This window comes from Rhipicephalus microplus, chromosome 9 (assembly GCF_043290135.1).
Source record: "Rhipicephalus microplus isolate Deutch F79 chromosome 9, USDA_Rmic, whole genome shotgun sequence".
In the NCBI taxonomy this organism is placed as follows: Eukaryota; Metazoa; Arthropoda; class Arachnida; order Ixodida; family Ixodidae; genus Rhipicephalus; species Rhipicephalus microplus.
Genome location: NC_134708.1, coordinates 47,644,602 through 47,788,780, shown reverse-complemented (window position 1 = coordinate 47,788,780; position 144,179 = coordinate 47,644,602). Strand labels below are relative to the sequence as shown.

Genomic DNA, 144,179 nt, shown 5'->3' with positions numbered 1-144,179 from the left:
CGAAGCTCTGGAGGTAAACCTGGTAAACCATGAATCCTCTGTACATTTTGCCCACTCGATTTTATTACATCGCTCCCCCTAGCGTACGTCACCGCACTAAATCGAACGATTGCCTTGAACCAATGACACGCGCCATATGTGACATCATTCCTATTTTATAATATTTCGCGTCTTTCATCAACTACAAGTACCGCTTTCTAGTTTATAACATCTTGCATCTTTTCATCATCAGCTACAAGTACCATTATCTAGTAAACACTACAAGAACTAAACGAGAGGTGGCTACATACAGGAGACGGTACCGCCATCTAGTGAACACTGCAAGAACTAAACTAGAGGTGGCTACATACAGGGGACGGTACCGCCATCTAGTGAACACTGCAAGAACTAAACTAGAGGTGGCTACATACAGGCTACAGGGGACGCACAGCCCACGCCCTAAGGAGCTTCGCCCCTAAAAATCTTATCCTATAGTGACCCCCTCTCACTATTGAGAGTTTTTTTTTTAATATTCCGGACTTCTAAGAGTAAAGCTCGATTTTTTATATACTCCGGACTTCCGGTGTAAAGCTCTGGCTGGGCGAATAATTTGCTTTGCACCGTCGGAGTATTTTTTGCTTTTTTTTCCACTCCTGTAAACCGATTTGACTTCGTGGCACCTTCGCAGTGTTCCTTGCGGTTGTTTCACTCCAGCTGTCCAGAGTTCTTTCGTGGTGCCTGCGAAGTATGTACAAATTTCATTTTTTTCTTCCGGACAGATTATCAGTCAAAAGCATCGGCAGTACCCTTTTATATTATTGCTCATTGTTAGTTTCTTTATACTAATGCTTCACGCGTAGGTTAGATGAAATATTCTGATGAAACTCAGCAGCGTCACCACTTACGTTTATTTTTCACAGAACTCTAGCTGATTAAATTCAAGGAAACAATTGATTTTTTGTAGTATTATTTATAAACACTAAGCACCACATCCAGGTTGACGGCAAAACATTTGGGAAGTGAATGCCAGAGGGAACAATAATAAACAAAAAAGCCACCGAAAGAAAACCGAAGCAGATCACTTGAAAACAACAAAATTTTAAGGGCAGAGCAACGAAGTGAAGCCCGGAATGCTGAAAAAGGATTCATAACAAACAAATTAAGCGTAGTCGCCGGTAACAACCAAGGAGGTTTACAAAAATGGGTAATAACCAAGGAGTAACCACTGTTCACCATCCACGAAGCTCGTAAGTGTATGCGGAGGAAGAAGAAGTTTGCCGTCCCCAAATTTACAAGGAAATGAGTAATCAACGAAAATTTGTCAAATAATTGTTTGAATTATAAGTTTAAATGTCCTTGTTTATTAGCACCGACAGTTGGGCGTGTTGGTCGGGGTTCGTAGTGAAGAACGGTGCAAAGAACACGAAACACAGGAAACAAAACGATGAGAACAATGATGAGGAGATCCGGCGCCCGTCGTTGTGTTTTCATCGTTTTGTGTCCCGTGTTTTTTGCGCCGTTTTTAACTTTGTCGTTCTTAACACGTAATAGTTGTACGATGTGACGATTGATGGCGTGTTGATTTAAAAATAATAAAACCTGCACATTATTTAATATTCACTGTTTTTTAAAGCCCCAATCAAGACAATATCAAAACTAAGCACCACTGGCAAGCAGGAAAGTGTCAGCTGTTTCAGGTGTAGTGCTTATCTGTTTTTTTTCACGCTGTACCGACGTACACCACGACCTTCCGATTGATTCCGCGGTGCTGCTTCAAGTATACGCGGCAGCCACCTGATAGCTACTTCTAAAAGACCAACGCACGATTTCCTCGCACTTCTTTGGAGTTCGACAAAGGAACGGATAGGCAGTACACACTGTTGGGTCCCTCTTGCTAGGAATGTTGAGTGCCACTTAACCGAAGGGAAGGACGTAAAATCAAACTGTTAAAGCGATTTCTGAGAAAGATGTCCAGCCAATGTAAGGACTAGATCCGTAAAAAAAAAAAAAGTCTAGCTATCCTGTTTTAGGGGCGAAGAAGATTAGGAGTTCGGCTTGTCCTGCGAAGACCTCCGCTTTTCGGCGGGCCATGTCGTCGTCACCCTCCATCTTATACAGGTGTGCTTCATGAAAATTCAGTGAATCTCTACTCGCCACCGGTTCATGCTATGCATAACATGTATGCCTAAAGCTTCACGTTTGGCTTAGCAGAGCTGTAAGCCCCGCCACGGTTGTCTAATGGCTAACGTACTCGGCTGCTAACCTGCAGGTCGCGGGATCAAATCCCGGCTGCGGCGGCTGCATTCCCGGTGGAGGCGGAAGTGTTGTAGGCCCATGTGCTAAGATTTGGGTGCACGTTAAAGAACCCCAGATGGTCGAAATTTCCGGAGCCCTCCACTACGGCGTCTCTCATAATCATATGGTGGTTTTGGGTCATTAAACCCCACATATCAATCATTAGCAGAGCTGTGAGAATCTCCGATGAAATCAAACCAAGGAGATGAAGGTTGTTATCTAAAACCAGAGATACAAACGTGCATCTTTGCGATAAAGTGATTCATATGAAACACATTTCTTGAAACTTACGTCAAAGTGATGATGTGCACGGGAACCGACGGTGAGTAAAGCATTCCATTCCATACTACGTATACTTTGAGCTAAAGGTTTCCCGTTACTGACGAAAACATTACGTTTCGCTTAAAAGCACTCTCAAAAACGGCGACAAAGTTTGCCAAGGCACTCAAGTTTTTTTTTTGTTTTTTTTCGGAACCCAGACACACAAAGGTGCTCCTATATTCATTTCTATCGGAGTGTCTTACGCGCATTACTGTACAAAATAAACTTACTATTTTTTATTTCGGTTCCGCCACACTCTGCTGTGGCATAGCTTTAAGTGTGGGGACAATCATCACGCCCCGAGGGTAATTTTTGTCAATACGTCCCCGACAAGTGTGAAGCATAAGGGACGACTTTCAGCTCTAGCATAGTAGATTACCAAGTAGTCTAAAATGTCAACCAATTTTTTTTAAAACACGCCATCTCACGCCCATGTTTACGTAAAAAATGCCTCTTTTGTCATCATTGTTGATGTATATGTCTAGCAAGAAAATGTTCTGTTGAGTTGTTATTGACGTCTCTGAAAATAACTTTTTCCAAACACAGTGGGACAGCTTTAGGCTCTCACATAGTAGAGTACCTAGTACTCTAAATCGTTAATTACTTTTAAGTGTGGAGCATTTCTTAGTCGCACGATGTCGCGCCTCGGCGTCGGCGGTGACGCCGTCCACACCGACACTGCACATTCTCGCATCTCACGTGTCGTGTCGGCCCAGGAAGACACCCGCACAGCTGTCGCTCGCCTCCCCCTCTCTCGCCTCGCAAGGCCTATTGCATGCTCGCGCGGCACAACCGTTTACTGACTGGCCACCGCGTACATGTATAGCACCAGATCGCGCGCTCGGAATTCAGTCAAGGGTGTGTTTACTTGGCTTTCACTTGACGTTGAAGGCAACGCTCCTCCTTCATTCAATAAGTAAGAATAACAAAGACGAAATAACAATTAGGATGCCCAAACCATACTACCGATTACCAACAATCACGCGATACTACCCCCTCACCCGTGAATGCGACGCATTTACTCGAGTTTCCCCCGTGAGAAGATGCGGGTGGCAATTTTTTTTTAACGCACTCATTGCTTTTAAGCAATAAAGGTGCATGCCATGACATTTCTACATTTATAGAGACGGCTCGCTGCTCCCCCATGTACTCGAAATGATTAAACACTTTTTTTTTCTGAACACACCATCTACCGTCTGAATGAGACTGTTCCACAGGGATATAGGCTCAGCGTCGTTAACCAGGATGGCTTCCTGCTGTCCCATAGTCGAGAACAAAGCATTCGATATCGTTAAACACTTTTTTCTAAACACGCAGGCCTAGCACTGTTCGACGATGTCAATGACTCAAGCATAGTAGTCGACACGGCTCGCTGCAAAATCGTTAAACCATTTAAAACAGACACGTAGAATCACAAAAAATATATTTTGACTCAGAATGGCTTAGTGCTCTCGGTTAACAAGGCTGTGTTTGTTCCGGCAGCTTTACTATAACTTCCCTCAACCTCACAGTAGACTTTTAACCCCCCTCCCCAACCGTACATCTCAACGCCTCTTTAACTTTGGCAGCACCTAGCGGTTGCACGACTTGTCTTCTTTCAATCTTTTTATTTTGATAGCCATTGCAGAACATAACGTACAGCCAGACATAGTTGTCATGGAGCGTAAACCTATTGAGTTTGAGTAGTTGCTCACTGATCACCTCACGTTGTAACATTCATTATGACCGTATACTGTTTTCTTTTTTCTTCCTCCTCCTTTCTGTAACCTATTCAAATTTAACCTTTGTTCTGCATTTGAACAAGTATTGAGTTTCTATGAGATGTATGCTTCAATACTGTGATCCTGGGAACCAACTCAGAAAATGATGCGTTATGTCCTTGCCATGTAGTATTCTCAGCGTTTGTTCTGACTCTGAATCGTTCCCCACTATTTACGAACAGACCTATTCGAGACACCACTTCTTGAACGAAATCTGCAAAGCGATGGTGTGTTCGTGGACTGGTGGTGAATAAAAAAGGAAAGATTCTGTGGTGGGGTTGAAATACCCACGCACACTGCACGCTTCGAGCCTCCCCAGGTTTCGCCCAAGTTGAGCTGAACACCCTTTCTCTCTCCCTGCGTTGTGCTTCCTCCTAAACATTTACAGCAAAAGCTGTTACCATACAGATCGCAAGGGCCAATTTGAACGCCGTGTAACTGTCCACTGCCACCCACGTTGTTCGTACAACCATATCATGAAATGAAAAACAAACCACTGAGCACTTAGTGGGTCTCGAATCTGCAGCATCATCCGTGTAGGCTTAATGCCCTACCACCGCGCCACGCCGGTGATTGAACCTCCTTCGCAAACCTATGCAGGCTTCATGTCGGCTGAGGAATTGCTTTAACGTATCTAACAGCGCGTTTTCAAACAGTAAAATAACAACTAGGCGTCAAACAAAGCGAATCGCGTAATGAGTTTGTCGTTGCTCCAACCCATTACAAAAACTCGGGCATAATTCGTCATCACCTTCAGCAACAGCATCAACAAAATACACATGATTTCTGACACGTGTACAGCGGGTATCGCACTTCTCCAAAAAAATAGTGAATCATTCACTACTGCACAAAAATTATAATTTATGGCGGAGTGGGTAGCATACATGTATGTTTATAGTAGTTGCTCCAAAAGTCTTGAAAAAAAAAAAGGCTCCAGAAATGCCAATAGTCAATCGTTTGTTCAGAACGTACCACGCGTTCTGCGCCGTCTTTTTGTTGTTGTTGTTGTTGTTGTTTACTTTACAGGTATATCCGCACGCTTCTTAACATGTCGGCCCGTTTTCGCTGTAGCAGCGGAAAATTAATGGCCCGCGATTCATGCAGTGCCACCTGCACACAGAAATTTATAAATGTGGACATAAGGTGGCCGTCTTGGTTTGGTGCATGGCCCACTCAAATTCCCACGTGCTTGGCATTAATATTGTAGCGTACTGCTAAACAACTTAAAGCATTTACAATGGGCACTGAGACATCTATGGTTGTAGAAGCTACGACGTCTTGTTTCTCTAACCGCGCTTCACTTAGATTACTCCGTAGTACGTAACAATTAACATCATAGAGCAGTAGCTATAAATGCGTAATTCACGGCTGTAAACAAACCCGTTAAATAGAAGCAAAAAAAATCGCGGCATATCCACGAAGCAAATGATGATGAGTGTAAGAAGCAGTGGGATCGTTCGGTGCTACCGTCAATCACCCGTGACATGGGCCACTCACACATTTAAATGAGTGGAAAAGCGGTGTATCAATTATATACAATGTTTATTAGTCATAAACTGTATGTTGTACTGAGTTGGGAATTTCGTTTAGCCTTCATCATTACTGTTCTGTGGTATCGAATCTAGCCTATAAAGTTGGCCCAGATAAGGTCTGTGCAGGTTCCCCTCATGGTTGTTGGTTGTTTACAGTCATACGAAATGCATCGTTGGGCGTAACGTGACGTCATCTACTGCACAAGCCAGTCGTTGTCCGTGATCATGATTGTCATGACGTATATGGGTGCCCCTCATCAGCAGCAAGCACAGGACCGGGTTAACTGTAGGAACGTGGGAGAGGCCTTTGCCCTGCAGTGGACGTAGTCGGACTGATGATGATGATGATGATGATGATGATGATGATGATGATGTGGGTACTTTGCGTGTATTGTGCCGTGGTTGCCGAAAGAGAATGAGTGGTTGTTCTTCATCGTCATCAGCATCATCGTCAGCGTCGGCTACAGCGCACAACGCCAACGGACAAATCTCGACCACAAGGAGCTCTAGCACAAGCAAATATTATTTAAACTTCAAGTTATGTTATACTGCGACTGTATTGCAACTGCGCTCCTTGACTGCCAGCTACATGTCTATTGATATTTATGCTATCGTTAATTTATACTCATAATTGTAAATTTTTCAGAAGTCCTACAATGCGTCCATATCAGTTCTTCTTGAGCCATTCGTTTATTGGCAAGTCCTCCGAAATTGGTGAGAGCAATGACGCAGTGTTGGAACTTATATTTCAACTCTAGGGTGCGTGAGAGCCATTGACGTATACGAACGACATCAGCGTCAGCATCACATCGTGCTGCAAGGTCGTAGCGCGTGATTACAGGCCTCCTAAAGCCCAGTACTTTTTCCAGTATAGTGTAACTTTTTCTTCGAGTACAATTCCCATTCCGCCAGAGGTGAAAACTCATTTTGTGCCGACGACATTGCTTTCTTTGCTGCAGTGGACCACGACAACGGCTTGCGAGCATACTTAAATTCGAAAAATGCCCAGGTAGTTTGCAGTTGAAACTGAATAATAATAAGCATGCTATTTTTTTGTTTTCCCTATTCGTGACCCTCAGCCCATGTTCTGGAAGAGAATTATAAAAAAACGTTGGAGCTATTTATGAGGAGCTTCTAAATTGAAACCTTCATGTTGAATACGGCGCGACAAAAGAAGTACGCACAATGGCCGTTTTGCACGGGTTGAACAGCCTTAGATCTGGGAGGAGAGGGAAGGTACTTTTGATGACGAATGAAATATATGTCTCTTTGGTGTTAGAATTCGGTGTCGTTCTAGTTTCTGGTTCGCCAGCCTACAGGCTTCGTCTGCTAGTTCTATTAAAAAGCGAGAAGCGTCTACTCCACCCCTTTTATGCCGCTTTGACCTTTCTAGGGGTTGCAGCATTTCTGAGGATTACGCGTAAAACCCCCTAACCAGGATCACTGTAATCTTTACTTCGAATCTTTACACAAGTTTCTCGGCGCATTGGCACCCCACCGCGGTGGTCTATTGGCTAAGGTACTCGGCTGCAGACCCGCAGGTCGCGGGATCGAGTCCCGGCTGCGGCGGCTGCATTTCCCATGGAGGCGGAAATGTTGTAGGCCCGTGTGCTCAGATTTGGGCACACGTTAAAGAATCCCAGGTCGTCGAAATTTCCGGAGCCCTCCACTACGGTGTCTCTCATAATCATATGGTCGTTTTGGAACGTTAAACCCCACATATCAATCAATCTGCGCATTCGCGCGGGTTTCACAAGCAGAAAAATATATTTGTTCAATCGTTACTTGATCCACTAAAGGCACAAATTTGTGATTTGCTTCCTATAACTACTCAACAATATTCTGCACATCTTGTGTACCACAATATATTTTTTCTCCCCGAATGACGTTAGACTATCATCCTCTGGCTTTTTAATTGGGTTGTTGCAAGGGCATCTAAATACTGAGCTGAATAATGTTGTTATTGAAACGGATGCATGACAATCTCACGAAAGATCTGGCATCGGAACGTTTTGCCCTGAACTTGACAGGTCATTTTTTCGGCGGTTACCGTGATCTAATCTTTCTTGCGCAATTTGTGGCAAGCGTATTATCTTAAGCCAGGTTAATTTAATTCTGTTCAAGTAGCGGCAATTATAACTGACTCATATTCTGCGTGCTCTTCTCTTTCCACATTCAGTGACACGCCTATACTGATAATAGTTAAGTGTCTTGTTCGCTCTCATCTGAAAAGCATTCGTTTAATCTCGGTACATGACCCCCAAATTTTGTTTAGGACAAATGTTCGATGATTTGGAATACTATGCGCTCTACTATAAGGGAGAACAATACCCTGTCCCAGCACCAAGAAGTTACTGAGTAGTAACTGATCAGCTCGCAAAAACGACGCTTTCCGCACCTATTATCCCTGTTTTCTCACTAATAGCACACATACCGATGACGCTATTTCACAGCCTTAGAATCGGGCAAAGTGTATCCGACTAAGCAATGGCTATTTTTCTGGAGTACTAACTTTTTCTTATTTATCTGGTGCAGCGATCTGTCTAATTCGACATTAATGGATGTTGCGATTACAAAATTTTTGCGTATATATATCAATTTTTGCGTATATATATCAGGTTCTCTTTGTACCTTTTCCGCAATAACTAGAATACAATTGGTCATATTTTTATACCTTGTCACCACTCAAATATATTTAATAAAAGCATACTACTGAAATTGATGACGACGATGCCGATGATGATGATGATGATTATGCATCAAACATGCCTCATAGCCACTGAGGAATATCAGCCAACAATTGATTATATTAAATGGTGAGACATCTTCAGTAGAATATCAATGACCAATATAAAGAAAGTGTACGTAAAACGGAAAGAGTGATCAGAGCACGTTCTTCTATATCTTGGGGCCATTACTTTGGAGCACACGCTCAGGAATGTTTTCTGCGCCGTTGAGTAGTACGTCATGGTCACTGAAGAATAATATCTTCCTAAATTTAGCGCGCAATAAATTTTTAATATTGGTAATTGGCATTTCGTATAAATATTTCACAAGCATAATAATCAACTACATGAGGCAAAAATTATGGCAAGAATTCTGTTTTTCTCGGCCAATTCCCTCCGTTGGGTGTGTGCCATGTGCGGAAGTCAACAAGAAAAGCTGGTTCTTCTCCAATTCCCTGGTTTTTTTTTTAGGGTCAGAGCTTCTTAAGGCATGAGTCTGTCCATCCCTTGTATGTATGTATGTAGTAGTGCTTAGCCACCGGTGGCACATATCCAATCTAGAGCGGGTATGTGCCACAGAGAATGCGAGATGGTGGTACTTGGAGTGTTCACTAAATGGACGCACAGACGGACGGATAGACTAGCAGACAGATGGACGGATGCATAGACGCGCGGACGTACGAACGGATGGACGCATGAACAGACAGACAGACAGATGGATGAACGGACTCACGGACGGATGTACAGACAGACGGACGGACGCATGGATAGACGCACGGATGGTCGCGCGGGTGGACGGAAGCAAGAACGAACGGACAGACGGAAGCACGGACGGGCTGACGGACGTTTCGCCCCACTCATCATCATTCGCTTCGCGGATATGCTTTGTTTTTTGTTTTTTGTAATCTTGTCGATTTTGATAGTTACTCTGTATTGACTAATTAATTCATTTCAACCCGTTCTCTCTGTAATTGAATTAGTTTACAAGGCAATGCACCGTCCGATTCACGGCCTATCTTCTGGAGCGGGTTGCACGAAGATTTTGAGGAACTAAGCAACTAACCATCCAATTCCAGGGAGGTTGTGAGCCATACATATAAGTAATCATCATAATCAGCAGCCTGACTACGTCCACTGCAGGACAAAGGGCTCTCTCATGTTCCGCCAGTTAACCCGGTCCTCTGCTTGCTGCTGCCAATTTATACCCGCAAACTTCTTAATCGCCTCTGCCCACCTAACCTTCTGTCTCCCCCTAACCCGCTTGCCTTCTCTGGGAATCCAGTTAGTTTCCCTTAATGACCAGCGATTATCCTGTCTACGCGCTACATGCCTGGCCCATGTCCATTTCCTCTTCTTGATTTCAACTATGATATCCTTAACCCCCGTTTTTTCCCTAATCCACTCAGCTCTCTTCTTGTCTCTTAAGGTTACACCTACCATTTTCCATTCCATTGCTCGCTGCGTCGTCCTCAATTTAAGCTGAAGCCTCTTTGTAAGTCTCCACGTTTCTGCTCCATAGCTAAGTACCGGCAAGATGCAGCTGTTATATATATGTGTGTACTTCCTCTTGAGGGATGGTGGCAATCTACCACCTATGACTCGATCAATCCCCTGCATTGAGTATGAGCCAAGGGGTGAGGAGAAGAAGAAGAAAAAACAGTATGAGCCTGAGTTGAGGCATCATCACAATCATTAACAGGCTGCCGCTGTGCGATAAGTAGTTCGATTACAGTTGTAATTATCGCTCACTCATTATCTGTGTGCTCTTTTCGCATCTGGTGAAATACCTGAACTAAAGCTGTTTAAAGTACTAGTTCCCGCTCACCTTCACTGTAATAATTTAATTTCGGTACCAGGTCAGAAAGGTTCGTTGGTAAATAAAGCACTCGTTATTTAGCAAAGGCGGCGCTTTTCGCGGTGATTATTCCCGTTTTCCCGCTAACAACACACATCACCATTGGAAAAGTTCGCACACAAACATTCAGAAAAAGCCTATCTGACCCTGTATGGACAGCTCCTCCAGAATTTAAGCACCTCTTCTTTGCCTGGTGAAGCGATTTTTCGAGGTAGAGAATAGTGGAAGTGCCTATAATCGAATTTCGCTGCCGCATAATCTCCCTCCGCGCATATTCTGTGATGAGGAGGAAACTATTCGTCATTACAATCTATCCTTTCACCGGGTCACGTCCTTGAGGAGAAGATTCATAGTACCCCCTCTTCGAAATCTGGGTCTGTATTTATCAGAATCATCTATTCATTCTTTTGGTGCCTCTTCTGTGGTTGGTTGGTTGGACCCGAGAGGAGTGGCAGGGATGTTTTGTTGGTCATCAAGGAATTCATTAGTCAGCCTGAATTCTTCCTTAATTCTCACTAAATTCTTCATCGCTTAAATATTTTGTCGCATAATTTGCTCTTAAATTCGATATATCAGTCAATAGTAGTGATAGCTGAAGCCAGTAATGCACTAAAGAAAATACAGAACAAACTCATCTACTACTGGGCCAATTCCCCGCATCGAATGCGAGCCATGACAGGAGGAGGAGAAGAAGAAGGATTTGCCGGCATCAGTAACTTACTAAATTTAGTGCATGGTGGCACCATGCACTCAATTTAGACATTTGAAATATCGATGGAACTCCAACTGGTGTCATACTAGACAACTGGAAGTCATGCCAACAAGATTGCTATGTCGTGTACCTTCTTTAAATCTATATTCACACAGGGCTGGTCTGGGAATATCTCCCCTATGCAGCTTTTGTACAGATCGGGAATCAATAAACCATTATTTTTTGTCATGTCGCCGTTACAGTCTATTAAGAAAAGGTCTCGTTGTCATCCCATTTGCTAATCGTGGGCTACCCTTCACCATTGACAATATACTCTGCTTTGGTGATTCGGTTCTGGGCTACAGCCGCAGGAGTGCCTTTGATGCCGTTTGCAGTTATCTTCGTGAAACAAAACGAATGCGCCTCTAGATTCCTATCTGTATATTTGTTATTATAATAATATTTGGCAAATTCCAAGCATCAATTTTAAACGTGTTCGAAATTACTGCAGTTTCAATTCAAGACATATATTATACTGTACGTTCAAAATGGCAAAAAAAATATTACACTCTTTCTGTATTTGCGTGTGCTTTATCCTCCTTCAGTTAGGATTAGGTATCATTTGAAAGGCCTTGAATTTCATGTCCTCAGTTCTTGGCTGATCCCCCTGAGTGGACAATAGCCATAGTATAGGCATCATTATCATGATCGTCATCATGACTATTTTCGTTTAACGTACGTTATTTTTCTCATAAAAACGGGTCAAAATGGGATAGTTAACTCATGTAATAAATTTCTGGTTGATCCCCCTGAGTGGGTATGAGCCATATTTGAAGGCATCATCATCATAACCTCGGTGTTCTACTTGCGCAGTTCACGTCGTGGCTACAATGCCCGTGGTTGCTCGGCACTCATCTGCCTGAGTGCCTGGCCCAAGCTTCTGGCATCGTTGCGTCCGTTCGATGCCTTGGTCATGAGGCATCGTCTACCAGCTACCCTCGAGTCTACCATCGATGCCTTCATGGTGAGAACTTCCGTCAGCTCTTACGTGATCGCTCAAACTTACAGAGCTTTGATTGCTTAGACTGCACAAAATTGTGTAGAATGTACGGTTTATTGAATAGTTCGTTTTCTTTAGTGTATAAGCTACTTTTTTTGCTAAAAAACTTAGGTTGAGCATAGCTGGTTCAGGGTTGGGCGAATATTCAAAAATTTCGGATATTTGAACAGAATTCCGTTCTATTCGATTCGTTGCTCTAATCTAGTGATGCATATTCTAAGTGCCAAATATTTCAAGAATATTTTTTAATGATAAGTACCGATTGGAAATAGCTGTGGCTTAGCTCGGCGAGGTCCGGTTATGTAAGCGGAGGCGTTAAAAGGAAACGCCAGGCCCCTAAACCACCGACACACGTCCACGCACGCATGTTTCTCTGCCAGCGGATGCGTGCGTTCCTTGCGTTGCCACTTCAGACGCTGAGGAACGGCATTCAGAAAGGTATTCGGTCCATGTAGGCTATTGCGCAGCTGCAACGTCACAACTAAATTTTGCGTGGCCTGTCGCGGGGTATTCGTTGCTCACTTTAACGGCACGAACAGCTACGCAGGGAAACCTCTGTTGACGAGGCCATGAAAGCTCTCGCTTAACAAAAAGTCAAAGAAACGAAAGGTTGGACTTGAGAGGTAATGTTCCTTGTTTTAACCAGCGAATGGCAAGCATGCAAGCAGCCCGACGCTTTACGAAAATATTGATAATATAAAGATAGGAGTGGTTTAAATACAAAGCAGCGCATGGCGAAGGTCAATCCGGTGTGCATGACCACTCTTACTGCGTTAAGAACCCCAGGTGATCGAAATTTCCGGATCCCTCCACAACAGCGTCTCTCGTAATCATATGGTTGTTTTGGGACGTTAAACCCCACACATCAATCGAATCAACCCTTACGGCGCGTTCGCAAAATCTTGGTGTTAGCGCTTTCCGGCCTGTGAAAGGGACTTGGTAAGAGGCTGTGTCCTCTCTCCCTTAAACCCTCTCAGCAGTTTTATGATGGCGTCGGGGAACAATATTTTGCAGACGGGTGACAAACAACAAGTTTAGTATTTAATTAATTATTTATTTTTTGTTTATTAAATAAAGGTACTTTTAAGCGAGAAGGCACTGAAGAAAGGAGTGGTGTAAACAATCATAAATGCAGTTTAAAAAAAAGAAACAGAGAAATGAAGAGAAAAATGACTGGGCATCATGTACGGTGAGCGTGAAAACTTTTCGGCCCGTTATACAGGCGACGCAGGTAGGAAGGTGGTTCCAGGCGGCGCTTGTCCTTGGCACAAATGAATTATTGTGTAGTTTGGTGTGACGTGAGGCTACGCTCACCTCGAAGATACGATCGGTTCTTGGTAATATGAAGCGAGGTGGATAAAAGTGGATAAAAAGTGCGTCCTTAAAATGACTGTTGAAGTGATACATTTTATGAAAAAAAGTTCATCATCATCATGATCCTGACTACGCCCACTGCCGGGCCAAGGCCTTTCCCGTGGTCCGCCAATCAACCCCGTCTTGTGCCTCTTGCTGCCACGTTATAAAAGGTTAAGGCGAGACAATTCGCGGCTCAATGAAAGATCAGACAAGCTTAGGGTGCTCTGACACAGGAATGGCATGAATAATTTGATAAGATGTAACGTTCTGGGTGATTCTGAATGACTTCGAGAGATCGAATGAGAATGGCATGAGTTTGGTCCCATATGGCGCATATGCGTGCTCTGAACTTTTTATGCAGTGTTGACTTGGAGTGGTGATGGGGCAGAGGAAAAGTTACGGCGCAGATTGCCAAGCATGCGGCTAGCGTTGTTAATCGCATATTCTACGGGTTTCCTAGTTGCATCCTAACCAGAACACATGGGCACGCTCGGCCTGCCTAAGCGGCAAGGTAAGACGTGGTGGCTTCTCCACCTGGCACTCTCTCAGCCGTAACATGGTGGCATCGGGGAACGAGATTCGGCAGACGCGCGATGAACCAGCGTGCTCCCGCGTGGCATGCCCAAGTGTTCGGGACGAGTAACAGCAAAAGAAACTGCAATGAACTCATGGGGTGCTCCACTTAGAAGATGTGCTAACTTTGGGAAATGTGCCTGTGATTAACGAAACTTTGTCGACCCATGCGGCCCATGCGGTGCTTCGCATGCTGGTTCCCTTAGTGGGAAATGGTGTTTTTTCCATCCTAGTTCTTTCCTTGCCATCTGCTAGTGTACATTTTACAACGTCATATTCGTGACACTAATACGTTAGTGGAGCTGTGTTGTACCCCGAAGTGAAGCACTTTTGTGGTAACAGGCTGTGGCCGTGAAGGGCAGCTGTATAGTTTCGTGGCTGGTGTTGTTATACGCAGCCATTCCCCTTTGCTGATAGAGCGTTGTCCAATTTGTTGATATTACATCTCGGATGCATTCATCAGTTCCCTACCCCGTGAATTACTGTGAATGAATGTGAAAGAGGGCCAAATTTAATCCTCAAATCAATGCTTGTGAACATAGTAACAGTTTACAGAGAATTATATTCCTATTAGACATTTAATGTATACCCGGCTGCCCCGCCACGGTGGTCTAGTGGCTAAGGTACTCGGCTGCTGACCCGCAGGTCGCGGGTTCAAATCCCGGCTGTGGCGGCTGCATTTCCGATGGAGGCGGAAATGTTGTAGGCCCGTGTACTCAGATTTGGGTGCACGTTAAAGAACCCCAGGTGGTCAAAATTTCCGGAGCCCTCCACTACGGCGTCTCTCATAATCATATGGTGGTTTTGGGACGTTGAACCCCACAAATCAATCAGTGTATACCCGGCTTAGCGGGATAGCTGGCTTACCGTAATAGTGGGATCGAAGTGTGCATGCAGGGATACGTACGTTACCCGCATCGCTTGCCATACGCACGCTATTTTTCAGATTAAACGTTACCGTGTTAGCGTGGTCTGTACATAGTGTACGTAAAAATGGCAGCGCTTTCCGACGCCCGCTTCGGAGTGATTTTGGCGTAGTTGTTCAAAGATTGACTTCGTTCCCAGCAAACGACTGTTTAAAATGGCTTAGCTTGCCTTCAGTTAGGTTCAATGACCGAGTATTACGGATAAGCTAGCGTAATTTTTGAGATAGCTTACCATGTCAAACGTCTCTAGGCCTGTCTAAAAGATTGATATAAACAAATTGGCAACATAAATATTTTCGCGCTTGGTGCGTGGTTAATATTTATTTATTTTTATTATTACTAATATCAACTTGTAACAATGCTTCGCGCAGTGACACAGGCAAACAATCTCGTTTTCTTTTCCTTTTCACTGTTTTTTTTTAACTTACCAACCCTGTGACAAGTGGCGCAATCATCCCAGCTGGGGCACGTAAACCACGTAAACGCTATCCCGCTAAACTATAAGAGACGCTGACACCATTCCCTTAACCCGCACTATCACGCTAACGGTAAACTATAACTGTATCTTTATGCAGGTGGACTGCAAATCACTTGAAGAAGCATGACCGATTCTGACCGACGGTGGGCTGAGATTTAATGCTTTCACCAGCCATTCGAGTACAGCATGGAATTTATGAACGAAAGGATCACAGATCACCTTGTTCCCTGTACGGCGTCAGAGAACGAAACGTGTCAGATTGTTACAAAGCTTGTGACGTGGAAAAAACTGCTACTTGGGTCCACATTTGAAATTGAAGAGGAAGCCGATATGTCTAACCAACACTCCCTAACAAATTTCATCTCCGAACCACAACCCGCGCATAGCAACGATCCGCAGCAACTTCAACAATACTCGGAACTCCTTGAATGGTTGCTGACGACACATCGGTGCATCGGTAGCGTCAGCATCAAGCTTTCCATCGATCACAATACAAGCTTGAGTCTCCTGCGCTCAGTGTGTAAAAACAGAGGCGTCAGAACTTTGAAGATAGGGGACATCAACGCGTCTGCAATGAACTCTCTCGCTTCTATTCTGCCTTCCTTGACAAACATAGAACACCTACATCTAATGACCTGGTGGCTCGACCCGGACGCCTATTTACCACCTCTGTGCGCACTTCTGCGGACGTCGTCGTCTCTGAGAGGCCTGCACCTGCGGGGCAAAATCACCAACGAGCAGACGGTCGGCATGCTCCTAAGCACGTTCCAAATAAAGCCCGCTCTTGAAGAACTGAGTTTCGAAAACTTAACGCTAGATTGGGACCCGTATCGTCAAGCTCTAAAGGAGTATCTCGGCTCGACCACTGGGCTGAAGGTCCTCGCTATGTCCATGAGCAACTTGTCACTGCAGATGGCCGTGCTCGAAGGCGTTTTAGAGAACTGGAGCATCGAGAAGCTCTCACTGCGCATGTTCAAAGCAACAGCAGGCAGCACGGCCCTCGTATCACGAATAATAAAGGAGAAGCGTGCAATGCGCTCACTCTCAATTTTGACGTCACACGACCAGCCTCTTGAACTGCCCTCGGTCTACGACTGCTGGGTCACTCCCCTTATCGATAACGACGTATTGGAAGAAGTGACGCTTCCTTCGTCTGTGCTCAGTACGACGAGGTGGTCAGATTTCTTCTGGGCCCTGCCAACGAAACGAAATCTGCAGATGGTGCACGTTTTTTCAAGATCGAGCTATTCTCACATCCAGTGGCTCTGCGCCGAGCTCAAAGATAGTGGCGCGGAAGAAAAAGTTTACCTAAGATACGATTCCGAGTTCAGAGAAAACACCGAACTGCTGCACTGCAAGGCTATTTGGGAAGCAAACTTGTGGTCAGTAACCTCCAGCGATCGATTGTTAGGTGCTCTACACCAACTATTAAACTGCCAGCACCTGAAAACCTTGGGCATCCGCATCCAGAGTGACCACATGAGGCTATCATCAGCACTGGCCGAATTTCTGAGGTCGGCTAAGGCGTTACATACACTAGATCTTCACATCAGAGGCGGTGGTCCCCAACAGGCACAAGGTCAAAATCAATGGTGGCATATCATCCTTGAGTCTATATGTCAAGGAAAGAGCGTGAAGAATCTGTTTGTCAAAATGTCTAGCATGACCATCCAGGACAGCGAGGACTTGGCCGACTCAATCAAGCACAACACGCGTATGCGTGAGGTGTCCTTTGACAGCACACCCAGGGTCAACAACACCGCTTTCTTTCGCCGCCTTTCGGAGCGCATTGAAGAGAACTACACATTAGCGTCGGTGGCATTCTCGCGTGGCCTAGACACGGATGGCATCAGTCACTGGCTCGCCGTGAAGGAGACAACATGGAGGAACTCGGGTCTCGTTCCACGGGCGGCGCGGATAAAACGAGCTTCGCAATCAGACAGGTACGTGCATGAAAATCGTGCTGTCGTCTTCTTATTCCGGTAAGCGCATTCGGTCGCTCTTCTAACGCAAATCGTATTTCGTTCTATTGTTAATGGGACTTAATTCGACTACTCCGCGTATGTAGGGCAATTCGTGGATGTCTGGTTCAGAACATTTAAATGGCGTGCATAACCAGGTGCGTTTATTTCCATCAAGATTAGGGGCCAGCCATTGACCAACATTGAAATCACCAAACATTATTTCGTAGAAAAGAAAGAAAAGAACGTGCTCAAGGCCACGACTGACGTGCGCTGATGAACGAACGCATCTGCTTAGCGTGCGGATGAAGGCCCTAGAGTCATATGAAGGCAAAACTTGTGGAGCTGACTCAAACTCACTCATAATTCATATCTTGCGCTTTGGACTCACTCGGACTCGGTCTCGCAAAAGTTTTCTTCAACTGGGCTCACTCACACTCACTAAAACATTACTCACGCGGAATCACTCAGACTCGTAGCTCATTTAGTGTTATCTATCACATGTCGGGAACATTCTTTATTTCATCTGGATAAATAATTCTCTCGTACATTTGACCAAGTTCTACTTCAATCGATACGCATACCGTCACAAAAATGTTATCCGTACCCCATGACTAGCACGAAATTAATTTAACTACTCGTTCCAACGCCCACCTAGCTGAACTACAGTAAGATTTCCGCTTTGAAGCGATACTGTCACATTTCAGTTTTCACTCAATCATTATACTTGTAAGCGGTAATGTAACCATTTGTTCAAGTGCATAACATAACATTTTGCGTTACTAAAACATTTTGGGCTAGTTCGTACATGTTTCAAGAAAATTAGAGCTAACCACGGGAAGAATAGGCAAAGGAGCGTGACGTTCTTTACTTTTGTCTTATCTTCTCTTTGAGGTTTGCGCCATTTAAATTTCTTATTAGTATTACGCTTTCCTTCCCGCTTACACTTCAATACCACTTGCAAGAGTAAGACTTTCTCAAGCCAGCGTTACATACCGTGCAGGTACGTCACCAGTTCCGTGGACCGCGTCGCACGATACCCTGCCCTCTTGGACGAAGTTGCTAGACGCGCTAAACTCGACCAGGCAGAGTTGGAGGTTTTGGTACGAGACCGCCTGGCGGGAATACAATCCTTGGACGGTTTCATGCGTTTCGTCGGTGTCGTGAAGGAGCGAGTGGTCTGCCATCCTTCCGATGATGGCTGCATGCAACTGAACGAACTTAGCGAGGACTGCTGGAGACACGTCCGACGGTATCTCGTGACCGATGACATCAAGATCGATGCAGTACAAGTTGACCGCGTGTGATCACGGAAAAAGGTTCGCTTATGTAGGTGCAAGTGGGACCGTGCGCAGGGTGCAGGGCCATGTGAGCAATAATATACTGTTCTCGCAATTTCTCGTATTCTGGTCTTTTGCGACTTTCGTTTGCTTGAAATCTTGCGTCTCGACTTTCAGCTGAAACAAAATCATCCGCGCTTGTACACTGCGAAGATGGTCCATTCGCTAAGCGGTGTAAACTCACTTATAATGTCAACACTTACTCATGTGTCCCATTCCACGCCCATATTATACCGAGCGTCGGGCATACTACATTTGCGATCTTCACTAGTTAACCCTTAAGGAGGATGACACTGGTGTCGATATTTACCGAAAAAATTCGGCAGATACCGCGTACCTTTGGAATCGATGTTCTGCAAAGCATGCGGATGGAAGGTGACTATGTTGTAATGGTTATTGAGTGAAACGTTAAGGAGTGGCGCTAATGATATGTACAAATGCACGTAAAGACATATGTTAAACAGCCATATATTATTTATCTAACCAGTAGTTTACAGTTGTGTAACCGTATACGACAGCAACATGGACATTACCAACACCAGAAGAGGTAAGCTGGTATGAAGCGATGGAGCTCGCGAGAATGGTAGCCTTGGGAAAAGCTACATAAATCAATTTCAGCGGATGGCACCTAACTACTGTAGACATTAAACTGACGTGACGGCTCTGTCATGCGAGTACACATGTAATGGATAGCCAGACCTGCCACCACGATTGACGTTTCACGAATAATAGGGTCTATATAAAAAGTAGTTGAGAAGCCTGGCGTAGTTCCGTGGTAGAATACTTCATGGCCAAGCAGGGTACTGAGGTTCGATTTCTGTTGGAACCCTGCCATTCATTGTTTAAATTCGTCGTTTCAACGGTGGTGACGTCAGCTTTTTCTTAACGCTTACGCGTTAATATTTTCTCTACCTCTTCTCGCCATTCCTAGATAGATATAAACTCTCAGTCACATGTGGCACATATCCGCATGCAGGTATGTGCCACACGTCTGGTGGAAAGGGCTTGATGACGTCACATTTGATGACGTCCATTGATTGTCACATTATTCATGTCATGACCAGCCAGTGATATTCATCAAACCATGCTGCAAAATAATGTTATATTTGATATACCCCCAAGTTAAAGGAAGGAACGAAGGAAGGAAGGCGGGAAGGGCAGGGCAGGCACGCATAGATAGACAGACAGACAGACAGACAGACAGACAGACAGACAGACAGACAGACAGACAGACAGACAGACAGACAGACAGACAGACAGACAGACAGACAGACAGACAGACAGACAGACAGACAGACAGACAGACAGATAGATAGATAGATAGATAGATAGATAGATAGATAGATAGATAGATAGATAGATAGATAGATAGATAGATAGATAGATAGATAGATAGATAGATAGATAGATAGATAGACAGACAGACAGACAGACAGACAGACAGACAGACAGACAGACAGACAGACAGATAGATAGATAGATAGATAGATAGATAGATAGATAGATAGATAGATAGATAGATAGATAGATAGATAGATAGATAGATAGATAGATAGATAGATAGATAGATAGATAGATAGATAGATAGATAGATAGATAGATAGATAGATAGATAGATAGATAGATAGATGGATGGATGGATGGATGGATGGATGGATGGATGGATGGATGGATGGATAGATAGATAGATAGATAGATAGATAGATAGATAGATACTCAGTGTCTTCTGTAGGCAAAAAAATGCTTCGCAATTAAAAGCAATTTCGCCGCAAATATCACAACGGCTCGTTATGTCCTTTCCAAATGAATGGACCAGCTGTGGAGCATGCGTGTTTGCCCGCGAACAATGTTCCAATTTTAGGGGTTAAATGGTGAGTAGTGAGTCTTACCCAGTACCTCTAGAGAGAAACAAGGCTAGGGAGCTCGAATGCAGTGGATGTTCAGGCTAGCTGAAAAGAGCGTCCTCATCTTCAGTGGACTATTGATGAGAGAGTGGGACGTGCCTATAATTGGCGACAGATTATTGTGAAAAGCTTTTCCAAAACGCAACGAACATTCGGGATAATTACAAACAACCTAACTGTTAGTAAAGCAGTTGTAAGATAGCGGGGCTTTTTCCACCTCCATAGCAGACACTGGCGAGCAGTTTTAAGAGTGAAGCTGTTTATCAAATCGTTATTTAAGAGTCTATCACAGAAAGCTATCACCACTTTAACGTATATATGTGCCCCTGCGTCCTACCAGAAAACTATTACCATAATAAATGGATATTTGTCACAGAAATTCGGGTGATTCTAAAACTCGCCACTGGTCCAATTAACAGAAATGAAGAAGGCAGCAGTTAGCCGAACAAATGGCTGCTCTCACGAAGTGTAAAGGGACGCCACGTTTAAGCGTAAGACGACATAACATGACGCATAGCAAGGAGTCACGTGACATTTTTCGGACAAGAAATGACGTGACGATCCTCACCAAGTGGTGGTGCCAATGGCCAAGTGACACATTTCCACCAAAGGTGGAGTTACGGGTCATGTGGGCCGTTCCTGCTGGAATAATCATGTGGGCTACCATACCACCTACTTGTACGCGGCTTACAATTCCACCACCTCCAGTGGTAGTCGATCCGCGAACTTCTTTTGTCCTGCTCGGCAGCACACACCACCGACCATCAAACATGCCATTGTCCTGCGATACTTCGTGTTTATAAAAACTAGCGTACAATCCAGAACCAACGTAGAACCTGCTTCATCTGGGCAAGACCTGTAAACAGCCTACAAGCAATCAGATTAGTCTTCAATATCGTCCAGTTTCACTGTTCCAAGCCAGCGGCTTAGTGGAAGCATTTCCAAATATCTCACTCTAGCTACAGACAGCTACAGACAAAGGCCGTCGCTATAGCTGCATCGCTATTATGACGGGCCCCGTCACCATTGTTATTTTTGTCACTGCCGAAACTTTATGTCCTCCCCATTCCTACCGAACCCATCGAAAAACTCTGACCGAACCCCACTCGCCATACCGCAAGGTCTTGTGGCCAGCGTGATTCCAAATCACGTATGCTGTGAATACCAACCGCGAAGTGTTAAACCCTTGTTAAACTATGCCTCCTGCCACACAGCTATTGCTTCGTCGGCTGTAAGTGCTGGCTTATCCAAGTCATGCCCACACAAGATGACTGATAGTGTAACAATGCAAATTACCAGACTTGTGTCAGCAGGATTTCCAAAATCTGTAATTTCTTCAGTGTGCGAAGCCTTGTTGCAAAAAATCAAACAAAAACAAGAAAATGCAGGAGGAAATAAAGAGCGAAAAAGAGTTGCAGTCATCCCATTCTTCCACAATATATCTCATGGTTTGAAGAAGGTAGGCTCGAGATATGGTGTGGATGTAGTTTTATCAGCTCCGTGCAAAGTAAGCCAGATCTGCAGAATGACGGATGAGCGACTTAGTGGAATCACTAAAAAAAGTTGAACATGCGCCGTAAAACACATAAATAAATTTGTAGAATGCGTTGTTGGTGTTGTTTACATGCTTCCTTTAACGTGCGGTCGTTGTTATATAGGCCAAACTGGGCGGTGCATTAATAAAAGGTTAAAAGAACATATGAATGACATATGCAAAGGTATCAGTTCAAACCTTGTTTTGCACTGCAAAAGCTGCGGGTGCCAGCCTCGTTTTCCGGGCGTGAGTGTGCTGGCACGCCACATGGACAAGTTAACTCGGGAAACAGCTGAAGCGTTTTTTATTAGAAAAAATGGTGACGGATGCGTAAGCCAACCTTCAGTGGCCTTGCATGAAAAAGAGTTCGCACTTTTAGATAAAGGTTAGCTAGTTTTAGTACCTTCTTTTTATCAGAACATGCCCCAGAATATGTCACGTTGCTCACGTGTGCTGTTCAAAAGGTTTCCTGTTGTCATGTGTGCTGCGAATAAAATTCAGTTGGTAGTCAGCGCTCGTGTTGTCCTCTTTTGCCTTCCGTACCTCGACTTTGTCTGTTTCTTCTAGCACATTCGTGCTCGCGCTGCAGCCCTTATTACTATGAGTGTAATGGTAAGTGTTCTCGGGTGCACTCTCCTGATAGCCGCGCGGAACGTCAAACGCTCACAAAGGACGGCATGCGAACGACTTTCACGTGTGCATCAACCGGCAAGTCCAAGCTTCGTAGGTGACGTACTGAATGCTTGTGTTCTTTTTTTCTCCTTTTTTTGTCGTAATTGCAAACCAAGGGAGGTACTTTTACTCATTTCTTGTGGCGAAAAATGGTGTGCGCATCGTTTTTTTTCCCCCGTGTGCGCGCGTAATCTTGAAAACGCGGTATGCTGTTGAAATGTAGCAGTGTGTGTAATGAAGGCTTTGCTACAGCGCTAACGTATCAGCTCAACTTCGAAATGAAGGAATATCATTTGCATAGTCACTGTAGCGCCAACAATGAGCACATGTGAACCTCGAGACACGCTCACAGTGCGTGTAAGCCTGTGCCGCTAAACTAGCTTTTAACGTTGTCACTCTTGTTGACTTTCTTTTGTATCGAGTTACGATTACGTGTCTGTGTGTTTGCGAACCCGGCCGAAGACCTCAACCCTTCAATGGCGTGTCCTTAGTTTTTTTTTTTTGACCGTGTTTTTGCCGAGCGTTGCGGCCACTATTTAAGTGCAGTGCTGTGTTGACTCGTTGCCACTCTTGCGAAGGGTAATTATAACGCGAGTAACTTAATTTGTTTATGTGCCGGAGATGTGTATTTGGAAGCGTGATAAAACAATGTACCTAACATTGACATCTATTTGTCATTCTTTCAACAACACCAGCAGTACCCTATTTAATAATTCAAAGATTTCTGTCAAGGCTAATGTTTCGGTGAGACTTTTTTAATGGCTTTTAATTTCCTAGTGTTGGTACTACTATGGTCCACCGCCGCCGTTTGGCGATGCATGTGGTGGTGGCGCTGTACGCTATCGGAGCACAGCTTCATAGATATACTAAATTTCGAACTACATTACGAGGTCCGTCCGCGTGAGTTACTAAATGTCTGTTCCGAAACGGCAAGCGGTCGTTCTCCGCAATTGGCCCTGTGTGGTTGAAGTGGACATTGTGAAGCCGCTGGAGATTGTTTGCCGGAGGCGATAGCCGGAGGCGATAAAATTGGACTAGTAAGTACCGGGTTCGGTTTCGATTCACTGACGAGCTGAGCTCACGCACGTCAAGGGATTTGAACGGTGAATTTGCCTGGACCGAATTTTATCCCTGGCGTCGCACCTGTCGTGCGGCGAAGTACCACGTCCAATCGTGTGTTCATGGTGACTTTGGCTTGAACACCAAGCTGCGGCGCAGTGCTGCAATTTCTTGGTGCGATAAAAATTATATAAACGCATAGTGCAGATCGGGCAAGTTGGTGCATTATAAGGTCGTGTTGCTATAGGGAGCTGAGTTGCCTCTTTTCTTTATGCTTGAAATGAGCTGCGCTGTTGCATTATGGAAATTATGTGAACACTCCAAGCGTGTTTATGTCGTTGCCGTCGCCGTCATGTTCTGTATAACGCTCCAAATGATATAATTTCCCACCACGTCGTACGTTCTGTCCGAGTGACAGCTTTCGAATGCTGCATACGGGCGCGGCTCAAGCGTACTTGAGAAGCCTCCTTCAGTGGAAGAACGTGGCGGTGGAGGAAAGGCAGTAGATGCGTCGTTCTTTTTGCAACTGCAAACTTTCACCGAAAGATCGTGACCACGTGCACTATTTCTACAGGCATCAGTACCAGGCTTCTCCACTTGAAGGTGTTGTGCGGTAACCGCTTACTTCATGTTGAGGCGACAGATAGCGCAAAACCGAGCCGCATTCCTTTGCGCCAGTGTTTTGCCGGGTTACGCCAGATCAGATCGTAAAGGGCCTAGTTGCTAGCCTCACTTCGCGTAACATTCGAATTTGTTGCTGCCGCAGCCATTTACACGCTTTCGAAACAGTGACTTTGTGTGTCTGTGTGTGTGTGGTGTGGTAGTGTGTGTGTTGGCATCAATATCGTGCAATCCAATTAACTGAAAAAACATAAGAAGGACACATTTTTTTCGCGCGTCATTGCTCACGACGCCACAACTTTCCAGCAGATAATCCTTCCAAACTATCCGTCTTATTTTATTGTAAGGGGGACAGCTTTCGAAGATTTTGGGAGATTTGCGTCACAGCTGCGAAAAGACGCGTCACCTTTCTTGGCGGCAACGTATGACAATTGCAGCCTCTGGTAGGGCTCACAGGCAGTGCTAATAACCTCAGATAGTCATTCCGTCTCTCGTTTAACCTGTTGTGGGTTCATCAGTATTGCTCACATAATCACGAAAGTTATGCTTGCGGAATATCTAAATAACATGCTTAGAAATAGTATGAAGCTATTTTCACCAACACAAGACATTTAGTTAACGAGAAAAATTGGATGGTATGTGTCCAATTGCATCATGAAAAAGTGAGACAAAATCTGTATCATTGCCTCATGACAGCACTGAATTCTTTTGCCAGGTTTCTTGCCCCAGAGGACCCGTTGTAGGTGCTACAGAAAGACACTTGAAAAAAAAACTGCAAAAAAATTTGTGGAAGTCCTTTTGTCACAATGTGGCACACAATATGCGCCCGTTGCGCGGCGCCCAGTGGCTCTGTTTAAACTTTTTGCATGCGACAACAATTTAGGCTTCTCTCTGTCTTTTTGGTCGGTGTAAATAAGGGTGAACACTTCCGCAATGCCTGAATTTACGCCAGTTTATAAGATACCGGGTAACGACACTGACCCTGACTCTGCCGCTGACACTGACCCGAGAATTTCCGCGAAATCATCTCACTAACGCTTACGCGTTAACACTGCTGTTGACCCACTTACCGAGAGTAAAGCTTCATTTCACAACAGCAATGTCGGAAGGCGCACACATGCTTCAGGCCGAGTGTCCGACCAGGCGGTATACGCACAGCGGTTGCGCAGCATCGAACCACACCTCGTACATCATGCCATCCTCCACCTTCTAGCGAATATGATCCGATGCTTTCATGACAATGTCAGACAATAAGATGGTCCGCATGCGCCATAGCTTTACGGGATATTTTCCGAGGACGATGCTACAGCATTATTAAGTTCACGCGGACGTACCTCTCCTTGTGTTCGAAACATACCGGCTGTTAGGACCACATTTATCATGGAAAAGCTGTGAACTAACAGACACATTATAAGCAATTTAGGGAAGTGTACAAGACGCTAGACATGTTCCAATAGCTGTTTTGCTGAGACAAACTGTTCGCTTTTGTTACCACAGCCCTTCAAAAATGGTGGTTCCGCTTTCGTGCGTATAAATACAGATGCATTCAAGACCTGCAGTGAAGTTCGGTCCGGATCTCGTGGGCTATTCATTCGTGATGTTCTCTGTCTGGGAATAGGTATCTGTTGACTTCAGCATTGCTCGACGGGAGTATTCGACCGACTCTTTTGCTCCTGAGCAACTGCTCAACTTTTTTTTTCCGCAGTACTTAAAAGTTATGAAACAAGTAATTAACTGAAACTTCCTCGGAGTACAATTTTTTGATCCCCAGGCAACAGATAACAGAATTAAGCATTACTTTCGCCAAAAATATATTGTTTAATTTATGAATCTACTCAATAATGCAATACGAAAGTGTCGGACTGCATCGGGGTAAGGACTCAGCTTATTTTTGTTGCTAATGTTGCTATTGGTGTTGTAGTTACTGCCGTGTGCCCCGCTGCGGTGATATAGTGGCTAAGGTACTTGACGGCTGACCCACTCGTCGCGGTATCAAATCCCGGCTGCGGCGGCTGCATTTTCGGTGGAGGCGAAAATGCTGTAGGCTCGTGTACTCAGATCTGAGTGCACGTTGAAGAACCCCAGATGGTCAAAATTTTCGGAGCCCTCTGCTACGGCACCTCTCATAATCATATGGTGGCTCTGGGACGTTTACCCCACATGTCAATCAATTAGTTATTACCATGTGTTCTCACTGCTGCCCTTGTTCTAGTTATTCGCATGCAAGGTTGTCACCTACCCGCGGTATTGTCCAGGAATCGGATGTGTCCTGACAAACGCGAATTTTCGAGGAATAAAAATGTTGGGAGGAATCGCAAGAAATGTAATGTTGCTGCTTATACACTTTTCGAAGCTTACGGCGAAAACAGTCTTCATTTTGAGAAACACGTCGCCAGCATTTTCGCTGATGTTGGCATTGCAAAGTGAGCGCTGTTAATTATGTCATACTGGCTTTAACGAAAGTAAAAAAGTTTTATGTTTCTTGAAGAGAATGGTATTGGAAGACCTCAAAATCCACTTGACCACGCACTGACTTGGGCATGACCCTATGGTGTGTGTGTGTGTGTGTATTGTGTGTGTGTACATGCGTGTGTGTGTGTCAGACGGCAGCACGGTAAGTCATTATCATCTGTGCCACAGCTTCGTCATGCCTATTTTGTGTAAACGTACCTGTGTGTGTGTGTGTGTGTGTGTGTGTGTATGTGTGTGTGTGTGTGTGTGTGTGTGTGTGTGTGTGTGTGTGTGTGTGTGTGTGTGTGTGTGTGTGTGTGTGTGTGTGTACACGATATATCACCATACTATATATCACCATACGATATATCACCGTAGGTTTGACAATTTTCTTGCGACGAACACTTGGCATTCTTTTTCACTACGCACATTTTACGTCACCCTCATAATTTTATTACTTCTATGTGTTACGCACCTTTAGTGTGCACAGTTTCAGGCTCGTATACAGTGACTTAAAATATTCATTGTTCACATCTTTTACCATGAGACTCACGTTCATTGCTCTGGCTTGGAGGTATTTGGCTATTACTGGGCCTTGCACTATCAAACGACATGTGTAATTTATTAGCGACATGTGTCATTAACAACATGTCTCATTAAAAAATGCTTAGGAAATTTTGACCACCTGGTGTTCTATAACGTGCACCTAAACCAAATCGATCCAAATTCGTGCGCCTTTCAATTGAAAGGACCACGCGTTCGACAAGTCTAGTCATCGCTTTTGCGCCCCTGTAGAAAAAAGAACAGAGTCAAAGAAAGAACAAATATGACGTTATTTTGTCACAAAATATTTCTATGTCGTTCATTTGCTTAAATTTAGACTTCTATGCCCGGTGATCTGGTGGTTACGGTGGTCGGCTGCTGACCCGCAGACCCCGGGATCGAATCCTGGCCGCGGTGGTCTCATTTTCGGTCAAGGCAGACATGCTCGAGACCCATGCATTTGTCTTTAGGTTGGTGTTACAGAATCGCAGATGGTCTAAATTACCGGAGCCTCCACCACGGCGTCGTTCATAGTTATGTCGTGGTTTCGGGACGTTAAATTAAACAAATTATTAAATGCGAAGCATTTTTTAGCGAACTTCAGTGAATTTGAGCGTATCTATCTATCTAGCCGCTTACGATTGGGTAGCCTCGTGGTCACCCCCTTTACTTGGCGTGAACCAAAACTAGCACGGGAGGGTACGATGGTCTGACGAATATGACGTGCTGGTCAGGACATGAGTAATGGCGTACGTCGTCAAACACTTCCCTCCAGACAGTGGCACATACGCACGGGTGGGTATGTGCCACTGGTATGCGGGTATGGGCCACAGCTAATTAACGCTTACGATCTACCCAGGAACGACTATAGAACACACATGGGCAATTTTAACGCGTGAGTGTTAAGCAATACCCGACATCGGTAGCGTCGATCCAACAAAGGCATAGAATAAATGCCAGTGTTAAGAAAAACCTGACATAGGCAGTGCTGACCCCCCCGACGAATGCAAATAATAAGTTTCAGGGTCCCAGCAGGAATCAAACCCACGCATTCTACCACAGAGCTACGCCAATTCTCGGAACTGATTTTCAACTAGACGCTAATCTTCGCGAAACGTTAATAGTGGTTGCAGTGCTGCCTAGCCAATATTATACACATTACATATGTACTCATTTGATACAGCCATCACGTCGGGTTAGCGTCAATTTCGGTTAGATGCCATGCGCTGAAGTTGATTTTTGTAGCATTGTTCAGAGCCAGCATCTTCGCGAGCATCAGCGCTTTCTATCAGCTTGTGCATGTTGCTAATATACATGTTCCAGTGGACATCGTAGCGCAAGTGCAAACTGGTTATATAAACATCTGCGATTCTTGAACATATGTCTGTGCGTGCAACATTTGTACAATTAATTAGCGTCATTTCAGGACGTGTCGTTCAATTAAGAAATTGCAACAAGGTCACCTTCAATCCGCATGCTTCGCATAACGTCGATTCCCAGGTACGTGAAATCTGCCGAATTTTTTTTATTTACACTTCTTTTACGGGTTAGGTGAAGCCCAAAAGAAGAAGCAGATCAAAATTTTACCTATGAATACCAACGATAATCGGCAATATAGATCTCAACCTCATTATAGATCACGTATTTCGCTGAGATGCGCACACTGGCGAAAGATGGTTGCAGAGGGTCTGGCCATGTTGCCAGTTGCAAAAAACTGCGTATTTCGCAGTTGCAAGTTGAAGTGAACTGGCTCTTTAACAAAAAACAAACAAACAAAAAGAATTGTTCATATGTTTAAGTCGGGAACGTGCGTCAGGCAGACGTTTATCGCCTTGTGTGGAAACTGAACGCATTTATTATTAATTTTTTAGAATAGCAGAGTTTACTGAGACAACGTGCTCGACGTGTGTCACGAGGTCCGATTTTCTGCGTATTCACTTCTTGTTTGAAAAAAGAAGCAAATCCTCAGTCAGCGCATGCGCAGCCCTTCTTGTAGTCTTTGCGAGGCGCGCAGCAGTCGATTCGCAAGTGCAGCTGGAAAACACTTGACCTTTTTAAAGGGCCTCCATTTTCGATGCCAACGCGGGCTAGCAACAACGGTGAGCGACTTTATGTGTTTAAAACAAAATGTTCGGTGTTTTTAGTATAATGAGTTAAGAGAAAGTGCTTAATGATTTGGAGTACTTGGTTCTGTGTGTTAAAAAAAGTAGTGAACTATTTAGAGTACTTCGCACTGTACCATGGGAGAGCATAAAGCTGTCCCGTGGGCCTGACATAGATTAGGCCGTGGCGACAAAAATTAGGACGAAGTCACAGACAAAGTCGTTCGACAGTGTCAATGTTTCAAGGTAGCATGTGCTGTGGTCGGAGTACTTGGTGTTTACAACAAATGTTCGGCGGTTTAGAGCCCGACATATTCTAGTACATGGAAGCGCAATAAGTTGTCCTAGGCGGTGTTCTATACTCTGCGCGTTTAGAAAAAGTGGCTAATTATTTAGAGTATACTCATTGCTCTACTATGGGTGAGCTGAAAGCCATCCCGTAAGCCAGACACTTCATGCGGCCGAATCGACAGAATTTATGCCCGGGCCGGGCGCCGTTGGAAAATCTGGCGCTCCGTATAGACCTATAGACTATAGAAGCGTTCAAACATGTACCCTTCAGCACTGATTCTGGGGCTCAGTGTTAGTCTCTTTAGGTATACCTGCCTACCCACTCGAGCAGCCCTGCCTCAATCCAGCATTGATGCTATGCGGTAGCTTCGATTTTGCGAAACGCTACAAGCACATCAGAAAGCACACCAAAACACCGCACCACACAGTGGTGTTTTCGTGTGCTACATCGAAGTCGTTCGGTTTATTGGCAAGCAAACCCAGACTGAAGTGCTTCTGCAATGGCATTCGGTTACCATGTTCACGGCAGATTGCTGTACATGTCAAAGCGTTCCTAAATATGTTACGGAAAACGTGAGAGGGTGGCTGGCGTAAAAATTAGGCACGTATCAGTAATTAAGCATTTCTCAGTGCCACTTTCTCGGAATATAATGTGTGTGTTTGACAGTGTCACTGAAAAGAATAAAAAATTACGTGGGATCGGGTGTGGCGTTCAGACTTGTCCTGCAAGATTAAACTTGGTTACGGAGAGATAGCGCAGCTAGCACTAGATAGCATAGACACCAAATGACAGCCACTTAAATGCAGCGTGTGTGATCGGCTCCAGCCGCCACCTTCCAAAGCGAAACGAATTTGTACGATCCGCAATGGGTATATGCCTTTGTTTGTTTGTGTTTGTGCACGTAATTTTTTTACTGCGTTCTTCAAGATACCATACCAGCTCGCCCAGCAAATCTACTCACCCTTCAGCTGTTGCTAAAAGCACCAGTAGTGCAGTGGTTGATTGATATGTGGGGTTTAACGTTCCGAAACCACCATATGATTATGAGACTCCATAGTGGAGGGCTCCGGAAATTTCGACCACCTGGGGTTCTTTAACGTGCGCCCAAATCTGAGCACGCGGGCCTACAACATTTCCGCCTCCATCGGAAATGCAGCCGCCGCAGCCGGGATATGAACCCGCGACCTATAGTAGTGCAGTAGTTACAATGCCCCGCTGCAGACCCGAACATCACAAGTCCGACCCCAGCCATGGTGGTCGCATTTCGCTGGAGACGAAAAGCTAGACACCTGTGCAGTCTAAGGTATTCTTGCACGTCAAGGAACCCCATGTGAACAAACTGTCCCGAGCCCTCCTCTACAACATGCCTCGCAATCTTGTGGATCTTTTGGCGCGTAAAGCTTCCGATATTAATGGCTATAAGGGCTTCTTTGGCATGTGGTCTATAGATTCAGACAGACATTTTGCTTGGAACGGGTGGGACAAATTCAGTTATGAAGTTTTCGAACTCGGCTACGAATTACATTTGCGCTAAGGACGCTGTAGAAGGGGCAGTATAAGCGCTCCGTTGGCTGCTCGGGCATGTGTTCTCCAAAGTTCTCAGTGGCGCTTGCAATTGGCGGATTCGAGCTTATCTTTTCGCCGATTCGCTTGTAAAAATTTTCAGTGGCTTGTCGGTTTCTTTTTTTTTGGGGGGGGGGGGGGGTATTTGCATCTTCCTGCAAATATGGTTAATTTAGTGATCATGACTTTTACCAATAGCGCGGTCCTCGATCACTAATGGCGCACCTGCTGGTGACCTTGAGTGTTGATTTAAAGCACACATTTTGTTAATTAGCAAGTAACGTTAATTAAGCCTTGGCAAATGTGCATTAGAAGACGATCCTGTAGACAATACTGAAAAGTAAATATGTGCTTTCGTTCATAGTTACTCATACAATCACTGCAGAGAATAATTAAATTTAATTTTTCAACTGCCACTAGCATACTCGAGTGAGATTTTATTATATGAATAATTTTATTCCGCTTCTTTCGAGCTTGTCCGCGAAAGTAGCGTGGCTTTCTGAGGCTTCTCTTGTAGTGATTCTTTGTTAGCTCGGTGGCACATAGCAACTCTGATGTGCTCCTTACGTTCAGTTTACAGCCTTTGTTAATAACGAGTTGTCGGTATACAAGACTAACTAGCAGCAAATTGGCTCGCAGTACATATATATAAGTCTCGTGCTCAATTCAGGTGTCCTTTTTAGTCCTATTTTTGAGTGGCGTCATCTGGTGTCTTGCTTCAAACTATTGGCAAGATGGCGGTATAGTGGAACCACCGGCTTAAGCAAAAATGAATTACAAACCACGTTCCTTTGACCTGTTAATAATTTATTGGTGCCTCTTTTACGCTGGATGCGTGAACCTATCAGTTGTCTTTTTTCATGCTTCTTATGATGCAGAAATATTGGAAATATTTTTTATGGTGAAATGATTAATTAAAGCTAAGATAATGAATTCAAGTTATGTATGTACGTACTCTCTCTCTCTGTGTGTGTGTGTGTGTGTGTGTGTGATTGTAGAAGCGTTTTGGGACGTTAAACCCCATATATCAATAAATCAATCAAGACGGTAAAAGTAGCCGAAAAAATCACTTCTGCCTGCAGGAATCGGACCCGCCACGTTTGGATAGCGCGCTACATGAGCTGTCAATGAACATAAAGGGGCCGTGGTCCTCTCTTTCACGTAATCGAGAATATATGTGAATGCAAACCTCAGAGTCTTACCCCTGTATTCAGAAATGCTCCTCGACTCGAACTCCGCCCTTCACTTGACTGAGTGGAGCACTGCGCTACTGCTCGACTCAAGAATCGCTGCAGAATATTGCCGATATGCAGTGACTTGGTCTGCCAAGAAACGGTGCTCCTTTCGACTTTTTTCAGTCAAGGTGAAACATTGACTAAAGGAACGTTCTAGAATACAGCAGTTAGTCAGAGCCACTCGTGGCCAATCGGTTGGCGCGTATACCGCGATCACAATTGGTCACCTAAAGGTTAACAGAGCTGCTGAACTCGAGATGACCGACATTATCCTGCAAAAGGCCTTCAGCATATTTCGGCACACTAGGATAAAAGTCCAGAATGTTGCCTGAATATTGTGTCAATCCCCAGAAAAAGACGACGCTGAGAGGCAGCCCTGCAGTGCATAGTGCTATCTTAGTTTAAATAGGGACTATCTAACTTACTGTCATAAGTAACAGTGCCCATCCACAGAGCGCTTATGATTTCAAGCCCTCCTTTTTTTACATAATTGGCTTTGAGCAAATTACCTAAAATATCAATAATATGCTGCGGCGTAATGAAATGCACTTTGATTAGCTTAGTTGAAGAGCAATACATGATATCGCTGCTTCCTTCTGTGTAACTATTTGATTTTTGTGAATTGCATTTTGCGAAAACAAAAGCACGCACAAGGGAAAAGAAGGCGCATACTATCAACTGCAACTTTATTTTCGGAAACACAAATATAAAGGACCCAGGAAAAGCGAAGACACGTGGTTAAGATTGCAGGTTGGCGGTTGGGTAATTTATATCGAGTTTATGCAGCTTCACCGAAGCCCTCGCTGCACATACGTCACCGTATTTGTGTATGAAAAAGGCCTCGGCGATTTCTCGCGTGGTTCTATCCTTGAGCCTCGAAACACGTTTCTTTCATTGTTTTTGAGTAAAAACCGACACATTCTTTGCAAGTCAGGCAGAGATTAGATGAAGACAGGCCTCTAAACGATTTTTCGTGGTCATTAATCGGTTACTCATGCCAAGTAAAGGCCGGTAGTAAGCATTCAGTATGTGCATTCAATTTTCTCAGCGCCTGAAAAAGAATTGAAGTCGTTTTGGTATTAAAGTGCTATTTTCCGCTAAGAACAAGTTAGATCGCATCTGAGCTGCGGTTGTAAGAAAAGTTGAGGCTGTCAAAAAAAAAAAAGGATGAAAGTGACGTTAAGCACCGGGAGAAATTTGTTGAGCGTGGAAAGGGGGCAGTATATCGTATTCTCCTAGCGTAGTGAAAGTGTATCTTTCAAACCGGGCGGTGTGTGAATAAGATATACAATACCAACATGCCCAAAGCTTGGTTCCAAGTTATGTAATGACGCACAGATATTGGGTACGCGTGTGGGGGGGGGGGGGGGAAGTGAGGGGTTCTACCTTACTGGCATTCGAAAGTATCAATAATATTGCACAATGTAATACAAACACTTCACGCTCTTTCGAGTTGTTTCTAAAGCGTACATCTATAATCGTAAATCTAAATCCGTTCGTCATTAGGCGCTTCTGGCGAAGAAGAGTTCCGAGGAAAGTGCCAACCACACAGTGCTTTCATAAGAAACTCTCCAGCGTCGTGTCGCCGCCATCTTGCGTTCCAGGGAACATGACCGACGAAATGAACGGTATAGCATCAACCGCGTGAGGCTCCGGGGCTCTCTACGGGGCGTATATATACCGCTGCACTTTCGGGACGCCCTCAGAACGGCGCTGGTGTGCAACCTGTGCCGACTTGTGGGCCACCGGATGGCCTCCTTCCCGTGCTCGCATGTCTATTGCGAGCTCTGCTTCTGGGACTGCACCACCAACGACGCCGGTGTGGAGGGGCGGTGCATATTCGACCGCAGTGTCATCGATGACGATACCGTAAGCTGGAACGAGACCCGGCCGCTGAACCTCGTCAATGCTAAGGTGAGACTATCTACAGTAATGGACAGTGAGATGAAAGAAAACTTCAGACGACAGCTACTGATTGCGTGTCTCAGTCGTGAAAACGGAAAGACGTGTGTTGAGGCAGTGCTGGTGATGATTTGGAAGACGTCGTTGGTCTTGTGTGGCTCTAAATGCGCTGTTAAGTACGTCTTACGGAGCCCTAAACTTGCATGCGTTAGGTGGAAGCGTTCAAAACACTGTATCCTCGCAAACTGGATGGGGAGGGAGCTTGTGCATCGAGCTAGTTTCACAATCGCTTCGAAATCGAGCCGGTAATCGAAAATTTTGTTGAAGCGCTTTAAAAACAGACGGGCAGAAGAGGCTGACAAGGACAGCCCAAGTGCTGTTTTTGTCAGTTTCTTCTGTCCATCTGTTTTTAGTGCGCTTCAACAAAGTTTTCAATCATGAACGTAATCCAACTGGCCCAACTTGCCATCTTGCTGCGGTAATCGAGTTGCCATTGGTGACCTTCGTCAAGTCGCCATCGAAGTACACTAGCAAGGCTTGAACTTTCAGAGCTCGTTGCACAGGTCTGTGACACGTTCGGACACCCTTGAACTTGGAAGACCGTATGTTCAAGACCCTTGAAAGTCCCGCGATTTTTCACTATCCCCCGAGCTCTTGACTTTCAGCAGCAGTGTAACCAATAGTTCACAATGCCACCGGCTGTATGGGTAAGTCAGCGTCGATCCGGCAGATATTCTTTCTGAAAGAATACGCAGGCGCAAGTGCATACAATGCTCTGCCTTGCAGTACTTGTATGGAAAAATTTTAATACCAATAATGAAGTGACAGATAGAAAGGGACTTCGATTCCGGATAAAGGCAGTTGCAGCACTGTACTTTTTTTCATTCCTTGCATTATCGATCGTTTCTCTGTCTTGTCTTGCCTAATGAAGGAAAGCCTGTTAATAAAGTCCCGACCGGCAGCTGTTGCGAGCATTCTTTGTTGTAGGGAGTTACGTAATTTATATGGGATAGTGACTAGACGTATCTGTAGTATAACAAGCATATATTTGTATCTTAAAGGCGATGAAGCTAGTGAGAATTTCGAAACGTCGCAAAAAAGGAAAGGCTCTTTTGGATTCATCTCTTTGTACCTTTGAGCGCGACAAACAAGTATGAAATGTAAGAGCACACACACACACATACAAGCGCAATATAACAAATGAATTACTTTTGAAAATGCAGTGGCTTAAAGACTCAACTTGATCTGCGTGATCTCGTACTAGAACACGTCACTATAGCGCACGCAACCCCTCGTGATCCCAATGGCACGAATCAGCGCATTGACGATAACAGAACACATCAATACATTTTTAGCGAATAAACTCGCTTCTCGTTTGAATACAGTTTTTTAGCCGTTTGAAACACCTGTGACGGCGGCTCGAAGCCCCTGAAATGAATATGATCCTTTGAAACTTGAACGAAGCCTGCAAGCTGCTTAATGCTAGGCTGCTTTATCAGCTTATCAAAACATAGTATATGCAATCATTGGGAGTAGCACGCCGCATGCTACCGCACTCGAGAGCGAACGTGGGAAGCCAGACACGCCGGCAGTTCGGGCGCATATCATTGGCAAATGAGTAGCTCTAAGTTTGCTTATTGGTAAAAAAATGCGCAATTTCAAATGTTGTTCATTTGGATTCATTAGGTCGAGATAGAGCATGCTTATGTATTCTGACATAAGGAATATGTGTTCATGGCAGTCGCGCGCTTTTTTTTAATTTGCTGCGAACACCGAAACACTTCGTGTCTCCTAAATGGTCTTACTTATTTACTTCCAGTCTTCCAAATATTCAGACAAAGCCTCATGTAAAATCAAACTGGTACAAAATATAAGGTTTTTGTTCCCGCTAAGAGTTATATTGTTTGCGTACGATATAGAAGCGCTACTTTACTTGGGGTTAGGACCAATAACTGTCGGAAGAATTAAAAATCAAACTTGATAAGCAAATTGAAAAATCAGATGGTTTGTATGCGAGCCGCTCGAATCGTTGCGGCACCTGGTTGAGCAGATCTCAACCAAGTGCTTCTTTCTCCATGGCCATCGAGATACACTTGACGAGTGTGCGATTAGCCTGGCACAAGGTATACACCGAGGCACGCGAACACTGAGCAGCCTGTACCACTACCCAGGTCGAAAATGAATTTTTTTTCGGTTCTGAACTGTATTTATAAACACAGTTGAAAACAGAAAAACCTTAAAGATCAACGCTTCTATTTATGATTACCCCGACAACAAACACTACAGCTTACTTGAATGCACGACGCAGGTGAGATGCTGGAATGCAAGATATGGATGTGACTTCACGGGTACACTGCGTGGTATCCTGGACCATTTCGAGCATGACTGCACATTCCACGCAGCCATTTGCTCCCACTGCCACAACATACAGCTGCGCTCGAAGCTGGCGGACCATTACCGAGGCGGATGCGTGGCTCCTTCTACAGCCACCTCTCGGGGGGGGCCAACAACCTCTGATTGACGGTGTCTCGGGCAGTCGGCGATGCGCTGCGTCACTTGCACCTGTGCAAGACACTCTCGCAGATATGTTGCATATTGAGATCCGCAAATTTCCGAAGGCACAGAGGAAGGAAAGCTTAGAAGAGGATATGAGAGAGGCCCTTGCTATTCGAACTATACAGTGTACTAGAAATAGGCAGTGGGCTTACTCGGTCACTACCCTCACGCAGTTAGCATTGCATAGGGTAGATGGCGCCACAGGCAACTTCAATAGAAGCTTCACTTGCAGAAGCTGCTCGTCGCTGGTCGCATGCCAGTTTCGACACGTGATTCTTCGATGTTTAAAGTAATCTTGCTTCCATTAACTGCCATCTGGCTATAGCGAGAGCGTATGTCGCTCTGGGTGGGTCCTTTTTACATTTTCTTTTGTGACAGAATTTGCTGAAAGTAAGCCCGATGGCAGCAAACGCAACCTGTTCCTTTATTTCTGTTCTTTAGCGTGACGCAGTTAATGTTTTTTTATTTTTATGGGCTTGAGTGCCTTGCATGTTCACTATATCTTTTTACACCGCATCGCATTTGACTCTATATGACACTGTCACGGGTCCCGTTAATTTGGGAGGCGATCGCCGGGCTAATTCCAAGGGCCGAAGTATCGGCCCCCCGAACCGCACCACGAAAGCGTGGACAATTTAGAAGTGGTCCTTTTTGGCGCGCCAGCGGACGCCGGCTGTGACCCAAAGGACAAGTCAGAACTGAGAGTTGATAAACAAAACAAAATTATATTCTTAATATTGGCAGATCAAAAACAATACACAAGTATGCACACTCCACAATAGTTAAGTACAATATGTCACCAATCAAACAACGTACTACACAGTACAATTAGCCACACTCGAAACAACGGACACAGACAACAATTTGCACTACAATGCAGTCACATGCATTGAACAACCAAGACACTTAAAGACTAAAGAGATAGAAAACCTATTCAGTCCAAAGTTCTTGGAACAAAAGTCTGGATGATACTCTTCCGAAAATCACTCACTCAAAGTCCAGCGTTGTTGTCGTTCTGCTGCCCCCGAAGTTTCTCTTCCAGGAAACCTCGCGTCTTCACTTGGCCGCTCTCCAAGCTTCAAAATTCTTCGCCGGAAACACGTCGGCTTCACACTCGCAGCTGTTGCCACGCGTCTTCGCTCGATGGCGGTAGACACACACTCTTGCCTGTAGCTCTAGTCGTCACCCCTCAGGTGGAAATCCTCTTCTTCCCTCCTTTGTCACGGCAGACAAAAGGCTTCGCCCACAAGGCAGTACACCCTACGCACTCTGGCGCATACTTTCTTCTCCTGCTTTGTCACTAAGGACAAAACCTTCACCGACAGACGCGGCGGGATACCCTACGCACTCTGGCGTTAACTTCCTTCTTCTGCTGATCTCCCATCTCGGCTGCTCGGTTAAATACCTTCCGCGCGAGATTCCGGAAAATTCTCATCATTTCGTCGGCGCGATGCGCAGCGAAGGCTGGGGGAAAGGGCGAGACGATACGGGGGCCGTCCGCGACGGATGACTCAACCCGGCATCACCACGCCCCTTTCCATCGAGAATCTTCTAGGGCCTGCTCGGCCGCCGATGTAAGGTGCGGAGGTTCGTCGGCGAACCTACGCTTCCGAGGGGAGAGGGACGCGTGCCCGGGGAGTCTTTGGATGCTTGTTTTCTTTTTTTTACCGTTGACCTCGCGGCGTCACTCCGGCGTTTCCTCGCGAGAATTTGACGGCGCGCCCTTTTTATGAGCGCTCGTTTTGTGACAGAAACCTCACGGAAAAGTACGATGGTAGTATACCCTCTAAAACATGCGGATTCCTGTCATGTAGACCCAACCTTTTGTATCGAGAGTATTTCGCTTTCCAGCTCCGAATTGGATAATAAAGCGCGCCAACTTCTTCGCCAAGCTTAAACATGCATGTATGCTTGCTGGGTTTGTGCCTTTGCTATGCTAGAATGAAATCATCATCAGCCTGACTACGTCCACTGCCAGACAAAGACCTCTCCTATGTTCCGCCAGTTAACCCGGTCCTGTGCTTGCTGCTGCCAAGTGATACCCGCAAACTTGTTAATCTCATCTACCCACCTAACCTTCTGCCTCCCCCTAACTCGCTTGCCTTCTCTGGGAATCCAGTTAGTTACCCTTAATGACCAGCGGTTATCCTGCCTACGTGCTACATGCTCAGCCCATGTCCTTTTGCTTTTCTTCATTTCAACTATGATATCCTTAACACCCATTTGTTCCTCGATCCACTCTGCTCTCTTGTCTCTTAAGGCTACACCTGCCATTTTTCTTTCCGTTGCTCGCTGCGTCGTTCTCAATTTAAGCTGAACCCTCTTTGTAAGTCTCCAGGTTTCTGCTCCGTAGCTAAGCACCGGCAAGATACAGCTGTTATATACATTTCTCTTAAGGGATAGTGGCAATCTTCCTGTCATAATTTGAGAGTGCTTGCCAAGTGTGCTTCACGCCATTCTTTTCCTTCTAGTTACAACAATCTCGTGGTTCGGCTCCGCGGTTATTACCTAGCTGCCCTAAGTAGGCATTGTCTTTTACAACTTGAAGTGCGCTATTACCTATCTCGAAGTGCTGCTCTCTTCCGAAGTTGTTTTACATTACTTTCGTTTTCTGCAGATTAATTTTAAGACCCACCTTTCGGCTCTCCTTGTCTAACTCCGTAATCATGAGTTGCAATTTGTCCCCTGAGTTACTCAGCAGTGCAATGTCATCGGCGAAGCGCAGGTTACTAAGGTATTCTCCATTAACTCTTATTCCTAACTGTTCCCATTCTAGGCTTCTGAAAACCTCCTGTAAGCATGTGGTAAATAGAATTGGGGAGATTGTGTCCTCCTGCCTTACACCCTTTTTGATTGGTATTTTATTGAAGCACTATGTAGCAGTTGATCCCCTGTAGATTTATTCCAGGATGTTTATATATACTTCATGGACGCCCTGATTCCGCAGTGTCTGCATGACGGCTGATATTTCTACTGAATCAAACGCCTTCTCATAATCTATAAAGGCTATGTATAGTGGTTGGGTATATTCTGAGCATTTCTCTATTACCTGATTGATAGTACGAATGTGGTCGATTGTTGAGTTGCCTGTTCGAAATCCTGCTTGTTCCTTTGGTTGATTGAATTTAATGTTTTCTTTACTCTGTTAGCAATTACCTTTGTAAATAGCTTGTATACTACAGAGAGCAAGCTAATCGGCCTGTAATTCAAGTCCTTGTAATCTCCTCTCTTATGTATTAAGATGATGTTAGCATTCTTCCAAGACTCTGGTACTCTTCCCGTCAGGAGACATCTCGTAAATAGGGTGGCTAGTTTTTCCAACACAATCTGTCCTCCATCTTTCAGCAGATCTGATGTTACCTGATCCTCACTAGTAGCTTTGCCTCTTTGCGTGCTCTCCAAAGCTTTTCTGACTTCTTTTATCATTACTGGTGGGGTGTCAACTGGATTACTGCTAGTTCTTATAGTATTAAGGTCGTGGTTGTCCCTGCTACTGTACATATCTCTGTAAAACTTCTCCGCTACTTTAACTATCCTATCTATATTGGTAGTTATTTTGCCTTCTTTGTTCCTTAGTGCATGCATCCGATTTTTGCCTATCCCAAATTTCTTCTTCACTGCTTTGACGCTCCCTCCGTTTTTCAGAGCGTGTTCGATTCTCTCCATGTTATACCTTCTTACATCGCATACCTTACGCCTGGTTATCAACTTTGAAAGTTCTGCCAGTTTTATTTTGTCTGTTGTACTTGAGGCTTTCATGATTTGACGCTTCTTAATGAGATTCTTTGTTTCCTAGGAAAGCTTACCGGTGTACTGTCTAACTACCCTGCCTCCAACTTCCACTGCACACTCCGTAATGATACTCGTCAAATTATCATTCATTGTATCTACGCTAAGGTTGGTTTCCTCACTAAGAGCCGAGTACCTGTTCTTAAGCGAGACTCTGAATTCCTGTACTTTCCCTCTCAGTGCTAGCTCATTGATTGGCTTCTTGCGTATCAGTTTCGGTCGTTCCTTCAAGTCTAGTCGAATTCGAGACCGTATACCATTCTATGGTCACTGCATCGTACCTTGCCAACCACCTCCACATCCTGCACGATGCATGGGTGTTCACTTATTATAAAGTCTATTTCGTTCTTACTTTCGCCATTAGGACTCCTTCATGTCCACTTGCGGTTTCCTCGTTTTCGGTAGAAGGTATTCAGAATCTATAAATTATTGCGTTCTGTGAATTCTACTAGTAGCTCTCCTGTGGCGTTCCTAGTACCGATACCAAAATCTCCTACTGCCTGGTCTCCAGCCTGCTTCTTCCCTACCTCTGCATTTAAGACTCCCATCAATATAGTATAGTGCATTTTTACCTTGCTCATTGCCGATTCCACGTCTTCATAGAAGATTTCAACTGAAGCGTCATCATAGCTGGATGTAGGCGCGTAAGCCTGTATCACCTTCATCTTGTATCTCTTATTCAGTTTAATTACGATACCTACCACGCTTCATTAATGCTATAGTATTCCTCTATGTTGCCAGCTATGTTTCTGTGAATTAGGAACCCCACTCCCAGTTCTCTTTTGTCAGCCAAGCCCCGGTAGCAAGGACGTTTCAAAGAATGAAATGTTGTACCTTAAATATTTTTGATCCACTTTTGTTGTTGCACAAGAGATAGTAGTTTTCTGGGGGCTATTATTTACCATCATTCGCTAAGCGAAATGAAAGAGTGCTGCAATAAACCTTTGCCCCCCCCCCCCCTGGTTACCTATGATGGGGAACTCTGCACACACTTATAGGCCGTCCGTCCGAAATTCCTGATCTCATGCGTCGGCTTTTTACTAAGGTAGGCTGGCAGATTGGGAAGAGAGGCGACACAACATCGCAGCCGAGAATGGGTCTTCCACAAGGTATCTACACTTCTGTTCCATCGATAATGTGCACATTACATCTGAGCACAAGGCACACCTCAAAGTGGAGCTTGGGCACTGCGCCACTGTCTTCCAGAGACTTGTGCGTTCTGACAGGTTCTTTTCACATTCTTTACGTCTGTTCTGATTTTTTTATTTTTTGGGATCACATACAACGACCGCTTACTGGACCTTCACGTCCACGTAGTCTTGTGCCTTGTGTCCACTTAGACACAAGGCACTGTTTTTTCATGTTGCTGCGTTAATCAGATACAAAAGGGCACACTAATTTGATATATACTGCACACGGCCAAACATTGCCAAAGAAAAAAAAACTTGGCGCTACAGCGTCCACCAGATTAGAACGTGGCTTGACCACTGCTGTTCTGGAAGAGCTCGCTGACTCTTTCAGCCGCAACACTATTCCAAAGTTCTACTGAAGACGATGCCAGCGCCACTGCACGGGCGAAGACAGAAGCACAAATTAGCGACTTTTGCGGAGCCACCCCATCAAATAGCCTCCACCGGAGAGTGAGCCCACTGCCCTTTTATAGTACACTGTATCCGAACTGCATAGCGAAGAATGTGGTGGAAGTCACGTGCTTTCGCAAGGGCTTGTGGGATTCCTTGGTCAGCCCGTCGTGCCGCCTCGTCTGAATCGCTACCCATACGACCGCGTGGTTGAAAGAGCTAGCTGGAATGGCGAATCGGCATTTTGATGCACTTGATGCATTTCACAGATGATTTATTGTCTTCGAGGCCTGAAGTGAGCTTAGACGTATTTACTACTGCATGTTTGGTTCATTTTGCTAGCGTTCGAAAGTGTTTTTTTTTTTCGAAGCCCATGACAGCTTCTCTGAAAATGGTTGGCGTCACACGTTTGCTGTTCTCCTTCTTCCTTCTCCTATTGCGTTCCTCAGTGATGGAAGGGTAGAATTCCGAAAGGGGAACGTCAGTGCCGATAGTTCTTAATGAAAGAGGTGGTGGTTATCTGTTTCCGTGTACAATGGCCACAGTTAAGCATTGCAAAGCAATGGCCTGAGGTGCTTTCCAAAACTTCGAGTCAATAATGGCAGTTGCATCACCCCAAAGTGACACAATAGGTTTACTTCCAAAGCTGTTTGACTTATTCGCATACAGTATGCGATTCGTGCTCGGTAACAAAGTTTGCAGCCAAGTTTTCTTCAATATACGGTCGCACTTGACCGACCCGTGCTACTGTAGTATGGCTCGCATGCCGTGTACAACATCCGTGTGAACGTATGACACACACGGGCAATAGATAACTCGGAGGTACTTAATCTTACCGAGTAGCAAGACCAATTCAGATGTCAAATTTGCATCATGTTGCCCATCCCGGACTTACCGTTACAAAAGAAAAACTGGGCTGTGCGTAGTGATTATCCAGTAGTGTTGCCCCATTGGTTTCTTATAAGCACTAAGTGCAAAGCTGTAAGTGTACTGTATATGCACATTATGGGCCGAAATGTGGCAGCTAGTGGCCCCAGGCACGCTAGAAGCGAGCATCTTGGCAAACTTGTTTTATACTGGCACAAGTGTTTCGCTTTTGAAGCTCCTCTGCCCAGGTGCCCCGGCCAAGACCAAGGTGACCGACGTGCTTGCTCGGCACTCGCTACGTCACCGCAGCGCAAGCTGCGCATGCGCAAGGGAGCAGAAACGTGTCCAATCTGCCCAGTAGAAGCTCTTCCCTTCCCCCTCCTCTCCAATCTTTACAAGATGTGACGTAACGCACTCTCCTGGGTATTTCTTCCTCCATGTTCGAGGGCCTATTACACTCTCGCTAAGACGAAGCCTTAATGGCGGCGCATTCATGAGTGAAATCTAGTCGGATACCGTAGAGCCGTTTTGGTCATCGCGACATTTCGGGCTTGTCGAGACTCCTTATCACTACATACCTCTGCAGCCTACTACATAATCCTCTAGGATCCCGATGGTTTCGTAAAAGCTTGTAACTTTTGAGCAAACCAATACAGTTCAGCGAAACTTTTCTCATGCTGCATTTTATGGTAATAAAGGAGCAGTGACACCAAACTTCAAACTCGAGATGCGGCGTTCATTCGACAGCTTGGTATGCATAAGTTTTTTTTTAGCGAAGAATGAATCGCGTACGTTACGTATATAAGCTATTCTATTTCGAGCGCAAAGAGCGCGCAGGACTCAGTGCGTTCCCGGCAATGAGACATCGACAGAAATTTGACGTGTTCACCAAGCTCCTATACCCCGCCTCAAACACCGAGTGACGATAAGCGAGCAGCGATGACGTCGACAATGTTAGTGTTGTCATCGTGGTGTCTGCATGTGACACCGTCTGGCGGCTATTCCAGGCTGCTTAGCTACTGCTTTACTTTCTTTGTTTTGCTTGGTTCATGCGACGCGTTCGTGTGGATCCTGCGTTTTCGTTGTGCCACTTCGGGGGATTTGCCATGGAGCCGTGAGCTCGAATGTGATTATTTGAAACTACGGCCATCGCCAAAAGGTCACATGCATGCAGCGTTCACATGTCTTACCAGCCAGCGTGGCCCAAGCGTGCGTCTCCAGCTGCCTCGTCGCTGCTCGGTCCGGCGTCTATTTCAGGATCGCTATTTGGAAGAGGATCGAACCAGAAGTGATTCGCCAAGGCGCGCGAATCACCACGATTCCATATTCCTCGGTGTTTTCATTGTCACTTGGGGACCCTGATGACGGCGGCGACGACACTGGCATTGGCGAAGACATGCCTATTGTTAGAAATTTGGTCTGTCGCGATGGTAGCAGTGGCGAAGAGCGGCGAGCCGTCGAGCGGACTTCGCTGAAGTCTTAGCCCGAAGGCGAAACAGGGAGGCAATCCGTTTTGAAAACAGCAACAAGAAGGAGCGTTTACTGTAACAGGTTGTCGTTGGTACAGAGCCGGCCAGCACGACAACGTCGGCTGGGGCAAAATCTTCTAACATGGGGCCGGCACGGCCATAAATAACGTTTTGGGACTCTTCTGCGAGACCAGTTCCCCGGAACGGCACAGTGGCTCGGCTGAGGAGACGCAGCCATACCCGGAACTGCAAGGTGGTTCGGCGGAGGAAGTGACGTTATCCCCGGAACTGCACGGTTCTTCTGCGCGGAAGGCAGCGCTGGGAGGGGAGGGAGTCAGTTCGTCGGAACAGCGCTCGATCTCGTGAGACGTGCTCCCGAACAAGGAACATGTCTGTGGCACAACGCTATGCACGTGCGCGCCGAGCAGACGAAATGTCAGCAGAAAATCGCCTCACCATTTTGTGTCGTCAAGTGATCAGAAGGGGCAGGGCCATGGCAGGTGACCGCTTGGTAGCGCTCCTAGTGCTGAAAATTCGCGGTCTTTCCATCCGTTTTAAGCTGGGTTAGATTCTGGTCATATAATTGATATTACACATGTATTAATTCGTCCCTCTGTTGCATTGTTAGTACAGAATCGTGACTAGGGCATCGAGGACTACGCGTTGACGCAAAAAAACACGGCAGGCCTCTATAGTTCATGTCTTTACTCTTTCAAGTAATGTAATTAACCAGGTTAACTGGAAGTGGTGATTAAGTCAAGATCCCATGAATCATAGGAACGCAGTCACCTGAAGAGCAGTGGTAATTTATTCTTTGGCGGCAAGATGCTTACTATTGCAGGTAGCGCAAAGTTCCTAGTTCATTTCACAGCGGGCATGTACAACAGCACTGTCAATCCATTTCTCTTTCATGTGAAGGATATAGGTTATTGTGACTGCATATTTTACCTCTTAAAAAGGCTGTAGAACTTAGCTTCGGTTTACTTACTACCCTGTTAGTAAGTTAAGCTATAGTAACGCGAAGGGTGGTAACAGTGGCTATCTTCACCGTTACCAGCACAAATGATGACACTTACTGCCCTCAGTCTCGTTGCTAACTAGTAAAATATAGGCAAAGGCGGTTACTACCTTAAAAATAACATGGTAATCACAATAAATTCGCCTCAGGAATCGCACTTTTTATAACAGTTATATTCGTGAGCATGAGCATTGCGATACATCTGATAATGTGTTTTTAGAATAAATGGGAACGCTTTAAAGAACTGTGCGCACTGCACTATCGGAGAGGCATATGCTGTTCCGGTCAGCATGCAGTTAGAAAATAGGAAGTTTTCGAATAACGTATGCCAAGTTAGCGGGCATTGCGGGCGTAGCATTTGCGCACGGCAGTCATATTAGTTTTCGAATAGTGTTTGACCCCGCAAACGCTGACGCACGCTGGCTCACCGAGAGGGGCATTTGCACGTCGCACGCTATTTCGGATTTAGTGCAGGTAGACCCCAAGCGTGAACGGCGATTCGCATTACGACGCATGCGCAGTGGCACCGCAATGGCTTGCGTTACGCTATTCGAAAACTCCCTAACACGAAGAAGCAAATGTATGAACGGTGATGTATGAACGACAAGGCTACGCTATTACTGTTTGCTCCACAAGTATATAGGTCCTACATGTGGTCACGCCATACCTGTGGGCAACAAAGCTGGTACTGGTGAGTGACTATAGGCTTTGGGATGAATTACTAAAGTTGTGCGCTTCTGTTTATATACTGTGAATTTTTATTCGGTGTGCCACATAATGCGATGCAAGGCTGTTGATGCGATGCAAGGCTGTTCTGCGTAATAATGGCGCTACAAGGCCTAACATACAAGAGCCCATATCAGGTACTAAATTTACTAACATCGCATCAATTAAGTTGAGTGCATCCCTGTTCTAATACATGAGTTCTGTGAAGCTTGCAACCATAAATCCTAGGGTCTCAAGTGCCAAAAGCACGATATTTTTGAGGCGCTCCGTAGTGAAGAAACGAGGAATAAGTTAAATTACCTAAGAGTCTATGGCTTCACATCCAGCAAAATCTAAGTGCGCGAATATTCTTGTGATTCCCTACCATCGACAAAAGTCCGCCACTAGGACCAGGAATGCGAAACACGTCGCAGAGCATAGTACTGCCATGCTATAACTGCTTAGCTACCGCAGCGTGTGTATAGCAAAAAGGCAGCAGAGGTACTTCGAGCTGCAAATGGCTGCGTTACTGTACGCTACATGCTGTAAGAACTATATCCTGTTTCTAAAAGATGTAGGGACATAATGCAGACATTACAGATTACAGACAGCATACAGATTCATACAGACAGAATAATACAAGGCTTCTGTATTTTTTATTGCATCAGTGCAATCACTCCTCCTCCCTCTCTCTAAATTTGGAACATTAAAGAAAACAACCGATCGGTTTCATTTTTGTTTTTGACAAACACTGCTGTAAAAATATTACACCGTAGGTTTGTGGTGGGTTATTGAGCATGTCGTTATAGTAACTCCTACATCGAGTCAACTTAGTAAAAACAACACTTGTGCCGCAAGAACGTATCGAACAACCACAGATCCCTTTAATGCACATTTTCGGTTCTGAATCTCCAGCATATGCTTATTTTCATAAAGGAGTTGTCCCTGTAAAGGGAGATTGTCTAACGGACAAACTTAACTCACCCTGTCTTCGCAATATTGGAGTATTCTTCGCCCCTGCCGCTTGCAATCTCATGGCATTGCTAAAATTGACCAAAGCTTTAGCTCTCCTTCTGTGAATTTTGGTAATCTACATTATTTATTAAACGCCTATAACAACTGTCCTAAATTGTGGTATTTATTGTTCCTGAGCTTTCAGAATAGCAGAAACGATGCTTACACATTGCTGCTGCTTGTATTTCATCAAATGAAATTGTGTTTTTTTTCCCTTGTTTGAAATTGCCATTGTCCAGTTCCACTAAAAAGCGACATTTCGAAATGCGTCCACAAACTAGCTTGACTAATTTGGCAGTCATGATAGTTTTGTTCACAAGGTGCATGGCAAAAAGTTAGTAATTGTGCGCAAAAGGTAGTAACAGTTGCAACTTTTCAGTACCTGCTAACATGCGTAGTAAAAAAGAAAAGCTATTGGTCCAAGAAATGTAGGAACATAAGCTATTACAGTTTGCTCCTAGTTAGCAGCTTTTTAATAAATGTTTCAAGAGTGTCAGTAATATTAAAAATTAAATCCTAATTAGCTTAATATTTTCTACGCAGCGATGTAAAGCTTGTTACTAAGCTTCTGTTTTTAACGTACACACATAATAAAAAACTTGGGAACTCAGTTAAAAAAAACCGTTCTCAGAAAATGGCCAAGCATGACGAACTTACACAGGCTACATGCCTTCTGCCTCACAGCATACAGAGATATATGTCCATGGTGCGGGACCACACCAACTCCGTTTCACATTACGTGTGACTTAACACTTCACAATGAACACAACATGAACAACAGCGTTGAACAATGGGAGGCATTTCTGTCTAGTTCGGCCTTTGGTGATCAGCTTTGGCTGGTCCAACGGGCAGGGAAGATGGCAAGGACCCACACCGCCCTGGAATAGGGGCCCTACCTTTCGCTAGGCTCCGCGTTATGCGCAAATAAAGTTTCTCTCTCCTTTCTCTAAGCCACGTGCGGCTTGAAACAGTAAAAATGGATAGTTCTGAAGGGTAATCATGCTGCTTCTAGGTTATTTCAAGGTCTTAGCTACATGATGCGAATTTTAGGTTGCTTCTATAGGTAATTGCTAGACTTTAGACAGATGCTGCCAGGTTGTTTGTATGCCAATTCTGAGCGAAGGAAGGCTTGAGTTGAACCATAGCACGGTGCAGATACGACACCTATGCCCAAACTTCGCAAGAAACTCGCGCTGAAACCAAGCTCCCGCAGTTCTTACAGATGCAGTGATGTCGCCTCCAGTCCCTGTCGCTGCCACCGTGGCTTTTCCCGTTCATTATCTCGCTATATACGTACTCGGGTCTTCGGCTCGGCTCGCCGCCATCCCTTCCGAGTCATTTTTTGGCGTCACTGTTGCCTTCTCCATTCTTAGTGGGCCAGTGGTGAATAGTTAAATTTAACTTCATTTCTCTAGCACATACCGTTAATGACGATATTTTTCCGCCATCGACTCGCAAGGAACGATTTACGAAACAGCTTTCATGTTAAATGCTAGTGAATTAACTTGAAACAATGGATAGCAGATTTTTTAGCTTGCTACGAAACACTCATACTAGGCGAGTTACACCTTTACAAATAAAGGTCACGACAATTATAACCACATCCCTATTGTGATGTAACGGTGAAGGCAACCTTTATTAGGCCCAGAAGGCACGATGAAGCGACCACACCCAAGGCACAGAACTCAGGCAAGCCAAGTCCCCACAGCAGATGAAGATGACGACCACTCATGATGATGAACATGTGTAGAGATAGTAGACGTGCTTAATGAATTCCTACACTAACTTTCCCCCCACGTGAAAGCGGTCATCCTGACCGCAGTTCTTGGCCGCAGTTTAAATTAAAGAGGAACGCCGTATGAAAGGCTTCATGCGGGATTCGTGCATGGACTATTTCTGCTGCACTGCAGCGGCGGTCCGTCGGAAGAAGAATGGGTACCACGCGATAATTCACAGGAGATGTTTCCTCCAAAACAGTGTAGGTGCCAATAAAACGTAATTGAAACTTCTCGCACAGGCCGGGTGTACGAATGTGTGTAAGAAGGAGGACTTTGTCGCCAGGGCTGAAGGACACGGCACGATGAGAGGCATCATATTCAAGCTTGCGATCCTGTTGTTTGGCTTCAGTGTTGACACGAGCCAGCTGGCGGCAATGAAGTAGACGAGACACGTATTCTTCACTTGAAGATGAACATGGTTTGACAGGCGCAGAGAAGAACGAAACATTGAGGAAAAAAGAGGGGAAGCGACCATGGACGAGGTAGAATGGCGAGTAACCGGTTGTGCGCTGTACAGAGGTATTATACGCAAAAGTGACAAATGGCAAAATGGTGTCCCAGTTTCTGTGGTCTGGTTCGATATACATCGTTATCATATCTGACAGCTTACGATGAAAGCGCTCTGTCAGGCCGTTCGTCTGAGGATGGTAACTGGAGCTTGTTTTGTGTGTAGTGCCGGATGCCTTGAGCGATTCTTCGACGAATTCTGAAAGAAATACTCTTCCGCGGTCGCTCAGGATTACACGAGGAGCTCCGTGTCGAAGTATTATTGCTCGAAGGATGAAGTCAGCCACTTCCGAAGCTGATGCAGAAGGCACGGGAGCTGTTTCGGCGTAGCGGGTCGGGTGGTCGACAGCTGTCACTATCCATCGATTGCCCGTGACAGTCATAGGAAGCGGACCATACAGGTCAACGCCAACTACCTCGAATGGTTGCAGGGGACACGGAAGCGGTTGTGATTGTCCACTTCGAGTTGATGTAGGTAGCTTGCGACGCTGACAAAAGGCGCATGAGGCAACGTACTTCGCGACACAGGTGGACAAGCCCGGCCAGTAGTAGTGACATCTTATGTGGTCATACGTTTTCTGGAAGCCCATGTGTCCAGCAGACATGTCGTTGCAATATGTCTTTAGGACTTGAGCCCGAAGAGAGCGAGGTAGAACGGGCACCCAGCGTTGACCATCAGGGTGGTGGATATGACGGTACAGGACGTGGTTGTTGAGCTTGAATTGCGTCAGCTGTCGGCGAAGACGGGCGTTAGGGGGCCGGCAAGTGCCGTCAAGACGGTCCATGATGTGGCGACAGTAAGGGTCAGCACTTTGGTGAGATAAGAACAAACCACACTCGCTTGCAGAAGTTGGGTCCACAGTAGCTAATGACGAAACATGTAGGGAAGGGACGGCCGAAAGCTTCTCGAGTGCGGCAGTGGCGGGTTTGTTAAGTGGCTCCGAAGAGAGCGGGCAACGCGAAAGTTCGTCGGCGTCTTGATGTTTGTTTCCCGACTTGTATGTAATCGTGAAGTCGTATTCTTGTAAGCGAAGAATCCAGCGACCAAGGCGGCCGGACAAGTTCTTGATTGTCGAGAGCCAGCACAAGGCGTGATGGTCCGTAACCACAGTAATGTGGTGGCCGTGGAGATAAGGTCGAAACTTTTGTATCGACCATACGACCGCTAGGCACTCCTGTTCGGTGATGGTATAATTCTTTTCGGCAGGGGTCAGTGCACGGCTCGCGTATGCGACGACTTTCTCACGTGAAGATTTGTCTCGCTGTAGGAGAATTCCACCAATGCCTCGACCACTAGCGTCTGTATGAAGGAGCGTAGGTGCGGTTTCATCGAAATGGCAGAGGACTGGTTCGGATGTTAGTGCACACTTCAGTTAGGCAAACGCCGCTTCACATTCAGGAGACCATACAAAGGCGACACCAGATCCGACCAACTTGTGCAATGGTGAAGCTATTGAGGCGAAGTCTCGAATAAATCGGCGAAAATAAGAAGCGAGGCCGAGGAAGCTGCGCAAATTATTGGCTTTTTCAGGACGCGGGAAGTGTTGGACAGCGGAAATCTTGTCTGGATCGGGACGAATACCATCCTTGCTTACGATGTGGCCTAACACTTTAATCGTCTTGCTCGCAAAACGGCACTTCTTGATGTTCAGCAGAAGGCCTGCGTTTGCAAGGCACGTAAGAACTTCGTCCAGTTGTTGCAAATGCTGAGGGAAAGTTGACGAGAAAATAACGATATCGTCTAAATAGCACAAGCAAGTCTTCTATTTCAAGCCTCGTAAAACAGTGTCAATCATCCGCTCGAATGTTGCTGGAGCATTGCAAAGGCCGAATGGCATGACGTTGAATTCGTACAGCCCATCTGGTGTTGAAAACACTGTCTTTTCTTTGTCATCCTCGTGCATGGATATTTGCCAGTAACCTGAACGGAGGTCTAGGCTTCAGAAGTACTCGGCACCTTGCAGTGAATCCAAAGCATCGTCTATGTGCGGCATGGGGTAAACATCCTTGTGGGTAATCTTATTGAGTGCTCTGTAGTCCACGCAAAATCGCACGGAGCCATCTTTTTTCCTTACTAAAACAACAGGGGATGACCAAGGACTCGCGGAGGGACGTATAATGTTCCGTTGCAGCATATCGGCTACATTTTGTTCAATGACCTCACGCTCGGACGAAGAGACGCGATATGGTCGATGGCGTACGATGGAAGTGCCATCGGTCTGGATACGATGCCTAATAATGGACGTCTGTCCCAGAGAAGAGGAATGGGCATCAAACAATCTCCTGTGCTTTTGTAGCAAGGCAAGCAACTCATCTGTTTGTGCAGAGGTCAGTTCTGGACTAATAGTCGTAGCAAGAACAGAAACGCTTGATGGAGGTCCAATAGAAGGAAGGTCAGAACACGCTGGCATAAACGGGACAACAGAGACAGGTTGGGATTCAGTAACACAAGCCATTGTGGTGCCTTTAGGAATAAGAATTTTCTCAGACGTCTGGTTTGTAGCGTAGAGACGTCCGGAGCCATTGTGGAACCGTCCTAGACCTGAAGCAAGGGCTATACCTCTTGCGAGACAGCGTGCAGAGGGTTGGACAAACACGTCACCAGAGTCGATCACATTATAAATAATGGTAACTATTCGCTGATGACCAGGTGGTAGCTTGGTATCTTCAGCAGCGAGCAAGCGAACGGGCTTGTCATCCGCATACAGGGCATAGTCAGTTTCCATCATATGAACATTATTTTCTCGACAGCAGATGGAAGCGTTCGCCGTAGACAGAAAATCCCAGCCTAATATAAGCTGGTGGGCACACGAACTCAGCACAGCAAATTGCACAAAATGAAGAATACCAGCTATGAAAACGCGAGCGGTGCACATAGCGGCAGGTCTAATGGCGTCCCCTTGAGCAGCGAGCAGTGTAGGTCCATCATAAGGGGTGGTGACTTTTCGCAGACGTGAGCACAAGGAACGATCAATCACAGACAAACAAGCACCAGTGTCTATCAAAGCGTCCACGTACACACCTTCTATTAAAACAGATATCGTACTGTATGGACGCACTGGAGGAATTTCTGTCTTTTCGTTCGATGCAGCTTTTCCTCTAAAAGCTGCAGAGGTTAGTTTTCCGGGCGTTGGTTCGTGAATTGCGAGACAGGTCGCAATGGAGACGTGGAGCGGCGGAGGGGTGAGGGTGAGCGGCGTCTAGTAGAGCGGTATGAAGTGGTTGGCTCAGATGTCGCAGTTGGGGACGGTGAGCGACGTAGCGGTGGATCATGAGGACGACGTTGGAAAGCGTACCAGCTTGTCCCATCATCCCGTACGTAGGTGTCGAATCCACGACGCTCGTCCTGCTGACGCTCCCGACAGACGCGTGTAATGTGGCCCCGATAGCCGCAGTAATAACAGATCAGACGAGGCGGCCGCCATGGTCGGTGAAAGGGCTGGCTAGGTGCACTCAGAGTCAACGAAACCAGCGGGACAGGCGTCGAGTGTGCGGGCATCGGTTGTACGACGGGTGGTGAGCCAGCAAGGACTTGTGCGTACGTCGGCTGGAGTCGAGGTACTGGAGAGTCTACATACGCTGGCCCGGTCATGGACGCCAACTCTTCTTTGATAACGTCGCGCAAAACAGTGTTGGAGGGGAGAGGTGGACTCGGTGTCATTGAGAGGCCGAAAGATTGCAGCTCTTCCCGTATAATCGCCCGAATCATGGCACGCAATCAGGCATAAGTCGGGGTGGTGTTTTCAGCACTGTCCGGCGGTAACCGTTGGGATTCAAGTTACTCTAGGCGTTGGCACGTGGCGACAACGTCAGCGAGTGTAGTCGGGTTTTGAATGACCAAGGCATTGAACGCGACCGTGCCGATCCCTTTCAATAGATGACGAACTCTCTCTGATTCAGACATGCACGTGCTGAAACGGTGACAGAGAGCAAGGACATCCTCTATGTACGATGTGTAAGACTCACCGCATTGTTGCTTGCGAGCATCCAGTCTCTTCTTCGCGAGAGCTGAACAAACTACCGGGGTGCCGAAAATTTGGCAAAGCTGCTGCTTGAAACGTGTCCAGTCCGTAATGTGCGTTTCATGATTGAAAAACCATGTTTTCGCTACGCCTGTCAGATAGAAAGAAACACGGCGAAGCCTGGTAGGATCATCCCAGTTGTTAGTGGAACTTGCTCGATTGAACTGGTCCAACCAATCCTCCACATCTTCACCTCTAAGTCCGGCGAACGTGGGCGGCTCACGCTGGTGCGCGGTGATAATCCACGATGGATAGGGCACGGTAGCCGGGGCCGTGGAGGTAGACGCAGAAGAGCTGGTTGGCTCGTCCTGAGGCATGTTACCGGACACCTGGCACAAACGATGACCTGAGCGGAGCTCCAGGAGGTAAAGCGGGCTGGGAGAGGACGGAAGATCGTAGTGCACACTCCACCACTCGTGGTGTAACGGTGAAGGCAACCTTTATTAGGCCCAGAAGGCACGATGAAGCGACCACACCCCAGGCACAGAACCCAGGCAAGCCAAGTCCCTACAGCAGATGAAGATGACGACCACTCATGATGATGAACATGTGTAGAGATAGTAAGTGTGCTTAATGAATGCCTACACTATTTTTATCAATAGGACACTAGTGCTTCTGCGTGGCGCCAGCTCCACTTCGCCTTTCATATGAGTGTTTTACATACAGAAAGCCACTCAAGCCTGCAGCTCCTGTCGATTTGACGACGAAAGTGTATACGTTAGTCACGCGCTAAACGTCTCCGCCATTCTTCACACAGCGTTCGAGTCCAAGATGAACGAGCTACTGGAGCACATGCGAGCGCTGGACACGCGCACGTCGCTCCTTCATGGCGACATGAACATAGCCAAGGACGCGCTGATGAGGCTGCTTCCCGAAGACGCCACCGGAGATGTCTCACCAGGCGCCACCGGAGACGCAGCCGATGAGAGCCGAGAAATGGCGCCCGGCCCCGGAGACACCTCCACTGCAAGACTGTTCTCTCGTTTCCTAATACGTCGCAGGGAAACGTGTACTTTCAGAGTCTCCTTCAGAAAGAGCCTCGCCAGGCACTCCACCGAAGCCGACCACTCCTCGCCATTGTTCCCGGAGGTTCAGACGACCCGATGCGAGACTCCAGACCGCACGTGCAACGTGGAGCTGGTACTGCTGGAAGAAGCAGCAACCCTTTGTGTCTGCGCTGCGGCCGACCAATGCGTCGACGCGTTCAACCCGTGGTCCTTGCGGTCGGTCACGTGTACGAGACCGCGCAGGCTGTTCCCGCCAAAACGTCCTAAGCTGATCACACCAACTTGGCTGGTGTCGAGACAGAGCCGAGTCTCTCTGTTAGATCAAGGATTCCAGAGGTTCCAGTCGCGCCCACTTGGAGAGATACTCAGGAGCAGTTGCTTCTTTGGCAGTGACGAAGAAGTCGTCGTACTAACGGTCAAGTTGGTTCAGAAGTTTGACACGCTTTGAGGTGACACCTGAAGATAATTGCACACCATGTCGGTTATAGTAATAATATATCATAGCGAAAGTAGAATGACACAGAAAAGGTGCAAGAGTACGGAAACACCCCGCAAAAATAAGAGATAAGTTAGTGTTGAAATGCGGTCGCATTGGAACATCTCTTCGTAACCCAACCTTAGCGCACAAAGCAGAAGTCCCAGTTGGCGCCCTGCGCGTCTAATAATAGAAATTCAGGGATAACTGCTTTTTTAAAGTGTCTCACAGAGAGTCAATAGACCAGGTACACGTGTCTGATTAGTGGTGTTTTTTTTTCAATTATTAATCGCTTATTGCAACATTTCCTAGAAATTCGAGTTTTTCATTATTGTATTTCAAAATCTTTCTCCACTAATAAACAGTTTGTACTCATGTTGATATGTTCACATGCATAAAACGTCAACCACAATGACCGGTTATATAGCTAATGTCGCAAGGCAAGAACTGAAACATTTAGCTTACAGTACCCCTAATCGTTAAACATGAGCACATACGTGTTTAACACCCCGATAGGAGAATTAGGACGCCGTTCGTGTTCTCCACGCCCGTGAACTTCACGACCAATGAGCACAGGTATGCGCTGGGTTCTCCAATAAGAGGCCGACAGCTCACCACAAGACTGAAGGTGGAGAGTAAGCAGTTCTTGTAATGCAACACCTGTTATCGTCAGCCCTCTCAATCATCTGAATCCGTCCGTATCCTGCAGGGTCCTTAACTGGCACAATAAACAATGACGTGCAAAAATAGGCCGGAGTAATCATGTGGTTGCAGATTTGGTACCCCCCCCCCCCTTTCACATGATTAGGGAGGTATGTGACCACGCCACACGCTACCCTTGCTCACGCCTCTGCTAATATGCCACATAAGGCTTTCGCCTTTATCAAAGCCCGTGACTTAAATTATCCTGCAAGACAAACACATCTTTAGTGTGCAAGCCACATTTCGAATTTGAGTTAGCAGATAAGATTTTGCTGTAATTAGCGATCGCGATTTCACCTCCAGGGTTCACCTAATTATTGCTTTCTTGGGTATGAATGTCAAGTAATGCGACCTTAGCAGTTTTAAATAAGGCGAGTACTGTGTATATGTCGGATTTTGGAACCTCACAAAACAAAAGAATCTATGGCAGACGGCATTGATAGCTGTTGCATATATATATACTGTGCCCTCTTTTTATTCGGGATTTATATTGCATTCATAGCTCTTTAAAAAGACCCTCACAAAAGCTGCATATCGAGTGGAACATGTAATCAGCTAGTCTTCGCATTTATACCTAAGAGCGTAATTATCCAAGCTTGTAAGATGTATAATTCCCTTATTCTAATTACTGTCAGGTACGCCGCATGCGGCAAGGACGCTACACGTGCAGCTTATGTAGGGACACGCATATCAATACGTTTCGAGCTGCACGCATGTTGCCTGACGGGAAAACATCGCACGTACAGCGGTCTACTGAATAGGGCTTTTGTTTGGATGTGTTTTCGACGTGTTTCGTACGAGTGTAGGAATTTAATCACTGCATTAGGAGTAGAGAGCACTGCATGGGCCTTCCCGCTAATCTGATTCCTAATTGTTGCTTCAAAGGAAGCGCCACTATCGTGTGTTGTTTTATAGTGTTTATTACAAACGCAACAAAAAAAGGGAAAACAAATTAGCCGCTTTTTTTTTTGCGAGTAAAAAGTCGGGCAAATTCTCCCGTCCAGTTATGTCAAACGGATTCACTATGTCCAGTCGAAGAACATTGTAAGAAGTACTAGCTCACGGGATCCGGACCGCCCTTCAATAGTAGTGCAGTCTGGTTCGGTATATATAGGCAGGATAGAAGCAGACACTGTTCTTTCAGACTGTTTGCGTTGGGACAAAATTCTTATGAAGTGGTAGATCTTTTTGCATCAACGTTTCATTCGTTACTCTATGCTGCAACATGGAAGCATACCTGTTAATTTCATGTACTTCTTTATTGCACGGCTTCGTAGAAATATTGCAAACTGAAGTACGCCGTGAGGTCCGTTTGCGTGAATACTTCAACCTCCATCCTGAGATCGCGAGCTATCGCTCAGTTGGATATTGGGTTGCGTTGCTGAATGAAGTGCTCCTCGCGACATGTCTTTCAATCGTTTAGCATGAAGTAGCTGAAAACAATTATTGAAGCTGTACTGCTATACATGAGTTGTGCCTTCCGTTCGTTGGTGAGCTGAGATTGAAAGCCTCGAAGTACTTTTAACTTAACGATGACCTGCCTTGGACCGAGTTCTTCACCTGCTGACGAAAACGTAGGGCGGAGAAGCGCTACTTCACCAAGATGACAGTTGGCAGCGGTACTGACTCGAGCAAAAACAGGTCAGCGGTGCGTGTTATTGAGGCTAGCTGATGGAGGCAGCTGGGACCAATATTTGCACTCTTATTAGCCCGTTTCTTTAGGTGACTCACATTTTTATACGTTTTTCAATCTGCACATGTCATTTTCTTTTAACAACCCTTTCAGTTGATTCTTTACGTACAGCATTTCTTTTTTCGTTTTTTTTCTGTCATGTACGGCTAGCGTGTCGAGATTGTGCAGGAGCATAAGCCTTTGTCAAGTCCCACGGTCTTTGGGTTCTGATATCTTTCTGTTGTAAACAGGCGAAATAACTCAATTCAATTCGATTGAATTTCATCGTAACAGGCTTTAAAGGTTCTTCTAATTTAATGTACGAATCGGTTTGTGCATCCAAATATTTTAAACGAGTGTACTTACGTCTTTTATTAGTTAGAATGTGGATGAGAATCAAACCAGTGGCATTGAGAACCAGCGTCTCTGAGTCACGACAATGGTTTCAGCTTGGAAGCAGGTACTTGTACCATGTGAACCGGGTGTTTTTATATTGAATCAATGGTCATTGTCTTTATTGCCATCGGATAACCGGCTGTTTGAAGTACACTTTGGAAATTCGTTCCGCCAGTTACGCTGCACTAATGACTCAAACGCCACCGTCAGTAACAATGAAAAGATATATATACCAAGCTTAAAGCGACTGGAATAATCGTGCAACTCTGCGTTCAGGCTATGAACACTTACATGGCGTGATTCGTTCACGATATTCTTGGACATAAGTCCTTTGAAGCGGGAGTTTTGGGACACCACAAGCACAAACTGTCTGTTACAATATTATGTTCTAAAATGCAAGCAGGATGATTTTGATTAATCGAGGTAGACCTCTAATGAAAAAAGTAGTTATGGATGTTCGAAGCGAATGTTACCAAAGTAAATTGCATCACTGAAGTGACATTCAAAAAAACTAGCACACCGTAAAGTAGTACATTTCTGTCAACACCCATCTTCCCATTTTTAAATCACGAGGAACACCAAAGTTCATAATCCATGGTGTATGACAGAAGGTAAGAAAAGCACGTATATTATGCGCAAGAATGTAAGCAATTTTAGTGCCTATCTGTACTACCGTGGAAAGATAGCTATTTGTACACAACCATTTCGGAACAGCTACAGAGCCCACTTGTTTCGATACCCTTGTATTTAACTATAGCGGCGTGCACCTTTCAGACCAACAGTCTTCGGCATGCTTACCAGGAAATCCGTCACCGCGTTTTCCTGGGTGACATAGATATAGAGGAAGAACACGCCCTCATCGGCGTCGTTCTCTTTTCTGCCGCGATCGTTACACCTTGTTCTCGCTTTACTTCGAGCACAGCTTCGGAGGCGAACGTGAGGAAAGCATGCAGCGAAGCCCGTAGCGCACAGCGCCGATCCTCTTCGCAGACGCGATGGAGAACCGCAGCACAATGTTGTCCGCTACTGCGGCTTCGGTTGCGTGTATAACAGTGATTCTTCTGGCTACGTGCAGCACCGGCGCAAGGCTGGACGTGTTTCTGTTCGCCAGGCGTCAAAACACGTGTTTCGCCGACCCGCTGTCGTCACGGATCGGAGACCGGGCGTTGTGCCCGTTCACGAAGACCGTCGACTTGCAGGCAGGCCGCATTCCGGCCGCCATTCCGACGGTGAGGTGCCACTGCCCCGGCAGCCGATGCAGTCAGATCAACGACTTTCGCTGCCAAGAGGTTCGTGTTTCTATATACCGCTAGTATCTGGCGTGCAAGAACCCACAAACGAACTTTGAAAATGCTGTAAGAACTTTGGTCCTTCAGACCCTTCACTTCTTATTGAAAAATAACTGTATCCGACTGCATCCTGTCAGCTGCGTCATTGTAAAAGAAGGAGACAAAGAGACAGAAGCCTTGCTACGAGCCGGCTGTTCTATTTTGTAGTCGTCGCTCTATTCCTCGCGATTGCATGCCTAGTGGGCACCCTGGCAATAGCGGCACTATCTTTTTTGCAATACCTTTATAATTATCACCGTGAACGTGTTCCTTGTATACCAAAGGTTATGCAGCTGGTTCTGAGAAATATAAGGCGTCAAGACCACGACTGTGCTGCTGCCTTTGAATACAGAGAATAAGCGCGTCATTTTCTCCCGGCGTTTCCAGTCAGTTTAGCACAGCCCGTGACGCCGGCTGTGTATTCAAACGATGTCGTGAGGAAATAAGTTCTCGATTTGTGAATATACGAGAGATATCAGTTGTGAATGGTCTGCTGTCTGCTTCACCATGAAGCCTCACGTCCTTTGTACCTGGTCTCGCCCGAATTATGTGCGCGATCTATTGACGTCGCATGGTTTGGCCTGTTTTTGACTACGCAAGCGAAGATAATCGCGTGCAGCCGAAAAACGTCAAATCTTCATAGGCTGGTAGCTTGGTGATGACATCGTCAATCTCTAACATGTCAAATAAATGGCCAGGAGGAGACGGCACCTGTAGGAATGGTAGCGTAGAGGAGAAAACCTGGGTTGCTCAATTTAAAATGCAGAAGAATAGTCAAAATTTTGGAAGAATTAGTCAGATAGTAGCCTTTCCCAATGGCAGCGGCTGTGACATTTCCAGGTATTCACATTGCTTAAAATCAAGGAAACAAGGAGATAGCCAAAAAGTAGCCAAAACACTGTCTCTGCCTCCACTGCCTCAAAGTGTATACATAAGCCTGGTAACTGATCATTGGACGGCTGTCAACCAGCACCGTGGCGCTTCGCCGTTATCACTCTTTTACCACCGCCCCACCGCGGTGGTCTAGTGGCTAAGGTACTCGGCTGCTGACCCGCAGGTTGCGGGATCGAATCCTGACTAGGCGGCTACATTTTCGATGGAGATGAAAATGCTGTAGGCCCGTATTCTCAGATATGTGTGCACGTTAAAGACCCCCAGATGGTCTCAATTTCCTAATTCCTCCACTACGGCGTCTCTCATAATCATACGGTCGTTTTGGGACTTCTACGTCTTACTAACCTTTAGTGTGCACAGTTTCAGGCTCGTATACAGCGACTTAAAATATTCATTGTTCACATCTTTTACCATGAGACCCACGTTCATTGCTCTGGCTTGGAGGTATGTGGCTATTACTGGGTCTTGCACTATCAAACGACATGTGTCATTTATTAGCGACATGTGCCATTAACAACATGTCTCATTAAAAAAATGCTTAGAAAATTTTGACCACCTGGTGTTCTATAACGTGCACCTAAACCAAATCGATCCAAATTCGTGTGCCTTTCAACTGAAAGGACCACGTGCTCGACAAGTCTAGTCATCGCTTTTGCGCCTCTGTAGAAAAAATAACAGAGTCGAAGAAAGGACTAATATGACGTTATTTTGTCACAAAATATTTCTATGTCGTTCATTCGCTTAAATTTCGACTTCTACGCCCGGTGATCTGGTGGTTACGGTGGTCGGCTGCTGACCCGCAGACCCCGGGATCGAATCCTGGCCGCGGTGGTCTCATTTTCGGTTGATGCAGACATGCTCGAGATCCATGTATTTATCTTTAGGTTGGTGTTACAGAATTCCAGGTGGTCTAAATTACCGGATCCTCCACCACGGCGTCGTTCATAGTATTGTCGTGGTTTTGGGACGTTAAACTACAAAATTATTAAATGCGAAGCATTTCTTAGTGAACTTCAGCAAAATTGAGCGTATCTATCTATCTATCCATCTATCTATCTATCTGTCTATCTATCTATCTATCTATCTATCTATCTATCTATCTATCTATCTATCTATCTATCTATTTAGCCTTTTACGTTTGGGTACTCTCGTGGTCACCCCCTTTACTTGGCGTGAACCAAAACTAGCACGGGAGGGTACGATGGTTTGCCGAATATGACGTGCTGGTCAAGACATGAATAATGTCAGAATCCCGTCGCGTACGTCGTCAAACGCTTCCCTCCAGACAGTGGCACAAACGCACGAGTGGGTATGTGCCGTTAATATGCGGGTATGTGCCACAAGTAATTAACGCTTAAAATGTATCCAGGAACGACTATAGAACACACATGGGCAATTGTAACGCGCGAGCGTTAAGCAGTACCCGACATCGGTAGCGTCGATCTAACGAAGACATAGAATAAATGCCAGTGTTAAGAAGAACCTGACATAGGCAGTGCCGACCTCCCGACGAATGCAAATAATAAGTTTCAGGGTCCCAGCAGGAATTGAACCCAAGCATTCTGCATGGCAGTCAAGCATTCTACCGCAGAGCTATGCCAATTCTCGGAACTGATTTTCAACTAGACGCTAATCTTCGCGAAATGTTAATAGTGGTTGCAGTGCTGCCTAGCCAATTTTATAAACATTACATATGTACTCATTTGATACAGCCATCACGTCGGGTTAGCGTCAATTTTGGTTAGATGCCATGCGCTGAAGTTGATTTTTGTAGCATTGTTCAGAGCCAGCATCTTCGCAGACATCAGTGCTTTATATCAGCTTCTGGTGTTGCTAATACACATGTTCCAGTTGGCATCGTTAAAGTGCAAACAAATGGTTATATAAACATCTGCAATTCTTGAACATATGTCTGTGTGTGCAACATTTGTACATTTAATTAACGTCATTTCAGGACGCGTCGCTCAATTAAGAAATTGCAACATGGTCACCTTCAATCCGCATGCTTCGTATAACGTCGATTCCCAGGTACGTGGGATCTGCCGAATTTTTTTATTTACACTTCTTTTACGGGTTAGTTGAAGCCAAAATGAAGAACCAAATCCAAATTTTACCCCTGAATACTATCGGCAATATAGATCTCAGCCTCATTATAGATTTCACGTATTTCGCTGAGATGCACACACTGGCGAAAAATGGTTGCAGAGGGTCTGGTGGTGTTGCCAGTAGCAAAAAAAAAAACTGCGTATTTCGCAGTTGCAAGTTGAGGTAAACTGGTTATTTAACAAAACACAAAAAACACAAAAACGGCTCATATGTTTAGGTCGGGAACATGCGTCAGGCAGACGTTTATCGCCTTGTGTGATAACTGTACGCATTTATTGTTACTTTTTAGAACAGCAAAGTTTACTGAGACAGCGTGCTCGACGTGTGTCACGAGGTCCAATTTTCTGCGTATTAACTTCTTGCTTGAAAAAAAAAAAAGAAGCAAGTTCTCAGTCAGCGCATGAGCAGCCCTTCTGGTAGTCCTTGCGAGGCGCGCAGCAGTTGATTCGCAAGTGCAGCTGGAAAGCACTTGACCTTTTCAAAGGGTCTCCATTTTCGATGCCAACGCGGGCTAGCAGCAACGGTGAGCGACTTTATGTGTTTAAAACAAAATGTTCGGTGTTTTTAGTACAATGAGTTAAGAGAAAGTGCTTAATGATTTGGAGTTCTTGGTTCTGCGTGTTAAAAAAAAAGTAGTGAACTATTTAGAGCACTTCGCACTGTACTATGGGAGAGCATAAAGCTGTCCCGTGGGCCTGACACTCGATGAGGCCGTGTCGACAAAAATTAGGACAAAGTCACAGACAAAGTCGTTCGACAGTGTCAATGTTCCACGGTAGCATGTGTTTTGGTCGGAGTACTTGGTGTTTAGAACAAATGTACGGCGGTTTAGAGCACGACATACTCTTGTACATGGAAGCGCAATAAGTTGTCCAGGCGGTGTTCTATACTCTGCGTGTTTAGAAAAAGTGGCTAATTATTTAGAGTATACTCATTGCTCTACTATGGGTGAGCTGAAAGCCGTCCCGTAGGCCAGACACTAGATTCGGCCACATCGACAGAAATTACGCCCGGGCCGGGCGCAGTTGGAAAAATCTGGCGCTCCGTATAGACCTTTACTATAGAAGTGTTCAAACATGTACCCTTCAGCCCTGATTTTGGGGCTCAGTGTTAGTCTCTTTAGGTATACCTGCCTACCCAATCGAGCAGCCCTGCCTCAATCCAGCACTGATGTTGCGCGGTATACCTTTGATTTTGCACGAAATGCCACAAGCACACCAGAAGGCACACCAAAACATCGCACCACACAGTGGTGCTTTAGTGTGCTACATCGAAGTCGTTCCGTTTATTGGCAAGCAAACCCAGACTGAAGTGCTTCTGCAATGGCATTTGGTTACTATGTTCACGGCAGATTGATGTACATGTCAAAGCGTTCCTAAATATGTTAAGGAAAATGTGGGAGGGTGGCTCGCATTATAATTAGGCACGTCTTAGTAATTAAGCACTTCTCAATGCCGCTTTCTCGGAATATAATATGTGTGTTTGACAGTGTCACTGGAAAGAATAAAAAATTACGTGGAATCGGGTGCGGCGTTCAGACTTGTTCTGCAAGATTAAACTTGGCTACAGAGAGATAGCGCAGCCAGCGCAAGATAGAATAGACACCAAATGACAGCGACTCATATGCAGCGTGTATGGTCTGCTCCGGCCACCACCTTCCAAAGCGAAACAAATTTGTCTGATTCGCAATGGGTCTATGTGCTTTCTTTGTGCATGTAATTTTTTTTTCCGTGCTCTTCAAGATACCATACCATACCAGCTCGCCCAGCAAACCTGCCCACCCTTCTGCTGTTGCTAAAAGCAACAGTAGTACAGTGGTTACGATGCCCCACTGCTGATCCGAACGTGCAAGTCCGACCCCAGCTGTGGTGGTCGCACTTCACTGGAGACGAAAAGCTAGACAACTGTGCAGTCTATGGTATTCTTGCACGTCAAGGAACCCCAGGTCGAAAAAGTGTCCCGAGCCCTCAACTACAACATGCCTCATAATCTTGTGGATCTTTTGGCGCGTAAAGCCTCCGATATTGACTATAAGGGCTTCTTAGGCATGTGGTCTATAAATTCAGACAGACATTTTTCTTGGAATGCATGGGACAAACTCAGTTATGAAGTTTTCGAACTAGGCTACGAATCGCATTTGCGCTAAGGACGCTGTAGAAGGGGCAGTATAAGGGCTCGGTTGGCTGCTCTGGCATGGGTGCCCCAAAGTTCTTTGTGGCGCTTGCAATAAGCGGATTCGAGCGTATTTTTACGCCAATTCGCTTGTAGAAATTTCAAGTGCATTTTCATTTTTCTTGCAAGTATGGTTATTTTAGTCATGACGACTTTTACCAATAGCACGTTCCTCGTTCACTAATGGCGCACTTGTCGGTGACCTTGAGTGTTGAATTAAAACACACATTTTGTTAATTAGCAAGTAACGTTAATTACGCACTGGCAAATGTGCACTACTAGGAAATTTTCCTGTAGATAATGCTGAAAAGTAAATATGCGCTTTCGTTCATAGTTACTCATACCTTCACTGCACAGAATAATTAAATTTAATTTTTCAACCGCCCCTAGTATACATGGGTGAGATTTCGTTATATGAATAATTTTCGAGAGAACAATGACTGAGCTTCCACTTCTTCGGAACTTGTTGGCGAAAGTCGCGTGGCTTGCCCCACTGCGGTGGTCTAGTAGCTAAGGTACTCGGCTGCTGACCCGCTGGTCGCGGGATCGAATCCCGGCTGCGGTGGCTGCATTGTCGATGAAGGCGGAAATGTTGTAGGCTCGTGTGCTCAGATTTGCGTGCACGTCGAAGAACCCCAAAGTGGTCGAAATTTCCGGAGCCCTTTACTACAGCGTCTCTATAATCATATGGTGGTTTTGGGACGTTAAACGCCACATATATATCAATTAAACCCACGCGGATTTTTGAGGCTTCTCTAGTGGTGATTATTTCCTTGTTAGCTCGGTAGCACCTGTCAACTCTGATGTGCTCCTTACGTTCAGTTTACAGCCTTTGTTAATGACGAGTTGTCCGTATGCAAGACTAAGCTGGAGGCAAATTGGCTCACAGTAGATAAGTCACGTACTCAATTCAGGTGTCCCTTTTAGTCCTATTTTTGAGTGGCGTCATCTGGTGTCTTCCTTCGAACTATTGGCAAGACGGTGGTAGTGGAACCTTGAACAAAAATGGATTACAAACAACGTTCCACTGACCCAATAATAATTTATCGGCGCCTCTTTTACGCTGGATGCACGAACCTATCAGTTGTCGTGTTTTCCATGCTTTTTATGATGCAGAAATATTGGCAACATTTCTTACGGTGAAATAATTAAAACTAAGATAATGAAGCGAAGGTGTGTGTGTGTGTGTGTGTGTGTGTGTGTGTGTGTGTGTGTGTGTGTGTGTGTGTGCGTGTGTGTGTGTGTGTGTGTAGGATGGTAAAAGTGTTTTGGGACGTTAAGTCCCCTATATCAATCATCAATCAATCAATCAAGATGGTAAAAGTGGACGAAAGAATAACATCTGCCTGCAGGAATCTGACCCGCAACGTTAGTATAGCGCGCCTGACGTGCTGCCAATGAACTTTAGGTGGCCTTGGTCCTCTCGTCTTCGTGATCAAAAATATATGTGCATGCAAACCTCGAAGTCTTAGTCAGAGCCGCTCGTGGCCAATCGGTTGGCGCGTATACCACGATCACAATTTGTCACCTAAAGGTTAACAGAGCCACTGAACTCGCGATGAGCCACATTATCCTACAAAAGGCCTTCAGCATTTTTCGGAACACTAGGATAAAGGTGCAGAATGTTGCCTAAACGTTGTTTCAATACTCAGAAAAAGACAACGCTGAGAGGCAGCCCTGCAGTGCGTAGTGCTACTTTAGTTTAAATAGGGACTGTCTAACTCACTGTCATAAGTAACAGTTGCCATCCACAGAGCGCTCATGATTTCAAGCCGTCCTTTTTCTGCATAATTGGCTTTGAGCAAATTACTTAAAATATCAATAATACGCTGCGTCATAATGAAATGCACTTTGATTAGCTTAGTTGAAGAGCAATACATGATATCGCTACTCCCTTCTATGTAACTATTTGATTTTTGTGAATTGCATTTTGCGAAAAAAAAACACGCACAAGGGAAGAAGGCGCATACTATCAACTGAAACTTAATTGTCGGAAACACAGAAATTTAAAGGACAAAAAAGACACGTGGTTAAGATTGCAGCTTGGTGGTTGGATAATCTATCTCGAGCTTATGCAGCTTCACCGAAGGCCTCGCTGCACATACGTCACCGTATTGGTGTATGAAAAAGGCCTCGGCGATTTTTCGCGCGGTTCTATCCTTGAGCCTCGAAACACGTTTATTTCACTGTTTTTTTAGTAGAAAACGGCAAATTCTTTGCAAATCAGGCAGAGATTAGATGAAGGCAGGCCTCTAAACGATTTTTCGTGGTCTATAATCGGTTACTCATGCCAAGTAAAGGCCGGTAGTAAGCATTCAATATGTGCATTCAATTTTCTCACCGCCTGAAAAAGGAGTGAAGTCGTTTTGAGTATAATGTGCTATGTTTCGCCAAGAACAAGTTATATCGCATCTGCGTTGCGGTTGAAAGAAAAGTTGAGGCTGGCAAAAAAAAAAAAAGATGAAAGTGACGTTAAGCACCGGGAGAAATTTGTTGAGCGTGGAAAGGGGGCAGTATATCGTATTCCCCTAGCGTGGGGAAAGTGTTATCTTTCAAACCGGGCGTTTTGTGAATAAGATATACAATACCAACATGCCTGATTGATAGTATGATTGTGGTCAATTATTGAGTAGCCTGTTCGAAATCCTGCTTGTTCCTTTGGTTGATTGAATTCTAATGTTTTTTTTTACTCTGTTAGCAATTACCTTTGTAAATAGCTTGTATACTACAGAGAGCAAGCTGATCGGCCTGTAGTTCAAGTCCTTGTCATCTGCTTTCTTATGTATTAAGATGATGTTAGCATTCTTCCAAGACTCTGGTACTCTTCCCGTCAGGAGACACCTCGTAAACAGGGTGTCTAGTTTTTCTAACACAATCTGTCCTCCATCTTTCAGCAGATCTGATGTTACCTGATCCTCACCAGTAGCTTTGCCTCTTTGCATGCTCTCCAAAGCTTTTCTGACTTCTTCTATCATTACTGGTGGGGTGTCAACTGGGTTACTGCTACTTCTTATAGTATTAACGTCATGGTTGTCTCGGCCACTGTACAGATCTCTGTAAAACTTCTCCGCTATTTTAGCTATCTTATCCATATTGGTAGTTATTTTGCCTTCTTTGTCCCTTAGTGCATACATCCGATTTTTGCCTATCCCAAGTTTTCTCTTGACTGCTTTGACGCTTCCTCCGTTTTTCAGAGCGTGTTCAATTCTCTCCATGTTATACCTTCTTACATGGCGCACCTTACGCCTATTAATCAACTTCGAAAGCTCTGCCAGTTCTATTTTGTCTGTTGTACTTGAGACTGTCATGAATTGACGCTCCTTAATGAGATTCTTCGTTTCCTGGGAAAGCTTTCCAGTGTCCTGTCTAACTACCCTGCCTCCAACTTCCACTGCACACTCCGTAATGATACTCGTCAGATTATCATTCATTGTATCTACGCTAAGGTTGGTTTCCTCACTAAGAGCCAAGTATTTGTTCTGAAGCGAGACTCTGAGTTCCTGTACTTACCCTCTCAGTGCTAGCTCATTGATTGGCTTCTTGCGTATCACTTTCTGTCGTTCCTTCTTCAAGTCTAGGCGAATTCGAGACTGTACCATTCTATGGTCACTGCATCGTACCTTGCCAACCACCCCACATCCTGCTAGAAGCCTGGGTGTGCACTCATTATAAAGTCTATTTCATTCTTATTTTCACTATTAGGGCTCCTCCATGTCCACTTGCGGTTTCCTCGCTTTCGGTAGAAGGTATTCAAAATCCGTAAATTATTGCGTTCTGTGAATTCTACTAGTGGCTCTCCTGTGGCGTTCCTAGTACCGATACCATAATCTCCTACTGCCTGGTCTCCAGCCTGCTTCTTCCCTACCTTTGCATTAAAGTCTCCAATCAGTATAGTATACTACATTTTTACCTTGCTCGTTGCCGATTCCACGTCTTCATAGACGCTTTCGACTGAAGCGTCATCGTAGCTGGATGTAGGCGTGTGAGCTTGTACCACCTTCATCTTGTATCTCTTATTCAGTTTACTTACGATACCTACCACCCTTTCATTAATGCTATAGTATTCCTCTATGTGTCCATATGTTGCCAGCTATGTTTCTGTGAATTAGGAACCCCACTCCCAGTTCTCTTCTGTCAGCCAAGCCCCAATAGCAAGGCCGTTTCAATGAATGAAATGTTGTACCTTAAATATTTTGATCAACTTTTGTTGTTGCAGAATAGATAGTAGTTTTCTATAGGGGCTATTATTTACCATCGTTCGCTAAGCGAGGTGAAAGAGTGCTGCAACAAACCAACCTTCACCCCCCCCCCCCTTCTTACCTCTGATGGGGAACTCTGCACACACTTATAGTCCATCTGAAATTCCCGATCTCATGCGTCGGCTTTTTACTAAGGTAGGCTGGCAGATTGGGAAGAGTCGCGACACTGCATCGCAGCTGAGAATGGGTCTTCCACAAGGTATCTACACTTCTGTTCTATTGATAATGTGCACATCGCCTCTAAGCACATGACGCAGCTCGAAGTGGAGCTCGCTAAAGAACCCCAGGTGGTCAAAATTTCCGGAGCCCTCCACTACGGCGTCTCTCATAATCAAATGGTGGTTTTGGGAGGTTAAACCCCACAAATCAAGTGGAGCTCGGGCACTGCGCCACTGTCTTCCAGGCGCTTGTGCGCTCTGACAGGTTCTTTTCACATTCTTTACGTCTGTTCTGATTTTTTGGGATCACATACAACAACCGTTTCAACGGTACCTTCACGTCCACGTAGTCTATTCGGCACTTAGACAAAAGACAGTTTTTTTATGTTGCTGCGTGGATCAGATTCAAAAAGGCACACCAATTTGATACTGCACACGGCGGAACATTGCCGAAAAAAAAACGTCGCGCTACAGCGTCCACCAGAATAGAACGTGGCTTGACAACTGCTGTTCTGGAAAAGCTCGCTGACTCTTTCAGCCGCAACACTCTTCCAAAGTTCTACAGAAGACGATGCCAGCGCCACTGCACGGGCGAAGACAGAAGCACAAATTGGCGACTTTTGCGGATCCACCCCACCAAATAGCCTCCACCAGAGAGTGAGCCCACTGCCCTCTTCTAGTACACTGTATCAAAACTGCATAGCAAAAAAAATTCCGCCGTATCCACGAAGTGAATGATGATGAGTGGGCGAAGCTCCGGAGGTAAACCTGGTAAACCATGAATCCTCTGTGCATTTTGCCCACTCGATTTTATTACATCGCTCCCCCTAGCGTACGTCGCCGCACTAAATCGAACGATTGCCTTAAACCAATGACACGCGCCATATGTGACATCATTCCTATTTTATAAGATCTCGCGTCTTTCATCAACTACAAGTACCGCTTTCTAGTTTATAACATCTTGCATCTTTTCATCATCAGCTACAAGTACCACCATCTAGTAAACACTACAAGAACTAAACGAGAGGTGGCTACATACAGGACACGGTACCGCCATCTAGTGAACACTGCAAGAACTAAACTAGAGGTGGCTACATACAGGGGACCGTACCGCCATCTAGTGAACACTGCAAGAACTAAACTAGAGGTGGCTACATACAGGCTACAGGGGACGCACAGCCCACGCCCTAAGGAGCTTCGCCCCTAAAAAATGTGGTGGAAGTCACGTGCTTTCGCAAGGGCTTGTAAGATTCCTTGGTCAGCCCGTCGTGCCGCATCGTCTGAATCGCTACCCATACGACCGCGTGGTTGAAAGAGCTAGCTGAAACGGCAAATCCGCATTTTGATGCACTTGATGCATTTCACAGATGATTTAATGTCTTAGAGGCCTGAAGTGAGCTTAGACGTATTCACGACTGCGTGTTTGGTTCATTTTGCTAGTGTTCGAAAGTGTGCGTTTTTTTTTTCGAAGCCCATGACAGCTTCTCTGAAAATGGTTGGCGTCACACGTTGGCTGTTCTCCTTCTTCATTATCCTATTGCGTTCCTCAGCGATAAAAGGAAAGAATTCCGAAAGGAGAACGTCAGTGCCAATAGTTCTTAATGAAAGAGGTGGTGGTTATCTGTTCCCGTGTACAATGGCCACAGTTAACCATTGCAAAGCAGTGGCCTGGGGTGCTTTCCAAAACTTCGAGTCAATAATGGCACTTGCATCACCCCAAAGTGACACAATAGGTTTACTTCCAAAGCTGTTTGATTTATTCGCATACTGTATGCGATTTGTGCTCGGTAACAAAGTTTGCAGCCAAGTTTTCTTCAATATACGGTCGCACTTGACCGACCCGTGCTGCTGTAGTATGGCTCGCATGTCGTGTACAACATCCGTGTGAACGTATGACACACACGGGCAATTGATAACTCGGAGGTACTTAATCTTACCGAGTAGCAAGACCAATACAGATGTCAAATTTGCATCATGTTTCCCATCCCGGACTTACCGTTACAACCGAAGAAAAACTGGGCTGTGCGTAGTGATTATCCAGTAGTGTTACCCCATTGGTTTCTTATAAGCACTAAGTGCAAAGCTGTAAGTGTACTGTATATGCACATTATGGGCCGAAATGTGGCAGCTAGTGGCCCCAGGCACGCTAGAAGCGAGCATCTTGGCAAACTTGTTTTATACTGGCACAAGTGTTTCGATTTTGAAGCTAATCTGTCCAGGTGCCCCGGCCAAGACCAAGGCGACCGACGTGCTTGCTCAGCACTCACCTACGCCACCGCAGCGCAAGCTGCGCATGTGCAAGGTAGCAGAAACACGTCCAACCTTCCCAGTAGAAGCCCTTCCCTTCCCCCTCCTCTCCAATCTTTACAGGATGTGACGTAACGCACTCTCCTGGGTATTTCTTCCTCCATGTTCAACGGTCTATTTCACTCTCGCTAAGACGAAGCCTTAATGGCGGCGCATTCGTGAGTGAAGTCAAGTCGGATACCGTAGAGCCGTTTCGGTCATCACTTCACTTCGGGCTTGTCGAAACTCCTCATTACATACCTCTGCAGCCTACTACATATTCATCTATAGGATCCCGATGGTTTTGTAAAAGCTTGTAACCTTTGATCAAACCAATACAAATCAGCGAAACTTTTCTCATGATTCATTCTATGGTAACAAAGGAGCAGAACCTAAACATTCTGTCCCTCTCCCACCACTAATCTCCTCCCAGTACCTCATGTGAAGCTCCATTGCGAGTGCGGTGAGACCTCGCGCTATGCGGTGAGCCTCCTCGTTGAGGTTGGGAATGAGCGATGCACACGGGGTGTGGGCTGGGAACCATATAATATACCTTTCTTCGAGTTCCTCGGATGATATGAGATTTGCCTTGTGGAGGAGTATGTTGGCTGCCTCGGGAGATATTTTATGCACGAGGAAGGTACTATAAATCATTATAACTTTTTCTAAACACAGTTTGGCTTTATCGACAGCAAAGAATGTCGGCCAATATATAGACGTGACTCGTTCACGGCGGAAGTTTCGTCGACACGACCTCACGTGTGAAGCCCACCTGACGGCTTTAAGCTCTCCCGTAGTGAGCACATGGACGTGCAGTGAGCGTTAGTGTGGTTTTCTCAGAGCACCATGGGCAGCGTGCAGGGTATTCTTCTGGGTGCATATTATTGAGTAAGTCTAGGTTTGGTCAGGTTTCGGTCTGAAGATCCCACAGCTTCCTGCTTTGGAGGCGATCGATACATGACGACATATTCCACAAACCACTACTTCACTTCATACAAAACGGCAGCCTAACGGGGCACATTTAATGCACATATAGGCATAAAATATAGCAAGTAATCGCAATAAAAATATTCGAGTGTCTAAAAGTGGCGCTCGCTTTTCCGCGTTTGTGTGCCTTGCGTAGTGCATCGTTTGGGTTAACTACGTGTTTCGGCCCGTTGCCGAAGTAAATATCTGAGGCCATGCAGCAGAAAACAAAAACGAAACAAAAACGGTGCTCAGATCTGCTCCACTGGGTGCTGTAGCAATCTCGTCAGCCGATAAAAAACTTTTCATAAGACTCATTCAGTTAACTTTGCCGCATATCTGTACATTCAATTGACCCTTTACATATGCTTCGACATATGTATCCCACGTAGCGCTTACGGCGCGTTGCCGTCGCTAATCGTTGAGTGCACGGCTTTATTAACTTGATCGGTTGGTGGGACCCAGGAGGAGTGGCTGAGCCCAACACGGGCATCGGCCATGAATTGCGCGGCAATGGAATGGGAGTTCTCGAGTACATATATGGATGCATTCTGCTTGCACCAAACCTGCAGCAGCTTCACTGTATAAACTTAAGGACTTAAGTAGTATAGACTCGAGTACCAAGTCATAATACTTATAAATGTAGGTGTGTGGGCGTAACGAAAATATGTTGAGCACATATTTTTGCAAAATGCTCGAGAAAAGGACTGTAAAACAGTATTCGCTCAATTCCGAGTTTTGCACATAAAGCACAGGAGGTAGGAATGAACTGTGGTGCGATATTTGCACTTCTACGCGAATGAAAATGGTCAACACAGGCACCGATGACGAATTTCAATCAATCAATCAATCAATCAATCGTTTTATATATACGCTATATATACGCACAGCGCTCAGCCTCACAGAACTTGCGTACAGGATCGAGCACATGTCTTTAGAACACCCGTAAAATGGAGGTTAAGTGCTAGAACACGGCTCCCTGACCACCTCTGTGCGAGTTCTGTCATTAATATTCACCCCGCTAGCATGTCTAACTCCAAGGTCGGTGCAATATTTGATGAATTATCTGGTGGTATACGACGAATGAGATAAACAGAGAGACGCGTCAATACAATATATTTACAACAAAACAAAATACTAAATAGAAGGGGCCCGAGTAGCCATGCGTGGTAGCCGGGCCTCGCGGTCGTCCGACGCTGCAGCTGCATCGACACCGCACGCCGTGCGTGCCGACGTCGGGTCCGACTCGAGGCCGGGCGGTTGCCAGAATGTCTTCGAGATGAGGTCGCCCCCGGAGTCTATGACATGGGCGACCTTAGACCTCCTGGAGGTCGCCGTGGCCGTCGGCTTCGTTTATCACCTCGGGCAGGTCCGTGCTGGCGGTCGTTGGCGCCGCCGCCACGGATCCAGCCTCGGTGGTTTTCCCCGGCCGAGTCGAGGCTTCCGACGCGGCGAGACTGGTCGACTCTACAAGCTCGCCCGGCGGACCGCTGTGGGAAGGAAGACGACGTAATGACGAGCACTGACATCGTAGCTGATGCGATATGGCATCGACAATCCTGGTGTAGTGATTCAGTGAAGTATATGGATGAATCGACATGGCAGCGAATTGGCAGGCGCAAGTCCTGTTGTGCTGTAAGTTGGTTATTTTATTAAAATTCATGTAATAAAGCTTTATAGGGGACTCAAATTGTAATCATAATACATGTTTGCAAAATTAAACAGGGCGAAAACTGAATATTCCCGCCGATAAAACTGGGCATGGTGTCCTATATGGATAACACGCTTGAAGGTCTGAATCAGTCACGAAGGCGGCCATCATCTCGTTCATTTTATCGGGTATTTATGTGCACGAAAACGTGGGAGAGTTAGTTCCATTGCCAAGAACAAGTGTTCCACGCTTGCCGTCATGGTTACATACGAGTGGCGCTGACCAACACTCCCAGGTTTCCATGGACATCAATACGCGAGAAAGCGATCGAGAGAACGACTGCCACCGCCGCTGAAATTGCAAAGCATCGGCGCGTTATTTAAATGTTCCAGGCTGGGACCTTGTCGGAGGCAAGTCGTCTTTTTGTACACTTCCGTTTCGAGGAACTTCTAACGTCCCCTATATCGCTCCGGTGTTCGTTATCGGCTGGTTCCCTTCTTTCACTCATGGCGGGGGTCTCGTTCCGGCAGACAGTGATGCCTTTCAGGTAGCATGCAAGGCCCAAGTACTGCCGCCTTGCCGGCTATTAATCGAGACATTAGGCAAGGCCGTGATAAAGAGAAGATACAAACAGAAGAGCAGACCCCCCAACGTCGTCTTTCTCGGAAATACAGAAGCGGCTGCTTGTGCTCGCGCTTACTTCTGTAGTCTTGCTGGCTATTGGTCGGGACAGTATGCGGTGGTAGAGTGACTGGCATGTTCCCGTATATATCTGCTGCTGTGCGCTCTTTTTCACGGCAGTGTAGAACGCCCCCTGTAAATAAGCCCAACTTAACCCATGCGCTCCGTAGAACATCGGCTATGCCACCTCACCTGTCGCCCCTCTCGCCATTTTTCGCGGCCTTTCCCCCGCTGAATACGGCTGCCAGGCTCGTTGCCGCCACAGACGCCACCTGCGAAGATTTCGAAGAAATGATCACAGTTGGAAGCGTGACTAGTCCAACGGTAAAATGCGCAGTTAACGGGAGCGCGCGTCATGACGTCATTATGTGACGCAATCGTGACGTCGCAGGTATCTGAAATGAACTTCAACAAAATGACGTCACTTCCGCCACATAATAACATCATCGCACGACGTGATGGCTTTGTAAAATGCGGGTAGATCACGGGAGCAATGTAAATGCGGGCAAGGTGCAGCACTATTGCAGTACCTTTAATACTGTATAGTTGATGAAGAACCACGTCAGGTAGGGAAGTATTTTAGAAAGGGAAGGGATCACTACATTGACTTGCAGTTGCCTTCGGCAATTTCATAAAAGACCCTGCGAGTTTTTTATCCGACAGTTTTGTGAGGCTACAAAAAAATGCAGCATAGAACTACTGGCTGAATGCTTCGCATGAAACAGATTCCCACAAGGCGTGTTCCCTGCCGAGCTTTTTCATCGTTATATAAGGTTATGTCGCGATATGCTCACTTGAAACTGTAGAGATCGAGCGGCCGCGATACGACAATCTATGCAGTCGATCTTTGTATACAGCCAAGTCCACTTTAACTAAACTGAGAAGAAGTTTTTAATAGCGACTGACAATATGGTGAAGTCTATTTCAACATCTTTTGGCCAGTGTACTAGACACCCAAACTTCTCAAATCTATATTGCAGCTGCAATTTATATAGCCAGATTAAAGTTTGAATTCGACACTTAACAGAGTGCTTGCGCTTCCTAAAAGAAGTCGTATATTGTAGCAACTGAATGGAATCGCAAAAATATTTTGCCACAATAATTAACACCATCCTCGTGCTTCCATCGGTATATGGTTTTTTTTTGTTCCATTGGCGTCGAGGCGATACAGACCCTAAAAGGCGCACCATTCTGGACATTCGGTGGCGTTTTTCCATTTTGTTAATATCTACTGAATGTCTCTTTTCTTAATACCTGTAGCTAAATGACTTAAAAGCTTTTCGCTTCTCGCCTCTTAATTCTTTTGCCGCTCCTTTGTGACACTTCGATATATTAATATCTATTGTATTAATATTTGCAATATACCGCGAGTGAAAGAAGAACCTGATACTGGGGCGCAATGCTCAAAAAGAAACACTAAATATTAGAAAAATCCAGTACCAAGTTGGCCTTTTTCTATTTGTTTTAGAGTTTTGCCCCATAATATGCCCTTCAATAAAGACCGACTCGCCCAAGAAATTATATAGGTGGAACGAAAGCACGATGGGAAAGGTAATAGGATACAATTCAAACAGGTTGAACACGGCTGCGTTGTTGTTGGGCAGGGTTGTTGATGCAGCTTTGGTTTGATGGATATGGCTTAGTTTGGTGCAGTATCTGGCTCATTTAAGGGGCGAAGCTCCTTAAAGCGGCACCTGTTAAAGCGTCGTAGTCGTAGTGTGCAACCAGTCTTACGTTTTGACCTCCAAGGTGGTGCCGGTGGGAGATTTCTTCTGTGCGTTGTTGAACAGTACAAAATTCGCAGCGTGCGCGTTAATTAAAATCTGAATTATTCTGTCTCTCATTCCCCCTTAGCAGCCATTGGCATGTACATTGAGCACTATCTGACAAATAGGGTTGTTACGTTATACTCGCTGGGCATAACCTCCTTGGTTTTAGAAAGGTTTAGGGAGCGTTGGGCCGCAGTGCCATGAATACAGTGAACTAGTATACACCATGAACTCGAGGTGGTTAAATGTGGGAAGTAGACACGAAGCGCAAGCCGTAAGAAAGTGTGCGTGTGCCACCTCTCGTTTAGTCCTTTGAATGTCCGCTGGATGGCGGTGCATATGTGGAATATATGATGAAAAGATCTGAGATGGTGGTACTTGAAGTGTTGAATAGATGGACGAACGGACAAACAACAGACGGACTCACAGATGGCTGCACTGATGGATGGACGCATGGACGGACGCAGGGGCGGATGCAGGGACGAACGCAGGGACGGACGCACAGATGGACGTGCGGACGCACGAATGGACGCACGCATGGACGGGCGAATGGATGCACCGACGGTTACACAGAAGGATGCATGGACGAATGGATGCTTCGCCCCACTCTCCATCATTCACTTCGTAGATATGCTGCCATTTTTTATTCTATACTGTCTCTTTAAGCTGATAACAATGACGCATTTGCCTCAATTTTGATTACACTTGTTTTTAAATTGGAAGACAAGCGCGCTTTACGCTCGCATGAAATCTAATCACAGTTCCAGGCTTTAAAAAAAAAACGCCGCATACGGTTCGCACATACCACACTAAGCTCGGGCAGACAAGGAAGACTGCCGATAGTTTCACGATTTAGCGAAAACCAAACAGAACAGAACAGAACCGTACAAACGACAGTCCTGACAGAAGCACGGCAATACACGTCTACAGACGCAAGTCCCGTCACTAAATTGGACTTGCGCTGACTTGTCCCGTTACTGAATCGTCTGTGTTGCCATCCTGTCGTAGTTTCCCATCATGAAGGCTGATCACTAGTCGCCATGCACATCCACCCTCGTCTAAAAAACGTCTCGCAAGCTGTTTCCCGCCTTCTGACGCAGCTTTATGTACATCCGGCGCTCGCGCTGGGAATGTCTGGATGATTTCATGGGGAAACCGCCCGCTGAAGCAAGCGAATGAACGAACTTACCGGTGACGAAGCCGTTAACAATGCCACTGTGCCGTCGGCCTCGAACGAGGTGCGCACCGCTGCACGTTCCATGAGGACGCCGCTTGGTGGCGCTGTCGTCACATCGCTCTGGCGACGTACTGCCGGCGGCTCGTGGTCGGCTGTCTCTGTCGTCAGCCACGGAACGATTGGAATCGACGATGGCTCTGATGACGACGAGGACAGCGACGACGATGGCATTGGTGACGGCGCCTCGTTCTCGTGGTCGGTCTCTGCATTTAAAAAACCTTCAAATTCAGCGGGTATATCGCGACAGTCCCGTACTTCTACTTTTGTCAATGACTGGTTCCACGCTGTAATGCATCTCACCCTAATTTAATACACGCGCGAAGATAGCAGGACACTTAAGAATACACACGAAAATCAAGTACTTTTTTCGAAGCGGGAGCCTTGGATGAATCAAGCGAGCAATCTTAATGTCGGCTGTTGTCAAGCGCTGTCAGCACAAGTGAGGCAAAAAAAAAACAATTGGGTGATAACCATATGACGTCACAGATCTACATATTTCGTGACGTCAAACGACGACGTTACGACGTTACACTATCGCTTGTTTAGTGGTGGGCCTATACAGGGTCAATGCAGAATGCCAGTTAATGTACGTCGAATCCTAGAGCCTACCGCAGGTGTACGCGTTGAATTATTACACGTACCGAGAAGAAAACAGCGAACTTCGTATCGGAGTCTTCCTAGCAAGTGCATGAGGGGTCTTACGAGTTTCCTGTACGTGTTGACCTGTTTTTAGAGTTCGAACATTTATAAAACATTTACTAATCGGGCCGTCAAGGTTCCAGTATTTGGCAGCGTGATTGGCATGTGATGGGTAATGCACGGTAATGTATACGCTATCAACTTTTTGCGTAATCTCCGCTACGACGCTATCGGATTACGCATATATAGACTCTCGCTTGAATTCGTTTGCCACTCACCTCCGTGGCGGCGCTTGTAGTGGCGCGTCTCCGCTGGCGGCTGGACCGTGCTGCGTGCCCTGGGTCGTCCGACGGCGGCGAGCGCCTCGGCCTGGGTCGAGGACGGCTCACGGATCCCGATGCCGCCCCGATGGTCGGTGCCGTTTGCTGGACGTACGGCGGCGCTACCGCCTTTGACGGGTGCCGTGTCGGCCCGGACGCGCATACTACGGGACACGGCGACCACCAGGACAGCGACCGCGATCAGACACAGGGCGACTGCTGCCAGGCGACACAGCAAGGCGTGGCTGAATTGACGAGGGCGCAGAAAGTTGAAAAAAAGTGACATCCCTTGTTCAAAAAATTTTCGTCTCCAAGCTTTCATTTAGCCCTAGACTCCTGCCTAACCGCCCTTACTAGCGAGTGGAATTTAGTGCAAATCATTTCTACAGTACAATGACCATGAAGGCGAATAGTAGCCATTGCGCTAGCAGCCATGACAGCTGGTGTTTCACACTTGTCGTCATGGCTACTAGCGGGGCCGACTGAGCACGGTCCCTCGACAGCTTAGCTCTACGAAATGAGCTACCCAGGAAGGTGGCAATGGGTAGGGAAAAGGTGGAGTCATCGAAAACTCGAAGCTCGCGAGGAATCACGTCCTGCGGAATCCAGTCATATGGAGGAAAGGAAGCTTTCGTTCGTAAAAACTCCCGCGGCCTCTTGCTGCGGTTGTCAGTGTTTACTCTTTTTTAACTTTCTGCGACCTTGAGGGGATTCCGTAGAACCGATCTGGAATAAAATCAGGCTCGCTAACTTTTCAACAATTTTACTAGCAGGGACGTGCTGGAGACATAAAAGCAAGTGCCGAGCACTTTCAAGGAAGCCCTGGTCCCATGCATGCAGAGTAAGGGCCGTGTGAGTTCAGGGGAGGTTTTTTGAAGATAACTGCAAAAAAAGGTTTCCTTGTCAAGCTTCTGGTTACATATAGATGCAGTTTGTTAAAAAAACTGCCACAATGTGGCTAAGAGCGGCTGTCTCGGACCTATCGTTACTATGTTTCAGGAGTTTCTAGTTTTATTCTACAGAATCTTTTCTGCGTGGAGTATACGGTGCATCCTAGATTCACTGATGCACGCGCGTGACGGCCGTCTTTTATAGACAGGAATGACAAATGCGACGTCGTGTATAGGACGGTGCTTTGGCCGTAAGTATAAGCTTACCATTTGCGTTTCAAAGAAGCGCGACGTGGTCGGGGAGGCTCTGGCAGGGACTCGTGTCGTGACTCCCGGCTGGGCATCGGTGCGTACGCCTGCAGGGAAGCATCGTGACGTCAGTTTGCTGGATTTTATTTTTGAGGAGGAAACGGTATCGAAGAAGTCAAGGTGACTGATTTCTGTGCCATTAATTACCCAAGTCGTTGCATAAATGCAGATGTGCGTTCTTGCTCCTCACCACTGCTTTGCTCTTGGTCCGAAATCGCAGGAGTACCTCGTTTTGTGGCCCCCCCCCCTTTTGTTTTTTTTTGCCTGACGCGGATTCCTGGCATAGGTCGTGTTAAAAGATATATGACGACAAATGTTAGAGCTGCAGCTGTGTCATAGACAGTACTTCACTCCGAACAGTACATATTTTTTACACCGACCTCAGTACGTAACATATGTCGACGCTTTCCACGCGGCGGCGTGATTGGATTCATATGTTCTTTCAAAAAAGTCTAACGGGGACTGCGTCGACCTTGGCACGCCATTCCTAACAACGTCCAATCTCGCCGTATAAGTGACAAAATCCAGGTTATCGAAACCAGTTGCTCGCAAGTTTTTTGGTGAGTCGGAGCTTGCGAAGGGGTGATTATGAAAAGTAGGTATATTCAGGTAGTGTTTGGGGACCGCATTATGAGACAATTTCTTGAAGAGATACCACGTTCTGTGCACGCAGATTGGCTAGAAAAAAAAAGAGGGGGAGGATGTGTCTTTTCAGTAGCTGTACGTGTGAGGCTTTAAGTGCCGCATCTTTCCATGCGAGGGAAAGTATATGAATTGTTCGGATAGCGGTACGCGAAGCGTTGCATTTTCGTTGCGCAGGCTTCGCACGCTCACCTCTAGCGGGGCCCCCGTATAGTGACGAACGCAAATGCTACGCCCGCAAGCATCGCGTACGCTATTCGAAAACTCCGTAATGGCAAGGACAGTGGCACGTGAAGACACTGCTCGCGTTCCCTGCTGACGTCGACAATCGTCTCAATTAACGTATGTACCGTGATTCTGGTTAAGTCGTGGTGGTACCAGCTGAGTACCAGGCACTCTTCCGTGGCCTACCGGCGACGAAGGGCTTTGTGCTGCAACTCGAAAATCGCGCTTGCGCTTGTCACTTTTCCGTCAGAATACTGTAGAACTAATGACGCAGTCAGTGTTTAGTTGGGCGTTCGCAGCAACCTATGGAAGCAGCGCGCGAGGTCATGCTTACGCAGCAAAGCGCACACACTCTGGACGACAACAGGTGGATGTACGCAAAGATTTCGAATTCTATTTGCCGCGTTGTATGCTCTTTAGTCGGTAAAGTAAATGGTAGAGCGTTACATCGCGGCATGAGACACGAGCTTCTGAAACCACACCACGGTGAAGATTGTGTCTTGCAGTACGAACCACAGCAACGACCAGCTTACATGGTCGGCGATCGCACATCGCGTCTCCCGAAGAAGACGCCAGAACGACACGCAGAGCCCGCAGAACCCGCAACTAACGCTACGCAGTTTTTCGCAGTCAGTTCACGCCCGCAGAAACCGTGCGTTCTATTGCGTACCGGACGTGCGCTCCGTGATCCCCCGCGCTTTTTGCGCGCCCAAGGCTGTTACGGATGGCCGACTAAAAGTATTATTTAAGGCAGTACGCTCTGGAGGTAGGGAGTTGCACGTTTGAATTACCGGTGGCGCGCCTTAAAAAAAAACAATCTCCCAAGCATTTCCCCGAGGTTGAACATGGTTAAGTGCGAATACACGGGGTGATGCTATGAGGGGTATTTATTAATTCACACTATTATGTTTATTAATCACACTATGGTGCCTTTTGTGTGTAATGGTTCCTGGGAATCGCAATTTGATCACACGGGGGAGTTTACGTTAACTTACTGGCGAATGCCAACGGATTTTAACTTTACTCCCCCTCACGACCCGCTCTCGACGGGAGACTGAGAGAGAAGGCGGGCGCGCGAGAGAGAGGGGTGCGCGCGCAGCTGCAGCGAGCGAGGAGAGCGGAGGAGCGAGCGAAGGGGGAGGGGGTATAGGGCGCGTTACTGACAGCGATATCAGCGTCGCGTCCGTGGCTTATTCGGTAGAGCGTCGCGCTGCGGCCCGCCAAGTCCTCTTTCTTTTAAAGATAGAGAGAAGACTGCGGACGCCGCCGACGGCGGTGGATGGTTTGGGGTCGCTTATAAAGTGTATTCACACTTAATAGAGAGAAGACTGCGGACGCCGCCGACGGCAGTGGATGGTTTGGGGTCGCTTATAAAGTGTATTCACACTTAAAAGTCCGCTGAAATTTTCGTTTGTGGCTTTCTGTACAGCACGGGGGAGGGGAGGTGCGAGTCAAGTTCCCAGGCCGATGCTGCTAGAGTAATACATGGGAAGTGTCCTGGGAACTTTTGACTCGTTTTACATTATCCATATACAGGAGGCGGGGTCGAGGGTTACCCCCATATATATACAGGAAGGCCGCTGGACGATCTTGACTTGCCACCGCCTTCTACGCAGGACAATCGAGTTTGTGCTGCGTTGCCTCGCAGCACCGCCTCGAAGCAGCGTGCATCAAACGCGCTGCTTCTGGTGGTGGCAAGTTCAACTCAAGGAGCGTTTATGAATTTGTGTGGTTTAAGCGTCAGTCAAACCTTTGCCAGCCTGTTGCAACTCGTACCGAGTATGATACGGGACATGATGGTGACGGCAAAGTTCCGCAACAAAAATTAAAGGACACTAAATTTCAAAAAAGTGTTCGGCGAACGCCTGTGCCCAGTGAGACATGATCAGTCAGAATGAAACGCAATGAACCCCCCTCCCTTCTGGGATGATTGGAGACGCTGGGCACAGCGATGCTACGCAAGCTAAGCGCCAGCACTGTAGTATCCGACGTGATCGTCCGTTCATGGGCGCACCCCGGCGGCTAACGGTCCGTGCCGGGCATGGACGAACGGACGTGATCATGACAAAGGACTGCGGTCAGGGTGTGCCCCGACAACGTTCCTTGCAACATATATAGGGGGTTGCGAAGAAAGGCATGAGTCCCAGTAGTCACGGCCACGCGTGAGATGAGGGGCAAACAGGCTAGAAAAAACGCGCGTCTCACCGTTAGCCCGTCCGCTGACTAAAGGAAAGACGTTAAGGGACTGAAATGGCGCGTAGGTGTGTTTAGGCCTAACTGACTATAAACGTATAGGTCTAAGGCGCAACAAGCACATACCTTCGATGGCGCTCCGTAGTTTGTCCGCACCGTGCTGTAAGCGACGACGTCCCGTGGCGTTCTTGACGTCCGCGGCGGCTCCTGCTCCTTCAGCAAAGCGAGGTGCGGGTCTGACGGCCGCGACGGTCGCTGCCCCAGACCTTGAGCGTTGAGTGGGCGCGGCTGGGCGTCGGTCGGGTTGCCGCTGCACGAATCTGAGTAGTGCGACCTGTCGAACGGGCCCGGGAACGGGCCCACCATGACGATGGACATTTCTCTTGCTGGACCGGGATGTTGGACCACGGTGGCAGAAGATGGAGGCCAGGGCTCTGGAACTTGGTATAATGGGGGATAAACGTACGTGGCGCGGTGTGCCGGACCCGTATGGGATATAGCGGACAAGGCGCTCAAAGACGTAGTAGAGGGAGGTCTGTGCCGATGGCTTCGGAGCTGGGACAGGGTGCAACCGACGTGACCGGTGAGTCCGAGTGAAATGGCGACGTGTCCCGACGCGTGGAGCGTTCGCTCGAGCGTACCGCGAGGCGTGCATGTGTGGCGCGTTCCTGAATGCCGATGACATTGCTGATGGCTGTTTGCTGTCTTTATGCAGTTTCTAACCATAAAGTTTTTTAATACGGCACATGTTTCTTGCGATATATGAAGATGAGGTTCTTCAGGAGAAGGTACAGTGTGGCCAATCCCCCTTGTGGGTATATGAGCCAAGATCTTCTATATAGGCGACAAGACAAGACAAGATCTTGCGTTTGAATTTTGCTTGGTATATTATCCGCCAGATAGACATAAATCTCCATATTCTTTACCTGTTCGTAAGTGTGTTTGCTTTTCTTTTTGCGGCGAAGGACGCACTATATATCCCAGCTTTTTCTAAACATTGTTATGCAGAAGAAACGCGAAAGAAACCCGCCTGTCGCAGCCTCACCAATGTGCCTACCAGTTGCCAAATGAACTCTTCCACGCTAGATCCTGGCAAACAAGGTCAAGCTGAATCCACCAAGACTTTGCTTGTGAGGAAAAAAAATTCCGAGAGCTGAGAGGAGTATGAAAAATGTGATGCTCTTCATATGTCCGTGTGCCTTAAACTTTTTCACCCGCCAAAGGCATCTGATGCATTTTAGCTTTGTTGAGCGACTAAAACAATGTTTGTTATTCTGTGAAGTTTATTGCCGAGTTTGTTGTGGTTTAGGTGCACCTACCTATGCCGCAAACGGGCAAGAAATGTTTTCGGCGGAATACCGCGCCGGAATGGTCGCAGAGAGGGCGAAGGCCAGTGTGTTAAACCAACAAGAGTGCAGGGTAGCATAATGCGCGTCTTGTCAGTAATGCTGTATGAAGAAGCCTGAGAAACGGGTAGATATCGACACGCAGCAGCGAGGAAATCAGATCGCAGGATGATACCACCGAGTTCCTTCAATCAAATGTGCGTGTTGTTGGTAGTTTTCAGCCGGGATGGTTCAGAAATAATCAAACATATATTTTTATTCTTTCGAATAATATTCGCATCAGAGAAACGAAAATTCTTAGAAGCCCCATTTCAGAAGTTTGAATTAGCAGTAATGGTTGCAGTAATCTTATCACTTGGCGACACTTTTAGGTTACTCCCACAGGCATGTATGCTCTACTGTAATCTAATAAAACAAAGCAACAAGCACATTACCGTGTTAGTCTCTTTTTATGTATTTATAATCTTGGTTTGAAACTCGTCATCAATTCTATCGGAAAGCTTAGATGGTCTGGCCGCTCGCCAAGTAAGAGTTTTCGTTTATGCGAAGTTTTAATTTTAAGCTAACTTTCCAGCTTGATATATAGTCCGTTGCGACCTAAAAATAATACATGCTCCACCCCCACTACAGAAGCCCGCCTGTCATTTATCTGTGCAACAGAGCAATGAATGGTGATATCCGATTGGCAACCTTTTATGGTCAGGTAGTGCTCAAAGCGCGTCCTTTTTAATAGATTTTTTAAGCCTGAAATTCAAGGGAAAATTTATGAGATCCTAAGTCACCGATACTCCTTAGTGTAGGTTGTTTCATCAAAAACAACTATCTTAATTTACGAATAACGTGCGCGGGTTTCCTCCTCGATTCAAATCCAAACGCGTTCGGCTGGTCAGGAGCAGGTGTAGTCTGAGGCCTGCGATTCATGTCTATAGTTGCCATCTTTACCGCCGCTTGTTCATGGCACTGCTGTCAAACCCTCGCCTGCAACAAGCTGTAAATAATCCGCCATCTTTAGGTACGCAGTCAGTAAAAGTGTGCACGCGTGCTGCTCCTCTTGTCCGGCCGTGCTCTAACAAAGCAGTTTTGGAAGTCACTTTTGCACGTCGGCGAACTTCACAAGCTACGTTCACAGCGTAACTTTTGTCGACACGGCCTCATGCAATGTGAGGCCCACGGGGGCGAAGTTCCTTATGCCATGGGTCGTGCGTCCGCGATGTACGTAGTAGTAGGTAGCCACCTCTCGTTTAGTCCTTGGAATTCCCGCTGGAGGGCGGTACTTGTAAATAATGAATATAGGATGAAAAGATGCGACATGGTGGTACTTGGAGTGTTAACTAGAAGGACGGAAGGACGGACGAACGCACAGATCCACAGACGGATGAATGAACGGGAGCACGGATGCACAGATGCACGGACGGATGGACGCAAGCACGAACGGACGAATGCAGAGACGAAAGCAGGGACGGACGCACGGATGACCAGACGTACAGACGGACGGACGGAATCAAGAACAAACAGACGGACGGAAGCGCGGACGGACTGATGGACGCTTCGCCCCACTCATCATTATTCAGTCCTTAGATAGGCTGGGATTTTTTCGCACTTCCATAGTAGAGTAGCAAATGCTCTAAATCGTTCACAACCTCTTCTGAACGCCCAGCTCTGCGCCGATCGGCAGGCCGAGGATGCCGTCCTAGTCCAGAGATTGGTGCCGCCACCTGAAGCCACCAAGCCAAAAACTGCCAGCACGCTGTGTGTATTAATAAATCTTTGCTCTCTCTCAACACACAGCGTACAAGTGACATGCGCAGGGGAGAGACATGGGGAGGCACCAAGCACGCTGGGATGAACCGGTGTTGCCTACTGGAACGTGTAAATTAATGCCAAGGGGCAATGGGAGACAGAAGACTGATTGGACACAGTGACCCGCAGTCCTCTTTTAGTTTACCGGCGTTCTTGAAATCTTTATTGTTCAACAACGCACAAGAGAAATGTGCCACCGGCACTACTATGAAGGTCGAGATCCGATATGTCTATACGTGGTGACCAGTGATCGGCTGTGCAGCGCGAGCGATTGTATCTGGGTTCATTCCGTAGTGAGCGGGACGGCTTTAAGTTCTCCCATAGTAGAGTACCAGGTGCTCTACGTGAGTGAGCAAACTTTATTTAACCAGCAGATTGAGGCGTGGGCCTACGCCGCACCAGGGGCGGTGGAGAGACCCTGTCTCTCAGCCGCCTCCCGGGCCGTGCTCGCTGGATGGCCCATATTTGATCTGTCCGATCTGAGCTGATCAGCGCGGCTCTCCACCACGCCCCAAGCTGTTCTGGGGAGACTGCATTGGCGTCCTGTATCTGTGTGCATTCCCATAACATATGCTCTAGGGAGGCGCGTCTCATGCTACATAGTTTACACGAGTCATCTGGGTATATATAGTTCGGGGTAGATGCGATTTAGGTGCTTCGGATTGGGAAATGTTCTAGTTTGAAGTCGCCTCCAATCAACCTCCTGAGATCTGTCTAATGTGGAGCTAGGTGGTGGAAATCTGCGCCTCGACGTTTGGTAGAATTGGATGAGGTCGCAGAACCTTAACATTCTGTCCCTCTCCCACCACTCATCTCCCAGTACCTCATGTGAAGCTCCATTGCGAGTGCGGTAAGTGAGACCTCGCGCTACGCGGTGAGCCTCCTCGTTGAGGTTGGGAATGAGCGACGCACACGGGGTGTGGGCTGGGAACCATATAATATACCTTTCTTCGAGGAGCAGTGACACCAAACTTCAAACTCGAGATGCGGCATTCGTTCGACTGCTTGGTATGCATGAGTTTATTTAGCGAAGCATGAATCCCGTCCGTTGCGTATATAAGCTATTGTATTTCGTGCGCAAAGAGCGCGCAGGACTCAGTGCGTTCCCGGCAATGAGACATCGACAGTAATTTGACGTGTTCACCAAGCTCCTAGACCCCGCCTCATACACCGAGTGACGATAAGCGAGCAGCGATGACGTCGACAATGTTAGTGTTGCCATCGTGGTGTCTCAATGGGACACTGTCTGGCAGCTACGCCTGGCATGCTTAGTAAAGGCTACACTTGCTTTGTTTTGCTTGATGGTGGTGGTGGTGGTGAAAAACATTTATTTACAAAAGAGAGGTGTAGGACCTCTGTAGAGGCCCCTACAGACTAGGTGGAGTCTCTATTCCGGGACCCCATTGGTTAAAGCCGCCGTCTTGGCTCTCTGGACCAAGGCCTGCTGGGCCTGAAGGTCTGAGCAGCCGAGCAGGGCCGCCTCCCAGTCCTCTCGCCTAGGGTTTGGGTTAGGAGTAATGGCTGCGTTAGCTTGGCAGGCCCACACCATGTGGTAGGTGTCTGCCACCTCCCCACAGTGCTGGCACTGTCCTGTGACCGTAGGGTCGAAATGTTTGACTATGGCAGGACATAGCAATGTATTCGTCTGGAGGCGAAGCAAAATGCGCTCCTCTGCTTTCTTCAACCCCCGTGCGGGGGGAGGGTAGCGGCGATGACTTTCCCGATAATAATAAAGAATTTCCTTATATCGGAGGAGAGGGTAACCCTCCTCATCGGTCTCCATCGGCATTGACGAAGGTAGCCCGGAAATGAGCGCTCGGGCAGCCGCATCTGCAGCCTCATTTCCCCGCAATCCCTGATGGCCCGGTGTCCATATAATGCGTTTCGGATGAGGGTCCGTGTCTCTTATGCAGTTGCGCAGTATTGTCTCGGCTAACGGTGATATGTACCCGGCTGTATAATTACGACACGCTCGGCGCGAATCCGTGATAATATACCGGGAATTACTGTGAGAGGCCGCAAGGGCAATGGCGACCTCCTCAGCCTGTGTTACAGAATACGCCCTAAAGGTTAGCCCATCCACCTGTGTGCCCTCGTGAATAGCAGCCGCCGTGTACCACCCCTTGGAGGTGGGGCCAGCAACGTCCACGTAGTACACACCTGGCTTCTGTCCAAATTGTCGTTCCAGCGCCCGAGCGCGTGCGTCACGTCGCGCTGTGTGTTCATCTCTGTCCATTTTAGTGGGTAGAGGTCGGACCAGAAGGGCTGTGCGCCACAGTTCTGGCACTTTGACCCGTTCCTGTTGTTCGAAATCATGTCTTATGTGCAGACGTGCAAGCAGGCGTTGGCCAGAGTTGGTTTGGGCTAGCCGTGTGTACTGGTTTAAAAGATGGGCTTCCTTCAGCTCTTGGTATGAATTAATCACACCCAATGCCTTGAGACGGCTGTTGGATGTAGAGATCGGAAGATCAAGAGCCCGCTTTATTGTCTTTTTAATGATTGCCTCGATTCGTTCTTCCTCATGTTTGCGGAGGGAGAGGTAAGGGACGGAGTACATGACCCTGCTGGTGACAAAAGCGTGCGCTAGCCGCAACGCATCTGTGCACCGAAGTCCCCCCCTCTTGTTGGAGACCCTGCGGATCATGCGACCCACCTGGTCTCCTATCTTCCTTAATTTCGTCAATGTTGTGTCAATCCGGAGCTGCTGGTGAATGTATAGGCCCAGGACCCTGATCTCCTCCGCTCGTCTGATTGGGCCCGCAGGAAGAGTGATGGAGATATCTGTGTTGTCTTTAGGCATGCCTCTAATGTGAAGGAATTCGGATTTGTTGGGTGCGCATTCGAGTCCGCAACGCGCCGCGTAGGTGTGTACAATTTCGGCAGCCTGTTGCAGACTGGTCTCAATGGCACCTAAGTTCCCTTGAGTTGCCCATACCGTAATGTCATCGGCATAGAGGGCATGATGAATGCCCTCTATGGCCGCCAGCTGACGTGGCAGGTGCATCATTGCGACGTTAAATAGAATGGGGGAGAGAACAGCCCCTTGCGGTGTCCCTCTGGTACCCATTTGATACGGCCCGAATTCGGAGTCTTCAATGCGGAGCAGGGCGGCTCTGTCCGATAAAAAGTCCTTGACGTAATTAAATGTGTTCTGACCACAGTTAGTGAGGCTTAGGTGTTCGAGTATGACGCTGTGTTTAACATTGTCAAAGGCCCCCTTCAGATCTAAGGCGAGGATGACCCTGTCGTTATGTTTCATCGCCACCGGTTGGATGACCTCTCGGTGTAGTTGCAGGAGTACATCCTGTGCCGATTTGTGAGGACGGAATCCGAACATGGTAGGGGCGAAAGCCCCTTTCTGTTCAAGATATTCCGAAAGTCTGTCCCGCACCATCGTCTCCATCAACTTGCCAACGCAAGACGTTAGAGAGATGGGGCGAAGGTTGTCTATGTTTACTGGCTTCCCCGGTTTGGGAATGAATGTGACCAGTGATGTCTTCCACTCTGAAGGGACCGATATCCGACCACTCCAGATGGCGTTGATGTATTCCAAGAGGTGTGCCAGCGCAGGATCGGCCAAATTTGCCAGCGTCTTGACCGTGATTTTATCCTTACCAGGGGCTGTTCCTCTACGCATTTTAGCCATTGCCGCCTTCATATCATGTAGAAGAAAAGGGGCATCTAGGGTCTCGTTTTCTTTTCCCGAATATATATACTCCGAACCTCTCGGATCGTGCACCTGGCAGAGATACCTGTCGCGAAGAGTTTCCGCGAGTTGCGTTGAAGTACCCTGAAATCCGTGAAGGGCTCTTCGCAGGTGTCGTTGTGTTTCTCCTCGCGTTTGCGTGGGGTCAATGAGGCTGCGAAACAGCCCCCATGTGCTTTTGCTTGACATCTGATGAGCGATATCATTACATTTGTCTGTCCAGTTTGCATCTGCTAAGTGCGTAGCGTATTCAGCTGCCTGTGTAGTTAGCTCCTGAATACGTTTTCGAAGGGGTCTATTATGCTTCTGACGTTTCCAGCGTCGCGTGAGGCTCCGACGGGCCTCCCACAAATGCAGAAGGTGGTTGTCAACGGCTGGGTGTTCATCCGATGTTCGCACTACGGTTTCGTATTTCTTCTGAGTAAGCATGATGTGTGCAGCCCAGTCTGCGTAATTGCCGGAACGGAGGATAGGCGGTATAGTTTCCGTGCGCATTTTGTCCCAGTTAACTAGTCGCGCTTGTGTGTCCTTCCGTTTGAAAGGATGTGTGGAGAGTGTGACGTTTAGGAGGCAGTGGTCACTGCCCAGGGTCTCCTCTAGGTTAGTCCATGTAACGTGTCGTGTGTTCTTAACCAAAGTGAGGTCAGGACAGGTGTCCCTGGTCACCGAGTTGCCAAGGCGCGTGGGGGTGGCCGGGTCGGTGAGAAGGGTAAGGCTTAAGGTGGAGATAAGCTCCGCAAGCCGCCTTCCCCTGGCCTCCTCGCGTGTGTACCCCCAGAGTCGGCAAGGGGCATTGAAGTCCCCAAGAATTATCAGAGGTGCTCTGTCGGCACATTTCAGTGCACGGCAGAAGATCTCTGCATAGGTGACGTGGAGTGTTTTAGGCGGAGTGTAAATGTTCAGTATATAAACCGCGTGATTTATCCTACGGAGAGGCAGTATCTGCACCATTGTGTAGGAATGCTCCGATTTAAGCTCGAGATCAATCTCCTGCGCAGTGTAAGATTTATGCACCAGAACACAGGTGGATGGGTCCCTTTGAAACGTGTTATAGCCTGAAAGTTTAGCCTGCAAACCTGGCTCTTGAAGGGCCAGCACTGCGGGCATCACGTCCAAATTTTGAATATAGAGGTGTAAATGAGACCTTTTGCGCCGGTCTCGGAAACCTCTGCAATTCCACTGTATTATCGAGAGCGATTCTCCTTTTATCCGTGCTCTGGAAGGAGTACCTGCCATATTTATTGTATTTGTTGAGGTGGGCTAGTGAGCGGTTCAGCGACGAGAGCTGCACCGCCACTTTGCGCATTCTCTATGGAGTCGGTAGATTCCTGCTGTTTTTCGCCCTCCGCTGCACGGAGGATTTTACTGGGGCGCCCTACCTCACGGATAGGCCCTGCACGCCGTGCAGATCTCGGGTTACTGCTGAGCCATGTCTGAATGGATTGCGTTACTTGCTGCGTTACGGTGGCTATAATGAGCTGCGTCTGCATCTGGATAGCCGTCTGCACAGCTTGACTAATCATATTCGGGAGCTGGGCCATCTGTTCAGGGAAATGTACTAGCTGTTCTTCGATATTAGAGACCCGGGACTCCAGATTTTCAATCAAGGCCGAGTGAGACGTTACTGTATTGCCCGAGCACACAGAGGCCGAGTCACACTCGTCATCCATGTGCGGTAGAGGTTTCTCCGCCCTAGCTTTTTCAAGTGCCTGAATTTTGGATGCAAGCTGCGCATTTTGCTTCTTTAAGGACTCCAACTGATTACTCATCTCGAGCGTGAGAGGGTTTGAGGAAGGAGATGACTGTGAGGCGGCCACTGCCCAGCCACTCACCTGTTGGTTTGGAGCACTGCTGAGTGGAGGGAAAACCCCGGCCGGGAGTGTCGGGGCCTGTTTCCCTATTCCTGGCTTGACTTCTTGAGACACGTGCTTGTTTCCGGCTTTCTGTTGCGGTGGTTGCCGCTGTTGCTGGCCTTGCTTCCCCTTCTTCGAAGGTCGGGGCGACCGCTTGTGCCGTGTTGTGGCGGGTCCTGCCTTGTTCGTTGCCTCCGGACGTTGCAGCTTACGGAACTTTCCAGTGCAGTCCGCGGACCCTGTGAGGTGGGCCCCATCGCAGATTATGCAGGAAGGCTGACACTCGTGTTCTCTTAGGCCGTCTGTAGTGGCCCCAACTTGTTTGCCGCAGTATCCGCAGCGCCCGTCTTCGGGGTGAGGGCAGTTGTCCACCCGGTGGCCAACCGTACCACATCTGTAGCACGCCGGGATTGTTTTCTTATAGGTGTGTACTGGGACACATTCATAGTTGTACTGAATGTAACGGGGAAGTCTTCGGCCCACGAAAGTCACCACCGCTATATTTGAGGAGCCAAGTTTTCGGATGAAAGCGATGTCGCCCTCCCTCCAGCGAAGTTTCGGCTTGAGTGAAGCAGAGGTTTCGTCCTCGCGGACACGGATGACCCCTTTGCAACAGTCGCCATTGAGTTTGAGATGGCCACGGAAGGGATATGTCTGTTCCCCAACCTTGAGGTCGAATTCCTTGATAAGCTTGTCCACCACGGATGGGGTCTGAGTGCCACAGACAATGACGTTCTGTTCCCAGACGGGCCAGACGCTGAGGTCGTCGGCTGCCAGGTCACCAACGTAGCGAGCTACTGCAGAACCCACTTCTCCGTGCTTGAAAACCATCTTCAAATCGAGGGTTCCTCGAGGTTTCAGGACCACGATGAGGTCTTCCGAGCGTAAGCGTGGCGTCTGTTTCGGGCGCCACTGCTGTGCTGTCTTCTTACTTCCTTTTGGCGAAGCAGCGCGAGCACCGCCGGGAGTCACTGAGCGGGGAATCCCCGCCTGGGTCAGCGACGCTGTGCTGGCGTCTCCCTTGGTTGTCGGATTTGCCTGTGTCCTGCGTTGCCGTAGACGCATCAGGGCTTGCAAACACTCATCTTCGGTGGGTGGAACATCTTCATCTTCATCTCGTTTTGTGGCGTCGATTTCAGTCCATTGCATGGTTACCGGGTCATACCCGGTGATCTTAGTTGCCGCCATACCCGGGAATCCGAGACGCCAGCTGCGTCGAGCCTAGCCCTTGAAAGGGCCAGCTCAACCGCGGCGTTGCAGGACGCGGTCGGCGTGAAAGTCTCGAAAATTGGCCCACCTGTGGAGAATCGGTGTCCACAGACTCCTTGTGGTGTTAGGCGTCCAATGGCATCAGTTTCGTTGAGGTTCAGCTTAGAAACCGACGGTTCCAGCCGAAAAACGACGGAGCCGATGCGCTGCACGTCCGATCACTTCGCGCGCTTGCAGCGCCCCCCCTTGTTTTGCTTGAATCGTGCGACGCGATCGTGTGGATTCTGCGTTTTTGATTGGCCACTTTGGGAGATTAGTCGTGGAGTCGTGAGTGCGAATGTGATTATTTGAAGCTATGGTCATCGTTAACAAGTCGCATGCACGCCGCGTTCATTTGTCTTACCAGCCAGCGTGGCCCAAGCGTGCGTCTCCAGCAGCCTCGTCGCTGCTCGGTCCGGCGTCTATTTCAGGATGGCTATTTCGAAGAGGATCGAACCAGAAGTGATTCGCCAAGGCGCGCGAATCACCACGATTCCATATTCCTCGGTGGTTTCATTGTCGCTTGGAGACCCTGATGACGGCGGCGACGACACTGGCGTTGCCGAAGACACGCCTGTGCACGTACGCGCCGAGCAGACTAAATGTCAACAGAAACTCGCCTCACCATTTTGTGTGGCCAAGTTATCAGACGGGGCAGGAGCACGGCAAGCGACCGCTTGGTAGCGCTCCTAGAGCTGAAAATTTGCGGTCTTTCCATCCGTTTTAAGCTGGGTTAGATACTGGTCATATAATTGATATTACACATGTATTAATTCGTCCCTCCGTTGCATTGTTAGTACCGAATCATTACTAGTTTGTCGAGGACTACGCGTTGACGCAAAAAACACGGCAGGCCTCTATAGTTTATGTCTTTACTCTTTCAAGTAATGTAATTAACCAGGTTAACTGGAAGTGGTGATTAAGTCAAGATCCCATGAATCATAGGAACGCAGTCACCTGAAGAGCAGTGGTAATTTATTCTTTGGCGGCAAGATGCTTACTATTGCAGGTAGCGCAAAGTTCCTAGTTCATTTCACAGCGGGCATGTACAACAGCACTGTCAATCCATTTCTCTTTCATGTGAAGGATATAGGTTATTGTGACTGCATATTTTACCTCTTAAAAAGGCTGTAGAACTTAGCTTCGGTTTACTTACTGCCCTGTTAGTAAGTTAAGCTATAGTAACGCGAAGGGTGGTAACAGTGGCTATCTTCATGGTTGCCAGCACAATTGATGACACTTACTGCCCTCAGTCTCATTTCTAACTAGTAAAATATACGCAAAGGCGCTAACTACCTTAAAAAAAGCTTGGTAACCACAATAAATTCGCCTCAGGAATCGCACTGTTTATAACAGTTATATTCGTGAGCATGAGCATTGCGATACAACATCTGATAATGTGTTTTTAGAATAAATGGGAACGCTTTAGAGAACTATGCGCACTGCACTATGGGAGAGACATAAGCTGTCCCGGTCAGCATACAGTTAGAAAATAGGAAGTTTTCGAATAACGTATGCCAAGTTAGCGGGCATTGCGGGTGTAGCGTTTGCGCATGGGAGCCACATGAGTTTGCGAACAGTGTTTGACCCCGCAAACGCTGACGCACACTCGTTCACCGCAAGGTGTATTTGCAGGTGGCACGCTATTTCGGATTTCGAACAGGTAGACCCCAAGCACGAACGTCGGTTCGCATTACGACGCGTGCGCAGCGGCACTGCAACGGCTTGCGTTACGCTATTCGAAAGCTCCCTAACACGAAGAAGCAAATGTATGAACGGTGATGTATGAACGATAAGGCTACGCTACTACTGTTTGCTCCACGGGTATATAGGGCCTGCATGTGGTCACGCCCTACCTGTGGGCAACAAAGCTGGTACCGGTGAGTGACTAGGCTTTGGGATGAATAACTAAAGTTGTGCGCTTCTGTTTATATAGTGCGAACTTTTATTCGGTGTGCCACATACTGCGATGCAGGGCTGTCGATGGAGCACGTTAAAACAAAAAAAGTATCTTATGTGTTTTTTTTCTTCTCCGTAATAATGACGCTACAAGGCCTAACATACAAGAGCCCATATCAGGTACTAAATTTACTAACATCGCATCAATTAAGTTGAGTGCATCCCTGTTCTAATAAATAAATTCTATGAAGCTTGAAATTATAAATCCTAGGATCTTAAGTGCCAAAAGCACGATATCTTTGAGGCGCTCCGTAGTGAAGAAACGAGGAATAAGTTAAAAAACCTAACAGTCTACGGCTTCACATCCAGCTAAATCTAAGTGCGCGAATATTCTTGTGATTCCCTACCATCAACAAAAGTCCGCCACTAGGACCAGGAATGCGAAACACGTCGCAGAGCATAGTATTGCCATGCTATAACTGCTTAGCTACCGCAGCGTGTGTATAGCAAAAAGGCAGCAAAGGTACTTCGAGCTGCAAATGGCTGCGTTACTGTACGCTACATGCTGCAAGAACTATACCCTGTTTCTAAAAGATGTAGGGACATAATGCAGACATTACAGATTACAGACAGAATACAGATTCATACAGACAGAATAATACAAGGCTTCTGTATTTTTTATTGCATCAGTGCAATCGCTCATCCTCCCTCTCTCTAAATTTGGAACATTAAAGAAAACAACCAATTGGTTTCATTTTTGTTTTTGACAAACACTGCTGTAAAAATATTACAACGTAGGTTTGTGGTGGGTTATTGAGCATGTCGTTATAGTAACTCCTACATCGAGTCAACTTAGTAGAAACAACACTTGTGCCGCAAGAACGTATCGAACAACCACAGATCCCTTTAATGCACATTTTCGGTTCTGAATCTCCAGCATATGCTTATTTTCACGAAGGAGTTGTCCCTGTAAAGGGAGATTGTCTAACGAACAAACTTAACCCACCCTGTCTTCGCAAAATTGGAGTATTCTTCGCCCCTGCCGCTTGCAATATCATGGCATTGCTAAAATTACCCGAAGTTTTAGCTCTCCTTCTGTGAATTTCGGTAATTTACACTATTTATTAAACGCCTATAACAACTGTCCTAAAGTGTGGTATTTATTGTTCCTGAGCTTTCAGAATAGCAGAAACGATGCTTACACATTGCTGCTGCTTTTATTTCATCAAATGAAATTGTGTTTTTTTCCTTGTTTGAAATTACCATTGTCCAGTTCCACTAAAAAGTGACATTTCGAAATGCGTTCACAAACTAGCTTTACTAATTTGGCAGTCATTATAGTTTTGTTCACAAGGTGCATGGCGAAAAGTTAGTAATTGTGCGCAAAAGGTAGTAACAGCTGCAACTTTTCAGTACCTGCTAACATGCGTAGTAAAAAGACGAGAAATTATTGGTCCAAGAAATGTAGGAACACGTGCTATTACAGTTTGCTCCTAGTTAGCAGCTTTTTCATAAATGTTTCAAGAGTGTCAGTAATATTAAAAATTAAATCCTAATTAGCTTAATATTCTCTACGCAGCGATGTAAAGCTTGTTACTAAACTTCTGTTTTTACCATACACACATAATAAAAAGCTTGGGAACTCAGTTAAAAAAAAACCTTTCTCGGAAAATGGCCAAGCATGAACTTACACAGGCTACATGCCTTCTGCCTCGAGGCAAAAGGCGTGTAGCCTGTGTAAGTTCGTTGTAGCCTGTGTGTGTTTGTTTTAGCCTGTGTAAGTTCGTATGCTGTGATCACAGCATACAGAGATATATCTCCATGGTGCGGGACCACACCAACTCCGTTTCACATTACGTGTGACTTAACACTTCACAATGAACACAACATGAACAACAGCGTAGAACAATGGAAGGCATTTCTGTCTAGTTCGGCCTTTGGTGATCAGCTTTGGCTGGTCCAACGGGCGGAAAAGATGGCAAGGACCAACACCGCCCTGGAATAGGGGCCGTATACCTTTCGCTATGCTCCGCGTTATGCGCAAATAAAGTTTCTCTCTCCTTTCTCTAAGCCACGTGCGGCTTGAAACAGTAAAAAATGGATAATTCTGAAGTGTAATCCTGCTGCTTCTAGGTTATTTCAAGGCCTTAGCTACGTGATGCGAATTCTAGGTTGCTTCTTTAGGTAATTGCTAGACTTTAGATAGATGCTGCCAGGTTGTTTGTATGCCAATTCTGAGCGAAGAAAGGCTTGCGTTGAACCATAGCACGTCGCAGATACGACACCTATGTCCAAACTTCGCAAGAAACTCGCGCTGAAACCATGCTTCCGCAGTTCTTACAGATGCAGTGATGTCGCCTCCGGCCCCTGTCGCCGCCACCATGGCTTTTCCCGTTCATTATCTCGCTATATACGCACTTGGGTCTTCGGCTCGGCTCGCCGCCATCCCTTCTGAGCCATTTGTTGGCGTCGCTGTTGCCTTCTCCATTTTTAGTGGGCCAGTGGTGAATAGTTAAATTTAACTTCATTTCTGTAGCACATACCGTTAATGACGATATTTTTCTGCCATCGACTGGTAAATGCTTGAGAATTAACTTGAAACAATGGATAGCAGATTTTTTAGCTTGCTACGAAACACTCACACTAGGCGAGTTACACCTTTACAATAAAGGTCACGAGAATTATAACCACATTCCTATTTTTATCAATAGGACACTAGTGCTTCTGCGTGGTGCCAGCTCTACTTCGCCTTTCATATCAGTGTCTTACATATAGAAAGCCAGTCAAGCCTGCAGCTCCTGTCGATTTGACGACGAAAGTGTGTACGTTAGTCACGCGCTAAACGTCTCCGCCGTTCTTCACACAGCGTTTGAGTCTAAGATGAACGAGCACATGCGAGCGCTGGACACGCGAACGTCGCTCCTTCACGCCGACATGAACAAAGCCAAGGACGTGCTGATCAGGCTGCTTCCCGAAGACGCCACCGGAGAAGTCTTACCAGGCGCCACCGCTGGCGTCGGCGTCTCGGCAGCCGATGAGAGCCGAGAAATGGCGTCCGGCCCCGGAGACACCTCCACTGCAAGACTGTTCTCTCGTTTCCTTATTCGTCGTAGGGAAACGTGTACTTTCAGAGCCTCCTTCAGAAAGAGCCTCGCCAGGCACTCCACCGAAGCCGACCTGTCCTCGCCATTGTTCCCGGAGGTTTGGACGACCCGATTCGAGACTCCAGACCGCACGTGCAACGTGAAGCTGGTACTGCTGGAAGAAGCAGCAACTCTTTGTGTCTGCGCTGCGGCCGACCAATGCGTCGACGCGTTCAACCCGTGGTCCTTGCAATCGGTCACGTGCAAGGGCCCACGCAGGCTGTTCCCGCCAAAACGTCCTAAGCTGATCACACCAACTTGGCTGGTGTCGAGACAGAGCCGAGCCTCTCTGTTAGATCAAGGATTCCAGAGGTTCCAGTCACGCCCACTTGGAGAGATACTCAGGAGCTGTCGCTTCTTTGGCAGTGATGAAGCGGTCGTCAGTGGCAGTGATGAAGTGATGAAACGGTCAAGTTGGTGCGGAAGTTTGGCACGCTTTGAGGTGACACCTGAAGATAATTGCACACCATGTCGGTTATAGTAATGATATATTGTAGCGAATGGAGAATGACACAGATAAGATGCATGAGTACGCAAACACCCCACAAATATAAGAGATAAATTAGTGTTGAAATGCGGTCGCATTGGAACATTCTTGGTAATTCAACCTTAGTGCATAAAGTAGAAGTCCCAGTTGGCGCCTTGCGCGTCTAATATTAGAAATTCAGGGATAACTGCACTTTGAAAGTGTCTCGCAGAGAGTCAATGGGCCAGGTACATGTGTCTGATTAGTGGTGGTTTCATTTTTTCAAAAATAATCGCTTATTGCAGCAATTCCTAGAGATTCGAGTTTTTCGTTAGTGCATTTCAAAATCTTTCTCCACTGATAAACAGTTTGTACTCGTGTTAATATGTTCAGATGCATGAAACGTCAACCACAATGACCGGCTATATAGCTAATGTCGCAAGGCAAGAACTGAAACATTTAGCTTACAGTACTCTTAATCGTTCAACATTACTACATACGTGTTTAACACCCCGAGAGGAGAATTAGGACGCCGTTCGTGTTCTCCACGCCCATGGACTTCTCGACCAATGAGTACAGGTATGCGCTGGGTTCTCCAATAAGAGGCCGACAGCTCACCACAAGACTAAAGGTGGGGAGTAATCACTTCTTGTAATGCAAAGCCTGTTATCGTCAGCCCTCTCTATTGTCTGAATCCGTCTGAATCTCTGAATCTTGCAGGGTCCTTACCTGGCACCATAAACAATGACGTGCGAATAGGCCGGAGTAATCATGTGGTTGCAGATTTGGCACCCCCCCCCCCTTCAAATGATTAGGGAGGTATGTGACCCCGCCACACGCTTCCCTTGCTCATGCCTCTGCTAATATGCCACATAAGGCTTTCGCCTTTATCAGAGCCCTTGGCTTAAATTATCCTGCAAGACAAACAAATCTTTAGCGTGCAAGCCACATTTCGAATTTGAGCTAGCAGATAAGATTTTGCTCTAATTAAAGAGCTTAGCGATTGCGATTTCACCTGCAGGGTTCATTTATTGTTTTGTTGGGTACGAATGTCAATTATTGCGACCTTAGCAGTTCTAAATAAGGCGAGTACTGTGTATATGTCGGATTTTGGAACCTTACAAAACAAAATTCTATGGCAGACGGCGTTGATAACTGTTGCATACTGTGCTCTCTTTTTTTATTCGTGATTTATATTTTATTCATAGAACTTTAAAACGACCCTCACAAAAGCTGCATATCGAGTGGAACATGTAATCAGCTAGTCTTCACATTTATACCTGAGAGCGTAATTATCCAAGATTGTAAGATGTATAATTCCCTTATTCTAATTACTGTCAGGTGCACCGCATGTGGCAAGGACGCTACACGTGCAGCTTATGTAGGGACACGCATACCAACACGTTTCAAGCCGCACGCATGTTCCCTGACGGGAGAACATCGCACGTACGGCGGTCTACTGAATAGAGCTTTTGTTTGGATGTGTTTTCGACGTCTTTCGTACGAGTGCAAAATTTAATCACTGCATTAAGAGTAGAGAGCACCGCATGGGCCTTCCCGCTGATTTGATTCCTAATTGTTGCTTCAAAAGATGCGCCACTATCGTGTGTTGTCTTATAGTGTATATTACAAACGCAACAAAAAAAAAAAGAAAACGAAGAAAAAGATTAGCCGCTTTTTTTTTTTTTTTTGCGAGCAAAAAGTCGGTCAAATTCTCCCGTCTAGTTATGTCAAACAGATTCACTATGTCCAGTCGAAGAACATTGAAAGAAGTAGTAGCTCACGGGATCCGGACCGCCCTTCAATGGTAGTGCAGTCTGGTTCGGTATATATAGGCAGGATAGAAGCAGGCATTGTTCTTTCAGACTCTTTGCGTTGGGATAAATTCTTATGGCGTAGTAGATCTTTTTGCATCAACGTTTCATCTGTTACTCTATGCTGCAACATTGAAGCATACCTTTTAATTTCATGTACTTCTTTAATGCACGGCTTCGTTGAAACTTCGCAAATTGAAGTACGCCGTGAGGGCCGTCCGCGTGAATATTTCAACATCTATCCTGAGATGGTGAGCTGTCGTTCAGTTGGATATTGGGTTGCGTTGCTGAATGAAGTGCTCCTCGCGACATGTCTTTCAATCGTTTGGCATGAAGTAGCTGAAAACAATTATTGAAGCTGTACTGCTATGCATGAGTTTTGCCTTCCGTTCGTTGGTGAGCTGAGATTGAAAGCCTCGAAGTACTTTTAACTTAACGATGACCTGCCCTGGACCGAGTTCTTCACCTGCTGACGAAAACGTAGGGCGGAGAAGCACTACTTCACCAAGGTGACAGTTGGCAGCGGTACTGACTCGAGCAAAACGGGTCAGCGGTGCGTGTTATTAAGGCTGGCTGATGGAGGCGGCTGTGACCGATATTTGCACTCTTATTAGCCCGTTTCTTTAGGTGACTCACATTTTTCTACGCTTTTCAATCTGCACATGTCATTTTCTTTTAACGTCTCTTTCAGTTGATTCTTTACGTACAGCATTTCTTCTTTCGTCTTTTTTGTGTGTCATGTACGGCTAGCGTGTCGAGATGTTGCCGGAGCATAAGCTTTTGTCAAGCCCTACGGTCTTTCGGTTCTGATATCTTTCTGTTGTAAACAGGCGAAATTAACTCAACTCAATTCGATTGAATTTTATCGTAACAGGCTTTAAAGGTTCTTCTAATTTAATGTATGAATCTGTTTGTGCATCCAAATATTTTAAACTAGTGTACTTACGTCTTTTATTAGTTAGAATGTGGATGAGAATCAAACCAGTGGCATTGGGCACTAGCGTCTCTGAGTCACGACAATGGTTTCAGCTTGAAAGCAGGTACTTGTACCATGTGAACCGGGTGTTTTTATATTGAATCAATGGTTATTGTCTTTATTGCCATCGGATAACCGGCTGTTTGAAGCACACTTTGGAAATTCGTTCCGCCAGTTACGCTGCATTAATGACTCAAACGCCACCGTCAGTAACAGAAAAAAAAAGATATATACACCAAGCTTAAAGCGACTGGAATAATCGTGCAACTATGCGTTCAGGCTATGAACACTTACATGGCGTGATTCGTTCACGATATTCTTGAACATAAGTCCTTTGAAGCAGGAGTTTTGGGACACCACAAGCACAAACTGGCTGTTACAATAGTATGTTCTAAAATGCAAGCAGGATGATTTTGATTAATCGAGGTAGACCTCTAATGAGAAAAGTAGTTATGGATGTTCGAAGCGAATGTTACAAAAGTAAATTGCATCACTGAAGTGACATTAAAAAAAACAAGCACACCGTAAAGTAGTACATTTCTGTCAACATCCATCTTCCCATTTTTAAATCACGAGGAACACTAAAGTTCATAATCTATGGTGTATGACAGAAGGTAAGAAAAGCACGTATATTATGCGCAGGAATGTAAGCAATTGTAGTGCCTATCTGTACTACCGTGGAATGATAGCTATTCGTATACAACTATTTCCGAACAGGTAAAAAGCCCACTTGTTTCAATACCTTTGTATTTCACTCACGCATCTTTCAGACCGACAGTCTTTGCCATGCTTACCAGGAAATCCGTCACCGCGTTTTCCTGGGTGCCATAGATATAGCGGAAGAACACACCCACATGGGCGTCGTTCTCTTTCCTGCCGCGATCGTTACAGCTTGTTATCGCTTTACTTTGAGCACAGCTTCGGAGACGAACGTGAGGAAAGCATGCAGCGAAGCCCGTAGCGCACAGCGCCGATCCTGTTCGCAAACGCGATGGAGAACCGCAGCACAATGTTGTCCGCTACTGCGGCTTCGGTCGCGTGTCTAACAGTGCTTCTTCTGGCTACGTGCAGCACCGGCGCGAGGCTGGACGTGTTTCTGTTCGCCAGGCGTCAAAACACGTGTTTCGCTGACCCGCTGTCGTCACGAATCGGAGACCGGGCGTTGTGCCCGTTCACGAGGACCGTCGACTTGCAGGCAGGCCGCATTCCGGCTGCCATTCCGACGGTGAGATGCAACTGTACCGGCAGCCGATGCAGTCAGATCAACGACTTTCGCTGCCAAGAGGTTCCTGTTTCTATATACCGCTAGTATCTGGCGTGCAAGAACTCACAAACGAACTTTGAAAATGCTGTAAGAACTTTTGTAATCCACTCTTTATTAAAAAATAACTGTATCCGACTGTATCCTGAAGGCTGCATCATTGTAAAAGAAGGAGACAAAGAGACAGAAGCCTTGCTACGGGCCGGCTGTTCTATTTTGTAGTCGTCGCTCTATTCCTCGCGATTGCCTAGCGGGCACCCTGGCAATAGCGGCACTATATTTTTTACAATACTTTTATAATTATCACCGTGAACGTGTTCCCTGTACCAAAGCTTAATCAGCTGGTTCTGAGAAATATAAGGCGTCAAGACCACGACTGTGCTGCTGCCTTTGAATACAGAGAATAAGCGCGTCATTTTCTCCCGGCGTTTCCAGTCAGTTTAGCCCAGCCCGTGACGCCGGCTGTGTATTCAAACGATGTCGTGAGGAAATAAGCTCTCGATTGGTGAATATATGAGAGATATCAGTTGTGAATGGTCTGCTGTCTGCTTCACCATGAAGCCTCACGTCCCTTGTACCTGGTCTCGCCCTAATTATGCGCGCGATCTATTGACGTCGCATGGTTTGGCCTCTTTTTGACTGCGCAAGCGAAGATAATCGCGTGTAGCCAAAAAAACGTCAAATCTTCATAGGCTGGTAGCTTAGTGATGACATCGTCAATCTCTAACATGTCAACAAATAAATGACCAGGAGGAGACGGCGCCTGTAGGAATGGTAGCGTAGAGGAGAAAACCTGGGTTGCTCAATTCAAAAGGCAGAAGATTAGTCAAAATTTTGGAAGAATTAGTCAGAAAGTAGCCTTTCCCCGAGGGCAGCGGCTGCGACATTTCCAGGTATTGACATTGCTTAAAATCAAGGAAACAAGAAGATAGCCAAAAAGTAGCCAAAACGCTGTCTCTGCCGCCACTGCCTTAAAGTGTATACATAGGCCTGGTAACTGATCATTGGAGGGCTGTCAACCAGCACCTTGGCGCTTCGCCGTTATCACTCTTTTACTACCGCCCCACCGCGGTGGGTCTAGTGGCTAAGGTACTCGGCTGCTGACCCGCAGGTTGCGGGATCGAATCCTGACTAGGCGGCTGCATTTTCGATGGAGATGAAAATGCTGCAGGCCTGTATTCTCAGATATGTGTGCACGTTAAAGACCCCCAGATGGTCTCAATGTCCTAATTCCTCCACTACGGCGTCTCTCATAATCATACGGTCGTTTTGGGACGTTCAACCACACATATCAATCATGAGCTCCTTTACCACCATTACCAGTGCCAAACCCTGGCTGGACATCGATGTACCACTCCTACAATGACGTCATACGTGACGGTCCCGCATGCGACGATGACCGCATACTCCGCGGTTGCACTCTTTAAGATATGGAAGCACGCGCAGCCCAATGTCGCCCACAGCTTGGATGCTCCGTACACTTTCAAAAAAGGTTGCAGTTCACCTTCGCTCTAGTAACTAGTTGTCACATATGCTACTAACCAAGTAGTCAGTGCTGTTAATAACGGAGAAGTTAGCGACTATTACTGCCCTCGCCATTACAGGCGCAGTTAGTAAAAGTTACTAATGCAGGTACTAATGGTAACTAACTAGAGCATGTGGTAGCGGTGATCATCTCGCCTCCTGAATCAGTCGTTTTTGTAACAGTTCATTTCACTAGCATTAACGTTCCGAAATACCAATGAGTAATTACGCTCATAATCTTATGAATCAGAACAGCACACATACAGAGCAAGTCTACGCGACACGTAAAGTTCAGAAGTGGTTTCAGGAGTATTTTATATCCGTATACCTTCGAGGAGCGCAGCTGGTATCAGTGGGCGGCTGTGCTTCAGAATAAATCGCTTAAGTTATGATCGTCAATTGACACAGCGTCGGACAAGGCTTGATGCAGCGAAACTGAACGATTCCGAAGACTTGTTTGGCTGCTTTTAGGTTGTTTCTAGGTATTGGCTAGAAAATGCACGTCATTTGTCTTCAGTGACTTCTAGGTGGTTGTTGGCCTTCAGCTAGATCAAAGGTCGGCAAACCTTTTGAGGTAAAGGGTCAAGTTGCACGAAAGAGACGCCGCAGGGGGCCGCATAGCAAACATGGGCTGGGGAGCAGGGTTGGCGTGTAAGTGAGCTTTGCAGGAGAAAAAAATTCGGCAAATTGAAAATAATTTTGAAAAATGGGTTATAAATCACGATTATTTTCCACATTCATGTCAGAAAGCTGCAACCAAGCGTAGGCAACACGTGAAAAAGCCATTTTAAGTCAAGACCGGTATACGTCCGTCTTTAGATAGGAATCGATAACAGGAGGCGTTTCTACGTCGTGCGGAAGGCCACATATTATCATCCCCCCCCCCCCCCCCAAGCCGCATGCGGGCAGCAGGTTGCCGACCCCTGCGATAGATGACGCTATAGGTTCTTTGTATACGTCCTCATCGCTGAGAGGTTCGAGTTAAAGCGTACACGGTCGCAGACGTTTCGCGGATGTCCCAACTCCAGCGCCGGAAACTCGCGCTGACACCAAGCGCTCTTTAACGGATCTACGGACGCGTTGTCGTTGGCGAAGGCTTTCCATGGCTTTGGAGTCTTCTTGGTGCCGCCGTTGTCTTTACTGTTACCCAGTATTCTCCGGTTGTACGTAGTCGATATCTACGGCTCAACGCCGTCGATTTGTTGGTTCTTGTTCGTGTTCACTTATTGCTCTTGGCGCATAACCATTGGGGGGGGGGGGGGAATTGGGCAAGAATTGAGTGTTTATTTTTAAATAAAATGCAATTTTAGAATGATAAATGTTACACAATAGAAAGATCACAGATTACCTATAAAAATTGCGGTACTTGATCTGATGCATATAATTATTTAAATTGAAAAGCCTTTCCGTGAGTTCGAGCAATAGTCTGATTTTCGTACGTATATAATGATTTAGATACGATAAGATAATGGTACTGGTTAATTAGTCAACCGATTAGTTTCATTAATATATTGTCGCACTTTAAGACAGCCACGCATACCTTCCCACTGGAGAACCCATGAATGAAGGTTCCGAAAATCAAAATGACAGGCACAGGTCATACCAATATCATACCAATTTTGATACCAATATCGCGTAACGCTATTTCTCAAATTAGAAAAAAAAGCTGTTCTAACTGGTATTAGAACAAAAAAGGGCAAAATACGATAGGCACAACGGGTTTTTTCACTCTGTTTTCACGAAAGATAACGCAAATATCCCGCACATTACACCCCCTAGTATTTCAGGAATCAATGCAATACAAGTAATTGACAAGAGTTCTTAGTCTTTTGCTGAAACTGGACCCCTAAAAATCTTCGGGACCGTACGCCATTCTAATTCATTTCTTAGGTGATATGCAGAATGGTGCAGTAAATACCTCGGTTTAATTTTCACCAAATCTCTCCCTGAATTGATTGAAGACTGGAAAAAAAGCTCAAATGACACCGAATCCCAAAGCAGGCAATAGCGATGACCTTCAAACTTTAGGCTAATATTGTTAACCGGCACATGATGCAAAATGTTAGAACACATAATTTTATAACACTTGGCCATTTTTTTGAAAACCACTGGTTCTTTGTCATCTAGTCAACACGGGTTCCGTAGTAGGTAGTGACAGTAACATAGCTAACAGTAGTTGTTCACGATTTCGCGCTATTCATTAGCAATTGCGCACAAACAGACGTTATATTACGAAATTTTTCTAAGGCATTTCACACCGTATGTCATGTCAAATGATTGCAAAACTTCGAATATATCGTATGAACATGCAGAGCAAATGAACCCGATATCTCGAATTTGAAGTCATTTGAGTTTATTTATGATATGTTTGGCAGGATATCCAGATGCAAAGGGCATATTCGAGTTTTGATTTGAAAAAAAAAAGAATAATTTATATGCTTTCAGGTACGCGAGGTGCTCCAGGTTGCCTACACAGAAAACGCCGAACCGACGACGTTCCGAAACGAGACGTTCACGGTGGCCTGTGCCTGCATCACCAGCAGAACGGGGCGGGCAGTGTCAGACCGGCTAAAAAGGGTCGATGACCACCCCAGCAGCCCTTACGGCAACCGAGTGCGGGACTTCAGATGGAAGTACGCCGTGAGGCAGTAGAACAGGCTTCGAGGGCTTGTCAGCGCGCCACCTACTGCGGCACCACAGCATGCCCCCGGAGAGCGAGAATGACTATCTTAATACAAGCCGTGGATACGAACTCACCTACAAGGTTCTTGTGACGTCGGTGAAGGATATGGTTAGACTTGAGGCTTAACATACGGCTTAATGCTTCTGCCTGATCGACTTGTTCATGGAGTAGCTACGGCATAGACAGGTGGAGCACTATGTAGAGAGCGGCCTCGAAGAAAATCGGTTTAGACCCTTCAGGTGGTTCTACCGGGTTTAAACACAACACCCTTGCACCTTATATAAGGGTCTTTTTACGCATAGAAATATGCATACCACGCTCTCTTCTCAATGGCCTAAACACTCTTACCAATGTAAGACAGTGAAACGATAGTGTACCCGTCATAGAGCCTAAAATTACAGATCAAATTAGCACAGAATATGAAGGTGCGCGCCCGACTATGTGCATATCATAGCATATTGGATGATACACCATTGACGGTGTGTTCGCGCTACACAGTTACACCGACCATGCAATATATATAGCCTTAGTACCTCAAGCCGCTGTTGAGTGCCGATATTGAGGCTGCCTGCCTGAAAATCTTTGGAAGTCTAGAGGCAAATTAAAGCTCTCTACTTCCAGGACTGTGTAGTTGACATATTAACTGCTTTGGAACTCCAACGTGCGTCCGTGGAATTAGTATGCCTTGAGAACTCAGAGTTGCCCGATATACATACGTGTCCTTAAAGCGTATACATCATACCAGCTCAATATGATACACGTACACTGCAATAGAGCTCTAATGCAGTTATTTCACTGATTCCTTCGTCACTTGTCCACCTGCTACTTTACAAATGAGCGTTGGGAAATGCTTGAGCCCGTCTAATGCCGCTGCTGTCCGAAGGCTCACGGAAAAGGTCGACTCAGTTGGACGATAAGAAAAAAACCACAGCCACCGGCCAAATTCGCGAAGTGAATCGAGGTGTTCTGACTTAATTCTGCACTCCTCCCAGTCCCTTCGTCAATAACCGCACTAGATAAGCAACGTGCTTTGATGATTGTGGAAACAAGAGCTCGCAGCAATCCATACAACGGAGGAAACAGCGGCGCCTATACAACATAGCAGAAGCTGGCCAGTGACGTCCCTGGCTTTTGTGGTGACATGATTGTTGTCAAATATGCCGAATTTGTCACGGGTCCCCGAATGCGCCTCGAAATCTATACTGATTTAGTTCACAGGTATGTAGGGTTTAACATCCCAAAATCACCATATGATTATGGGAGACGCCGTAGTGCAGGACTCCGGGAACTTCGACCACCCGGGGTTCTTTAACGTGCATCCAAATCCGAGCACACGGGCCTACAGCATTTTCGCCTCCATTGAAAATACAGCCGTGGTGGCCTGGATTCGATCCCGCGGCCTGCGGGTCAGCAGCAGAGTACCTTATAGCTGCTATACCACCGCGGCGGGGTTGGAATTCTGAACTGCCTCCGGTGCTAGCACACGGTCACACAACGAAACATCCTTCTCGCGTAAGAAAAAAATGAGTTCTATTGTGACTAATAACGAGTTAGTAGCCACTGATTAAGAACAATACTAGTGGTTCACGAATGCTCTGTCACCACTACTTTAGCAGCACGAGATGAGAATTTCGGTGTTCTGGACACAACTGCATTTCTAGACTGATGAGCATGCTCGAGCGCAGGGTGAACTTTTGGTGCCTTGATACGTGCTTTGTATAGGCTTTAGGGTGAGCGCGTTTGCGGTCTGTACTGCCGTGCGGCAAGTATATTGTCCCGACGTCAAAACAGAGGTCTTGCCGCAGAGATTGAGACACCAGAAGCAGATCGGTCTCTTTAGTAGAACGCGCAAGCGAGTTCTTCTTTTTCGTCCATTTCATAGTCCTTCATGGCACTTGCACAACTGCCATCGTCTTTCTTGAGCAAGCACGTGACATTTGCCTCCCTCCGAAAGAGGCATCGTCCCGATGCGCAACTTAGGCGCTCTCTCAACCAGACGTATGAAGTGGTCACACCAACACGGTAACCCGGAGCTAATTAACTCGATAAGTATGGTTTCATACGCACGACTTGCACGATTTCGGGTAAATGCTTTTGGCGCTTAGAACTACAATCAGTGTGGGGAAAAAAACTTTGTAGTTCACGTCGTTCAAGCGTCGCGTGACGCTGTATGGGCCAAAGTACCATCTTAGCAGTTTCTCAGACAGTGCACGTTGACGTATCGGAATCCAGACCCAGACTTTGTCGCCTGGTGTGTATAACTAATGAACTTGTGTCGGGGGTCGTACCGTTGTGCATCTTGATGCTGCTGATGACAGATGCGCACGCGCGCGAGCTGTCTGGATTCCTCAGTGCGCTGAGTGAATTCTTCGGCGTCCACATGGATGTCGTCACACTCATGCGGTAACATGGCGTCCAATGCTGCCGTGACTTCGCGACTACAGATCAGACTGAACGGTGTCATTCCAGTGGTTTCTTGTCGAGTGGTGTTGTAGGAAAAGGTCGCGTACGGCAATATTTGATCCCAGTTTTTATGTTCTATGTCAACGTACATGCTGATTATGTCTGTGAGGGTCCTATTGGGGCGTTCCGTCCGTCAGTTTGTCTGCGGATTGTATGCAGTTGTTCTCCAGTGAGCTATACCGCTGAGCCTGAGAACTGACTCGAAAAGCTGTGTGGTCATTGATCCCCGAGGGTCCTAACAGTTATTTGGGCTTCCGTCTTTTCACGAACCGCTCCGCATTGACCGAAGTGGGCACGCGAGAATGGGTGGCGTATGGTGACGTCGTACGCGATTCCTGGAGTCGAATCGCGATTTTGTCCGCCGTGTGAAAAGAGCTTCAGAGGGTGGACGGACATCACGCTCCCCTGCGATCAAGAGGGGACAACTTTCCCTCCTAACACACTTGAGCCCACGCTGATGCCGATAGACCGTGCAATTAATACTGCACTTCTAATAAAAATCCATGACCTAAATCGTCCAGTAAATTAAAAAAAACTCCACGCATCTTCACGAAGTAATTCTGATGAAGGGGCGAAGCAGTATGTATCCGACCATGAATAGTGGCGTTCTATTTTCTTTTGGTTAACAGCCTTTCATTTTGTTCGTGTTAACCTTTTGTTCAGCGTATGCGTTGATTGATGGGCGGTGTTACGACCGGCCCTGGGGAGCCAAGCAGGAAGAGTTTGGGGGAGAACCGGTTCTTCACCGATGGTGTCGTCCACCCCCACCTCCCCATTCGGGTTCCACCTCGCCGGGAGAGCTCCGGGGTCTGCTTTGCGTTCGTGACCATGTTTGGTAACATTTTAGGGTGCCGTGACCATATATGGACCTCGTGTTAGGTTGGGCCACTCCATGTGTTGTGAGGTGTGTTTCCCCCTCTCTCGTGGCCGAGGTGCCGGAGACACCGTATTGGCTGACGATGCGGACGGGGCGCCCAGTGTCAACGGCGCGGCGCTATAAAATGCCGAAGACGTTTTGTATCACACGCACTCTTCTCTCTTTGGGTCAGTTGACCACTTATCGACATGTAAATAAATCTCTGTTGTTCGTTCGGGCGCTTCTTCTCGCTGAATTGTTGGACGATGGATCCTGCGACGGGGCCAGCTACCGAAAACGAGACCGGCAGGACCCGGAGTCCCAACAACTGGATGGCAGCGGCGGGATGCCGATAACCCCGAAAGTGACCACTGGACGGAGTGAGCCCGAAGTTCAACAACGGGACGACAGGAGAAGGAGGACACGAGCTCATCGACTTCCAGAGGGAATCGAACGGCACTTCTGAGAGGCACGACGCCGGAGACATGACTGCGAACTGGGTGAGTGCCGGCTTTCTCTGTTAAATTTTACCAGGCATTTACTCTATGTGTTAAGTAAAAGCTGGTAGAGAGGGGCTGTCTTGGTCATTGGGTTAACAGGTAACTTGCGTCAGGCAGAAATTGTGTGATAGCTTGGTTAAGCTCTTTCTGTCAGTGGCGTCAAGGTTAACAGTGACAGGGCAGGATGCCGTGTAAGAGCTTTTGAAGCTTTATTTGTAGACTAAGTTAACGGAAAACTTGAGGCAGGGCAGGTATCTAGAGCTGTCGTTGCCGTCAAGGTTAATTAGTTGCAGGACAGGAATCTTTGTGGAACAGAGACAGCGGTACTGGAGGCAGCCATGAATCTGAAATCCCTGCGAAAGTCCATGTTGTTGCTTCTTGCAAGGGAGTTGAATCTGGAGGTGTCGGACTCTCAAAGAAAGCCAGAGCTGATACAGGCGATTCTCGCATTGGGGGCGGAGGATGACGAGCTGTCAGAATGTGTCGAGGAGATTCAGGAGAGGCAAGCGGCAGAGGCTGAAAGAAAGGCGGCCGCGGCCGAGGCCGAAAGGAAAGCGGCAGAAGCCGAGGCAGATAAGATGCGAAAGCACGAGCTTGAAATGAAGCGCCTCGAGCTAGAGATTAGCCATAATAGTAGAACAGGAGACAGCGAGGCATCCGGTACCGCAGAGCGGGTCAGGTTCAAAATGACGGACCTAATGAGATCGTACAAGCTAGGGGAGGACATTGGGCTGTTTCTCGTCAACTTTGAGAGAACTTGTGAAAGGCAAGGTTTCAGCCAGGATACGTGGCCTCAACGCTTGTTGTCCCTACTTCCGGGGGAGGCCTCAGAAGTAATCGCGCGCCTCACGAAAGAGGAGACTGACGAGTACAGTGAGGTAAAGTCGAGCCTTCTCAAGAAATACAGGTTGTCAGCGGAAGGTTTCAGACAAAAATTTCGCAACGCCGTAAAAGAGAACAATGATTCATACCCGGAGTTTGCTTACTAGTTAATGGCCAACATGGGGGAGTGGCTCAAAGAGGCAAAGGCGTATGGGAATCATGACAAGGTGCTCGAGTGTATCGGTCTGGAACAATTCTATCAAAGGTTACCAGAAAAGGTGAGGTTCTGGGTGCAGGATAGACCGGACGTGAACACAGTAACGAAAGCCGCAGAGCTCGCTGAAGAATTCGTTACGCGCCGTGCCCTCGGGGCAAACAGCGAGCCTAAAAGGGAAAAATTCCTACTACCGAATAAGGCGCCGTTTAGAAAACAACCGACAAGTCTCGCACAAAAGGGTGAGGAAAACAATTCATCTAACCATGGGGCGTCGGCAGAGGCAAGCAAAAGGAAATTTGAGGCGAGAAAACCGGCTGCTTGTTTCAATTGTCACGAAACAGGGCACTTCGCGAAACACTGCCCGAAAGAAAAGGTGGCCTTTTTATCTATAAATGAAGCCGACGAGAACATGAAGTTGTTAGAGCCCTATATGTACGACCTTACCGTGAACGGCAAGCAGTGTCGGGTTCTTAGAGACTCCGCAGCCACTATGGACGTAGTTCATCCGTCTTTTGTTCAGTCCGGACAGTATTCAGGAGACTGCGCCTGGATTAGACAAGCCGTAGAAGCAAACAGTCAGTGCCTCCCCGTAGCTAAAGTTGTCCTTAAAGGCGCATTTCGTACGTTGGAAACGGAAGCCGCGGTATCGCCATATCTACCCCCTCAGTATCTTTACTTATTTTCAAATAAGTCAGATCAAATGCCGAAGGAGAAAGGTCTAACGTTAGGAGAAGGCATAGTGCAGGCACTGACTAGATCGAAGGCACGTGCGCTGGCTGCAAGAGCAACATTCACTGAGGCAAACAAGCCTCAAATCGACAACGGGCCTGGTTGCGAGTTGGACACCACGGTAACAAATCGACTTGTGCGAGAACAGGCTGCAGAAGCCGTAGTCGCGGAAGCAACCATTCCTAAAGGCGACGATGAACCTCCTCCCGAATTGGAAGGGGTCAATTACGCCTCGTTGACCGAGCAAATAGAAAATGCCGTTGCTCCCAAGCCGATTCCTGGTAGTACAGAGGATAGCACAGAGGGTGACACATTCCAGGTACTAGGAAATACAAAAGAGTTGTGTGTCATGCCAACTTCGAATAATTTCAGTCGGCTGCTGCAGGTGAGTCCCGCTTCATTAATAACCGAACAAAAGGGGGACCCGACGCTTAAGCAATTCCAGGACAGTTCGAAAGAGGGAATCGCCAAACAAAATGTGAGATTCCAAGAGAGGAGCGGCATACTCTATCGAAAATATCTAGATAGGCGAGGAGTAGAGTTTGACCAGGTAGTCGTACCTCAGGCGTATCGTCAGGATTTGCTAAGTTTGGTGCATGGAGAATCATGGTCAGGCCACTTAGGCGTAAAGAAGACGAAAAATCGTCTTTTACAGGAATACTACTGGCCTGGATGCTTTAAAGATGTAGAGAGGTTTGTAAAATCACGGCCGCTGGATCAAAGCGCACAGGGTGCGGCCTGCTGCGTGGAGCCGCCGTGCAATGGCGAGGGAGGACGAGCGTTGTTGACAGTTGCGGCCGCAAGTTTCGCGGGGGGCGCTAGAGGTAGGGGACACACCGAAGAGACGCGCGGGCGCGCTACGGCGAACGCAGCATTTTCGCGCCGATTTCTCGCCGCGGAATGAGGTTACATGCTCCAAACAAATATAGTCGTGTTCAGCTTGATGTGATCTGCCTCACAGTCCAGCTAGGTAGTTAGAGTGGCCAGTTAGTATGCCAAAAAACTGCTGTGTTCCACTGTGCGCGTCGAACGCAAAGAAAAATCCCGGTTTGAGCTACCATGAATTTCCGTCGAGCGCTAAACGATGACAAGCATGGCTCACCAACATCTCCCGGCAGGGATCTGGCGGAAAAAAAACGAGGTGGGTACCCAGTGACCGCTCTTCGGTTTGTTCTCTTCACTTCACCGAAAATGACTATAAGAAAGGCACCAAACTGTGAATGCTCCTGCCAACTGCTATCCTGACGGTGTTCCCCAATTACCCGTACTATATGCAAAAGCCAAGGGCTCCAAGGATAAGAAAGTGGCCTCGAAGAAAAGTACCAGATGGTGGTTCATCAGCTTGCGCGAAAAAGAGTGCACGAAATGGCCCAGATCAAAGCAGGCATGAAGATGTCGAGCCTGATCTCTTCGGAGATCAAAAACATGTCGCACCAAGCGGGTCTTCGGATGGAACGTGGGACTGTTCATTGCCTGCTGATAGTATGTGCCAAACCAGTTCATGTACAGATAAAATGTCTCAAACAGACCTTGACCTTAAGCGGATGACAGAGGATGCGAAGAAAACGACGAACCACCTGCAGCGGAAAATTTCCCGCCTCAGTAAGTCACTGCAGACGCTCCAAAGCCAGCACGATACGGTTCGTGAACGGCTTCAAGCTTTCGAAAGCAACAAAAAAATCGCCTGTTTTGTGAGTGTACTAAGAGCCGCAGACGAAGGCCATAATACCGCCGAATTTACCAAGAATCAAGTGTCGAATTTCGCTTCCAAGAACCCAGCGTACACTGAATCAATTCTGAGGGAGTGCGTCCTCTGGAAAGCGTGCTCCAACAAAGGTTACGAGTATGTGAGAACAAGAGGCCTGTTCAAGTTGCCTTGTCGTGCCACACTACAGAAGTACATCGGGCACTCAACAGGCGAAATAGGCGTCACATCACTCATAACAGGACGCCTCCGCGCAGAGTTTCAAGTGCTACAAGTCGAACAAGAAATCTTATGCTCCCTAATCATCGATGAAATGGCGATACAGCAGAAAGTTATGTACGATCGCCAACTTGATACGGTTTTCGGTCTCGTTGACATGGGTCCTGAGCAGCAATCATGTGCAACACCTGAAGTGGCGAACAGGTTGTTGCGCATCGTCCTGCGAGGGCTATCAACTGCCTATGTAATAACAGTTGGGTACTTCTTTACCCGAAGCCTCAGGAGTGAGCAACTTTGTTCTATGACAATGAATGTCATGAAGGCAGTCGAAAATGTGGGTTTCCGTGTAACGAGGATTGTTACCGACAATCACCAGTCAAATGTTGCGCTCTTCAAGAGCCTTTCCGAGGACGGAATGCTTGCGCATGTAGTGCCACATCCATTGCGACAAGGTGATCCTCTTTTTTTGTCTTTTGATTCGAATCACCTCATCAAGAACCTCAGAAATAATCTTGTGGAAAGAGAGATGATGGACGGAGATAATCTAATTCAAGGTGGACTGTACTTGAAGAAGCTACTCAGCATTCAGTCACAGCTACTCGTAAAGCCAGTGAGGTTCCTAACACAGTCACACGTTGAACCGAACAACTTAGAAAAGATGAAAGTGTCAAGGGCTACGCAAGTTTTCTCCCCAGTCGTAACAGCAACGCTTGAGTTCCTACAAGAAAACCCGCAATGCCACCCTGATGGGACAGAATTTCAGGACTGCTTGCCCACCATCACCTTCATGAAAATGGTGTCGAAGTGGTGTGACCTTCACAATATTGGTGCTGTGAAGCCGCGCGGTCAAAGGGAAGAACCATTCTACTTGATCGACGACGACCGTCTTTCGTGGCTTGAAGTAGACTTCATCACGTACATCGAGGAGATTCAGCTTTCTGGTGGCAAAACAAAAAAGAAAATGACGAAAGAAACATGCGAGGCAACGATAATGACGACGAGGTCAACTGTGGCATTGATTCAACATCTATTAGACAACAAGTAGGTTTTTCTTTTTTCACCTTCATATTTTCTATCGCAGTTACGTATATGTGTATTGACCAGGGGCGGCGCCAGGATGTTTTTACTGGGGGGGGGGGGCAACCACGAAAAGTGAGTTCCTCCGGGGGGGCAAGCTAGCTCTGCTCCTACTAGGTTTTCAATATATGCTTCCGGGCACTTGGGTGGGCATAGGGGGGGCAGGCGAGAATTTTGGGGGGGCTGCAGCCCACCCTTGCCCCCCCCCCCCTGGCGCCGCCCCTGGTTCTGACTTAGGTATCAAACTTTTTTCCAGCTTTCGCTACGTCTTGACCCGTGCCTTGAACAGCGACCCCGTGTAGTCCCTCTTCAGTTGCTTTCGACAGTTTAACGGAGGCAACGATAGAGTTGATGCAAGAACCGCGGTCTTAACAGCCGAAAAGCTGTTAAAGGTATATTTGGTGCCCGTTGGAGAGCACACCCATGTAACCTACGCACTTTTTTCCCCAGGTTGGAATCCTCCAAACTGCTAAGAGTGGAAACGCTCCCCATAGCTCCGAAACAAATGCACCTCTAAAACTCAAAGCCCGAGAAGGTAACACCGCGGCCGTGCCACTTGCGGTCGTCCTCGGTGCTAAGCGGCTTTCCTATGAGCTAGAAGTATTGAATGTTTGGCTTGCTGTGCCGGATGACCTCGAACTAGCACCCCTAGTATACCTGGCCGGATACATCGCGCGTGCATGTGAGGAGAAGGTAAGGACGATTATTTTTAAGCTTTGCATTATTTGCTGCATTCTTTCGAACGCGTCGCTAGCGCGCCAGCCAGTCTTAAACAATGTTCACTTCACTTTCGCCTTTTTCGAATGTTAACTATAATATGCGAACCAGCAGTTCTCCCTCTTTTTCATATTTTTCTCCTTTTGCCCTCCCTTTCGCCACTAAAAACCAAGGGCAGGGTTCCAAGCTGACCTCGAGTGAAGAAAAATTCAGGTCAGTCCGGAGCCAGGGTTCCGGCCCGAATCAGGATGCGGGTGCCGCCCCGCCGGTGTGCCACCAGTGTAAGGGTCGACACCAGATATGCGTGTATGCCACTCTTTTTGCCGCAGGTTGTTTCATTCCCACTCTTATGAAATTTAGATAATATTTTTCTTTAGCTAAGCGAAGTAAGAAAAGAAGCCTACATACTTGTTGCATAGTACTTTTGATGAAAATTTTACTTGGCTTTATTTTATTACTTGCAGTTGCCCTGTGAATCATGCAAGGTTCTCCTGCAAGAGACGAAACCGTGTGGCAGCATCTACGATTTAGTGAAGAAAATCGATAACGGACAACTTCGGTATCCCAACATGGAGATCGTGAAAATTTGCAAACTCGCATGTGACTTATTCAGTGAAGTGATGAAAGACACTGAAGTTTGAAGAAGTGGAAATCTGTGTAAACTTCTTCACTCAGCCCTCCTTCCACATTTGGTTACCTGCCCTGCACTACGGTGTGGTTCGGGCAGCCTTCAGCACACGAACCGGATCTGTGATGTTTTTTTTAAAAGCTGCTTCGACCACTCCTAGCTAACTGGGCAGGGAATGTGAGTGCCACTGTGCAACGTCTTGTAAGTCTGGCACACAAGCCCCTCTCCAGAAAAGTTCTGCGCCTTTGAGGACCATGACACCTCCATTTTTTTACCTTGTAATGCAGGCAAAATTGTTCTGCTGTATTAGAAAATATACTAATCTTTTAGAGATTGTAGAGCTCCAGTTAATAAACGCACGTTTCATTGTAAACACAATACCCGGCATTTTCATTATTTCCACATGCACAGCAAAGAAGACAATTTCACATTCAACAGTCTTCGAACGGGAAATATGCAGACGGATGCTAATTTAGAGTTATTATAGCTCCTGAAATACTCTGGAATGAATTGAAGGTTATGTAATCCACCGTCGCGCCAGCGGGCAAAGGCAAACATAAAATCATGGCCTTTATTCAAAAGTGATTTTAACGAGAAGCTAAAACGTTGTGCTATAGTTAAATGCCGTAAAAGAGGTCTGAAAGTTCTTTTGTAAAATAATATGAAATACGTGTATTAATCCTGTGGCCTGAGGACGGGGCAAACTTGTCATAAGCATGAATTTAAAGCTGACTGTCGCAGCGGCGGGATGGCTTAGTCGAGGCCACTCCGTCTCCCTTAGTAGCGATGAACCATTTGTCACAAGGGAATGGGTCCCGTAGTAGGGTGGAACAAAGCACTGAGAGGATATCAAATTCAAAGTGTCCGCTTGCAGCAAGAAGAGTCGCGAGTTAAAACATCCCGGGAATTCGCGCGCGCACCGCTACTCCGCCGCTTTTCATTGTCCTTGACCGGTGGCGCCGCGGCGGCAGGTGAATGAACTTGGCCTCTCCCGCTGTTTCGGGCGCACGCAGCAGGCCGCACCCTGTGCGCTTTGATCCAGCGGCCGTGGTAAAATCTTGCGATGTGTGTCAGCGAGTGGGTGAGCCGGGAGATAAGGCGAAATTTTCAATGAAGCTGGTACCCGTAATCACTGAGCCCTTTCGTCGGTTGGTAATTGACACAGTAGGTCCTTTGCCCAAGACAACTTCAGGCTACCGTCACATCCTGACCTTAATCTGCCCAGCTACTAAATTTCCAGAGGCGGTCCCGCTAAAAGAGCTAAGTTCCGTGGAAGTAGTGAACGCACTTCTGTCCGTGTTTGCCCGGGTAGGCTTTCCTGCCGAGATACAATCAGACCAGGGCACCATTTTCACGAGTGCCTTAACGACAACCTTTCTAGAGCGGTGTGGCGTGAAATTATTGCATAGTTCAGTCTACCATCCGCAGTCGAACTCGATAGAAAAGCTTCACTCCGTGATGAAGCGAGTGTTAAGAGCCAACCTGTGCTTAGTTCACCGGACTACTCGAGCCCTTTCATAGTCCAATGCGACGCTAGTGATAGAGGCATGGGGGCAGTTCTTAGTCAAAGGGATGAGGGGGATCAAGAGCATCCCGTCCTCTATGTTAGCCGGAAACTCACCCTTCGCGAGCAGGCTTACAGCGCTAGCGAAAAGGAATGTGCGTGCTTGGTTTGGGCAGTCCAGAAACTGGCTTGTTATATTGCCGGAAGCAAGTTCATTGTGGAAGTGGACCACTGTCCTCTCACCTGGCTACAGACCATGTCCTCTAAGAACGGCCGCCTGCTGCGTTGGAGCCTCGTTTTGCAACAATATACGTTTGAAATACGCTACAAAAAGGGTGTACTCCATGGCAACGCTGATGGCTTAAGTCGATGCCCCTGACGCGAGAGGATGTCTCGAGAACTCTGGCATTTTTTTCCTGACCTAGACAAGAGCTAGTGATTGTTTTTTTACTCTTTTAGGTGTACTTGTTTGAAAACGTTGAAGACACGGCTATCCAGGGTTTCGGGTTCGGTTTGCTTCCAGTGTTGTTGTTTTGTGTCACCTTAAAGTGTGAGTAACATTTTGAATAAATTGTGCATTTCCTTTAATATCAGTTAAAGGGGAAAATTGCCTGGTGGAGTTTGGCGGAATTGTCCGGCGCTCACCGGCTGAGTAGTTGTGTTTTCATGTGCGTATGTGATGTCTGTTGAGCCCTCAATGAAGCAGGTGTTGCCCTCTACTTCATCAAAGACGGTCGTCACCAAACCGACTGCCGGCGCTGATCTCTCCGGACAGTGGCTGCAAACCTCAGCCCATCGAGATCTTCATTTCAATATTTCGGTGCTACGTCGCTCTGTGTGGGTGGTGCGGGTCCAGCCATTTGTCCAACGCACGGATCTTCCCTTTCATAAAAATGACAATGTTCGTATAGGGATAATCTCGTTGCTTCAAAGGCATCTTTAAGATGTCACAGAAGTTTCCTGGAATTCTGAAAGTACTTCTTGTTGGCAAGTTGGTGCTTATATTGGTTACGCATGCTTGATTGTGGTAAAAACGCATTTCGTGAAACAGGGCGCAAAAAGAATAAAGATTAGCGCCATGATACTATCTGTTTAAAGGGCCCCTAAACGTCCTCTGAAAGTACATAGACCGAACACATTATTCTTTCCCGACATCGCCAGTCCTTCCAGCATAACTACTGCCGTCAAGGTTGCCCCACGTGACCTCACGAAGAAATGAGCTCTCGAATGGTCCATATACGGAGAATATACGTTGCGAATTGTATCCTACCCTGCTTCGACATGTTGTTGCTCGGCCGTCCTACCTCGTGTCTCAAGTCTAAAAGCGTGATCGAGGGATTTCAATTCATTCTGTGCACTTCAAAGAGGAAAGAGGCGATAACTGCGTGTATCTCGCTCGGAAGGCGCACTCAGTTACTTAATATTTGAGATTTTACGTCCCAAAAGCACAAGATGGTTATGAGAGTTGCTTTAGTGGAGGGCTCCAAAAGTTCGACCGACGGTTGTTCTGACATCGCCGAGTACACGGGCCTCTGCCGTTTCGCCTCCATCGAAATGCGACCGCCAGGATCGAACCCGTGACCTTTGGGTCAGCGGCCGAGCACCGCAGCAACTTATCCTTCGAGGAGCACGAAAGGTAAACTCGTGACAAGCTCAGCAGTTAGTGGTGATTTTGTCCATGCGTTTTATGGAGACTTGAGCGGCAAGGATGAACTATCACCTCTATAGGAAAAGTAGTGAAGACGAGAAACAAACCGCTCTCTCGTCTTTCAACTCAGAGTGGTTTAGGGGCAGTTCAAGGTCATTACGAGAAGCGTAGAAAGAAAAATAAATGCTATATATGCACGGAGGGAACGATGATGAGGGGCGAAGCGTCCGTCCGTCTGTTCGTTCGGACGGATATGGACAGTCGGACAGAGGCACGGACGGACGAACGGACTGATGGACGCATAGACAGACGCACGTACGCATGGACGGACGGGTGAACGGACGCACGCACGGATATTTGTACACACGGGTGGACAGATGGGTGCTTTCGAGCCACTCATCATCATCCGGTCCGTGGAGTAGTACGGTGCCAACACAACGTGCTAGCTGGGAACCCGGTGCGAAAGGGGTAGGCGCTCCGGATTTCCACAGTATATATGCATATATGCCACATATACAGGGCGATTCAAGAACTGTTGGCTACATGTTTAAAAATCGCAGAAAGGAGGCTTCTGCGTGCTACCTGCGGCATTCCCTTTATTTTGGCAGGAGACATTTTCAGATGTAACTGAACCTAATTACGGCAGTAACCATAGAAAGCAAAGCAATTAACTTTTCAACCTTGGACGATTTCCGATCGGAGTCCAATGGAAAAGTTAAAGTCTTCCATACGTATATTCCACAGCCACATGAAATTTTAAAAGGGCGGCCACTAGTAATCACCACGGAACGATGAAATCTGGATCATTTAGCTGGCGAAATCGCAAAACCAACGCACCAAACAGTGCACCTACCACTCACTTCGAAAACGACCGCCGTGACGGCACTGTTTACCTCGTCATTATCAGCCGTCAATCTAGACACTTTCTTTCATGGCATGCTATCGGCTGTTCATCGAAGCTCGTTTATTCTTCTCCCTTAATTCGAGAGAAACAGTGTCTTCCCTTCGTTGAGGGCATTGTCGAAGTGAATGGCAGATGCGCTCCTGGGTGCGTCGGTTTATGTTTCGCTTGTTGAATCAGACGCATTTCATCGCTTTGCGGTGATACCAGTGACCGCCTTTCCCGAATTTATAAGTGGCTATGGACTATTTATTGGATGGACTTTAAGTTCCACTTTAGGCGGTACCCGCTATTTCCACTCGTTAAATTGGTGCTTGCTTTAATTTATATATTTGCTACGATAAGTATATATTTTGTGCGCAGCAGAAGACGCCTTCTTCCACAGGCAAGGAAATGCAGCAGGGAGCACTAAGATGCCTCCTTTCTGTAATTTTTAAACACTGTTGGAAAAATTTCTTCTTGATACACCCTGTATAGGTATTTACAAGCTTCCTTCTTGGTGACTTCCCTGCAGCATGTATGTCTCATCACTAGGGAACAAGAAGTAGACGAAGAAGAAGACTGAACGAGGACGCACCGTCATGGCAGACAAGCCCGATACGAAAAGCCCTTCTCGTTCTGGGAGGTCGCCGTCCCCGGCGGAGGCGGCCGGCAGCGAAGCGGCATTGAAGCGAGGCGCCGGCTCCCCGCGCAGAAAGGCGACGTCATCATCGCCTTCCAAGAGCCGCGGCTCGCCAGCCAGGAAAAGCCGTTCGTCTTCACCGTCGCCGGCAAGGTCCGTCACCGGTAGCCCCTCGAGGCGTCGACGGAAGACGAGCCCGCCGTCTTTCCCGAGGTCGAAGTCACCTAAGTCGTCGTCGCCCAGGCTGTCGTCCCGGTCACCGCGGGCCACGGTCAGTGGTAGCAAGGGGGCATCTCCCACTGGCAAGTTGGGGAAACGCTTCAAGTCTAGGATCAACGCGGCCATTCATCGCGATCAGGAACGGCGCAGCAGGATCTACCAGTGGTTCAAGGGGTGAGATTGTGCTTGCTTGTGTTGCTTTCTCAAACCCGGTAAATGACCCTAAAAACCTCCTTAAATGCAAAGAACCACCGCTTTTTCCTCCTAGCGTTTTCCATCTTATCGGCACAACTCGTGACGCCAGCAGTCTGTTCACGTGACTTTATGACAGAAAAACTCTAGATTGGTCCATGTGCGAGTGATATCTAGCCTGCTTTGCCATTCATCGTTGTACGATGTCTCGACACTTCGTGCCTTAGTCCTCTTTGCCCGAATCGGCACCTCGTTCTGATTACTGCATTGAAGGGCCCCTGCAACACTTTTTGAGCATGGTCAGAAAACGCTGCCGATCGGTAGTAGAGGCTCCCATATTATAGCGCAGCACACGGCCTGGAATAAAAAAAAACTTCCAAGCATTTCCCCGAGGGTGAACATGGTTAAGTGCGAATACACGGGGTGATGCTATGAGGGGTATTTATTAATTCGCACTATTATAATAATCACACTATGGTGCCTTTATGGTGTAATGGTTCCTGGGAATCGCAATTTGATCACACGGGGGAGTTTACGTTAACTCACTGGCGAATGCCAACTGATTTTAACTTTACTCCCCCTCACGACCCGCTCTCGACGGGAGACTGAGAGAGAAGGCGGGCGTGCGAGAGAGAGGGGTGCGCGCGCAGCTGCAGCGAGCGAGGAGAGCGGAGGAGTGAGCGAAGGGGGAGGGGGTATAAGGCGCGTTACTGACACCGATATCAGCGTCGCGTCCGTGGCTTAATCGGTAGAGCGTCGCGCTGCGGCCCGCCAAGTCCTCTTTCTTTTAAAGATAGAGAGAAGACTGCGGACGCCGCCGACAGCGGTGGATGGTTTGGGGTCGCTTATAAAGTGTATTCACACTTAAAAAATATCAAGGTCAGCTAAAAGTTGCTTTCTCTTCTTCTCTCGACAAATGACAGAAGACATGTCAAGAATCATACGCAGCAAGCCCATCTATCAGCCATTGGCTGATTTGAACATGGCGCTTGGTCCTGCAGGGAAGACCGCGGAAGGAGGTCACTTGTCCACGCGTGCGCACGCGATCACTGTGAAGAAGCCGTGCATTCGAAGAAAAAAAAATAGAATTGTTCAAGGTGACGAGGCGCATGCTACGTAGTTTCTTTGCCCCTGTAATCCCTCCCTGCTTAGTTTCCAGCGCTTTCGTCCGGACGAAAGAATGCGATTGCAGCATGCGACAAATCTTTGTAACTCCACTCCCACTGGACGGATTCTTGAAATTTTTGCAGCGTTGATTTCGTAAGACAATGAGCTTTTCCAGTGAAGTAATTCTATGGTTACTTGAAAAAGGTGTTTCAGGGCCCTTTTAATGAGTCATTTATGGAGAGCTTACTTCACCTCATTTAGTGACCGCTAGAACCTTTCCCGCCTGCTTGTAACCGTTGGTTCGACTTTAGCCTCGCAGGACAGAAGGGATCTCCTCGAGGAAACAGTTCGCCTCGACTAAGGTACAGCGTTCGTAGCAGGGCCAGTCCTGGCTCCATGTCACCGTTCAAGTCCGGCAGCGTGCGTCGTAGCCACACGGGGGTGAGCTCCGACAATGTTAATGGGTGCTACTCTTGCTGCTGCTAATAATAATAATAATAATAATAATAATAATAATAATAATAATAATAATAATAATAATAATAATAATATCATAGACAACAGGTCTGTCCAAGCCAAAAGGTGGCTTGCGTGACTAGACCTATCACACCGTCAAGCGACAGATTGCGTGCATAAATGTATACTAAGATTGTTGCATACAACCAGAGGTGCAAACAAATGGTTGGTTAATATTCGTCTTGAAGAGTACAGCGCGACAGCCTGCATAATTGGCCCTTGCGCGCATAGCCTTCTGAACTGCTCCTCTGCTTTGGTAATCGGTGCACGCCTCAACCGTGCCGCTAAGAAACGTGCGACTGTGCGCGTAACATCGGCCGTTTCAAATTATGGCGCTCGCTCGCTGGATTCCGTGCCGACCAATTGTGCCCTCGCGATCTCCCACGACAGCGCAGCTCTGGTCGACTGGGTTGGTCCTATATGCCATCTCCTGTCGCTGACAAGGGCTCTCGCAAGTGTTGCCCCGTCCTCGGACTCCTGTGACCGTGTTTCATCTTTCCTATCCCTTCTGTGGTCGCTCGCTGTCCTTGCGCATCTCTCTCTCTCTTTCTCTCTTCCTCTCTCTATCTCTCTCTTTCTCTCTTCCTCTCTCTCTCTCTCTTTCTCTCTTCCTCTCTCTCTCTCTCTCTACCTTTAATTCTATCCTTTTAATCCCTCCTCACCCCCTTTCCTTGTGAGCTACTGTTGCGGTGTCGCACCAAATGCAGACAGTTACGGGGCTCACTTTTCTCTTCTTTTACCTTGTATAACCACAATCTCTATCTCAAAGTATGAACGCTTTTTGCAAGCACAATTATCCCGCCCACTGCGTCATAATTACTCTTTTCGCGAACCAGCGGAGGGCCCACTATACGCTTCCGTAAGGGAACACGTGAACCTATACATAATGGTTCGATTTGTTGATGCTTTTGTTGTTCATGACGATTTAATACGTCTGAGAACTTTGTAATGATTAAGCCTTTAAAACGCCCTCTTGTTTCCCAACTCAGATGTTTTGGCACCAGGCGTGTTCGTATACGCTTCTGCCATGCTATAAAATGCGTTACGGAGACTCCATCCACGACATGACGATCGTAGTGTTGTTGTTTTTTTCAGGAACGAAGCTACTTAGGTTTTCATGAAATCCGTTGATGCCTTTATTGTATAGTTTCTATAGACCCGAAACATATGTGTTATATGTGTCTGTGCCGTACATGGAGCTTTAATAGCGTGCATAGATGTTTAAAATAGACCGTACTTTTTCTGTTCACCTGTGTGTCCATTCGTCCGTGCATCCGTCCCTCTATCCGTTCGTAAGTACACCCGTCCGCGCATCTGCATATATTAGTCGGCAACATCAACATTGACGTTATGTAACTCAGGGCTTTGCTTTGCTCCATCATCTAGCGCTCAGTTCACGTATTTGCGCTATTTCTTTTCCGAATTAGTTAAAAAAATAGCGTGAATATTTCCGCCAAGAAATCTCGAGGCTTTGTTGAAGGCTGTAAAATTATGGACTCAGTATGTGGCTCGAATGATTTGAGCCCTTGATGGGCATAACGGAATCATGACGGCTATGTAAATTGCGTTGTTTCTCACCTCTGTCGGTGCTGTTTATGTATTGTGTTATTACTGTATAATATGTTAGTGAAAGTAATAAAAAAATTCGTGACTGTGTGGTAGAAAACTGTGCTTTGTAAAGAAGACGACTTGTGTTCGATTCTTACTCAGACCCAAAGTTCTGTATATTTGTTATTTTATTTGCTATTTTCTCGATTTTTCGTTCGTGGACAAGGTGATTTTTTTACTCGCAACCAACGACGCAGGAATATCTGCGAAAGGAGCGTCTTAACGCTATCGCGATAAAAGAACGTGAGACCCTGCAACCCGTCTACGACAATTTTAAACACATTAACGAGGAACAATAACGATTATGATGAAGGCGGAACATAAAGATAAGGTTAGAGCAGACGACTACAACAACAATACTACTACCACGACTACTAATATGTTATTACAATAATAATTATTGGAGCGCTCCACTTCGGTAACCCTCATTGTCAGATCGCGGTTCGTGACGGCAACTGCAAGATGTTATTATTACCGTTGATGCAGAGCCCGAGCCGCAGCACGCGCGAGCCCGCACCTTCTCGAAGCAAGCACGGCAGTGGCACTCTCCTGGCCCTGGTGGTGGTCGCGTTTGTCGTGGCCGTGATTATCTTAGCGGCGGGGCGCTATCTGCGACATCACGCGGCTTCAACCCTGCACCAGTGCGTCGGCGAGACGTGCCACCGCTACGAGGAGCTGCTGTCGAACGCCATGGACCCCGAGGCGCACCCCTGCGACGACTTCTACGCGCACGTGTGCGGTACTTGGATCAAGACCGCCAGGAAGCCCGTCTACGAGGTGAATAGACAGTTTTAGTTTACGGTTAGCATGATAGCGGATGTTAAGCGAATGGCGTTACCGTGCAGCAGTCGTTGGTTGTGAACAGCGTCTTTTAGTTTAGCGGGATAGCGTTTACGTGGTTTACGTGCCCTAGCTGGGATGGTGGCGCCACCTATCAGATGGCTAATAAGCTATAAACCGTGAAAAGGAAAAGCAAACGAGAATGCCTGCCTATGCCACCACGCGAAGCATTGTTACAAGGTTATTTTACTACTAATAAAAGCAAATAAGTATAATCCACGCACCAAACGCGAAAAAAAGTTGTTGCCGATTTGTTTACATCGATCTTGTAGTTAGGCCTAGATGCGTTAGAAATGGAAGCTATCTCAAAAATCACGCCAACTTATCCGTAGTACTCGGTCGTCGAAGTTAACTGAAGGCAAGCGAAGCAACTTTAAACAGTCTTTTGCTGCTAACAAGGTGAATTTTTCAACAACTATGCCAAAATCACTTCGAAGCGGCCCTCCGAGAGCACCGCCATGTTTACGTACACTACGTGCACTTATGCAACCACGGTAACCTTAAATCTGAAAAAATACCGCGCGTATGGTAATCGGTACGGGCAACGTACGTGTCTGCGCAGGCGCACTTCGATTCCGGTATCACGGTACTTCCGGTAACTCGGTAAGCCCTGTATACTATAACTATCTAATGTTGTGTACGGAACGCGGTAAAAATAGCGTCGAAAGTTGGGCGAGTTGCAGCGGAATCGTGTGAAGAATTGCACAAGACTCAAAAAAAAAAGAAGTAAAAAAAAGACACAGGAGTTCGTGTTCCTGCGTTTCACTAGCCAGGTCCATTAAAGTCCTTAACTTTTTATTGCGGTATTATACGTTAACAGTATTTTTTTATTACTGCTATTTCGATATCGCAAAGGAGTAGTGTAATGCCGAACGGCATTAGTCACAGCCGCTGCCAAGCCAAAGGTGGCGCGTGGTCTGAATAGGCTCGCGCACTCACCGCCTTGCCGCTTCAACAAACCCGCTTAACCACATTACCTCCAGTGCGTTCGAGCCTTTTAACTGCGCATGCATTTCTTAGTCGGGCTATGTCAGGCGTCCGTCGGAATCCGTCCACCACCCTGTCCGATAGCAACAGCTGCGTGCCCGGGCGCTTATCCTCGCCCCTAGCAAACAGAGCATGCGTTGCTAGAGAGAGTAGGAGACAGTAGGTGCAGTGCTTCGCCGCTCCTTCTCTCGCCGTTCGCTCTCTCTCTTCTTTACGCCTGACTTGGTCATCTGCTCACGCCTCACTTTCACAGCTCGCTGGCTGGGCGCCTCTTGAGAACATTCGAATGTGTGCTCGAGACGCCGATCTGAAACGCCAACGCCGAGCGAAGAACGTTGTTTGTTTTGCTCACTTCATTAAATTTTTCATCGTGCACGCTAGCTACTACAGCTGGAAACGTATACCCCGTTCCTCGCGACATAAAAATGCCACGGGCAGCGAACGGTGTTATTGGCTGCACGGTGCACACACGCACGGATGCACAGAGGAAGGGACACATTATGTGATCATGTATTTTGTGCTGTCATATACTCGATTAATGTACACATTAGGTCGGTTATTTTACACAAGTGTTCTCGTCTTGTGTCGATCCCCGGACCACGACAAATTTTTCAGCGGCTAAGAGGCCTCTGTTTCTAAGAAAACCGCATGGATTTCCTTGTGGCCTCGTACCAAAAATGGGTGGTTGTCCAATTTCCTATAGCCTCTCCCCCGCATTTCGTGTCTCCACAGAACTAATTTTGCAATATTCATTGTGTTGTGGTCTTCCTTTCTAGGTGTTATCTTCACCTAATAGTTACCCGTTGAATGCAAGAATCACTTCCTTTACTTAAAAACCAACTTTGGCCGAAGCTACACCTGCTGGTACTATGCATCACTCTCAAAAAGCTCCTTCTATATTGGTCTAACTACTACAAGTTTTCAAAACGGGCCACCGCTTGTGGGGCCCTGAGAAATACCCCGGTTCACTCGTGCCAACACGTGGTCGCAAGCTGCTAACATTGGAAGTAAACTGACTGGCTACCTGGATTGCTGGCTGTCTCGCTTCACTGCAACTCTTTTGCGTGAAGTAAGGTCCACGAAGGAACGCATCCGCCCCAGCATTAAGTTGTTTTAGACTTTCGTCGTTCCGTATGTGGACTGTTTCCCAAGGCATTAAGAAGTCTCCTGGACGACCATGGTTTCATGTGCACGGGCGCTGTGGTATTCTTGGCCGCCAACATGCTAAGCTTTATGTGCAAGAAAGTAAATGAAGAGGATAAAGGGGGCAAATATTTTGTAAATAAAATATACGCATTTCCATGAAGTGAGTGATGTCGAGTGGGTGAAGCAAGGTCCTAAGCTCCATGACGTCTGCGATGAAGTACGGACGAATGTACGGACGGAGGGACGCAGAAGATTATCATGTATTGTGGTTTTATATAGTCGATTGGTGCATACATTAAGTCGTTTTTTCTAGGGGCGAAGCTTCTTAGGTGTGGCTCCTTCCCTCCTCTGTAGCAGAATGTATTTCGCAATTTATAGCTTATGAATTGCTCAATAGATGGCGTTGGGTGTATACGTCCTTGGAAATATTATCATTAGATGGCGTTAGAGGTTTTCGTATAGTTGACGATTTTGTATTGTTGACGAATGGGCGGGCGTAAGGATGGCCAGACAGGCATATGGACGGACGGACAGACACCTGGCACCTCGAAGGGTGCACCTCGCACCTGAAAGCCGTCTCCAGGTGCGAGGTGATATACAAGATACCGACAACTTGTGAACAACTGCATTTTGCACCTATGAAGCAAAAAAAAAATGCCTCACTTTCCCGAAGAGAATCGTGAGAAAATGCGGATGCATTGCGTAGCGTACAAAACAGCAAATAGGGCCGTTCGCCGCACGTGGCGTTTTTCAATCGTGAAAAACGCGCTAAGCGCTTCAAGCTCTAGTGGCTAGCGTTCACGGTTAAAAATACTATAAAGTAAACAAAACAAACAGCGTTCTAGGCTCAAAGTTAGTGTTTCACAGCGGTGTCTCGAGCACACGTTTCTGGATGTTCTTGAGTGGCGCCCAGCCAACGAACGGTCCCGTGTGAGGCGCGAGCGGACGAGAAAGTGGGGCGTAGAAAGGAGAGAGAGTGAACTGTGAGAGAAGGAGTGGCGAAGTGCTGCACCTACCCTCTATACGCTCTGTCGCACCACATGCCCCGGTTGCTAACGGCGAAGATAAGCGCACGCTCCCGCAGCTGTCGCTATGGGACAGGGCGGTGAATGAATCCCGACGGACGCCTGACTTAGCCGGACTAAGAAATGCATTCGCATTTAAAACCTGGAGGCTTACAAAGAAGGTTCAGCTGAAATTGAAGATGACACAGCGAGCGATGGAAAGGCAATTGGTATTCGTAACCTTAAGAGACAAGAAAAGAACAGAATGGGTCAAGGAACAGGCCGGGATAAAGGATATATTAGTTGAATTGCCCACCTGCTTGGTCTTCGGACTGCAGTATGTCTTAAATAAATAAAAATAAATTCAAGAAGTGGACATTGTCCAGGTATGTAGCGCGTAGGCAGGATAACCGCTGGTTATTAAGAGTAACGGAGAGCCCAGAGAAGGCAAGCGGGGCCTCGTGTTACTCGCCCTGGCTACCTTACTGAGCGTGGTCAAGGCAAGGTTTGCCAGTGACTCGACGCGACACAATATGCTCTGACCATCACAACATCGCAGGTCAACTGGGAACGGTTCCTGGTGGAGATCGCGAAGCGCACAGCTGACCTCAATCCGCTCGTCGGCGCAAACCAGCGGCCGGTGGACAAGGCGGTAACCTACATCAAGGCCTGCCTGTCCCCTTTGGAGCGAGACAACATGCCCGAGGTGCGCGCCGCACTGGCGGCGGCGCGAGTCGTGTGGCCCCAGGACGCCTCCAAGACAGACTTCCTGTACAGCATGTTCTACATGTCTTGTCGCGTCTTTCAGCCGGTGTTCCTCACCATTGATGTGACCATAATGGAAGGGCCTCGGACGCTTCTTTTGTCGATCGGAAACCAGGTACGCCTGAAACTTGATATAGCGAACACCTATGTAACGAGATAGCGGATAAAGCAAACTAGATACGACATTTCATTGATCCCACTTTTTTCAGTAACGTTCGTAGTTTTTGCATGAAACTTCTCACTGATGAATGACCACTCCAACATGATGAATGAACATTCCTCAGTATAGCAACTGAAGCGTGATTGTTGCTCCGCAAATTCGGATAATTGAGTTTTTTGTGGTTGATATAGCAGGCCGTCACGTGACTGAAGAAAAGGTACGTGGTACATATTGAAAAGCTAAAAGACGTATAAAGGTGTAATGTCTGCACATAAGAATCAGCCACTGATTTCAGAAAATATTTACGAATTGATGATGGTAATGTAAAACAAACTGCTGTAAATAAGGACTCATGCATTAGAAGGGATAAACCAATACCTTCATGCTATGACTGCCTTTGTTATTTTAGCTGTACGTAGTAAATAAACTCCGTATTGTGTGTCAGAAAATTTTCTCGAACAAGACACTTACCTTTCAGACAAGGTAGCATAGTTTTTGCACTTATGGTATTCCGGTAAAGGCAAGGGCGTTGCTGTATTGCCAACGGAAGCGGACAGGAGCCCAATGTAGCGACACATGCGACTCTTGTTCTAACCACAATTACATGACTGCCATAAAATGAACACGTTTTATTGCTGTCGAACAGGGTTCCTGAAAAGAAGGATACAAAAATAAAATAATAAGAAAGGGCGACATGTTCATAAATATTTTTGGTCACAGCAACAACAGTTGTAATCGTATGATTGAAGTACGCCGGAACAAGACGTGCACCACGTTCTTCTCATAACGCTCTCGGCAGCTCTGTATTTTCCAAACGCAGATGTCTCCAACACGTGACCCAAAGGCCACATGGACCCCGCGACTTCACGAGGACTTAGATATTTGTGCTTTTATTTAAATGATACTTCCAGTGACTGCTCACTTATTGCGATTTATAGCGTTCTGTTCAGGTAAGCTAGAGAAATGGGAATGCTCTCGAGCTTTTTTTTTCCTTAAGGCACCCCATGCGGTCATCACGGGTAGAAACATCACCCCGTAAGAAAACCTTTATATCTCACAGTTGCAGTCCAGAGTTTAGTCATTCTTAACATTTGCATCGGTATGTTTCCCGTTTCTTGTCACCAAATGCTCTCCACAAATGATCCACATGAAACATATAAGCCATGCTTTCTTCAAATCGGCTGCTTCAGGTGACATACTGCCTTCCCTTTTCGTCCCCCCTCCAATTCAACCTTCTTCATTTCACAGTTCTTGCGGGAGTGAATTTCGGCTCGGTGGACCGCCACAGCCGAGGCGAATTCGGGACCGCTTCTCTAATGCTATGTTCGCGGGCAACCTAAATATCACGGTGCCGTATGCCTTTGCTTAAGACCACAAGAAGTAGACAGCCATCCCCGTGTTCTTTTTCATATTGTTACGGGGAATAAACTTACGGGGAATCTACTTAGCCCGTGACAATATCAGCCGAGTGTGTTTATTCCTCCCGAAAAATTTCTGCCCCCTGCCTCCAATATTGGAGGCATTAGAAACTTTCTGCTCCTAACCTGGTTTTAGCATGACCTGAGTGATCGGCCCACTTTTGACCAACTGACGATGTCACGTGGTGACCTCATCACGTAACGTCGAGTTGTGGGTCAACATGGTGACGTCACAAATTTTGGTCATCTGTTACGTCAAAACGGCGTCTTTGAGTGACGTCAAGACGGGATCTTTTACATCACAAGGGTTGACGCCAACGTCCACGGCCGCTGTTCGAGCTTGTTGTGGCATCAAGGGTTTCTCACTAATGTTCCTACTTTGTGAACATTAAAAAATGAATGCATCCTCTGACCCTCTGAAAGTAAAGGTAACTACGTTTCGCCGTTGCAGTTTTTGTCCACGTACTACAAGATATCCGAGCACGTGGCCCACAACCACATCAAAGAGCACTTCCGGGTCAGCTATGAGAGCCTGGCGCCCACCAACGAGACACGAATGAACCATTTGTTCAACCACTTCATCACCATGATGCGCTTCATGGACAACCACATGCCCGTGACGGACTCGGGTAACAGCAGCGGCGACCCGGCGACCTTCCTGGAGTGGACACCATCCGTCCCGGAGTCACGCTGGGACACCCAGACGCGACGCTTTCTGAACAGTCCACTGCGAAACCTGACCGGTTGGTTCGTCGATCGTGTGGGCGGCTTCAGGGCGATATTCGAACTACATCAGGCCTTCGGCGAGGAGAAGATGGCCGACTTTTTGGGCTTCTTTGCGGTACAGACCCTCGTGGGCTTCACGAACATCCACCTGCTGGAGAGCTTCTACAAGGCCTCGGACATCGCCATTGAGGAACAGCGAAAGGCTTGCATCACGACTGCCTATCAGACGTTCGCCTACGCCATCGACAGCTTCCTCCAGGAGGGTATGAAGGGTGCACAGCAGGATGTCGGCACGCTCGTCAACTGGACGATGGAAGCCTTTGGACGCCTCCTGGAGTCCTGGGACGATTTGTCGGCGCTCGTGGGACACTTGGAGCCCGCCCCGCAGCGCTCGAACCTGAATCAAGCGTTCTCCATCCTGAATTCCTCCAGTCGCATGTCGGTAGACAACATCTACGCAGCGTTTCCTGAAATGGCTCTTGATGTGAGTATATGCATCTATGCCGGGCAAGGACGGTACAAAACGAGGCAGGAATGTGTAAATAGCGAATTTCATTCATTTCAATTTCATTTTGTGCCACGAAACAATAGAGCAAAAACTTTCGACTTGCTTCAACACCGGGGAATACATAAATTTAGCGGCGTTACTGCTGTTCAATAGTTTAGAAAAAAATATCGTTCTAGCACGGACGTCGGGGCAACTTGAAGAGTGGTTTGTGGAAGTACGAGACAGTTCGAGAAAATGTACTCCCTTCTCGTGAGACAATTACTTGAAGCACCCTTCATGATCAGACATGCAATCCTCACGAACCCGAGCCTCGCACTCCGCACACCGAATCCAAAACGGTCTCAACAGCGCAATGGGACCATACTATGGAGTTAGCGACATACATGACATTAATAGTATTATTATCGTTTGAATATATACGTCATTATAATCGTTTGATTATATACGTAACTTGATTATATAGGTCGTACGCTCCTGGTATATCATAGCCATTTTCAATTTCACCAACTTGACGAAGCGTATGTGAGAGCACCAGGGTCGTATCTTGTAAAGCATGACGTACATGGCCTGCATGTCTTGATTTTTTTCTGTTCCGACCAGTCATTTTTATTCGCCGTGTACTCATGTGATCTCATACCAATAGGAGTATTTATTACCTTTGTGAAACGGTCACGAGAACACTATCATACGCGATGAAATAGCTACATAGACGCGATCAAAGTTTCTTTGGCTCGGTACAAAATGCTTGGCATCGGAGAATAATGAGTGTGTTGATTTTTTCGTATTTTTCTCATTATCCCAACATAATGATGCATTCTAAATACGTGCAATTATATAGTAAATTTATGTGTTCACCTTTATAGACCGAACTCAATGGTTTTCACTGAAGTAAACTCTATTCGGGAACGATGCTAACACTTGCGTCCTTTTCATGCACCCCATTTAGAAAATAATACGATTCCCTTCGGTCAGACGATGAGACTCGGAAATTGTGGTTTCTCGTTTTCCAGATTGCTGGAAATTCCTAGTATTATTGGTTTTTCAGATCTCGGCATAACATTCTGAATGAGTAATCACTGTATTTTGAAACACAGTATCCTTTTGACTTTTTATGTGAGAGAACATTAAGCTTACCGCTATTACCGCTATGTCAAAAAGCTCCATCAGAGGAGCTTTTCGACATATAAACGGACTACAAGTTGTCTTAATGGCGTGGCAAAAACTGCTATAGAAAGAGACAATACTATCGCAACAACCCATTTCTTAATGTTCCCTTAGTCAACCTCCAGAATTACAAAAAGAAATCACCACCATATCCACGAAGTGAATGATGTCAGAGGAGCTTGCTCGGAGGTACACCAGGCGTTTCTTGGCGAGCCAATTCTAGAAGTAGGAAGGTTTGCGAACGGGCAGGTGCATGATGTGTACAGTACGTCGAAGGCAGCGTTGACGGGCTTGTTCCAATGCCGGCACTGCGCAGTGTTAGCCACATTGATCAGCACATTAACCACCTGCCTCTTTATGTCACACTTGCCGCTGCCGTGAGTCAAATGCCTAACGCCCATAGAAGGTGGACGTGAAGCTATCAGGCGTTCTTCAACGGGGCTGAGAAGAGGCAGGTGAGGGGGCTTGGGAGGATATCGGTTCCCGTTCGTAACACTTATCAAAGGAAGCTGTCACGTACTGCCATGCCTGCGAAGTGACGAGAACGAAGTGGACAAAGTCGCAAGGAGGCGATTGCGCGGGCCATCGAAAACCAATGCCTTGTATAATTGATCCGGCGCGCACACGAAGGCTCTCTAAAGATGGATGGATGGATTGCTATGGCTGTACCCTTTAGATCGGTTGGTGGCTAACGCCAACAACCCGTAATACAGTGAACAAAAAACTAGATTTATTTTTCCGTTTAAATAGTGAAGTTGAGGACTCGTACTTTGCAGTGAAGGGTTTAATTTTCACTCGTGCCTTGACTTTAGCCACCAATCAGATAACCTCCTTCTAGTTAATTCTACCCGCTTAAAGTCTATTTTGCCCTCCCTGTCCCTAAACTCCAGTGCTTCGAAAAACTCTGCGCCATCATCCTGAACTACAGGGTGAAGCCCTTTACAGAACATTACCAAGTGTTCGGCAGTTTCTTCTTCCTCTCCACACGCACTGCATACCGTGTCTACCCCTTCGTATTTGGCCCGATATGTCTTCGTTCACAATACTCCCGTCCTGGCCTCAAACAGTAGAGAACTACCCCGAGTATTATCATAGATCCTTTCCTTGGCAATTTCCTGCTTAAAAGTTTGATAGATCTCTAGTGCCAATTTCTTAATCATGCCCATTCTCCACATATCGGTCTTAGCTTCCTTCACCTTCTTCTTAACCCATAATTCTTTTTGGCGTGGCCGCCTGTTGTTTTCTAAGTATTTACCAGTCAATTTTTTGGTTCGCTTCCTCTATTTTGTATCGACATTCTTCATGTACAAGTAGCTGAATACCTTCCTAGCCCAACGCTCCTCCCCATTTCTCTTAATCGCTCCTCAATATTTTTTTCTTGCTGCTAGCTAGCTTCTCTGTCCTCAAATGATGTCCATCTTATATCACCTTGTACTCCCTGATTTGGTGTTGCCGTGAGCTCCTAAGGCAAACGTACGTATTCCATGTTGCTTAATTTCTAACTTACCTGAAGTTCTGATCTCATGCACAAGACCACATTGCTGAACGTCAGACCAGGAACCATGACCCCTTTCCATAGTGCTTTCACCACATCATACCCATTGTAATTCCACAGTGCCCTGTTTTTCAACACTGCTGCATTCCTGTTACCTTTAGTCGTCACGTATATTTCGTGTTTTCTTAGGTGTTCGGTCCCATTGCTTATCCATACGCCTAGATATTTGTATTTATCTGTTATCTCTAGCATGACCTCCCGTATTCTAAGTTCGACTACCTTCATTATCATTAAAAATCATGACTGCTGATTTTTTCTTACTGAATCTGAAATGTAATCTATGTCCTTCAATACTGCAGATGTCCATCAATCTCTGCAAATCTTCCTTGTTGCCCTAGGTGGCGGCGTGCTATCTAGTGAGTTTTGTTAGAATCACCGCCTTGGGTGGTGACTTGAGAAGTGTACTGCGGCAACACTGGAGTACATCGCGGCCGGACAAGGCGCGGGCATAACAAGCTTGTCCACCAAGCTTAGCTCCTAAAGAGACAGTTATTTTTTCCCGGTGTTTTTTCCCAAATTTTCATCATAATTCGTGACGCCAGCAGTCTGTTCATTTGACTTATTGAGAAAATGAGCCCTCGATTGGTCATCGGTTGCGAATGGTGGCCCACAATGTTTTGCCATGCAGTCCCACGTCCTGTAAGGCTGTCTGTCGTCACTTTCGTGTGCAATACACTCGATTCACTTGGTTTCATGCGTTCTAGACTGCGCAAGTGGAGACGACCGTACGCGCTGCCAAAAAGTGTGAAATTCTGATGGGCTGAACGCTTACTGCTGGCATTGTTCACCTGTTTTTGTGGCGAAATAAGCAAATAAGCCAGAGGTATAGGACATTGCGCCGGTAGGAAGATAGATAAAGGTCAGACAAACAAAAATTGGCAGATCCCACGTACAGTGGGAATCGATGATATGCGAAGCATGAATAACAAATGTTGATATGTCACATTAACTTCAGCAAAACGCTACGAGGTGGACTTGCATGTCACATTTATCATGTTTTGATGCGTCGCTTACCTTCATCGTCTCTTCACATTACGTGATACCAAATTTAGTATAGGTGGAGCTAGCGAAACGGCCGCGGGCGCGCTATGAGCGTGCTATGTTATCATGTTCTTACATGGCACGAGTGTCAGGATTATCATATTTGCACCAATCATATATTTCGTCATCGATTGACGTCACGTAACACTAAATCTGGTATATGTGGAGCTAGCAAAACGGCCGCGAGTACATCATGAAGAGCCCAATATACTCTAATGTAGCGTTGACGCGCGCGCGCGCTGGGCACAGCGACGCTACGGTAGCAAAACGCGAGCACTCTAAGTCTGACGCCAGGCGCGATCGGCGCGACCAGCGTCCGTCGGCGTGGCCCAACGGCAACCGTCGCAAAATGCGTCATGCTGCATTTTGTGCCGATGCCATAGAGTAACATTACTCTCTGCCTATGCGTTCCCCAGACAACACTGCGTCTCTCTCTTTTCGTGATGGAGGGACGCCGGACGCGCTGAATCGCGCATGTGTTAAAGCGACGCAGCGCGGCGCGCGCCTGCGAGTATATGGCAGGACCGGTGCCTGTCTTGGCAACGCCGGCGTGACGCGACGAAAAGAACGCCGGCGAGCACGCGCACAGCGTCATGTCAAAGTGTATTGGTGCCTTAACTGTGGCATGTAGTCATGTTCTCACGTGACACAAATGGCATGATTAATATTTTTCTACCAGTCACATATCTTCGTCATCCATTGGCGTCACGTAATACCAAATTTGGCATACGTGAAGCCAGGGAAACGGCCACGAGTGCATCATGAGTGTGGCATGTATTCATGTTGTTACATGACACGTATGTCGTGATTATCATGTTTGGATGTGTAATTTACCTATGTTGCCCATTCGCGTCACGTAAAACTGAGTTTGGTACATGTGACGCTAACGAAACCGCCTCGAGCGCATCATGCGCGTAGGATGTAGTCATGTTGTTACATGACACGCATCTCATGTTTATTATGTTTGCACCAGTCACATACCTTCGTCATCTATTCACGTACCGTGATACCAAATTTGGTATATGTGACGCTAGCGAAACGGCTGCCAGTGCATCATGAGCGTGGCATGTAGTCATGTTGATACATGACACGCATCTCATGATTATCATGTTTACACCAGTCACATGCCTTCGTCATCCATTCATGTACCGTAATACCAAATTTGAATATGTGACGCTAGCAAAATGGCCGCGAGCGCATCATGAGCGTGGCATGTAGTCATGTTGTTACGTGACACGCATATCCTGATTTTAATGTTAGGGTCTGTCGCTTGTGTTCGTTATGCAATCATGTCATACCATACCAGTTTTTCAACATGCCATGTGAACGAAACCACCTCAAGATCTGCAGGACTATGAATTGAAAATCATGACATTCATGACTTACATGTCATGATTTTCATTATATGACTAGTCAAATATGTTCTTAATACAGTTATGTTATGCCACACCAAGTTTCCTATTGATATTATTATCGCAACGGCCAGGAGACCTAAACGTCGTAGGCGGCTAGATAGATAGACAGATACGCTCAAAGTCGCCGAAGTTCGCTAAGAAATGCTTCGCATTTAAAAACACTTGTGTTTTAACTCGGAGGGGTTTAGAGGACCTTTAATGTTCGATACACAAGATGCGCACGACGAAAAGACTCGTATTTTAATAGCAGGCTTTCCTCGCTCCTGTAACGATCTTTACGTCCCGGCTCTCCAACATGCAGGCTCCTTTGAGCGACAGTATCAACGTCTCGGCCTACATGCAAGCCCAGGTTTCTAAGTCCGGGCAGCCGAGCCAGACGCTGTATGCCGGCTACCAGGCGCTTGACGCGACCGTCTTCAGTGGCTTCCGCATCAACCCGCAGCTGCTCGCATTCCCCTGGTACGAACCGGACGCCCACGTCGGCGTCCTGCTAGGCGGTCTGGGAGCGAGGCTCGCCGCGGTGACCTTCTACGACTACGTCGAGCGCACCGGCACCAACAGCACGCTGTATTCCGAGAACCAGGATTGCCTTTCGCCGGCCAGCAACGTGAGTGTCGGTGCAGACGTCGATGCCGACCTCCAGGGAGCTGTGGCGGCTGCCGCAGTCGTCGCGGACGTTTACAAGGAGGTCGCCCGAAAGAAAGACCCGAAATGGACTGGTCGCGAGGCTCCACCGCCGTGGACGAGCGAGAGAATGCCTTTCGTGTTCTTTTGCTGGCTCAACTGCGGCGACTCCGAGAGGGGCCCGATGATGTGCAACGCGCCCATGATGCACAACTGGGACTTCGCGCGTGTCTTCGCGTGTCCCGAGGAAGCGCCCATGAACCCGAGCATAAAGTGTCGCATGAGGCTGTAGCCGATTTCGCGATTGTACAATAGCCCTTGTGGCTCCTAATACGTGACCTAATACGTGACATGCGATTGAGAAGCGTTTTAAGTGTATACGTGTTCAATATATACAGTAACGCAAATACTGTATGGTAGCCCCGCTCACCCTGCTATATTATCCCTGGTATTTGTGTGTGTGATAATATGGGTGCTCTAAAACGGTATCTTTGCCAGTGTGTACCTTTTGTGTGCCGAACCTCTAATGCGTAAATTGTAGTGGTGGCACTGTGTTCTGACGACGCGAGCTATAAATCTTATATTTATATTCGTCAGTATGTTCCATGTGCTGGAGTTTTATTGATGTTTCTGGCGCTCTTTCTGAAAAGCCAAAGATACTGAAATAATAGATGATCCATGGTAACTTGGGGTACATCAGGGCGCACATAAATATACAATGAAAAGTGGAACAATTTTTCTGGGTAGGCGAAAAATTCTTATCCTATAGTGACCCCCTCTCACTATTGAGAGTTTTTTTATATTCCGGACTTTTAAGAGTAAAGCTCGTTTTTTTATATACTCCGGACTTCCGGTGTAAAGCTCTGGCTGGGCGAATAATTTGCTTTGCACCGTCGGAGTATTTTTTGCTTTTTTTTTTTACTCCTGCAAACCGATTTGACTTCGTGGCACCTTCGCAGTGTTCCTTGCGGTTGTTTCACTCCAGCTGTCCAGAGTTCTTTCGTGGTGCCAGCGAAGTATGTACAAATTTCATTTTTTTCTTCCGGACAGATTATCAGTCAAAAGCATCGGCAGTACGCTTTTATATTATTGCTCATTGTTAGTTTCTTTATACTAATGCTTCACGCGTAGGCTAGATGAGATATTCTGATGAAACTCAGCAGCGTCACCCCTTACGTTTATTCTTCACAGAACTCTAGCTGATTAAATTCAAGGAAACAATTGGTTTTTTGTAGAATCATTCATAAACACTAAGCACCACATCCAGGTTGACGGCAAAACACTTGGGAAGTGAATGCCAGAGGAAACAATAATAAACAAAAAAGCCACCGAAAAGAAAACCGAATCAGATCACTTGAAAACAACAAAATTTTAAGGGCAGCGAAACGAAGTGAAGCCCGGAATGCTGAAAAAGGATTCATAACAAACAAATTAAGTGTAGTCGCTGGTAACAACCAAGGAGGTTTACAAAAATTGGTAATAACCAAGGAGTAACCACTGTTCACCATCCACGAAGTTCGTGAGTGTATGCGGAGGAAGAAGAAGTTTGCCCTCCCCAAATTTACAATGAAATGAGTAATCAACGAAAATTTGTCAAGTAATTGTTCGAATTATAAGTTTAATGGTCCTTGTTTATTAGCACCGACAGTTGGGCGTATTGGTCGGGGTTCATAGTGAAGAACGGTGCAAAGAACATGAAACACAGGAAACAAAACGATGAGAACAATGATGAGGAGATCCGGCGCCCGTCATTGTGTTCTCATCGTTTTGTGTCCCGTGTTTTTTGCGCCGTTTTTAACTTTGTCGTTCTTAACACGGAACAGTTGCACGATGTGACGATTGATGGCGTGTTGATTTAAAAATAATAAAACTTGCACATGATTTAAAATCGCCGTTTTTTAAAGCCCCAATCAAGACGATATCAAAACTAAGCACACCGCTGGCAAGCAGGAAAGTGTCAGCCGTTTCAGTTGTAGTTCTTACCTGTTTCTTTCACGCTGTACCCAAGAACACCACGACCTGATTCCGTGGTGCTGCTTCGAAAATACGCGGCAGCCACCTCATAGCTACTTCTAAAAGACCAATGCCCGAGTTCCTCGCACTTCTTTGGGGTTCAACAAAGGAACGGATAGGCAGTACACACTGTTGGGTCCCTCTTGCTAGGATTGTTGAGTGCCACTAAACCGAAAGGAAGAACGTAGAGCCAAACTGTTCAAGCGATTTTTGAGAAAGATATCCAGCCAATGTAAGGACTATAGATCCGTAAAAAAAAAAGTCTAGCTATGACGAAGCAGCTTAGGGTCTCGGCTTGTCCTGCCAAAGCAAGTCCTGCAGGCGTGCCATGTCGATGTCGCGCTCCATCTTATACGGGTGTGCTTCATGAAAATTCGGTGAATCTCTCTACTTGCCACCGGTTCGTGCTATGCATAGCATGTAGGCCTAAAGCTTCACGTTTGGCTTAGCAGAGCTGTAAGCCTCGCCACGGTGGTATAGTGGCTAAGGTACTCGGCTGCTGACCTGCAGGTCGTGGGACCAAATCCCGGCTGCGGCGGCTGCATTTCCGATGGAGGCTGAAGTGTTGTAGGCCCGTGGGCTCAGATTTGGGTGCACGTTAAAGAACTCCAGGTGGTCGAAATTTCCGGAGCCCTCCACTACGACGTCTCTCATAATTATATGGTAGTTTTGGGACGTTAAGCCCCACATATCAATCATTAGCAGAGCTGTGAAAATCTCCGATGAAATCAAACCAAGGAGATGAAGGTTCTTATCTAAAACGAGAGATGTACAAACGTGCATCTTTGCGATAAAGTGATTTATATGAAACACAATTCTTGAAACTTACGTCAAAGTGATGATGTGCATGGGAACCGGCGGTGAGTGAAGCATTCCATTTCATACTACGTATACCATGAGCTAAAGGTTCCACGTTACTGACGAAAACATAACGTTTCGCTTAAAAACGCTCTCAACAACGGCGACAAAGTTTGCCAAGGCACTCAAGTTTGTTTGTTTTTTTCGAAACCCAGACACACAAAGGTGCTCCTATATTCCTTTCTACCAGAGTGTCTGTCACGGACGGCCATTTTTGGCGGCCCCGCGTCACGGCAATTAACGGGCGCCGTACTTTCCTACTGACCGTGGGAACGGCGGGCACATGAAAGGGAGCCGAGAAGGGCAGAATGGGGTGCTCTTCTTGGAACATCGCCGTCGACTCTCTTGTCAGAACTCTCTTCGACTTCTCGCATCCGATCGTCGGGGACACAACGCTGCCGGTCATCACACGTATGCCTTCACCTGTTTATATCTTCGAACTTTCTCCTCCGTAGTTCTATTGTTGTTAGGTTGTGTAGTTTGTAATAGTTCTCTCTCGTAAGCTGAGTTATTGTTTGTTATATATGTTTTTTGTTGTATCAAGTGTTGATGTATTTTGTTAGTTGTATTGAAGTGTTGTATTAGATCCCGTGTGCTGCAATATCACTAGAGTAAAGTTTGTTTTGTTTTCTCATGTCTCTGATCTCTTCACTGTCTCTGCTTGCGTACGGAACGAACCAACCTGCTGTCATTCCCGTCGCTGACTTCGCGCTGGCGACGATAGAGTGGCAGCTTGTAACAAAACTGGCGTCCTCGAGACAGGACGTTCCGTACAAGAGTGAGACAGTGAGGGGTGAACGAGAACCGTGCGGACAGCGTGGTGATAGAGCCGCACAGTTGAAGCGGTTGTATTCTGCATATGATTGTGCTGTTTTTATAGTGGCATTATAGTGACAGTTGTCAGTATGGAGTGTATGGATTTGGATAAGTGGATCGCGCACGGTAAACAGTTAGGCCTCGAGGGCGCCGAACTGAGACAATGGGTTAAGGAGCAGCAGGAACAGGCGCAGGCGTTAGCCAGAGAAGAGCGGGCACTGGCCCGGGAGGAAAAGGAAAATGAAAGGGAAGTGGCTAGGGAAGCCGGAAAACGGGAAGTGCAGTTACTGCAATTAAAGATTCGCCTCAGTGAGAGTAGCAGGGTGAGCCGATCCAGCAGTGAGCACGGCGATGCCGGGGAGGAGCCGAGTTTGAGAATACACGCAGGTAGACTGCTCGTCACCTTTGACGAAGGAAGGGACGACTTAGATGCGTTTATACGTCGGTTTGAGAGCATCGCCAGAGGGCAAAAGTGGCCTGAAAGCCAATGGGCGACGGCGCTTTCGACATGTCTTACAGGAGAGGCACTAAGTGTTTATGGCGGGCTACCAGCTACAGATGCAGCGGACTACACCAAAGTTAAAACCGCCCTCCTGAAGCGCTTTCGCTTCAGGGCGGATCGGTTCCAAGACAAGTTTAATAAGGAGAGGCCAGTAGGGGGTGAAAGAGCAACACAGTACGCGGCTCGCTTAAGACATTACTTCGATAGATGGGTTAGGCTGTCCAAAACTGAGACAGAATTCGACTCCCTCCGCGCATTGTTGATTAGAGAGAGGTTTTTGCATGGATGTGGTTCAAACCTGGCATTATATTTGAAAGAAAGGAGGGCGGAATCCCTGGGAGACATGCTTGAGCTGGCAGACCAGTTTTTGGAAACTCATGATCGAGCAAGCCTAGCGAGAACAAAGAAAGATAGTCCCATAACGGACGAGAAAGGGAAATACGAGAAAGGAAGCAAACATGCCGAAATGAGAAGGGAAGCGTCGAGTACAAACAAGAGCAGGGACTGCTGTACCGACAGTACACAGAGGCCAACGGACGGCTTGTACGCCAATTAGTCGTTCCGCACTGCCACCGAGAAGCTGTGCTTAAAACAGCACACGGTGGTATAATGGCAGGACACTTGGGCGCGCAGAAAACCAAGGACCGAATCTCGGAGGAGTTCGTTTGGCCAGGCATCACAGCTGACGTAAAAAGGTTCGTGGCCTCATGTGACATTTGTCAGCCGCGGCACCGTACCAAAGGGCCGTGTACCACATGTTCCTCTGGGGAGGGCACCCATAATCGACACCCCGTTCAAGCGAGTGGCGATCGATGTAGTGGGACCGATTCACCCGCCCTCAAAGCATGGGAACCGATACATTTTGACTTTGATGGATTGTGCCACCCGGTATCCAGACGCAGTGGCGCTCCCGAGGATCGAAACGGAGCGAGTGGCCGAAGCCCTGGTCGAGATGTTCTCCCGATTTGGCGTCCCCCGCGAGGTACTGAGCGACCGTGGCACGAACTTCACATCGGACCTGATGAAGGAAGTAGCGTGGCTCCTTTCCGTGCGCCAGCTCCACACCACCCCATATCACCCCATGGCGAATGGCTTGGTGGGAAAATTCAACGGCACCTTAAAATTAATGTGCGCCGAAAAACTGAGAGATTGGGACCGCTACCTGGCACCTCTCCTCTTTGTCTATAGGGAGGGTCCGCAGGCCAGTATGGGGTTTTCACCCTTCGAGCATCTCTACGGCCGTCATGTGAGGGGACCCTTTGCGATACTGAAGGAGCTGTGGACGAACGCTGACTTGACTGAAGAGGCTAAGACGACGTACCAGCATGTCTTCGACCTTCGGAACCGTTTGGAGGAAACGTGCCGTCTGGCATACGAGGAGTTGGAAAAAGTTGGAGCACGGTACACAAAGCTGTACAATCGAAAGGCGAAGGAGCGGAGTTTCAACCCCGGAGACAAGGTACTGATTTTACTTCCCACCGACACGAACAAGCTGCTGCTGCAATGGAAGGGCCCTTTTGAAGTCCGGGAAAAGAAAGGTAAAGCTGACTACGTCGTAGACACAGTTGGCGGCAGAAAAATCTTCCACGCCAACTTACTGAAAAGATACGAGGAGAGGGACAGCCCCTCCACCAAGGTGTGCAACGTGACATTTG

At 46.8% G+C, this 144,179-nt stretch overlaps 4 protein-coding genes and 1 long non-coding RNA gene across 8 annotated transcripts; 4 read left to right on the top strand and 1 right to left on the bottom strand.

Annotated features, from left to right (window-relative positions):
* Positions 1 to 12,037: 12,037 nt before the first annotated feature.
* On the top strand, positions 12,038 to 18,917 carry LOC142771331 (uncharacterized). Its single transcript, XM_075872807.1, has 3 exons — positions 12,038 to 12,183; positions 15,650 to 17,495; positions 18,517 to 18,917. The coding sequence occupies exons 2-3, from the start codon at positions 15,739 to 15,741 to the stop codon at positions 18,818 to 18,820; spliced, it is 2,061 nt and encodes a 686-aa protein (XP_075728922.1). The 5' UTR covers positions 12,038 to 12,183; positions 15,650 to 15,738; the 3' UTR covers positions 18,821 to 18,917.
* A 10,705-nt stretch (positions 18,918 to 29,622) lies between these two features.
* On the top strand, positions 29,623 to 107,352 carry LOC142771736 (uncharacterized). 3 transcript variants are annotated; one of them, XR_012886114.1, is made up of 4 exons: positions 29,623 to 29,736; positions 59,364 to 59,577; positions 102,336 to 102,549; positions 106,495 to 107,352. XR_012886114.1 is itself a non-coding variant. In XM_075873585.1 (2 exons), the coding sequence occupies exons 1-2, from the start codon at positions 102,256 to 102,258 to the stop codon at positions 106,699 to 106,701; spliced, it is 501 nt and encodes a 166-aa protein (XP_075729700.1). In that variant the 5' UTR covers positions 102,181 to 102,255; the 3' UTR covers positions 106,702 to 107,352. The 3 variants fall into 3 exon arrangements, 1 of the variants encoding a protein (XP_075729700.1); XR_012886113.1 differs by lacking the exon at positions 29,623 to 29,736 and having other exon boundaries at positions 59,176 to 59,577; XM_075873585.1 differs by lacking the exons at positions 29,623 to 29,736; positions 59,364 to 59,577 and having other exon boundaries at positions 102,181 to 102,549.
* Positions 74,978 to 83,391, bottom strand: LOC142772085 (uncharacterized). Its single transcript, XM_075874206.1, has 5 exons — positions 83,140 to 83,391; positions 79,912 to 80,000; positions 78,713 to 78,999; positions 77,748 to 77,998; positions 74,978 to 75,061 (listed from the first exon to the last, which is right to left on the bottom strand). Exons 1-5 carry the CDS (start codon positions 83,389 to 83,391, stop codon positions 74,978 to 74,980), a joined length of 963 nt encoding a protein of 320 aa, XP_075730321.1.
* Positions 107,353 to 114,541: 7,189 nt separating the features above from the next.
* LOC142771330 (uncharacterized) lies at positions 114,542 to 117,262 on the top strand. Its single transcript, XR_012885869.1, has 4 exons — positions 114,542 to 115,284; positions 115,577 to 115,712; positions 115,771 to 116,013; positions 116,502 to 117,262. It is a non-coding gene; the product is annotated as an uncharacterized LOC142771330 (long non-coding RNA).
* Positions 117,263 to 121,262: 4,000 nt separating this feature from the next.
* Positions 121,263 to 140,938, top strand: LOC142771735 (uncharacterized). 2 transcript variants are annotated; one of them, XM_075873584.1, is made up of 5 exons: positions 121,263 to 121,733; positions 123,170 to 123,299; positions 125,469 to 125,759; positions 129,519 to 129,839; positions 138,013 to 140,938. In XM_075873584.1, the coding sequence occupies exons 1-5, from the start codon at positions 121,300 to 121,302 to the stop codon at positions 138,625 to 138,627; spliced, it is 1,791 nt and encodes a 596-aa protein (XP_075729699.1). In that variant the 5' UTR covers positions 121,263 to 121,299; the 3' UTR covers positions 138,628 to 140,938. The 2 variants fall into 2 exon arrangements, with proteins under 2 accessions (XP_075729699.1, XP_075729698.1); XM_075873583.1 differs by lacking the exon at positions 138,013 to 140,938 and adding an exon at positions 131,754 to 133,851.
* Positions 140,939 to 144,179: the final 3,241 nt, after the last annotated feature.

Bases quoted from the DNA above. Each gene is read 5' to 3' on its own strand.
- LOC142771331 (XM_075872807.1), top strand. From the start codon at position 15,739: ATGGAATTTATGAACGAAAGGATCACAGATCACCTTGTTCCCTGTACG. The intron at 17,496-18,516 runs GTACGTGCATGA...CATACCGTGCAG, and splicing joins CGAGCTTCGCAATCAGACAG to GTACGTCACCAGTTCCGTGG.
- LOC142772085 (XM_075874206.1), bottom strand. From the start codon at position 83,391: ATGTCCATCGTCATGGTGGGCCCGTTCCCGGGCCCGTTCGACAGGTCG. The intron at 80,001-83,139 runs GTATGTGCTTGT...GCTTCCCTGCAG, and splicing joins ACTACGGAGCGCCATCGAAG to GCGTACGCACCGATGCCCAG. The intron at 79,000-79,911 runs GTAAGCTTATAC...TCGTCAATTCAG, and splicing joins GCTTCTTTGAAACGCAAATG to CCACGCCTTGCTGTGTCGCC.
- LOC142771736 (XM_075873585.1), top strand. From the start codon at position 102,256: ATGGAGAACCGCAGCACAATGTTGTCCGCTACTGCGGCTTCGGTCGCG. The intron at 102,550-106,494 runs GTTCCTGTTTCT...ATATGCTTTCAG, and splicing joins ACGACTTTCGCTGCCAAGAG to GTACGCGAGGTGCTCCAGGT.
- LOC142771735 (XM_075873583.1), top strand. From the start codon at position 121,300: ATGGCAGACAAGCCCGATACGAAAAGCCCTTCTCGTTCTGGGAGGTCG. The intron at 121,734-123,169 runs GTGAGATTGTGC...GTTCGACTTTAG, and splicing joins ATCTACCAGTGGTTCAAGGG to CCTCGCAGGACAGAAGGGAT. The intron at 123,300-125,468 runs GTGAGCTCCGAC...CCGTTGATGCAG, and splicing joins TGCGTCGTAGCCACACGGGG to AGCCCGAGCCGCAGCACGCG.